This window comes from Tenebrio molitor, chromosome 6 (assembly GCF_963966145.1).
Source record: "Tenebrio molitor chromosome 6, icTenMoli1.1, whole genome shotgun sequence".
Lineage (NCBI taxonomy): Eukaryota > Metazoa > Arthropoda > Insecta > Coleoptera > Tenebrionidae > Tenebrio > Tenebrio molitor.
In genome coordinates this window covers 6,747,613-6,891,791 of record NC_091051.1, presented here as the reverse complement: position 1 = coordinate 6,891,791, position 144,179 = coordinate 6,747,613, and the positions used below count along the sequence as shown (strand labels likewise).

At 37.3% G+C, this 144,179-nt stretch overlaps 1 protein-coding gene and 3 long non-coding RNA genes across 5 annotated transcripts; 2 read left to right on the top strand and 2 right to left on the bottom strand.

Annotated features, from left to right (window-relative positions):
• Nucleotides 1-13,182: 13,182 nt before the first annotated feature.
• On the top strand, nt 13,183-14,306 carry LOC138133851 (uncharacterized). Its single transcript, XR_011160547.1, has 3 exons — nt 13,183-13,702; nt 13,768-14,095; nt 14,152-14,306. It is a non-coding gene; the product is annotated as an uncharacterized lncRNA (long non-coding RNA).
• A 39,776-nt stretch (nt 14,307-54,082) lies between these two features.
• Nucleotides 54,083-115,249, bottom strand: LOC138132766 (uncharacterized). Its single transcript, XM_069050393.1, has 5 exons — nt 114,830-115,249; nt 78,584-78,643; nt 62,076-62,150; nt 56,557-57,562; nt 54,083-55,087 (listed from the first exon to the last, which is right to left on the bottom strand). The coding sequence occupies exons 1-5, from the start codon at nt 114,959-114,961 to the stop codon at nt 54,942-54,944; spliced, it is 1,419 nt and encodes a 472-aa protein (XP_068906494.1). The 5' UTR covers nt 114,962-115,249; the 3' UTR covers nt 54,083-54,941.
• Nucleotides 115,250-117,044: 1,795 nt separating this feature from the next.
• On the bottom strand, nt 117,045-141,443 carry LOC138133568 (uncharacterized). Of its 2 annotated transcripts, XR_011160416.1 has the most exons (4): nt 141,313-141,443; nt 140,890-141,129; nt 120,489-120,683; nt 117,045-120,435 (listed from the first exon to the last, which is right to left on the bottom strand). It is a non-coding gene; the product is annotated as an uncharacterized lncRNA (long non-coding RNA). The 2 variants fall into 2 exon arrangements; XR_011160415.1 differs by lacking the exons at nt 117,045-120,435; nt 120,489-120,683 and having other exon boundaries at nt 140,401-141,129.
• Nucleotides 141,123-141,595, top strand: LOC138133566 (uncharacterized). Its single transcript, XR_011160414.1, has 2 exons — nt 141,123-141,298; nt 141,358-141,595. It is a non-coding gene; the product is annotated as an uncharacterized lncRNA (long non-coding RNA).
• The last annotated feature ends 2,584 nt before the right edge of the window (nt 141,596-144,179 follow it).

Genomic DNA, 144,179 nt, shown 5'->3' with positions numbered 1-144,179 from the left:
TCATAGCAGATGATTTCTATGCAAAGCAAAATTCATATCTCAGTCAAAAATTTTGTCCTTTTGATATTGTAAAGGTCTTGGATTTTCTCATGGGCTATGAGTCATATCTCCGCAAACGACGAAGATCGGTCTCAAGAAGACGCTACAAACCGACCGGAAAACATCGTCATTCGTTGCGTTAGTTTCGTCTCGTAGACATGACTAAAGCTCCGCCTTCGCGAAGATATTTCCGAGGTCACAGCCCATGAGAGAATCCAACACCTCTAACAAAAATAAAACAATTTTTTAGAAGTAAAAATTGTCTTGCCTTTACAACTGTTGTTGAGGCGTAAATGCAACTCATGACAATGAAAAATATTGCAGTCGAATAGAACAATTAGTGTTGACTGAAGAATCTAGAAAATTTTATTATTAATTACGATTAAACACATAGCAATAATGAAAAATGATGTGCGGGACTTAATTATAACTTCTGGGGATTGTATCTATTTGCAGTCTTTCAACAATACTCTTCAAAAAATAATAACTGTTATTAGGAGTAACAATAATGGCAAATAACTCGTGTGGCGATTTCGTTCTAGGATCAGACCTCAATATGAATGTGTAGTTTTTTAATCTGATGTCTGCCATCTGGGCAAGGATAATAATGTTTAGTCGAGAGAAGTCGACAGTCCGATAAACCCGTAATAAACATGCTACCTCGTCGGACATGTGATACGGCAGAGTCATCGCTATTCAGAAACACGAACATTTGATGTATTGTATCAATTAAAACGAAATTAGTTGTGTGGAGTATTAGCCACAATATGGGCAGCACTGGGCCATGTCTATCGGACTTCACCATCGTTCATTTATGTTTATTACAACACTTGGTGAATGCCGAACAATGCGATTGGAATCTTGACGGTTCCTCGCGTATGTCCGCCCCCTTCCATAGAGCATTACAGTTTCTGGGCAATTTTTTATTAATTCCCCGGGCAGAAACGGTGTCTTCTTTAATTTAATGCCGTGTCTACGTCAGAGGCGGCGACAATACAATACGATAAACGCCAAGAAATTGAGTTACAACAGTGTTAAACGGACACCTATGATTTAATAAAACTGGCTAACACGGGTCCGACTTGATCATTCAATCAAAGCGTTTTACAGTGTACCTGTTAAATAAATAAAGAGAGGAAAAATGTCCGTCCGGTCCCAATATCCAATCGCATTTCTGTCTCCTTCCATTAGATATTTTGTAAGTCGACTAATAAATGTCACGCCTATCTCCGATCTAAACAAGGGCTGTAAATTTTTATAGAGAAATAGGATACACGCTTGATGTATCGGCCAGGTCCCTTTTTTTTATCGAATAATGGCAATTCGATACATCAGGTCCATGTCGAATAAGACTCGGGTTTTTAATCGAAATTCACCCATCAAGAGCGAGCCACCATATGGCGAACAGGGTTAGCAGCAGCGCTACAATCAAAAGGACCGAACGGGTCGGGATCAGGTAATAAAAAGCTCAGTTTGTTTGCGCTTTCGCAATTAACATTTTAATTAGCTATGATTAATAGTACCCTACAAATTGGTGCCTTTCAATTTTCTTTCGAGAAATTTTCATTTTATGCTCACCTAATTGCCTCATGGCTCGACACTCATTAAACAGATACCCTTCACTAACTTCGTTAAATAAGTTTTAAAAGTTTTACCGACTGTTCCTTCTTTATTTAGCGACAATAGCGCAACCGTCACTTTTACAAAAACCATATTCGAACAAATGGGAAACAAACAATGGCTCAACGGTTCCCAAGATTATACATATTATGCAAAAACGTTTACATTCATGAACAGTTTGAGTTCTCCAAAACGTTCCTAAACACAATTCTTTATCATTACAATATTACATACACTTTAACAAAGCAAATTATCATTTAGACTGCGAAATATGTAGCTTCAGGTAGCAATTTCAACAATAAGTTTAATTTTAGAAACATTCTGACAAGCTTCAGTAGTTATTATAAGATTGAGACAATTCTATAATTTCTACAACGGCCGTGCCGCGAAAATTGAATTTCGCGGCCTGTTTTAGGTACGCGAAGTGCTAGTTTCGCGTACAGTTGCACAAAAACTTATTTCACTGTAATGTAATGTGATAAGTTAAAATACTTTTCTTGGGGTGTTTCTTTGTGTCAAACAAGAGAAAAACTCTTCCAAATTTAGAAAACGTTTCAGTGCTGCTTCCACTATTGTGTTTGGGGAAAGAAATGAGGACAAATCCTCCAAAAAATTTCTTCCGAAACCCAAAACAATATCATTTGAACTAAGACCAAAATGTAATTTGAAACAACTGAAACAACTTAAGCGTAAATAAGGTGAAGACGAACCTCTTTTGAAAGTATAAAAAGAACAACAATTGCTACAACCAAAAAATGCAATTGAATTTTTCTATTTTAGTCCATGAGGGACGATCCATATAACAACATTAAAATGTTAAGAACTGTAGCACAATCAAGGTTAGGTCAAGAACTGCGTGACCTTTCTATTTGTATTCCCCATAATAATTAGTTCCAAAATTGTCTAAAAACTTTGTAACAAGATCTCTCCGTTATGGACAAAAGTTTAACTTCGTCGAGTTATTCATTTGAAAAATTCCGAACTTTTTTATTATTAATAAATAATGAAAACGTCTCACGTATTCGATCAATAATTCGTACAGACATTCATTCACACACACACACTCACAAAACGAATTATTTACTTCCCTTCGGAAGACGTGTCCTATTGATCAGAGGCCAGGTCCGGCACAAAGGCCATTTTGACAGAAATTACGTGATTATAGCCCGTCGACAAGTCGCTTACTTCTGGCACACAACTTTAAAAAGAAATAAAAACCACTATACGTGGTCAAGAAACGGAAAAATCCCAAATTATGTGACAATTTCTCATTATTACAACTCGAATAAAGTAACAAGAGAATCCTGAAAAATGTGTCAAAATTACAAAGCCATTTTCGTGATCGCACCTAGTTATGTTAGTCAGTGGTGTTAATGGTCATCTATCACGCTCTAACGTATTTATTGTAGATATAAATTTCGTTTCGTAGAACTCTTATTAAATTTTTAGACAAATTACTTCATTAATAAATACAAACGAAATGTTAAATTTGCAATAACGACTGTATTATGAGATGTGGATAAATTTAGTACAATTAATTGATAAAGTTATCTCATTATTAATAATGATGAGTAATATAAGGACATGCAATAACACTGATTATTAATATGAGTGGTTTCGAGAGATTTTATTTATTGGCAGCTATAACAAAAATCAATAAAAAAATAAATTTCATGTTCTTTACTGGTGGTATGAATTTGATGAATACGAATGAAGATACATGATAAATGAAAATACATGTTTGGGTTTGGCCATAAATATAAATAATAAATTTGTATTCAGGATTTATTTGAAAATTTATTAATAAATCTGCAAAAATCAACATTCGTTACCACTCAAAATTAATTGGGGAATTGAATGTTTTCTTCATAAAAATGTATTTCGGAATGCGTTGGAAGTTGTTTTAGAGATTTGCATTATAAAATGCAATTTGTGTAAAGCTCTTCCAATTTAGCTTAATTTGAGTGTCGCAGCCAATCAGTAGGTACCTCGAGCGAAAATTATTTTCGCAGACGCGATATGTTTTAAATGGACCGGAAACACAATTTTAGTTAAAAACAACATTTGCGGTGCATTTAAAACTACCGACGAAGCAAATATTTTGCGGTCGTAAAACCGAAATTGAATTTCATTTTTCGATGTTTATTGGCGCTTTAATTTACGGCCCGGTTTAATTAATTAATTTATTAATTCCGCCGTGCGACAAAATTCTCCTTTCACGTGAAACTAGATTTTTAATTGAAAAGACAAGGTCGCTGCAAGAAATTGAGGAGGGGCGGGCTAATTAGTCGCGTAATCAAGAGGTGCAGCAGTGGCGGCGTGTTCAGAACTATCTGGGATCACCAGAACCTGCAATAAATCCGACCCACACTTATTGTTGTTGGAAGTTTTGACCTCGGTGGTCGGACAGGCATGTGCTATGACTTGTGTTCAGCGCTTGGCTTGATTGCGATTTATGCCTTTCCGTCTTGCGAACGGACTACTTTTCAACACAAAACGTGCTCTTTTTTCCCGCCTCCGACATTAAACATCAATTTGGTTCGAGCTTAGTTTAAATTATGCCGCGGCGGAGGGATGGGGACGGTGGCGTAACTAGGAGATTGACCGCCAGGGGCAAATTATACAGGACGCGCGATAATAATAATGCCCTACACATGACCACACAAATATTGATTTTACAAAGATATCTTTTAATTACTTCAAAAAATGTACAGAAAAGTCTTGATGTAATTCCATGAAATAGGTATAATATGGGCATGTCATTCTGTTAATATTTTTTAAACGAGACAATACTCACGTCCGCAATAAAGCATCATATTCTATTTAAGATTGTAAATGTGTTGATCGAAATTAATATTTATGGGTTTATGATGAGTTGATTAACTGCATAATAATTAAATAATAATTTTTCTTCATAAACGACAAGTGGAGATGAGGTTGGAACTGGATGAAGAGTGAACTATAAGAATCGTTGAAAAACTTACACTGACAAGATCAGAAATGTATTCTAACTGCGCCAGTAGCGACCCCATCAACTGACAGAAACAAACTTTCGACAAAAAAAAATCTGCAGTCATTGTTGAAACTAAAACTTTTTTCAAAGAAGTGTTAACAACATTCCTATAGCGGATTATAATTAGTTAGTTACAGTAAGAGTGAGGAAGGTAAAGCTTTCGTTCACGCGAATTGCGTACGGAGCTGAGTGAACGATACAATTCAAGTGAACGAAAGCGGCCGTACTTTTGAGTGCTGTATTTGGTTTTGTTCGATACGAAATTATTCATTTTGAGGTTCTAGATGCTCACTGTGCCATCAGCAAAGATGTGTATTGTAATCAGCTGGAGAGATTTAGCAAAAAGTGTTGAAAACATTATTCAGCCCCCATATTGTCCATACTTTCCCCATCAGATTGCCACTTTTTCTCTACAAAATTACTTAAAAAGAAAGTGAACAATAAATATGTAATTGAATAATTGAAATCACTGCGTCACTGCATGAATAGAAAAAAGTTAAGAATAAAAATAGGAAAGAAATTATTGCCATTACCTATGAAAATCTAATTAAAAAAAAATGTGAGTGAGTTATTGTTATTGTTAAAAAATCACAGGAGTTTAAAAGAATTTTTCTTTCCACTGGAGATAACATTTAAAACTTTACAGTAAATTTAACACGTAAGATAAAATATAAATACAACATAAACATATCACAACTAATCAACATTCAAATCTACTTCAGTGTAATTGGGAAAAATTTTACAACGGTGGTCCCATTAAAGAGTCGCGTGGGATGCTCTTCGTAATTTATAAAATTCGCAAAAATTTATCCAATTAAGTAAAATGTACCCAAAACATACCTAATATATTTTTTAAATATATGTAGAATACCCTAATCGATTTAAATGGCAAAATAAATAGCGATCCACTTTAGCAAAATGTTTAGTGAAACCAATTTAAATAATCTGTTTAGATAAGTAAAATTGTGTTATTTAATGTGATTTTGTACATTGTGTGTTGTTATGATTAGAAAGAAATATTAAAAATTGTTCAACAGTTTTGGCTTTCGATTTAGTTTTACTTTAAACCTAGTTTTCTCAACAGCCAATGCCATCTGTTTCTTTAAACAAACTCAAGCAAACAGAAAAATAATATAATAACATAATACATAAATGTATAAGGAAAATTCGTTGAAGTTGCGAAAGCTGCAATATTTTTATAGTTCCGTTTTATTATCGTATTTTAAATTCAACAGAACTAGGAGAATAAATAAGGCAGAACAACAATTCACCACATTTCATTACAGTGGGCTTCAGAAATAATGAGGTGAACTAAATGAGAGAAGAAATGGAGAACTGCACCAAGCACGGTGTTCATACAGAAAATTCTTATCTTGAAGGTAATGAAATTATTATATCTACTTAACAGTGAGCAAAACAGAGTTGTGCGGTTTAACTGATATAATTGGTTTCAATGGTTAATTAAGTCATGTTTAGCTTAAACCTGCCAAAGAACTAAACCGTACAAGAACGGAAAGAAATTATTTTGTCGGTTAAATTAACTGAATAAGAGACGACAGTTAAAGAATCGTAACAGACGAGGAATAAACGAGGCTAATCCGTACCTGTGTCGCGAACGGAGGTATCGCGATGGTCCTGGCTACTAAAAATCAAGATAACAAGAGATGGTCTAGAGTCAGTCAGTAGTGATTTTTCGGCAGTTTGAGACAGCGAATAAGATGTTGGTGCAATTTAAGATAATTGTTGTAGTGTCAAATTAGTGTAAAATTCTCCGTCAGCAATAAAATTAATTGTTATTGTTTCTATGAAGGTCTTTTCAGTCGAAAGAGTCCACACCCAGAAGACGTTATAATATTGGTTGTCAATAGATGAATTATGACAGGAGATAATCCTGGAAATATTAACTATGTATTACAATATACATTTCTATTAGTTTTTATTAATCTTAGCAAAACCTTGACTATTTTTTATCGATAATTATACTTCTAGACTTTTTTTTGATAAGTCGCCCTAGTTGCCCTCTAGTTGCTGCCTCACAAAACTGCTCGTTTTCCCGCCCAGACATTAAACATCAATTTAGTGGGTGTTCGGTTTAAATTATACACGTCTCCGGGATGTGGAGGTTCGATTTTATAAATACATGTCGCCCTATCGATTGTAGATTAATTTTAACAATGCATGAAGCCATTTTATTAATCACAAGTCAGTAAGTAAGGCAGTGGCGCGCCGAATGTGCCTCATGAATAAAAAAGTTCGTCAAGTCGGCTCCGAGATGAATAATTAATGGGGGGCACAGGTAATGACAGTTATTATCTATTGTTTAACAAATTGGAAAAGTTTGTTCAGTGGTTCTCGCAGATGAGGTACCGGTGCGCTGTCCATACATTTTTATTGATTACACACTTCAGCCGGCTTTGTTCCATTTCAATAACTGTATTATAAGAGGAATAACAATAAGCAATAAAAACAGTTGTGGCGAGATTTGCGTCATATTATTTCACCGGCTTCTGGTCACTGAATAACAAACAAACGTTCGTGATTTCCGTAGTGAACTGTTTTCTGATCCCGTTCCCGTTCTTCTGCGATCCGCATAAACGGAGTTATGGACAAACTTCCCACATTTCCTCCCGGACGAAGAAAATCACGACGCCATCCGCAACACCGCTCTAATTAATTCTCAAACTGACCCCAACCGCTCATTAGTTCACCACAATTACCTCCTGATTACCGACATTAAAAAATTACATACGATAATTGTTGCCATTGTTACATGACCACTAGACTTCTTCCAACTCTCATAAAGACTCGTGGAAAATCACCCCACCGGAAAAATAGTCGGCGTGGAATGCTTGTTATTTGCAACCCCCGACTTTGATATACCACTCACGTGTCCCACGTTATAACAGTTGCATTATGATGTCGGCTACGATATAATAACCGCCCAAATCTCATAAACAATCCCCGTAAATGTGTAGTGACTGGTGGTGTAGTGGCGAGAAAGTGTGGAGGGATAGTTTCATGATTTCACCCTAATGTTCGTGAGAGGATACCGAAACCAACGATTTACTAAAGTGATACATGACCTTTCCGCCACCCTTCAAATTTCACCACCACATCTAATAATATTAAGATACACAATTTTGGAGAGCTAGTTCAGATTCATTGCCCCAAGCCAGAATACACATACCCAAATTAAACTTCATGCTCCTGAACCAGACAAGCCAAAAAATCGAGAAAATGTACAACAAAAAATCAAGCTAATGAATTTAACCTGAACATAATTGTGGTAAATTACTTCGGGATTAAATTGCCTTTCGCTTTATAATTTCGGTTTTTTTGTCCCTTTTATGTTAATCCAGACAACATTTTTATTTATCTGATATTAGCATGAATGTAAGATAATACAAACGCCTCTCGACACCACTTATGACAACTTAACATCGCGTGATATTAATTTGGTGTCATTAAATGCACGCTACTGTACAAAAATATCCAGTGACTACTCATTGTGCATTTTCTGTACGAATGTAATTGGTGGACAACGTGTCAATACGCTGACAAGTGCATTTCCACAGACGTCATTTTAAATGTATGCAGACATACATAGTCTTAGTTTTGACCCAGACTAATGTTAATCTAATTTACTTTTAAGTAACGTAACTCCCAAGATGATAAAGTAACTTTCTCGAGCAATAACGGAATGACGTGGGATAATGTGCTGTGGAGTGTTTTCAACTTAGTTTCAGCATTACATGTTGTACATACATAAGTTTTGAAAGTTTGTAGCGTCTCTTATGTCATAATACGTACCTATGCGTTGTCACGGGAATCTTCTGATTGAAGTGGGATACATTTCTGTGTGTAAAACAAAGATATTGCTAAGTTGTCACCTCTAATTGTCAGAATCAGATTCATTTAAAGACTAATGGAGTAATGGAAGGTTTTTAACCATTATAGATAAAAGAAAATTGTAAACAATCTATATAATTAGAGCAAAAACTAATCATCGGTATCTGTCAAGGAAAAATGTTTTATTTTTGTATTTCCTCATCAGAGCGTTTGCTTTCATCCAATCAAAAATGTTTATCGCGTTAAAAACCTCCTACTACTCTGTCACCTGTCAAAAGTGATTAAAGTTTCATGCTACTCCTGTCAGATTCTCAAATTGTTTTTAATAAATGTGTTTTTAATAACTGTATTATAAATAAATAATTACCCAACGTTAAAGTTTGTATTCTGGAATTAATCTTGCCAAAAATAACACGACCTAATTTTTAATATCAAATTTCCCAATTTTTCACTCGTTGATATTTGGGCATTTTTATTCAAAGGTGAAGCCCTCGAGCTAAAGCTCTCGAGCCTAACCAAAATAAAAATGCCCAAATTCAACTCGTAAAATTACATTAACAGTAAAGACTATTTTCTAATTAGCTCATCAATGTAACGAGTAGTTTTAACAATACCTAGGCACCTAGGTCTAGCCAGGAACATTTATATCTATCGGGTTTTCATTTAAATTTCCCATCAACGTTGGGGTTGAAGTTGAAGAATCGATTGTGAACGCACCACGGATGACGGATCGGCTGTTTAAATCTAACCTCACTTTTTGCGTTGTTTGTGTTTTGACTCTACGGATTGACGAGTGGTGCGTTCATAATCGACTCTTCAACGGCCACTTTGACGGGAAATTTAAATGAACACCTCAAACTCATCATTTATATTTACATTATCGTGCATGATTCTATCCGGTTTAAGTCAGAAAACGGTATTGCCAACACATAAAATCGATTCTTTCTTCTTTGAACAAATTCTCGACGAGATTAAATGAATGCCTGGGGTGATTATCTGGATCAAACTGGTAACATAGAATTATTTCTTACCAAGTTAGAATATTGTCGAACATAAACTAGCACTAGTCCATTTTATCTTGGATATTCTATGTACAGAAACACAATAATTAATTCATCTTTATGTGTATCTGGGGATATACCTACATATATCTGCATGTTGACGCACAATAACAATTATAATAAAGGAACAATATACCATCCTTTCGAGAATAAAATAGGCTAAAATATTAAAATGTTGTTTTTCAGTGTTACAAATCGAGTGATCGGAAATTACTTCTAATTGGCATTATACATTTCTTATAACATTTGACATTATTATCATTAAGATTTTTCGATCAATTGTTACTTAACTGGCGCGATCCGACGAATGTGAAAGTCACCCGAAATTGAATTATTTCGCGGCTCACTTTTGAACCTGAACCATCATAGTTACGGCTCTGATTTTTTATAGGAATTTTTATGTTCCATCAAAAAGATTTTTTCTCTATCTGTCATAGTTTTCGATACGAAGGGGAATGGAGGTCTAAAAAAGTAATTTTCAAATGTATCTATCACATGAAAAATGCAAAATTTTAATTTGATTGGAGGAAGTACGAGTATAAAATATTTTATCAAAATAACATTTCCTCAATACATTTGTGATTTTAAAGAATAATAATGAAATCCACTGCTTGAAGCTTTTCTTAATCCGGAATTTCAGCTGCTTTGCAGATTACGTTTTTCATCCATCATACACTAAAGATTCTTGTCTAAAGGCCTAATATTTTGTCGTAAAATAATTATGTTTTTCTAATGTAAGCAATCTTGAATATTTCTGGCACAATGGAAATGACTACATCGAACTACAATACATAATTATTATCAGCTATAATATCACAAGTGCTACGATTATCATCAATGATATATTTATTTTGGTCATACATCACTTAAAAGTAGTAGTTGTCTTGCTTGTTATTAATTGGATAACTATTAGTGGACGGTAGTAATGTAAAAACATGCAGGAGAGAATATTTTCAAGCATAACATAACAGGTGGTATGATTATTACCAATAATACCTACGAGTGAAACCGAGCTGCATATGAAGATGCAGATGTGCTGCTCCGGTTTCACGAGTCACATCATCGATTCCATCACGAATCATCAAGAATGACAAGATTTAAATCTAGAAACAGACGCCACTGGATTTACTAGTTAAAATTTACTTGTTAAAAAAAGATTCATTTGCTTTATATTATCGCTGTGATATCTTCTTACTACCCTATTTCAGCCAATTAAAATAGTTAAAAATGGATCATGTGACACGTGATTATTATACTGTCAGAATAAAAATTACGTTATAACTCAAAGGACAACAATTGAACGGATTCTTTTTAATTATTGAATCAGATAGTCCAGTCATATTGTAATAAAAAAAGTGAAATATTTTTATTATCTACAACTTTCACTTAGGAATTTGTTTATTTTTTAGAATAATTTATTTATATTTAATATGTTGTCATCGTATAACATATACAGAGTGTATCTGAAATACGTGAGTACTCACCAATTTATTAAACTTTTCTCTATAATATTTTGCAAAAACGAATGGTTTTGTGTGATTAACTAATCTCTATTTTTGTGTAAGAATTTTAAATTTAATTATTTAACTTTTTCTACAACAATGTAACTTTTTTGATCAGGCTCCATTTCTATCACAACAGAAAATTTTCGCCATTACCCATAGGCGGGTGTACATTTTGATGGCTAATTTTAATTTTAAATCAATTTGTAACGGTTTTGCGTAAAAAATTCAAATAGAAAAAAGTTTCATTTAACAGGCTCTGTTACGTGTTAAATTTAAGACACGCATTTTAGATGCACCCTGTATACCTGCCTGTCTATTACTAATCCTAAAAATGTGTTATGTTGATTTATTAGTTTTTTATTTATCTGTCAGTGACAATATATGAAAAACTAGCGTCGCATACACATACACAGTTACCTGTGCTAGTTCTGTGTAGTGCGGGATTAATCGATGTCACTTCCGGGAGCGGAAACAAAGTATGGAAGATTTGTGTGGTGCAAAGTTTGAAAAATTGCACACAGAATTTAATCCGGTAAATTCGCAAAAATGTTCAGCGCCGTGCATTAGTTTTTGGAATGCGGCGCCTCAGCTTTTTTGTAAGTCTGTGATCGTGACCCGGAAGCCCGCATAGGAAATTATGATCATTTGTTAAAAGAGCTCAAGTTTTTCTTTCTGTTTAAATGAAAATTTATGTGTGCCCTAAAGGCGTTTTTCCGTGCTCTAACAACGTATTTAAGGGGCAAATTTCTCAATTTGTTAGGGAAAATTAAGCGAATTACATCGAAATTTTACACCGGCAATATAGGGTAAAAAAAGTCGTGTCGGAGAGTAATTGAGCGTATTGCATGACCACGCAGATTCTGTGGCGTGGCCGCAAAATGCGTTATTATAACGGACAGGTGCAGAAATTCGAACCGTTACAATTAATAATTATTATTAATATTCTGTGTGAGGCGGAAACTGCGCCTCAGCGGCGGCGATAAAGCCGTCCAAGTGCAGTTGGTGTGCTAAAAATTTGGTGGCAAATGAGGCGCCGTCCCGAGAAAGTGGGTTGGCAGTTAGTAAATAATGCAACCCCAATCAAGGCTGCTAATGAATACAATCCCGAGCCTGAGAGCAAACAAGCACCATCCCCTGAAGATGAACGAATTATAAAATAATGGCGCATGAATAATTAAAAACGTTTCGGAACGGGTCAAATGCTGGGCTCGTAAGCCAAAGTTTAAACATTCTTCGGTGAGATTTCGCCCTTGGTTGTGCGTGATTTAGCTTTGAAGCTGCGAATTTCATAAATTCCAAGGAGCTTATCAGAAACTTAGTAAAATTCTCATTGTCTGCCTCGCGGATATTCTTCCGGGTACGTACAAAGTACCGGAACTCACCGAAAACTTTGAATTTTGTTTATTCGCTCACAAAAGAATCTCATCTCGCTGAATCTTCGTTCCGGTTTAATTTATTAACCGACCCAAGCCCGAACTCCCGGACCAGGACACTCCAAAATTGTTTCAGCTTCGTAATGGAATTTTTTCGCTTCTCCTTAATTCGACAAACTTCAATTTCAACCCACACGAATTACAATATTTACTAACAAAGACCTAATCATTCACCACAACTTTCAAGAAAATGTTACAAACCAAAAAAAATTAATTTTGATTAAATCAAGTGTTGATTGGTGATGACACAAACATTTTTCAAGGGGTGTCCGTCCACCATATTCGCCGGATTTGGCACCTCCAAACCATCACCTGTCTAGCATATCATTCTGGCAACACTCAACTTTTTAGTCCTAGTAAAAATGATACAAATATTTTTCACACCTGAAATTACAACACTGCTGCGTTCGCGTGTGTAAACTTCGCACGTATAAAAATTTTACACCAAACATAATGAAAAAGGAGTTCGAAAAACACGTCCACATCACCCGCACTAACTCTAGGGGGATGATATCTTCACTTCTGTATAGTATAAGTATACAGGGTGTTAGTAAATGGTTGGGATTTAATTTCGGGGTAAATTCCTTATGAAAAATGTGGCTTAAAACCTAAATAAAGTTTTTCGTTAAAATGAGTAGTTTTCTCAAAAAAAGAAAAAATAAAAATAAATGTATTCTGGTATTTTTTTTGAAATACTGCGAAATAATGGTTTAAAGAAAAAATTTAAACGTGGAACGTTGAATTAAAAAAAAAACTCAAAACTAATGCGATTTTAGGCAGACAAATGAACTAATTAGAGAAATTCTCCAACAGTGGACTACATTTTTTTTTTTTTGAGAAAACTACTCATTTTAACGAAAAACTTTATTTAGGTTTTAAGCCACATTTTTCGTAAGGAATTCACCCTGAAATTTATTCCCAACCATTTACTAACACCCTGTATAATTATGTATAGTTGCCGTCAGAGATTTCAGAATTAGGTATGGTCGTTGGTTGTTGCTGTACGTCGCTGGAGTGGAAGCCGTCCCTGCGCGACTATACCGAATTCAGAGAATTGCAAGTTCGCGATTCCCACGTGTTTTCGAATTGAAGTGAACAATGAGCAGGACAACCGGTACGGAACACGTCTCAACATGTAACGTCGTCCAAGAGCGAGCCATGTATACACAGTCTTCGTGTAAGGTAATATTTTAATTCCGCCGTGAAAAATGGAACGGACACAAGCAGCGAGTTGCACACATTTACAGCTAGATGTCGTGGGGTACGTCGAGGAACAATGGCGCCTACGAAGAACTCGTGATAGAATTAGACGTTTTCATTTCAGAATAATGAGAAGCAATTTTCGTAGCCGTACGACAGAAGACATGTCCGCGGTCTCTCGTGTCGTGAGACGACAATGGTTGAAGAATAATCATAAAGTTAATTGTTTTATTGCACGGAAAAGCGTATGAAATGAACTTAAAAAGATCGAAATCTTCCAGCGAGTTACGCTTTAGCGCCCAGAGAAAATTCATTGTGACGCCTTCAAGACGCATGCAATCTGCTGCCATTACGGGTGACTTGGGATAATTACAGGTTCACACCCTGCAATTCTCGGACAGGAAAATAAAACTAAGAGAACACACTTTCAGGGAAGTTTTAAGAAAAGCAGGAAAGCACAACAGACAGGTGCAGATTTAGGATCTACCACAAGCTTTTTTAATGCCGAAGCAGTGTGAACATGTTTTGGAAGCAGAGTATCCAGTTTGTAAAAAATTGCGATCTTTTTCTTTGATGAGAAAAATTAAAAGAAGAAAAGAAATTATTTTCAATTTTTAAAATTTGTACAGTATTTATAAATGCTATATTTACCCTCCGGGCTTTCAGATTCCTCATTACAAACATAAAAATAACAGTTCCAAAATTTAACATTTTTTCCTATCCGCTCCTCGTTTCTTTTTCTATTCTTTCCCTTCTATGCCATATCTCTTTCAACCATTTTATCTCCCTTCCGTCTTCATTCAGTATTTCTCCCCTTCCTTTCTCTCCCTCTCTCATTCATTTCGCCACATCCATTCCACATGGGCTCAATTGTCTCTCTTTCCTCCTAGCACATTCTGCACCTTCTTTCCTCTCCTTCCATCTAATTGCTCTCCATATTCCCACATTTAAATCTCGCCATCATTTTTCTTTCTCTTACACTCTCTCTCGGGAATTTCCTCCGTCATACACCTCTCATACTTTCTGTTGTATCTGGTTTCTTTCATTCTTTTCCTTCTTTCTTGCTTGTCTGTGTCTTTGTCCCTTTCACTCAGCTCTACATTCATTCGTCTTCCTTTTGCTCTTAATCTTTCCACTTCTTCACTGACATACCCGTTTCTCTGATAGTATTCCTCGCTCTCCTTCTTCTCCGTGTTTTTTTTTTTCTTTTCGCTCCGGCATTCCGTTAGTTCCTTCCATCCATTTTGTCTTCAAACTTTGCCACTCTCTTCCGCGCTTTCACTCTCTGCCTATTCCTCTTACACTCTTCCCTCACTATGTAACCTGCCGTTTCTCTGTCCACTCCTAGCACCCCACTCAAATATTTTTCTTGCACTTTCTCTACCTCTTCTTGTTCCTTCCATCCCCAAATCTCTGCCCCGTACATCAATGTGCTCTTTATCATGGTCCCAAACATCATTATTCTTCCCCTGTGAATCACCTCCACATTTTCTCTCTCCTATTCCCCAAACACATCCCACTACCTTATTTACTTTCCTCACTATCTCTCTGATTTGTGCTTATTTGTACAATATTTGTGTTGGAACATTTTTCTTTGGTTTTGGAAATTCTTAAAGATCTACTCTTTTTTATATGAGCTTTATTTGCCCTACGGGCTTTCTGATTCCTGTTTACAATTTCATACAAACATAAAATATATCCATTCCAAAAAACAAGATTACTCTCGCCCACTCTTCCCGTTCTCTCTTCTTTCTCTCCTCTTCTATTTCTCTTTCATTCATCTCCCTGTAATCTTCGCTCCATATTTCTTCCCGTTCCCTTCTCTCCCTCTCTCTCATTTCGTCGCATGTGTTCGATCGTCTCACTGTCCTCACGTCACCTCCTCCACCTTCTCTCTTCTCCTACCGTCCCATTCCTGTTCTCTCTCTCCTCGTTCCCACCTCTGAATCTCGCCATCATTTTTCTCTCTCACACACACTCTCTCCCCTCCCTATTGTAATTCGATTCTCTTATTTTCTCTTACTTATCCGTGTCTTTGTCCCTCTACCTTTTTATTCTTCTTCTAGAATTTTTTTGTCAGTTTCTCCTCTCTCTCATCCCATCTAAATCACTCCCCGTTTAACTGTATTTTCCTGTATCCTCTCCTCTGGCCAACTTTCTTAACTTTATTTGTGTTTTCCTTTCTTCTTTTGTCAAATCGTCATCTATATACATCCTCTCATCTTTTTTTTCCTTCAACTTACTCTTATTTCATATAATGTTCTTCTTCTGCTCCCAGCTTTCTATTTTTGCCAGCATCATCTTATCTTTATTTATTTTAAATGCTTCCTTTACATTCATTTTCACCCCTTTCTCCCTTTCTAACCATGACTCCCCCCCCTCTCTATATTTCCACTTATTGCCCCTATTCCAGTTATTACAACAGTATTCTTCCTCCCCTTCTTTTCTCTTTATTCCATCTTTTCCTCTGTCATTTTCATCCTTTTCATCCAATCTGCCTTTTGCGCCTGCCCTTTTTCTTCTCTTCCACTCATCTCCTCTCTCACTGTCGCTAATTCTTTCCTTAGCTCCCCATTCTCCTCTCTCACTGCCGCTAATTCGTTTCTTAGTGCTTTGATCTCCTCTCTTATCTCTCTAATCATGGTTGTTTTCATTTCCTTATCCATTTCCTTGCTTTGATTTTCTTCTTCGCTTCTATTTGGTAATCTTCTCGTTCTGGAACTATTTCTGAGTGGGTTCTTGCCTTCTTCCGACATCCTACCCTCTTCTCTTTCTCGCTTGCTGCTTGCTTTCCTTGCTTTCGGCGATTTCGGCATGCCCTCTCTTTCTTGCCTGCTGCCTTCTGCTTATCACCTCTCACTCACTCGTTGTTGTTTATGTTTGTTATCGCTGAACTTTTTCCACATCTGCTCGCTATCACTGCCAAACCAGGATTCCCTTAAAGATATACTCTTGCATCTAGATTTACACTCCAGAATAAAGACAAGTGTTCATGTCAGTTCTCCTCCTCCATAGAATGCAAACGCAGTCCCTTCTGTTGGAAGTTTTCTGAGCTGCAAAGGGAGTAATTGTGAAAGTAACATCGATATGAAGTGTTACCTCATGCACTTTACTCCCCAGAGTTGGTCCCTTCAGTCTTTTTTCTACTTCGAAATTGAAAAATAATTTGCAGATGAGAAATCAATTGTGACATTATTTTTTGGTACTACTGGATTAAACTGTATATTTTTCAAACCTCGTATAATATTTTAAATTAACTTTCTTTCAAGTTATTATAAAACTTGTATTAGACTAAGAGAAAAGGGGCAAAGCAATCTCCTTTTTATGTCGAGACAAACTTATTACAGCAAAATAATATCTGTGTAATGCAGATATCTTTTGTTTCATCAGGTGAAGAGCAATCCTTATCGAGAAGTGTAGGAATGCTTGTGCGAGATGATCGACATAAATAAAAACTTCCTAATCACATTGTCTTCTCTTTCTATTTTCTAATGGTCGAATCACAACAAAGAATCAACGAAATTAACCTGTGGCAAGTCGGTGTGAAGCGCTTTTGTAAATTTAAATGTAGAAAAAGCATCGACAATGGAACGAGTTGATCTCAATTGACCTCACCTAGCCCGTCTGGTCTCGAACTTATAGCTTTGAGAGTTTTAGAATCTTGATTAGAGTGTTTTGAATAAAAGCGATTCGCGGTTTGATTGGAAAGCCACCTTGTTGGTGACGTCACGGCGTTAATTATGCCCACTAACTATGTAGTATATGAGTCTAGCTGCTGATGATAGATAAAATGTCGTGGGCGTCGGCGAACGGACCTAATCGGAGGATCTGGCAAATTGGCCATGTCGCAGTTTAAAAAATCGTTTTATTGGTGAGGAATTCGCTTAGACGGCATTTCGGGCTAATAAATGTGAGCCCAGTCATTCTTCGAGCCGGCGGGGCGCATAAGTCTTCGTTTATACACATTCGGTATCAAAATAAAAGCAACAAAACCGTTTAAGTGATATATAGAGCTTTAAGTAATTGAAATAAATTGTAACTTTTCGTCCATTTCCGGCAAAACTTTTTCTCCGCCATAGTGAAAGTTCATGTTTATTTATAAGAGTGGCGCGCTGAAAATGGATGCCGCCCCGCTTTGTTTCCGGCCGCTGCGGAATTAACGACGATCGAATCGAAAAAATCAATTAGACCAGCTATATATTAAAGGTTATTATGATTCCAGGATGAGGCTCGACCGGTCCGTGGGCAACACCATAAATAAGTTTTATTACGTTTAAATGACACTTGATACAAAATATTTCGGAGTTATATTTACATAATTAAAAAATTATTATTTATAAGGCTCGGTACCCCTAACACACGAACTACTTCCATCAGACAAATTAATTAGCCGGCTCTCTTTCCTCTAATGCCTTCCTCTAAATTTATGCAAATGTCGCACCGGTGGTCTCTCGATCACCATCCCCGGGTCGCAGGTGAATCCCCGGTGTAAACACGTGTACTTTTTTTTATTTTACGCCCACGCCGTGTCAAAACAGTCGAGGGGTGCGTCTTTTTTGTATGCAAATACGCCACGAGAACAAGACCGAATTAAGGGAGTTGCACGACGTCCGAGGACCTCCTCCACCACTCACTCCGCCGGTCCGAAATACGTGACTTAACGAAACACTCTCAATAAAAATATTACAATGCCCTACGCATGTAACGGCTGCACCTCCGGACCTGTATCGCTGTATACAGGTATTGTTTATTAATGTGTCATCATCCCAACATATGTATTCATGGTTATGATTATATCACGTCGGTTCTTCTTTTTGCTGCTATTGTTATTGTCTTCTCGTTGTTGGGGGGATAATTGTGGTGTTTTGCAATTCCTTAAGTGGGACTTGCGCACATAATGAATAATTAATGCCGGACTGATTGCAGACCTCGATGGACTGACGCAAATCCGACGTGAGACGCGTGACAACCCTGCCTCTTTGACACATTTTCGACTGGGACGTCCATCTTTTCGGGCAACATTTTCAGAGATAACGTGGGCAAAATAAAGATGTAAGTCGTTTAGCTTGCAAGATAACTGCTCTCTGTCTCGGTAATGTACAGGTGGAACGTTTGCCGCGAGTGTAACGATGTCGTGGGTCGACACAATGAATGCACGCAGACCACATCAACGATCAAAATTTTTCTCACCAGGGGCGACCATGGACACGTTCTTCACTCTTCAAGTGAAACTGCAAATGCCAAATGTCTCAAATTAAAAATTGCTAAAAGCAAATTAGTGCCAGTTTGTAATGTAAGAATTTTCAAAAGGTTGCAATGCTTTTGCATTCTTGAGTTCTTATAAAAGTGAAGAGAATAAATAGTATCCTGAAGAAACAGCAGTACTACATTCTGCAATTTTTATTTCTGCTTTTAGGTCTCACAAGAACTTCGAAGAACACAAATAAGTATCACAGAGAATTCCATGGCATTTTTTTTGAAGATATTCTTGATTAGAAAAGCTAAAGCATACGAAGATACTTTTTACTGTTATTTGACTCCTGAAATACTAATTTAAAAAGAATTTACATATTCTTGAACGAACAACTTCTACTGCGGCGTAACTACTTCTAAAACAAGGTGATAATAGTAGATTATATCATTAAGAGTAGAAGTGAGTGTTTTTGTGGTAAGCCTAGAATTTGAAGACCGAGACGAAGTCGAAGTCGCAACTGGGCGAAGCACAAAAAGACCTTCTGCTCTGAATGATATACAGTGTTTTTCTTTTGGTTTTTCTCCTTTGGCAATTATATTTCACTATTTCTCAAAATTATTTCCTGTCTCTATTAAATGTCAAAGTGACGTAAATATGAAATAGTTTTGAGAAATAGTGAAATACAATACAATTGACAAAAGAGGCAAACCAAAAGAAAACACTGTATATTATTTTATCTTTTAGCGGATCACAAAAAAAAAGATTGGACGTGAATTAATTTATTTTCTTTTGCTGGAGTTACAGTAAAGTGATAATTTTCAAATTTATAATTTTCAAATTTTAAGGCACTATCAATTCCTAGTTCTCTTGTTGCAATGTATTAGTACTTGAAGGTTCAATAATAATATTAATAAAATCTACTAAAGTCTAAAGTTTATTTTTTAACGTTGAACGGCCATCTTGCTATTTTTGATTTTAACATCTGTCATCCGTGCACAGTGGCACCGCTTAAATATTGGGTAATAATTTCGTAATTTCGCTTTTTTATGGCTTTTTTTTAATAAGGATAATGTAATTATTAAATATTTCCTAGGATTTGAAGTGTTTCAATTCCCGTTCCAAAAAAAAGCCACTTCAACCGTTTCTATAGAGATACACCAATGCGCGATTTTCGACCACTTGAAGATCATTTTCTCCACATAAAGTACAATTAAACTATGACATTTGCTTCTACAGTAACCTTTTTTTGTTTGTAAGTCTACTTAAAATTACATTTTCATTTGCACTAGCTAAGAAATTAGATTTTCGTGAGCTGCAAGATCAAAGCAGACATATTTGTGTAACGTGCTCGTCATTTTATTATTTTGTATGCATAACAAATTCTTGTCGCAAGATGCATTTCAATGAAATTTCTTACTACACAAGAGACCATAAGAGCGTATCGTACTAGAAGCTACAATAAAAACGTGTTGTTTTTGTTTTTCTCTATAGAATGAACATTGTTGCAGTTTTAGCTCCTCTAAAACCAAATTAAAAAAATGTATGCTTCTCTGTGAATATTATTACTATTTTTACTCGTCTGCGTTGGACATTGCACACTTACATTTGTGCATTATTTATACAGGGTGTTTGAAAATTGCTAGTACAAAAAAAAACTGTGGCATCTAGAAGCCCTAAGAAATCCACAAAACCAATTTTTAACTTTTTTAAACAAAAGGGATAAAGTAACCCTATCCCAGCATGTTTTACGCCTCAGGCGGGGCAGTATTTTTTAAACCTTGGTAACCAAGCGTGATAATGAAGGACTATACAACAATATGAAAAATAAATATTTTTTTGCAAGATTTTGGCAACTAACAATGATACTAACAATTTTAACCCAATTTTTAGTAATTTTTATCTCGAAAACTAGAGGACTTTTATTAAAAAAATTTTTTGCCGATGACTTTAAATCACCATCACCAATTACCAGTGTTTTTTTGTACTAGCAATTTTCAAACACCCTGTAGTTAGCAAATGTGTTACGCATATTCATCAGGCGGAGGAAATTCGGTTATCCACAAAGTCGAACATCCTGTGTAAGTGGCTAAGTAGACTTCCATCCTGTGAGCAACTCTCATCCGAGATCAAGTTTTGTTGTGGTTCACGTTATGCTCTTCCGTGGTTTTTGGAATTCGCGGACAAATCTAATTTCGCTCTTGGAAATGTTCCAAGATTATCAGGATTACCTCTGAATTATTGGCAAGCGTCATTTATACCCGCCCGATTATTTCCAGAATGTAATGTGAATTCGCAATAATCTATTTGCACGTACACATGTCCTGCGTGCTCATTAAAATGTATTTTAATTAATCGAACACAACATTCGTACAAACGAACGTGTTCCGATAATTAAAATCCGATGTTGCTTTCGGAAAAAATGTGTAGGTCCCGGGGCGTCGATTTTTGTTGAATTTCGGTGTTTATGATTTTTTTCCCTTTTGCTCTTGCAGGATGGCCTGTTTCGGCCGGGGTGAGAGGCCATTAGTCTATGTCAGAGACAATGTGGGGACACATGGCGACAACCATGTGCTACAAGTTCTGGTCCGTATGTTCGGCCACACCTCTTGCATTGTCCGACTCCGCACTGAAAATCACCTGAAAGATCACGCCGCTCGTGATATTGACACCTGTACGCCGCCACCGCAAATTTTTCCCGCTTTTTTGCCGCCGCTAATGACGAATCGAACCGTCAACGGATCGCAATTAATTTTTTCTCGTGTCTAATTGAAAAATTCTTCAGATTGCGCGACGTGATGATGTAATCAGGAGCGTCGATGAAAATTTAAATAATTAAAATCCTCGACTTTCTTAATTTGATAAAGGGGCGGTACGGAGTGACAGCGAAACAAACCGAAAACATTCATCACATGATTTATGCCCACCGAAGAACACATCTAACCTATAAATAGTTCAATAGGGTACATCTAGACGCTCCAAACATATTTTGATATGCATTCGAAATTAGCCATAAATCAACACTGGAGAAATAACATTTTGAAGGAGTTGTCATACCGAAACTCGCCCCGTGTTTTATTTTAACTTTCCCGGTAAATTACTCCCGGTACTGGGGTTGATTTATTCGAATGTTTGTCCCATTTTTGCTGTTATATGTTATTTCTTCGGACAGCGAATTTCCCAAGGTAATTTACATAAGTCGTTGCTAAATTTATTATGGAAACTCTAGAGAAAATCAAGATGCGATTTATTCGTGACACTTTCCGACTCGATTGTGCTGCACTGCACATCGTCCTGGATACATCCAACAATAAATAAACAAAAGAGAGGCCGACGCGTATCAAAAGATTAAATCTCTGGTAATACATCCACCATACGCCAGATGCCAATTCTGTATCTTTACCCACCAACAGATGGTCACATGATCCAGATCACTAATAGATCTTTGAAAGTTAGAACACAAATCTTGATTGAGCTGAACAGAGCAAAAAATTAAATTGCATAAGGAAAGATTAGACAAACTAGCGTGATTTTTATCCTAAAAGCTTAGATGATAAATTGACTAAATTGAGCAGAGCATGAAAAATATAAAGGCGAAAAAAATCTCATGTCTTTACTTAAAACAGAAATTAAAACTTCACTAAAACTTCCTCATCCTAATAACTATTACAGTAAGAGTGATGAAAGTAAAGCTTTCGTTCACGTGAATTGCGTGTTCGTGAACGAAAGCGGCCTTACGCTCGAGTGCTGTATTTGGTTGGTTTTGTTAGATACGTCCTTAGAAAGTGAGTCTGTAACTTTGTATTCAAAATTTTAATTAAAAATAAATCACATTTTTGGACGGATCTGTTACTATGGAAAAAATAAAATAAGTTCTGTAGAAGTTATATGTTCCTGATGGTGTCCTGGTGCCGCAAGGTTTCAAATGTTGCCTAAAATTGAAGAATTAGAAAAATTTGCGACTGAATGTAAACCAGTGAGTGAAAGACGATGAGCGAAACTGAAGTGAACGAAAGAGAAATCTTCACCCGCTGGTAATGGGTACAGACTCATTTTCTAGGGAGGTATGGAACAAATGATATTTAACCAACAATAGTTATTTATTTAACGAGTTCGTGTGTAATTTGGGCTTTTTTTGGCATGAGTGGGCCAATTTAAAACTCGAGTGAAACGAGAGTTTTAAAGGTCCACGAGTGCCAAAAAAGCGCAAATTACACAAGAACAAGTTGAATACAACGTTTTTTTGTTCGACGAGCCCCCCCAAAGGCTCCAAATGGCTGAAAATCTTTAAAATTAGCTTGACGTTTCGTTTTGACAAGTTGTAAAATTCATCAAAATCCGTTCACACAGGAGAAAATTCTCAAATTCTGACAGTGTCGAACAAAAAAATATTTTAATTTAACATTTTATCAACAACAAAGGTTTTTCCAAATATATTGGAAAATTTACTCAAGGGATCGCTGTGAGTATTTCGAAGGAATTATTATTATTGAGGGCTCAAGAACTTTAGATTAATAAATTAAAAATTAACAGTACGAACCTAATAAATTTTGGTCATTTGTTATTAACGTTTATATTTATTGTGTAATTTAGAGTCAAATTTGATAAAACTAGAGTTTTAGATTCATAAATAAAGTTTCCCCTTGTTCTTTGAAAAGAATACAAAGCTAACAATAGAACAATCAAATTTAAATCTTGTTTTCTCTTGAGTACAACTTGGGTGGGATAGACAACAGATGTGTGAACCGCACCAGATATAGTTTAATAAACAAATTACGACCAATCAAATGATTGTCAATTGCTGTAAGTGCACTTTTATGATCCAGAAATTAAATTTTTATGTTCAATCGGCGGGAGTGATTTTTATCGTGATATTTACTGTGAACGTCCTGATTTAAATCACGGAATGGATGCTAAATCATTTCTGTATATGGGACAAAGATCTGAGATTACCTCGTTGGTGGAAAGAATTCGCTGACGCAACGTCCGCCGTTGGAAGCACAGCGGTGGCAAAGAAAAAGCGGAAATATCTTATTTAACTTGATGCCTACAAAATAAAAACTAGTTAACGTGATGATCAAAAAGGATTAATCCAACAGGCAATTACGGAAAAATGAACGCTGTCACAACACAACGGGGTAGTCGACAGAGTGTTTTTTATCCAACCCTTCATCCACGAGGAAGAGTAGATCATTTGTAATTGTTCCCCTTGCGGTGCATTAATTTTGACAACGATAGTTAATTCAGGGCCGCAGACTTGAAAAGGACAGCGGGGGACCACACTGGTAAAAATTTGTCGGTAACGACCGTTTTTTCTCACCGACTATCCGAAACAAATTTAACATAATACGGGCCAACCTGACAATTTCGAATGGATGCGTCATTTCATTGTTTTTGTTTCTATATATGGTCGGCGGTTGATGAATGAATGCATAAGGGTCATTTGTATACTGTAGACACGGTACCTCCCAAAATGTGGGGTGTAATGTATTCCACTATAAAATTATAAATTATTTTAGCCGTGTGTGTGTAAAGAATAAAACTGATAATGATGCGGCACAATAGTTTACGAACGTCCCACACTCCTTATAAATTCATGGCGAACAAAAGAACGACTGTCACGTACAAAGGGCCATCGAATAATGAGACAGACGAATCGACGATTGACCCTCGATGAAAAAATAGCCCAGGGGACAGTTTGCTCGCGGTGTCATCGCGAATGGGACTGAATTCAAGTGGGGACATGATGATTCTAATTTCGCAAAATTGCAATATTCTCGCCCCGGTTCTTTGACATGTGCTGGACATGTGGCCGCCCACCACATCACTAAAAAAAAATTTGATTTGCTTTCACGTTATCCAATTAGCTTATTTGATGACTTACTTAATATGTACTAACATTAGAAAACTCAGCTGACCATGTAAAATGAATCTGGACTCGTAGATTGCTTCACACGACGACACATCTGTCAATAAAAATTATACTCGATCTTGTGTTATTAAATAAATTAATTTGTCCAAATGTGTTTGTCCTGTCTTCATAGTTTGAAGATAGAACAGTCCTGAAGTTTGCGTCTCAGGATTCCGACTATGCCAAATTTTTTCTTTGCCCACGTTTTGTTACAAGTTGCATCTTCAGGGGTGATCTCGTTCTGCTGCCGCTGGGAGTAGCGTATCTGCTGTCTAGTGTCTATAGTCTACGGTCTACAGTCTACGCTCTACAGTCTACAGTCTATGGTCTACTGCCTACAGTCGACTATCTACAAACTACAGTGTGATTGAAAAAGAATGAGGATAATTTGAATTTGGCGCCTAGTGAATAATTTGTCATGTTGGTGACAAGTATTGACAGCAAAAATAAAGCTTGACCATGGGCGTATCTACTGGGGAATTGCAAATTGGTGACAATTGACAAACGAAATCAAAACAATGGGTTTGACCCTGGTTTGACGGAAACCTAGGGATAAATCTTGACAGCGATGCTCTCCTGAAGCAAAACTGCCACACACAAAACATGAAACGCACTATAATTTATGGCGCCAAATTCAACTTGTCCTCATCCTTTTCCAATCACACTGTATTGTCTACTCTCTACAGATGTCTATTATCTACTGGCTACAGTCTAGTCCCATTAACAGCAGCATCAGCAATGAAACCAAACCTGAAGATGCCACTGAAACAGTGACCGAAACATTGACAAGAAAACACTTGTCGTTGTCCCGAAATCCAAATCCTACAATGGCTACGGACCTCAAAAGCTTCTTCAAACAACAGAGTTTTTATTTTATTATTGTTTTAATTTATATTAAATTTCTGGAATTAAGTGGAAGATGTTACAAAACATTATAGCAAGTCACTTCTTCGATGGTGTATACGTACAAAAGCTAAAGTTTTAATTTATGCATTTAATTTAATTTAATTAGTATTAAGAAAGGGCAAAATCCTGAATACTTGCTGAATACCTTTCTGAATACGAGTCAGTACCAAACTTTTACGTGAAATTATAGTCCTGAATAATTCGATTTTTTATCTTAACAAATAATTTAAATCTAAAACAAAAATTATTGACCCAACAAAGTTAAGCAATGAAGTTATAAATACTTACGCAGGCAAAGAATATAATGTAGGTAGGTATTTATTTTCCTTCTCAGATTCATTCCTTAAAAATTAAATCTATTGAAGGGAATTTACTGTTGAAGTAAAATTAACTGTAAATAAATTCAGTACGGTCCTGTAACAGGGATTTATTGGACATACGATTTTTATAAATATTTTATGGAACCTTTCATTGAAGCGTCACAGATTAAGTCACAATTACCTAAGATATAAATGTGTGTTACTAATTTTGACGGAATAAAGTTCTTGCAATTTCCGACGGCTTTATGATTGCATATTTGTATTACACTGGCAAGAAAATGATTTGTTGTAGATTGAAATTGCATTTGTCTTGTATTCTGTGGACAATCTGCGACACCCATCGCCACCTCTAATCCATTTTCTCGAGGTAGTTTCGACCCATTAAATTCAAGTCACACAATTCAATAGTTTATAAGCTGGTAAGTCCTTAAACGTCCTCGTAACAAACTCGCTTCCACGGCTGCACGACCTCAACTTCTTGGAAGCGACGAGTGCGGCGAAGCTACCTGATGCCGACCTTTATGACATATACAAATTTACAAATAACTTGACACCTCCGGATTGATATTAATCGTTTCGTTGCGGTCGGATATTTCTTGTGGAGTCTCATTTGAAATGTATTTGGTGGGACCGAGAGGTAAAAAGGGTTGACCTCAAATTGGCGGTCGCTGTGAAATATCATCTGGGATGGTGGGACTTCGTGGAATTTCATGATTTAAGCAATTTTGATTAATGACGGAGTCGCGCTCGATGGCTTTAACACCGTATTCGAGCAGTTAACCGGAAATTTTTCTAGATTGGCACTTCCCGGGACGGTTTTTCTAACTTTAACAACTCATCCGTGTTATGAATTGGGAAATGACGCGCACACTGTATTGTTTAAGTGTTAAACTTTATTCAGAAATTCACACTTTTAATCTGTAATGAAAACAAACAACAATTTTTTTTTTCATAGTTAATTACAGAAGTTTTTCAATTGTCGTTGCTAACTTGTAGCCACCGTTCAAGTGTTCACGTATAACGGGCGTTCAAAAATGTATTTTCTCTCATTTATAAACGCAGGTCAGTCTTTTTTCTTGATATAACAGAACTGCTTTTGCAAATCGTTGAAGAAATTACTATTCACATCTTTAGTCTGACAGCTGATAAAAATTACGCCGCACGTTAACGCAATCAAAAGCAAGCACCAAACTTCTTTTGATCAGTCGCTAGATGATCCACGCTTCATAATCATTTTGTTTGTTATAATGTTATAAAATTGTTATGTATTAGTTAATTTGACAAGCAATTTTTGTTATATTCAATCAATAATGGTAGCTAATGTCTATATAAATGTCTTTTGAGGACATATGTAATGTAGTGACTGTACAACTCAAATATTATATTAAATAAACAAACGAAAAGAACATATTATTACATAATTTTCTGTCATTTTATTTTGTCGAAATATCAGACCTAAAAATAAAATTGGAAATAATAAATATATTTTATTATTTTGTGTTATAGTGTGGTAACGAAATATGAAGTATTTTTTATGCATGCAGATTTACTGCAAATAGAATCATGCACGTAATTAGTTCAAATTATATGAAATAATTACTCGATATGGTATAATGAAACCACATTCATGTCATTCATTTGTGCAATTAAATCATTATTTAATTCTATACCATTTGTAACGAATTTTTATGGAATATTCCAAGCATAAAAAAATTGATAAAGGTAATAAATAAAAGAAGTTCAACATATTTAAATGAACTGTGAAAGTTAATTTTCTTATTTATTTATCTATTTTATCACTTTAAATTAACGGAGTAATCAAAATGCTTACAAATGAGTTATAACGAGATGAACACTCGCTCAATGGGAGTTCAGAATATTCTTTATTTGAAATAATTTTAGCTCTATTCTTTACTTTTATGAGATGTAAGATAAATTTAAACTTACTGGTTATTTTTCTGAGTTTTCCCATAAAAATTCTCTAACGAGAGGATTCCTCTAAAGATTTTTCTTTTTGTCTACTACTGTATTAACTTCTAGGAGAACTATGTAAATCCTTTTCCAATTATATGCTTAGTCATTTTTCCTGCGTGTGGGACAATAGAATAAACAGGATATTAGACAAGTAGTTTGCTTGGCGTGAATTAGAATCTTTCTTTATTATGACCAACCATATTAAAAATAAGAAATAAGGTGTGGTCATCAAATAGCGAAAACGAGTTTTTTTGTCCAAACGCGATCAAATTTTAAGAACCCTCAGTTATCAATAACTAAAACCTTTTGACTAATGAATCTAAAAGCAAACAATTTCTAAATTTTACAAAAAAAATCATATAAATGACCGTTGAGGGAGTCGTATGACGTCATAGTCAGTAAAGGTGATTTTTGCAAATCAAGCGAAGTGTCGCTTCTCGTTCTGTGACCCGAAAAAGAAATATTCACTTCAAAAAAACCTTTCCTATACACCGTATGTTTCAAAAAAATGATGATCAAAAGAGACTATCAAAAACAAAAGCACACATGATTACTCATAACCTCAGACTAAGAGTCACATGATCTAACTTGTGAATTACTCACTTGTTCAGATAGGAACTCAAACCAAAACCATTTTAAATCTTCGTTGATAACTGTCACTCATAACTGTTATTTTTTTTTAATATATGGTATTTCAATGGTTATTCAACAAGTGCTTTTCCTTCTTTATTTTTGGTCCTCTTTACAGTGAGAAACTGATTTTCTTACGTAATTTCAATCTGTAAATAATCTAAATCTATTATTCTTCAAGGACTTCTCATCAGAAATGTTATAGTTACTTATATTGATTTCATTGTTTCTCTACTGTTTGTCAACCTTTTGGTGTTTGTCTTTCTTTGTAGCCAAACGAAGAACAAAGAAGCAAATTATATTGGTAGCTCATTATCATGGCAGCAGTTGAACATACATACTAAAATATTCCATTATTTCGTGTTGCAACAGTTATTATTTCGTGTCCGCCCTTTACTCCGCATCTCATTTCAAAAATCATTTTCTTTTATTTGTTATATTTCATGTCGTCTGGAAATACAATTTACAACTTTCAATAACTTTCACGATATTTTATCTTATGCACAAGGCAAATTTTTCAACAGAGAGCAGCAGATGATTTTTATTTGTGCAGTGACAACTTGATACCAGTAAGTAGAAACGTGGACAACCTTTACAGTTACATTATTTTAATTTATAAAATATGGTTCAACAGTTAAGAATAGATACAATTGCGATATTCATTTTCTTGACAACTGGTTTGCCTCATTATAATGAAGCAAACATGCGTACTTTTATTATTCGTTCAAAGAGACAGATTTAGTTAGAAACAAGTAATTGGAGTAAAATGTTAAAGTTGGTGGGTACAAGCAATTATTACAACAGGTTTAATGCGGCTTGCGTAATAATTAAATAAGGAACAAATTGTAGCAACAGCTGTTATAATTTCGAGCATCTACTTTTAAATGAAACTTTGACGTGGTCGGCTAGTGCTTAATTCGATTACTCGCTTTGAAAACATTTTCAACACAAACAATGATTTCATTTATTTCCGCCTGAAAACGCTGAAATTACAATATCGGATTTAGTTTAGTGGAAAGTGAATTAGCGAGAAAAAAGCGCTCTTCTAAATTAATTTATGTACTTGTATAATCGCAGCCCTTTGATCCCTTGTTTAATTTGGTCGATTAATTTAGTGTAAAAGCGTTCCATAATACCCATCTTAAGGGCGAATTAATGCAGTATTTACCTTCGGTCGAACTGTAAACAAAGTCCGCCTCAAAGATCGCCGTACATTACACTTTCATAACCCTTAAACGGATTCACCTAAAAACCGTCTTCCTCCGTTCGGATTAACTAAGTGACCTAATGTCAACAGAAACCTTTAAAAACCTGAATTATTATTGGATTTACTAATGGCCGCGTTTGACAAGTCTTTGCTCACGTAAGCCGAAGTAATAAAAATTAAAATGAGACTCATCCCAGCATTGTTCTTTTATACCAAAGGTCGAAGAAATTGGCACGCGTGTTCCAGCCCCCGGATTAGAAACTGTCAGTCAGCACGAAGTAATAGCTTTCTATAAATCACGACGGCCGAAGAAAGTGTTTAAAACAAATTGTTTATTGTTTATTAAGTTGGTACCATGGGTGGTCGGAGAATCGTGTCAGCAAAGACAATTGGAGAACGCTTTGCATCTCGTGCGTGGGCCCCCATCTTAATTGTGATTTTTTCGTCGACTATTTGATGGAAATTATGAATTCGAAATGAAGTCTTTGGGTTCGACAAAAGTGGGATTGGGAAAAAATTAATTACATTCCGGATGGAACATGTCAGCCGTGCAGTGGAGTAATTACTCCAGAAGTGCACTAATTCAGGTTGCAAGCGTGCCTAGCAACAATTTTAGATGCGATTAAAACGGGAGTATCACATTTAATGTGAACATTCGCTGTGTAACTAATACATTTCTTACTATTAAGAAAATTAATCGTTTTCCGTATAGTCCGCTAGAACACACAACTTTTGCAAAAAAGAAGAGCTAACATTTACATATTTCAAACCCATTAACGCCCACCGTTCTTTAAATAGCACACTAGAAAAACACTAATACAAGTGAATTCCACAATTCTAGGTTCTTAGTGTTTGGATTATTTCAGATTGTTCCAGTACAATGAGACAAAAAGCGTTCAAAGAACTTTGTGGGCAAGTTTTTACTCTATGTTTGGAGTGAGGTTATGTATCTAAAATGTCAAAGCATTCAAACAAAAAGACGGTCGCCTTGTTGAAAGCGAGAAAAAACCGCGGGCTGCTTGAAGGCAAATTTTTTCGAACGCTTTTCTGTTTAACACAAAGAATATTTTCGTTATTTCGATTTTTTTTTCTATTTTGATCATTAGTGATAGTCTTTTTTAGATCAAATTTAAAAAAGACATTTTTCTATAAATATTTACATTGTACAAATAGAGAAAAATTCGTCTCTGTAGTCCGTTAATAAAAAATGTTTTTAATAGAAATATATGTGTGTGGGAATATACAGGGTGTTTCTGAAATACGTGTGTTAATTTTAACTGGTAATAGAACTCGTCAAAAGGAACAACTTTTCTATCTACCATTTTGCCGAAAAACGATGTTTAATTCCAAAAAAAAATTGGAGAGATTTTCCACTAAAATAGCCCTTCGCCACTAAATACTGCAGTGGCTAATTGAGATCAGCGCTAATATGAAAAAAACATCCACTTTCATCCAGAAAACGTGTTTTAAGGCCGAAATCGAAATTCAAATAAATCTACCCGTATAGCAAAAAATCCACTTCGTAAGAATCTGATTGTTTCACGTTTTTAGGTAGCTTAGTTTTGGAGATATGAACGGTTTTAGGAAAATCTTTCCTAGTTTTTTAAGCCATTACGCAACGGTTTTCGCCAAAATAGCAGAGAGAAAAGTTGTTCCTTTTGATGAGTTTTATTACCACTTAAAATTAACGCACTTATTTCAGAAACACCCTGTATTATACATAAAAAATTGAACCGTTCTTCAACCTCAGAAGGACTTCATTCGCTTTGTGACATTCCTAAATCTTTCTTACAATCCATTGAAGGTCTTATTGTGCTTCGCCCAGTTTGCGACCTCGACTTCGTCTCGGTCTTCAATTTCTGGGCTTAGCACAAAAATACTCACTTCTATTCTTAATGATATAATTTATTATTGTGAGGTAAATTCAATAACTCTTTTTTAATTTTATTTCTCATATCTTTTTTTCTTTCTTTCAGAAATATGTATTATTTTGCTTGTTAACCAGCACATTTGGAACACTATAACACATGGGAACTGAAGCTACTCTTCACTTTCTAAAACCCCTAATTGATAATAAAAAAATGATCAGAACATGATTATTATAAACTAATCTTCGCTATTTTCCACACATTTACTTCTGGTGAGGATGTTGGCGAAGGTTTCCTTGTCTAGCACTTTGCTTATCTGGTGCCACATACGCAGCTTCGAATTTACAACAGGCTGCCAGCACAAATTGTGAACCACAAAATGGAGTACCTAGTAATAAGGATTGTTTATCTGTCTGTCTGCGAAAATTAGCACAGCAAGTGGTAAAAAAGTGTACCCGCATATGTGTCCGGCTGCAATAAACGAGTACATGCATCGTCGGTGTCACCGGTGCCAACAGAAAAATAACAAAACGTCATTTGAAATTTAGCTGGGAAAATTTGCGTGAGTGACGAGGCCGGCTAATTGCAGTGCAAAAATAAAATAATTTTATTTTTCCGTCTTCCGAGAAGCGGTCAGGGGAGCAGCGTTATTAATATTCCTGAAGCTAGTTATGTAAAATATTAACTCTGGCTCCGGTATTCGCTCCGAAACAATATGTCCGAGTACGCCTCGTTTAAAATGCACGCTGTTGCATATCTCATTCGTCGCCTTTTATTTTCTTAGCATATCCCATATTTATTCAGCATTAACGCACTTAATACGCAGTGTGGGTTTGGGCTGTTAATTTGGGCCCCGATCCAATCATACCGGCCGTAATCCGGTCATCACCATCACATAAATAGTTAATTGCTGATTGGATTCCGGCATGAGTTACGATTGTCTTATGATTATTCATAACTGGCCCGCGTAGGCAGTCTGTATAAATAGTAAATAATAACGCGGCTTAAAGCTCATACGTGAGATCGTTAAGACCTTTTATTTACATGGGAGAAATATTAGCGTGAAGTGTGTTTTAATTGATGCGGACTGCCGTAAAATCGACTCCTTCCAACCAATTATCTCTTTCGAAAGTACCGCATTCCGCCCTTTAAATCACCCGATGACAAATTGGTACTAAGTGCCACAAACACTCATTACATACATTTAGCACGAGTTCTAATTGTTGTTGCCCGTTTTCACTGAGGGAACCGTAAAGAACTTACGGCTTTTCTAAACATAAACGTCATATTCAAATTGCAGTGAAATTTTGCTCTGTAAACCGCCATCTCGCTAATCATGTTGTTTTGCATGCAACATGCGGGCACTTTGGAATATACAAACATACAACATCTCGCTCTTTTCGCAGGAAGAGATCTCGTGTCGCTCTTCGGCACGCATACATTTCAAAACACCACAAAGAATAAAATAACAATAATTAAAACAATCTAGGGAATATTGTGTAACACTTGGCCTTCGAGAACGGTACCTACTCTTAAAGCTCGACTGGTACGACTTCGTCTGCACAAATCCCAAAGACATTTTTAGCGCCTTTAATGCAGTATTCGAACACCAAAATATCACAGCAAGGAAGTTGTTCTTTACTACAGACACCAGTCTGAGATCAGGAAGAGAGTTGCCCCAAAATATGGCTCTAGAAGGTAAGAACTAACTTTAAACGAAATTTTCTAAATTATTCTTTGCCACTTCTAAAATAAGTGCAATTGCCAAGATACATATACAGGGTGGACCCATTGTATAGCATATTTTCAATAAACCATATGTCGCTAGAGTTGTAAAAGCAGAAGACATTTTAGGAAAAATTTTACCAAAACTAGAGTAAGAAATTTCAAAAATGTGCGCAGTTTTATCTACAGAAATAACAATTCCAAAAAAATAACATTTTTCTTTCTATCCCCCACCCCTTTCTTTTTTCGTTCTGTCCCTCCTTTTCCATATCTCTTTCATCCATCGTATCTCTCTTCCGTCTTCATTCGGTATTTCTCCCAGTTCCTTTCTTCCATCCCTCTCTCTCATTTCGCTACACCCATTCCACATGTGCTCAACTGTCTCTCTCTCCTCATAACGCATTCTACACTTTATTTCTTTTCTTTCCGTCCAATACCTGTTTTCTCTCTTCCCGTTCCCACATCCAAATCGCGCCATTATTTTTCTCTCTGTTGCACTCCCTCTCCCCACGTACTCCGGAATTTCCTCGGTCATACAACTCTCATACTCCCTGTTGTATCTGGATTCTTTGCTTCTTTCCCTTCTTTCTTGCATGTCTGTGTCTTTGTCATTCATCCATCTTCCTTTTGCTCTCAATTTTTCAACTTCTTCACTGGCATACCCGTTCCTCTGGTAGTATTTCTTCCTCTCTTCCTTCTCCGTGTTCTTTTTCTTTTCTCTCCAGCATTCCGTTAGTATCCAGCACTCTTCCCTTCCATCCATTTTGTCCTCAAACTTTGCCGCTCTCATTCCCGCTTTCACTCTCAGCCGAAGAAATTACTTTAGAAAAAAGAAACTCGAAAATTTTCAAACTTCGGATTCTGGTTAATTTCTTCCATAGGGCACAAACTGCTTTTTAAAAGATATGATTACCTGGATACAAAAGCACGGCAAGTTTCTCTACAACGGTGAAAAATAATTTCCAGAAATCCAAAAAAAAAAAAAAATTGAAGAGAATTTGGGTTTATAATTCCACTGAAAAATCTCCGAAGTTCTGCTTTACTGCAGATGATGTAAAACAATACTTTTTATATTGGTCAAAGATGATTTTGACGATTAAGAAATATCAAAAAAAAAATTGCCAGTTGATTCCAATCAAAATAAAGACTTTTTGAATGCAAGTCATATATTTGACTACATAATAAAATGATTAAAAATAAAGAGTGCAAACCATGAAGATTATAGCTTAGGTAAAAGGTATCACCATTAATCTCATTTACAGGAAACAATCTTTCCTGTAGCAGTTCTAGGAGGCGCAAATTGTCAAAATTTCTTCAGACATGTTTTGCATGGATTACCAAAGATCTAAAATATCTCGATTGTTTAATCTTTACTTACAAGATTGTTGCAGCAATTCAAAAATAAATCAAAGACGCCATTTTATGGACAGTGACTGGTCCCATGATGGACAATACCTACTCCAATGACGCGAGTAGAAGAGAGTTTTAGTTACTCTGACACACCAATTAGTGTTGTGTCAATAACAATTGTTCAAATAGTAACCAATAGTTTGCGAAAAAAAAAAACAAAAGTGCAAAATTATCGTCGAAGATAAACACAGAGTCTTTGAAGATGAGGTAAGCAAAAGAAAACCTGCACCTGGCAAGACAAATATTTTATAAAATTCTTAGAAAATATGTACGTGAATTGGGTTAAAACAAGACTGGAAGTGTGTATTTAGAGACAGAAAATGGCAAGCAATTAGCGCCATTTGTAGGCAGCAGTGATGTCATGGGAACCACTCTTCCACGGACAGTAATGATTTCTTGTTTGTGCAAGATGATGCGAACTCTCATACTGCTGTAAGTGATGAACTGCAAGGGCAGAACTGAGTCCCACAGAATTTGTGTGGAGTAGTCTGAAGACGCAGTAAGATCGTTGAGTCTAAATATCAATTGGCATAGTATAATACATATTGAAAATACAATGTTTCTGTTTATTGAGAATTTGAAACTGTAATGCTTTGCGCACACAAAAAGAAATAAAATATGTACATGTTTTTTTGTAATTTGCCTCAACAGCAATTTATTTACGGCAGGTTTAAAAATATTTCAGATAAATACAAAACGAGAGAACGTTTTTTATGTGATTACATTATTTTGTATTTCGATTTTTGAATATAACATTTCAACGAGAGAGAGTAATATTTATTTAAATTACATTACCTCCAGTGCAGATTTAATGTAATTTATGAAAGCTCGAATTTAACGAGCGAGAGAATATTCATGCAAGTCGTGTAGTCTACGATTTCAATTTAAACACGTTACAAAAAATAACCGAAAATATATCCCTCGAATTTTAATACAAATTAAGTTAACAGGATTATGTTAAAAATAATTTATTACTCGAGATAACTTGCGGACATAAAAGCGAAAGTCCGAACGGCAATAAATCATAACTCTAGTCTATATTCTTCCTCTGGCTAGATCCTTGTCTCTTGCAATGCATCTTAATTTAGAAACACGTTGTCATTTTTCTTTTATAAATGAGAGAATTTGCCTATCAGATTGGCTCTGTCAGGACAAATCCATTTCGAATTTTGTAAATTGTGAGATGTGCGCGTCGTGAAAAAAATTCAAACAGACCATTATTCGTTATTCTATCGAGTCCAACCGTTCTCTAAATAATATTTATCATTGAAACTGGCCATTAGATCGAGCAATTCTCCACTCCATGTGGTTCGCTTCCTTGTCTGAGCAATAAACGCAGTTCCACTCTTTTACATGAACGACTCCCAACCAAAGAAAAAACTTTCAATTACCTCTGGTGGCAATCGAAGCCTTCTTTCCGAACGAGGAATTTTTGTGAACGGTTTAAAAAGTCGTCGGATATTAAAACCGAATTTTATCGATTCGGCCAATTTCGATACAACCTTTCAATAAAATGAAATTTTTTCCGGAGCGTAAAATGTTGCAGCGGGCCCATCTGTTCCACCAACCGTTTGATCGAGTTATGAGGTTGTTAATCACGACCGATCCTGCAGCCTCCGCCCATCACTCTCCGGGTCGGTATCATTTTTCCGGAGTGTCAGGACGATTCGATGTCATCGACAAAACAAATCAGTTTTGTCGCGTTAAGTGGCCACGTAATTTCGGAATTCTTTCAAGTAAATTAATGGTTAGTCACGTATGAGACGGCGATCGGCTCGATCCGTACCCGGCCTTGTTTATAATATTTTATAATATTCGGTGGGGCTTCATCTAAATGCATGAGGCGTAGGCCCCGCTCCGTCGCCCCTCTGCGAACGGTAGAGTCGGTCCGGGGCCCCGCTGCTTTGTAAATAATCATTTTCCACTCGCATTAATGTTTGTTTGACTAGCTGGAATCTTTGTAATTTCGAATCAAACCGTCTTGACTGTTATTAACAAGTAAGTTATTATAATGGGGGAGTCCGGGGCCGGACTTGATTAAAAAAATTGACTCCTCCGGCGTGATTTTTTTTGATGGAAAGTTTGTCGGTGCGGAAGACTTTCTTATTTCCCAAAGGGGCGTGTCCGTTCAATATTCAAATACGCGTTCGGTGTAAAGGAGATTCAAACTTCAAATGTTTAGCGTCGATATATCTGAATGGGGCTATTCTTATGCAAAGACAGGGACAAAATGGTCGCCATCGCCTTAAGAAGGTTGTTTGAATACAGCTCCTGTTTTCTTTGATTCCCAACGCGCGCACTCCTCCTATAAACTTTAATGCAATATTGGATTTCATAATGTTATTTGGCGGCGACATCGTACCATCCATCCAGGCGCATCGGAACATTTTTATTAGCCCAATAACGAGGATTTATCAAAACATTAACCGGCATCTCTGCTTCCATTCAATAACGCAAATATTCCGAATTTTCCCCAACAAGCTAATAAAAAGCTCCTCCACCGGCACAAAGGAAGCCTCCTCCCGTCTTTGCATGTGTACAAAAGAAACTCTTGTTTCATAAAATAATCTGCCGCGTTGTTATTCCGGGCACATCTTCAGTCAGATGCATCAACGGATAATCTAAAATAGAGGCGAGTTGCGCCACGTAAACTGTCCCTCTTCTTCTAACTGTTCGAAAAACAAAGACCACGGACAAAATCGACCGAAACTGGTAATGCTAATGGGACCCGAAACGTTAAAATTCATGCAGGTAGAAAGAGGTGTGCTCTACTAGTCGAAAAAACGACGAGAATTCAAAATGAATATTGTTCTCGTAACGATTAGGTTTGTTGTGTTTGCATACTAATTCGTGATGGTATCGTGGGGAAACGTGTCCAAGGAGTCCGTGCGCTGGATGGTGTCCCTTAATATGCGAGGGTATCAGAAAGCCTCTTTTATGGTCTATCAGTTACTGTCAGAAAGGCGTTCACGCTCCTGATTTGACAAATCTCGCGTCGGAAGAATAATCGGCGTGGTGACGTCGAATTATAGATTAAAGAAAAAAACATGGTAATGAGAAGGAGGAATTAATAAATTAGTGTGACATGTGACGGGATTAGAGCCGAGTCTGGAAAGACGGAGAGAAGGAAAGGTCAGAAGAGTTGAAAAACCGACGGATTTTACATGAATAGTGTATGGTTGGGACTTGCCGGTGTGGAATACTAATCGACGGTATCGGTGTTCTCGAGAATCGAAATTTCTTGGGAGAAGAGAAAATTATTCAATATGATTTAATCAAGGAAGAATGGAAACTTGAGCCGATAACAGTTTGTTAGCTCGTCATAATGACTAGTTTCGAGTATGGTATTATATACTTATTTTAACAAGAAATAATTACGGATTTGACGTAAAATAATTTACTTGCTTAAATTTCCTTCGGAATTGCAGTCTTTGTAAATTACGATCTAACAACGTACAATTTGAGCATGCATTATGAGCGTTTGCTTAACATCCGTGATATTAAACATCAAACGTAATTTCTAAAATCTAGCCTAAACGATTTTAAACTACGTCCATTAGCCGTAAGAAAGCTCAACAAAATTTAAATTACAATTTAATGTGTTTATAATAATAAAATCCTTGGAGTCACTAACAACGTGTTTGATAAAAGGTCCAATTAGATCCGGCAAAAAATCACCGGTTCCATTACCTGTACGGCACCCTCGCCATAACTATAACCCCAACTACTCAACAACTATTTAAACTTGGCTAATACTTTGAGAGGGTCGCTCGAGTTTCCTTCGTGCATGCGGAAGAAGAAGAAGATGCGAATGTTTTAGTCAGCACTTTCTAATTCAAAGCATCATCTTCACTTGATTATAATTTATGTGGAACGTCATTAAGCCGCCGCCTACCTGCCGCATCTCAAACTGAATACCTAAGAAGGGCTGCCACCCTTGAAATGTTAATTATGTTGTGTTCCGGCGACATGTTCCTCTACTGAAACTGAAAAATCACCATCTGCGACATTTCACTTTATAAATAGAATTCCGGTTGACCTTACCCTCCCATCCCTACAGTTTCCTGGATGACCTTTCTTGGCCCACGTCTCGAGATGCACTTACGGAACAACCACCAGAAATGCTGCCTCTGCAGCCACATTCCCTTCCTTTTAGTTAGGGGTGGAAATAACATAAATATCAATCAAAGGGTTTTTTGTCTGATGGAGAATTTATGGGGTCTGATGTAAAAATGACGCCCCTGAACGTATTTTCACATTAGGGACGTGGCGGATTATGTGATTTCCCGCGGCTTTCACCGGGGGTGGCATTATTTTGCATTTATTTATACTCCCCCAAACGAATATTTTATTTTGATTTGGAAATTTTCAAAGACAACTTGGTAATGGACGAGTAAGTGTTCTGCTTCACTCCGGGAATTCAATTCTGTAATTCTGATATTCTGGCAAGAAGTTTTCCCAACTTCAGGTCTTAGCTGGTGAAGGCGATTTTTGTCAATGTGATTATACATAATAGAATTATACAAATTCATTATTAATAAGCCGATTGTCTCTTACAATAGTTTATGGCTTGTCCGCAAATACTACCTGATTTCGGTCGCTTCGGCACGCTCCTAACGTTTGCAGCATCATGGTCCGTACTCGAAATTTTGTAATGTGTATCAGGAATTTTGACTGTTTCGATAACAAATGGATTATTGGATTTCCGGGCCCTTCTAGGTACTTACCTAGGACCACCAATTAAAAATGGCCCATAATATTTATGTCACCCGAATCTACTCTGAATAGCAAACAAACATTTTTTATGTGAATTTGGTCTTAAGACGAACGATTTTTAAATTATTATTATTATTATCAAAAATGACATTTATGACAATCCTGGTCGGTCTGACCTATTTTTTATTACATATTTTGCAAAAATTGCAAAGCCCAAATGCGTTAAAGACCTCCAGTAAGAATTGTTTAAATACGGCCCATTTCTGAACCTTGAGTAATTTATGACGACCGACAGCAATGAGCTGTCCCAACCGTTCCAACCCTCATAAAAGTATTAGTACGTTATAAAAACCTGCATAAGCCGTTCCAAATATCGTTTCCTACCACAATATTGTAGGAGTTGTAGCCAAAGGCTGCAGTGTCAACAAACAACAAAAGAGTAAACAACACCAGCAACCTCAACTATCAAAACCTTCCCAATCGACAGGAATCTGTAAATTTGAAAACAGAGTTGCCAACTTGAGCTTCAGGCGTAGATAAACACTTTCATAAGGAAACCTTTAGTGTTTCTGTATCTGTATTACTGTTGGTCGACGGAAGAAGTGAATCTTCGTTTTTTCAGCTGATGAAGATAATTTTTTGAGTAGATGAAAATCCATTTTTGTTTTACTGTTGGTGCTAGAAAACTGTGAAGAATGACGTGCACGCAGTGTTTAAATATGTGAGGCCTAAGTGTTTTGGTTCGGTGAGAGAATTGAATTTTGTAATTCTGATATTCCGGGAAGGAAGTTTTCCCAGCGGCAATGTCGCCTACTGAACTGGTGAGGGTTATTTTTGTCTATGTGATAAGTAATTGAATTTTTGTGTTTGTTACGCGCTCCTCTCCGCATATTTAGTGCGTTGAGGATTGGTCGGAGGCGAATAAAAAATTGTTGTCCCGGAGAGGTGCTTGTGAAATTGGAAATATTCCTGGTATAAAAGCCAATGAACCGGAGTATATAGTGGAAGCTTTCGCGGCAGCTTTTTTATATTGCTTATCATCAATTTGAGTTGCTTTTCTCATTTCATTTAATACAAAAGCCATAAATTCAGAAACAAAGATGGTATGCAATTTGTATGGTTTAGTTCCGTAGCTATATATCTTATTGTTAGCCATCCACCCCGAGGAAGAGCGAATGGCACATCCCTCGGTTTTTATGCGTTCGACGATACATGGAGACGGGGTGGAAGAGTTGAATTTGGAAAAAAAGTGTACAGGGATGCACTCGCGCGCCATTATGTAAAATCAACAAAACGTGCGAAAACATAACTGAACGACAGATGTTTGAGAAATAACATCCGCCGAGTTGTGCGCTGCTGGCTACTGGGGCATTTTCGAAATAAATTACAATTTCGGTATCCGCTTACATTACTACGCTTATATCCATTTCAATATTTGCGGAGGTTTTTATATGTAGTCTTTAACCACCCTTCCCGGCGAACTTTGTACACAACTGCATCCCGGAATAATGCATTTGAAAGATGAAATTTTTCGATTTTACGGTTTCGGTTCGTCGTCATGTATGAGGCGTATTTACGGCGACGCATAATAAAATTTTATGCAAATTGTAGTGAGCGATGTAGTGGAGCGGAGTAGCTCAGGAGGAAAAAAGTAATCTAAACAACTGGGAGGCGCAGCAACTTTCTAAATGAAATATGGCGCGGGCCGGGGGCGCGGAATAATGAGCTTCATGAGCGAAGGGTGCGAAATATACTAAGATACAAGTTAATTGAGAATCGTAAAGCTCCGAGCAACACAATTACGTTCTTTTGAGCCATTTCCAGAAAGTTACCCCTCCATGATGGATGTCCGTGCGCGAGCTTCTGTTCATTCTTCCGATAAATTTATGGCCGTTAGTGAGGAGGGCTGCATCTCCTAGTCCTAGGTGGAGTGTGTGCAGCCTGCGGCCAAGAAAGCAATTATAAAACGTGGATGGGACACGGCCTCGGCGCGTTTAAGCGAGTGTTCACTGCTCTGGATGAGCAAATACATCAGAAGGATCAAAAGATGTTCCGAGCACAAAGGGGTCCTTATTCAAACGCGAAACCCGATTTGGGTTATCTGCGCCAGCCATTCCTGCCTCCTTCCCCGATTTTGGACGCCGACGCTCGCGATACAACCCCAGCCCCGCCGACAACACCAACCGGGGGCGCCGCTCCAACTACCGATTTGTTCCTCATCAAAAAATCAACGCCGCTTAATTAATTAGCCGCGACGAATGCACAATTAATTAATCCGCAGACGGAATTTTGACGTTGTTGGGAGAGCTGATCGAATAGCGCACCGCTAATTCCCTTTTCAAAACATCCAATTTATTATTACTGAATTATGTTTAAATATTGAAAGACTCGAATGTAAATAATTTCTATTCAATTTGCTACCGGTATCATTTCCAATAATTAAACAGAACCCATTTCATCCATGAAAGTTTTATTTGATTCCTGGATATGCAGTGGACATGCTGAAACGTAATTTACAGCATTGTTTTTCGCATCATTTTAATATTGTAAAATAGTTATTTACATTATAGTACGGTAGGGGTATTTTATAGCGCGAAAACTAGGTTTCAGGCACGAGGCGAAGATGAGTGCCCAGTTAATTGGAGCTCTGTAAAATACCTACCGTACGAAATATTTGGATTACACTTTTCGGCTGACTAAGTCTTTTATTTTGCACTTTTGTAGATTTTTATGAAACAATAAATGTCATACTTTTTGACGTACAGAGCTGCCAATCCGGTAGATTGTATTTTCTCTATTATGATTATGATTATTTATTAGTCAATAAAATTAAGAAAAAAACATTTATCGGAAAAATAATACATGTAAATGTCTTTTTTTATACTAAATTAAAATAACGTATGAACACTTCAATTTTAAAGTAACTGTAAAAAGAGTAATTTAACCGTACGTGCTACCGCACTCCCCCAGAAATTTACAACATCCGTCGGTAAATCGCAGCTACCTTAACCTAAATTAACGTAGCTGCGATTTACTGTTTACAAATATGTCCTATTCAGAAATTTCGGTAAACTCTAAATAAATACAAAATAGGAAGGGACCTTTTATGAAATTAAATTTTGTACAAACATTTTAACAAAATTAGCACATGCAATTTAATAAATGCACATCTACAGAGCTACATCTTTTTAAATTTATTCATGAACTGGAATTAGTTTTGGTAAACTGTGACGTCCACTTGTGGGATTATTTCAAAGCAGGATCTAATTAGTAGTTTTTTAAAAGTAAACCTAACACAAGCAATTCACACTTTCTTAAAAGACAAATTAGATGTTTATATTACACACTTGTACGTCTCGAGATTTCCGGTTAAAATCTTTCACCACGTGAAAAAAAAGCTCGACTTAATAAAATTCATTTTTAATGTGACGTTTGAATAAACCACCTATTCACTAGCTTAATATGTTGTTCATCGTTCCTGCACCGCCGTAATATCCGTGACGTATATCTGTTTCTTGAGATACCCTCGTAAAAAGTCTAATTAAGTTTAATTAGGCCTCATCGAAGCAGTACAGTTGGATGGACTTTCTACAAGCGAGCAGGTGGTTCCAGCCACAAATTTCCTCGAATCCAATAATTCTCTCATTTCCTAGTCCCGTGATGGTAGTGTGTTTTGACAGACACGTCCTGGTAGGCAGTCATCGCGGTCAAATGTCCCTCAGCTGGTGACATATTTTACAATACCGTCGTCTCTCTTCATTAATGGACCTACACATGTGCGGCTTTCGCAATGTCCGTTGTAAATTCGGGATAACGGGGCGGAAATGAAGAGGCAGCCGGGGCGGACCGGGGCGGCTGCACTAATGACCAGGGGTGGCCCCGAACAACAACCAATTAGTATTTTTTGTCGTCGGGATATTTCGTCAAGCACGGAAGCCGGTCCTGATTGACCGCTCCGACTGTTTTTGTACCCAACTACTGTTTTAAAAACAAGTGCCATAAAACTCGTCGAGCGATATTTTCAGACATCCCAGTAAGCAATATGTCTTTCAGAATGCTTCAGACACGAATCGACAAAGTTATAAGAGTAAGTCTCCTAGGTGCACAAGTGGTAGTTGCCAATAAAGGGCGCAAGCACTCCCCTATTGGGCTACATTTCCAGTCGTATGTCTCGAATAAATGGGCGATATTTTTTGCAGACGGAGTAATTTGTTAGAACACGGAAACCCGTCCTGATTGAAGTCCTCAACCGCAATGGACAGTACATCCGATTCAACCAACTCGAAATTCATCCGGATTATTTGGATAGTGCTATAATTCAGCTCCTTTCGAATGGAAGTAATGGTCTACCCGGTCGCTTTTATTCCGGAAAAATCGCCGATTTTGACGATGCCGACTTACGTATAGGACTGACATTTCCGGTGTACAAACCGCGAGGATGTGACGTCACAGACGGGGGCCCCGACCCCTTATTAATTAGCGGTCATCGAGCCCCCGTAGACTCATTAGTGGACAGCGCTTGTACGATTATTTCACGGGTGGGTTCACCCTTGCACATGGAACAGATAGAAGGAATTAATAAATTCGCTGATTGTCTTGAAAAATTTAACGCGAAAGGAACGAACTTCAAATATTCCCCCAACAACTCGGCTCCGCGAACCTCTCCAGAGAAAACATTATCTTTCCCCGAAAGCGAGAATTTATCGCTTTTAAGTCGTTAAATGCGCATTTTCACCGAGTTGAGCCGAGGAGAAGGGTAAGTATGTTACAATTGATTTTCTTTGCGGAACTCGCATAATAGCGGACGAAACAAAGTATGGCATAACTCGGAGGAATATTCTGCTTCAGACAAACCAATACAGTTGGTGGAACACAACAAAAGCTTAATCATGTAACTGTAAGTCTGGTGTACATTCAATTATTTATAACTCCGAAACTTACTTTGTTTTCGTCAGATTATCTGAATTACCTAATGTGTGTTCCGAGCTCCGACCCAACTCTCAAAACACAAGATGAGTTTTATGAATGTGCTATTACACCCGAAACTTTCTTGGATTAAAATCATTCAACAAGTTTATAGGCACAGCAAGTGTAAAATTACATTAACCAGCTCACTTTGGCTTTAGCGCCCCGACGCTCTTCCTCCACCAAGCACCTTCCCATTTTCTCTTAATTAAAATGCTTTCTTATAAACAGAGATTTATTCTACGGCACTTCACCCAACAAACTGTTTCCGATAACTTTTAACCTGGTATCATTTAATTTTATTCCTGTGAAACTATAATAAAAATAGTATATTGTGTTATTAGGATCAAAAGTGGTACTTTTTTGAACAGCAATTTGAAAAAGTGCAAAATAATTGATTTGGTCAGCCGAAAAGTCTAAAAAACAACTACTTTGTGTAATTAGTCACATCATTGCTGAATAAGTTACGTTTGACATCTGATTTGAAGTTAAAAGAAACAAAAACAAGTACCAATTTATTTAGTCACCAATTTTGTTAAACGCTTTTTACAATGATAACGAAAGTTTTTTGGTTAATAGTTTTGTACAATGTTAAATATTTTGTTTGTATGTGTCGGAGGCGAGTGTGTTGGTGTGTCCGTCTCCGGGTTACGCCACTGGTGCTGGACGTAATTAAACGAGATTAAACGACTTCAGGACTGATAAACTGTAAAACAGGAAGCGTCCAGTAGTCGAGTTTCGCCATTAAGTCCACGAAAGATGACAAAGAATCGAATTAAAAAGTGATTAAGTTAGAATTTTAAGTGAATTCTAATGTAAAACATTTTTCCACGAGCAAAAACGAAAAAAAAAGCAGGACCCAAGAGAAATTCCATTTGTTGTTCTCCGAACGTTAATCCCGATTTAAATTTATAATGAACGAGATTATTTATTCAAGAAATTAATGAAATTTCTTATTGGCATCCTATTGATTTCGAAAATTCATAATTCAAATTATCGAACAGCGGCGTCTCTTTCAATCAATTACGAGATGTAAAAGTATTATTACACAATGTTTCAAACTTGTCATAGATTTAATTGGCCCGAGATTGACAATGTCGATAACCGAACCACTTCGTCATCGATCCTCGTTTTTGCCCACATGATCTTCCCCACAGATTAAGTATGAGACTTCTCAACTAATGTCTTTAATTAGCCAAATCAATTACGCGACGCCATATTGTGGCAATTACGCGAAAAAAAAAACAACGGAGGCTTATCGCCGATGACCATCGCAGTCCTAGCCACCGGACTAATTGCATCTAAACCAGGGACGGACTGGTATAATATAAACTGTCATTGAAGCTTAATTAGACGAAATGGGTGTCGCCGCACAATCTATTAAACCTCGTTGTCCGACATTAACGGCCCGTGATATTTCACTGTCAGGGAATATCAATTTTTTAAAGTGTGTAATAAATTATTCGGAAGGCCCCGTAAAAAATATGGAGCTGCCAAAGTAATAAATAAACAACGCAATTAAGAGAGCAAACAAGACCCCGAACATCCATACACCTGATCAGGTGATAACCCTCCTTTTGTTTTCCTAAATGAAAACGGCTTCTGCAGACCCAGTGAGAACAAACAATGAAACTCGCCGGTGACAAAATGACGAAAGACAAATATTTCGATTTAAATGCGTTTTTATGTCGGTGGTAATTTATTCCATCAATTAACTTTATAACGACAAAGTCAATTATGGAACCGTCATTAATCTCCACTTTATTCGAATTCCTTTGAACCAGCAAATTTTGGCAGATGGCACCTGGGTTCTAATTCTCATCGCTTCTTCAACACTCGTTCAATACGTCGAATCTCCTCCTTGACATTTTTATACAATTAAAATAATTAACTTTCACATTTTTACACCGACCGTTTCACATTTTCTTTAGCAACAGACCAAAAAAAGAATGCTCTCAGACATTTAATACTGATGAGCTCATGTAATGAACGTTCTAAATATAAATCACTCGTGCAAAAAATTGCTTTTTTTAAGCTTCTCACAATTAAATTTCCACGTTTGAACGCTCTACCCAAGAAAATGGAGTCAAATAACATTTCAAAAATAATCAACTCCATCATATTTTTCAGTTACTCTTGGTAGACAATCAGCTAGAAACAAATTAGAAACTAATTTTAAATTGATAAATTGTCATTGAGATTCATAAAAACATGATAAACCTTTTTTTATATTTAATTACTTTCTTTCTCCTTTTTCAAATTGTATTGTTATTATTATTATTACATATAAACGTACATATGGATATAAAATGAAATTCAAATACATACATACATATTTATATTCATTTTCTAAGTTTTTTTCCGCAGTTCACTTGGTTTTGATTGGAGATTGTTACAAATGTAAAATTTTTTGTTCAGATTGTTATAATTCAGTTGTTAGAGAGCGTTTTAAAAAGTTTTTCTCGAGTTTTAATAATTCAGAACATTAACAAGACATTTTCAATTTATAAAAGTATCAATAAAACATTTCAAGGCAAATGAAGTTCTCTTGAATTAAAAATAAATTTCTGCAGGTTTATTCTAATTTTCAAAATTTGGTCTGGAGAAGTATCGGGTGTTCATTTAAATTTATCCTCAAAGTTGGCGTTGAAAAGTCGATTGTGAACGCGTCAGACTGCAGACTAAAAACACTAAAATTGAGGTTAGATTTGAACAGCTGATCCGTGATCCGTAATCTGCAGTGCGTTCACAATCGACTCTTCAAAGCCAACTTTAGGATAAATCTAAATGAACGCCTGACATTACTCGTATGAAATGAACATAACTCATTTTAAGTAGTTACAAAAGTAGCAAAATAACAAATGCTTTTCTGTACAGTTTTGAAAATATTTATTTTACGAAGTCATAAAATAATGGTTGTTAGTGCTTTGTTGTAGCGTTAACCTTGAACACAAAGAAAAGTTTTATGTGAGTACCGTTCTGAATAAAAATATATAGTTGGAACAGACGTTGCAATGATATTGTTTGACGGTGAAAATGCTCCTTTCTGGAAAGGATTGTTAAAATTTTCGCTTGTTTCCTTGTAAATTAATAATGCCTGGATGTGCAAAGAGTAGACGAGACAGCAATATACTTTGGTAAAATCGGGTAACATTTCAGGGTAACTTTTGTCCCACATCCCACATCCTTTTAATATGAAACTGTCTTATGCCGAATACGGTTTACGAGCAATCTTCTTATATTACCGTTTCATTTAGACTTTACACCCTCGGAAAACTGCTACAAAGCTAATATTATGTTCTGTGTCAGAGAAACGCTCCTGCTGAACTTCAAACTAAATATTTTCCATTTGCCGAGGAAATTAAAGCGTAACTCTACGGGGTATTTGCAAAACAGACGAAACTACCTAGTGCGTCATTGACAGCTGCTCACCCTGTACACACCATGTGACATAAAGTTTTTACGAGTTTGACGTTTCGCCTTTTAGGAGCGGAAATAATTGTTAATAATCCAGCGGTTTCTCCGGGTGCATCATAAGTTAGCGTCCCCACGAGAGCCGTACAGGGCAAATGACGTCATGACCGGTCCTGGGATTGGGATTCATCTCTGGGGATTATCTCGCACCAGATGCGAGACACCCCCTCGTCAGTTCAGTCAGTAACTCGATATAACTCTATACGTGACGAAACTTGGAAGTTGGGGCCGGCGTGCAGTTTGCACTTCGGGAGATGGGCTGAGGGTTAAGGAAGTCGCGACGTTTGTCCGATGCACATTCGATCCGAGTCTGATAAGACAAAAAACTGAGGGTTTTTAATGTGATAACATAACTAAACCGCACAGTACTCACACAAATCATACTGTTCAAAGAAAAACAAAAATAGAAGTTTGCGTGTTTTGTTAACTAACTTTTACACAAACGGAATATGTTTCAAATCGGATTCAGTTTAAGCAAAACATAAAAAATAATCAAATTAACGTAAAGACACTGCTTTGCTGAAAAATAAAGATTAAAAATTCAAGAAGTTTTGAACAGCATCACGAAGGAATAAAAATGTTTAAAGATTGTGGGTTTTAATGAAAAGGATAACCAGTATAAAGGGAAAGTACCTACATAAATGATGTAACAGTTTTGATAGAACTAATCTCTGCCTAGAGCTTCAACATCACCCCAGAAGCTAGAAGAAAAAAGTATCTGCTTAAAATGAACCAACATAGTTCATCAATGTCCAGAGTGGATGTAGCGTTCACATCATTTGTGGAAATTCTGTGATGTGGATGAAGAAAGATTTGATGTTTGTTTGATTTTTTTTTTGCTTTAAAACTCAATCGAGATAGGTAGAAAATAAAAATGTTCCCTGACAAGTTGCCACCCATGGAATAATAATCTCCTCATGCTCGTAACATTTTGGCAGTCTTGACAAATATGATAAAATTGATAAGTGATGATCTTGATCCATTGGTTGCTAAGTAATGTATTGTAAAGCAGCTATGTATAAGATCACAATTCACGGTGTCTCAGAAAACCTTCTTAATGTTAGATCCACAATATGCTACTGAAGGATGGAAGATTGAAAAACTCATCTTAGAAACAGCAAAGAGAATCTGAAAGAGTGTCCGAAACTAACATGCGGGACAAGATCATTTTGGTTTCCAAATTGCAAAAGCACATGAAAACATTTGATGCTCCTCTTTCAAAGAAGGCAAAAGCAGTTCCATCTTAAAAAATAGGTAGGTACTGCAAAAAAGCATTCATAATTATTCTCCAAGGAGACACGTGGTGTCCAAAAATTCACAAAACTGATCTGACACGTCAGCAATGTCCATGGCAAGTTCGTCTAAAGTGTTATCACGTGCACCTTGCTTTCCAGACATGGCCCCTTCACTTTTCTTTATTACTAAATTGAACCATTTCGTGTTCGAAACAATGTAAAATTTTCATTGCCATGTCTTTTCCATAGCTCACAATTTTTGTAAAAATACATCGATAAAAAAATCGCCTTTTGCAAAATTTTGTCAGAGAAGGTCTACTCATTTTGGTGTCAACCTATCCAGCTGTGTTAGCAATTTATGTAATTTTGCAAATACGAGTACATATTGTACATCTACGAGAATGTCTTCGAACAATAAGTATCGTACAAGAGCTTTCTGGCAAATTTTACTGAAATTTTTCGACTGTAATTTCACAAGAGCTTTGTCTATCCGATAAGTTTTCGTCTTCCACGAAAATCTGGTGGCCTGTTGACAGTTTTTCGTGACAAATTTCTGCGAGGTAACAGTTCTCGAGTTGTTAATATTATTTGGAGAAAAAAGACTCAGCGAGGTAAATTTGTTTCTCAGGATTAAAACACAAAACATTACTTTTATTTTAGAATATTTATTCAATCACTCGATGAAACAAATGATATTGTCAGAGTTGACAAATGAATCTGGTGTTGAAAAGTCGATTGTGAACGGACCATTCGTCAGTCTGCATAGTAAAAGCACAAACAACGCAAAAAGTGAGGTTAGATTAAACAGCTGATCCGTGATCTGTATCCGTGGTGCGTTCACAATCGACTCTTCAACGGAAACATTTCTTGCTTACTTATTATACTGGAATAAAATGATCATGATCGTATAAAAATCTATTTTGAAAATGATTTTGGAAAGTAGATTAGCAGTCTGCATTTTACATCGTCCAAAGTCCATAGAACAATTAGTAATTAACATAAGGCATGTCCGTGCTAAATCAGTCCATCATAAATAATTCATGATGTCATAATAAAATAAAAATTGATTTACAAATAAATTAAGCTTAAAACGTCGTTGTTAAAGCGATGCAATCGGAGTTCTCGATCTAAATAGGGTGAAAAGAACAAACAAGTTTCAACGGTGGACGCTTAATTTGGCGCGAGTTTTTGATATTTTTACGAGTCGTCATATTACGGAATGTTTGCGGATCGAAAAAATGCGATCGAAATGACTGATACAAGCAAGTTAAAAGCCTGGTACTTTGTGAAATGAAGCCATCATTCCTTGTCACTTGTCAAAGGAGAGGATCTATCCGGGTTCCCAAATAAGCAATCGGCCGTTGTCTGTGCCACCTCCGAGTCATTTAGATGCAATCTCTTATTACGTGTATAAAATATCGTCCAGCAGTTCCGCGGAAATGACGACTGAGCACGGAAGAGCTTTCCACATAATGCACACACACACACAACTCAATCAGGCCACCGGCCGACAAACAGATATTATCTCCCTTGATATCATTATTTTCGTGTAATTTAAATCGTTGCGTAATGGGTGTGTATGGAAATAAGGCCATTAAAACATAGAAGTCTCCTTGATTTATTGCTGCCAGGTAATGGAGCTTCATTTACCTTGATTAAAACGCACTCCTCGAACCAGTCCCTCAATTGCATAACCGGCCGCAAAAGCACAACTCTTCTTCGTCTTCGCCTTCTTCTTCACAAACTTCCTTCTGTTTGCTTTCGGTCCCGAAACGGTGCCGGAGCACTCCGCGTTCCCGGATTATCGCCGCTTCAATCTGGAGGTGTCAGGTGGTCGACTCGCAGGCATTTGAATCGTTCATTATTTTACTAAGAGACAAAGCTGTACGCTATATTTGTGACTCACATGTTACGATTAAATCTCTAATCGAGATTTCATCTTCGGTTTGGAAGTTTCAGCTCTTAAACCAGTCCCGCTATCGGACCGGCCGAATGCGGCAATTAAAATTTCGCAATTAACACGTTTTAAGGCCTCTAAAAACGATATTTATTACAGCGAGATTACGCGATATTACTAATTATTTGCATAAATATTAGGTAATGAGTAGGCAACGGTTTTGTCAGAAATGACTTAATCGCAGGTGTCGGTCAAGATGCCAAACTGATTTTCATAAAGATTGTTTTAATTACGCATAAAATTGGAAATTAAAAAATTCACGCTCTAATCGACTCTGTTTTATTTTTTCTTTCCTGCGAAAACAATAGAAACTTGGAAAAGTTTATAAAACACGACGGTGAGAACAGTTGAATTCTAAAGAACAGTAATAACTCTACGGTAAACACATTATTCACAGCGCAAGGAGAGAAAATTACTTGCATCACTTAAGAATACATTATTCACATATTTTGCCATTTGGAATTTATAAATTAATGCCGACTATTCCTCGATATCTCTTTTCAATACTTCGCCGCAATCGATCTAAACACCTTGATCTAAATCTTTTATGTTTTGTTTTTACCAAATAAATCTTCCATGGACAAAGATGTTTCATTGGTTCAATTAAGAAACGCTAATGATGAATTTGCTTTCTTCACTCTTACGTCAACTGTTAGTTGCGTAAGGTGACATCAATCGATGTGCAATTTCTTCTTCAAGTGTGTCCTTGCGCGCTCTAAACATCTGGTCGATGAGTTCTTGCACAGCAGCATATCGAACATTTTTAATTCGTTCCAAACGTTCTTGTCAGAACAAGAAAATAAGCAGTCCAGGAGGGTGTGAACGTGTCAGTGCAATAAATAACTCCACAGCGTAAAATACGAATTCTCAAATTCAAACTTTTACAGTGCAGAACATTTTAATTTTCTGGCAATATTTGTGCTGGTCCTAAAAGCTCTTTCCTCTCATTTGAGACGCTTTAAAATGGATTTTATTCTAAGAGACAATGTCCTAGACTGGATGTCTCATGTTCTTCTAGTTTAACAATGAAGATTGGAAACTTTTGGAGTCAAAACAACTATTAAAAGGACAACGGGTTCATGAAAAGTCCTATCATTCATTTTTAAAACTATTAACAACAAAGATTCTGATATTTATTGCTGTATTTTTATAGTAGGTAGCAGTAGAAGTGACACTAATAAAATTGTTATGTATGGAACAGTGACTTTTCAAGGGTTTTACCTAGACACCTGCAGAGTGATTGGCAACTGTTATCTATCCGTGTTGTGCACTTTTCTACAAGAAATACTAAATGTGGACCGTCGATGTTTTTGATTATTTACAAAAGCCATCTGAGCTAAGTGCTTTAAAACAAATTAATATTCGTTCCTGTAGGTGTATTGATCGACCCATTTCGAGCAATATACGGTAGCAAAATAACATAATAAAAAACATTTTAATTGAATATTAAAAAAAAGCAATTTTCTCGCTAACAAAGCAATTTCATTTGTACACTTAAATATGAACGGTCGTTAGGAATAAAAGAATTCATTTCTAATCGTCTATGAGAAAAATTATATGTATTATTGTTTCGCCTACGCACAAGATAACAACAACAACGAAATATTTTTGATTAGTTCAAATCACACAATTTCATCTTGAAGAAAAAATTGAAAGGACCATTCGCTATTTTCGTTTGCTCCCAGAACAACCAGGCGATTTCAGCTTTATTTACACTCACATTATGAAAACAATTTTCAAGTGAGTAACAGGACCTCTGCAAGAGACGTAGGAGTCCTACGATTTGAATTATGAGATGAGATTTGATCGCACCTTGCAGCAGATTGAAACTCGGTTCCGCTACCAATATCCAATATTTTTCTTCAGTTTTCACACACGAAATACAATGAATAGAGAGAATTGCAACATTGTGATCCGAGCTTTCACTACGAATACGCTTGATAAATCCAATCTTTCCACATAAAGTAAGTCCGCGGTTGCTTTTCCTTCCTGTGTAGCATTCCGCCAGATTGTTTCGCACAATTAATGATTATTTTGCCAGTGGGAAGTTTAGGCACACGAGCGCAGCGATTTTTTCTAATTTTGATACAAAAAAAACACTATCGAATCACAAGATACGGCAAAATGGAGTGACTTTCAAAAATGTTCTAGTCAAGTGGCCTGGTGCTCGCTTTTGTTTCCGCTAACGTACGGCACCTGTCACACCATCGGTGTCAAACGTCATTATTATTTTTTTCGCAAAAGAACAGTTGTTTTTAACGCACCCAGCATGGAGAAATATTTTTAATTGTGTCGTGGATGGAAAGATGTAATAATAAAGCGAATGACAGATAAGACGTGCAGTTCCTGCCACCTTTCATCGATCAGTGGCGGCACGTACTTTAAATCAATCATCGGGAGGCTCATCGAAAACTAAAGTAAACAAACAATTAACGCTGGAAAGTTGCAATAAAACGTTGTTTATGTCGGAGTTTGATTTTACGACAGCTGTTTCCTCGTGTGGGGCTTTTTACCGAACGGTAGCACGTGTCTCTTTAAATTCGAGCTAATAATTCGATCTCGCCCCCGACTCAGCCGACTGTATATTTTCCTCGATTTCCTAGCTAAACCGTACAATTCCATTACGCTCAATACCATTTCCCCATTTCAATCGATTCCCTTTTCTCGAGGTGACGGTAATGATTGCAGATCTACACAATTTCAATTTCTTAACTGGGAAAGTTTTTTCTGTTTCAGGGACAAGATTTCCCGTGCGGATAACGTCACGTTTTTGGACGTTTTCGGTTCGAGCTTCCGTCTGACAGCTTATTAAGATTGATATTGTTTGGAGAAATTACGGAGAACGGGGGAATATGCCGAAATGAAACGCAACGTTCCACTGATAATAATTATAATAATTATATTTACATTTAGCCATGGAACTGACTAAGACCATGTTTAATAGAAAAATAACTTATATGATATATAATAGATAATTATAATACAATAAAGTATTTACAACGAAATTAATTTAATGATCGGTTAGATGCGGACGTCGATGGGCTCGAGCTTAAAATATTCATGAAATTATAATTTTATAGCTTTGGAATAGTAGGTCAATTAAGCGATGCAGGGCCGGGATTGATGGAAAATCTCGAGCACGACGAGGCCCGGTCGTAAAATACGAGACAAAGAGCACATCTGATGTATGAAGCTAACTAACCAACAATAACTACTCAGCTACTGTCCAAATATTGACAAATACATTATTGAGTTTCCAATAAGATTATCAGCAATTTACAGGTCTTAAGTTCTTCACGGTTTGGACGTCCTAAAACTGGGATAAATTTATGTACAAAAGTCTAGGCGTAAAAGTTTGGAAATAAATAAATAAAAAACAAACTGAAGAATCCTTAATAAAAAAATAACACAGTCAATGTTTTCTCGAATCTACATCAATAACTTAGAAAATTGCTTCGCTTTGTTTCCGTAATGATACAATAAAATTAAATTGGTTTCACAAGAAGAGTTCCAAGCAAACAAACTTGCACTTCGACATTATTGGCGTAATAAAATGTTCGATTTAGACTAGTTTTTATACACATATACACTTATGATCATTTTGTTTAAAAGTCCCGTTTCTTTCACTCGCGTTACACTAGTCAGAATTTCACTCTTTCACATAAAACTTAGGAACTTTTTTTAATCATCCTGTTTGGCGCGAGTCGTTTTAATTGCATCACAACTATGTCGTCACACTTGAACTTCGTGTCTCGCAGTCTTATCGGTTTCACTTAAAAAATTGCTATTGTGGGCACCCTGGAATGTGACTTCCGGCGTCTCACAGTTGCCGTATTTGGTCTCGTCCGCAGACATCACAGATATTATTGGTTGGAAGCCTGGAACAAACCTCACCGTCAGCAACAATTCAAATCCAAAGGAAACAACATTCACGACACCCAGACGGCTGTCGTAAATTTTTACCGAAAACTCTTACAATTTATAGCGATAATTATCGGACCCGCAAAAAACAAATAACCAATTATAATGATTGATTGCGATAAATTTGCATCGCCCTGAGCGCCGGATTTTTGCGTTAACGCTGAAATTCCATTATCGAAGTGTAAACAACACGATATAACAATCATGACGAAAGCTGAGGCGCTTGGGCTTTCATTTTACTTAACTTTTCCCCTTGCGAGAAAAATTTTTGCACCGATTCAAACAAACGCCCACATACTCGTTACCGACTTCTTTCTCCTCACTTGTTGCGCAACACTCCAAAGCACAACATATAATCGAAACGTGATGGAAAAAATTCCCTGGAATGAGGAATGTGGAAATCGTTATTATCCGTTCCATTTCGAGTTTAATATTTATAAAAAAATTCCCCGAAACATTAAATAACGATGAATCACGGCAATAAACGTCCATGGAAACCGAATTTTAAAATTTGATGATCCTCCAATACGGAAAATTATTAATATTCAAATTAGTCTGGAAGCTGCTTAATTTAAAAATCATTCGCCCGCTTGATATGAAAAATTTGTTTTTAAGAGCAGTTCAAAAACAGTCCGAAGATGTAAAATGTGTGTAGGAAGGATTGGGCTGTCGAGAAACTGGAATCTGAAACTGCAAAGTTGTATTCCAATTAGAGATACGACTATTTCCAAGTCAGTATCTAGTCTGGTCGTAGAAAATTACAACTGTGCTTAGCGCAAAAACTTTTTAATTGAAGCCTCTTAAATTCAGGAATTGTTGGAATTGTTATGGAAATGCATCACGTCCAAAATTAACTAAACTTTTCGATTATCTTCCACAAAGTTATACAAAATGAAACTTTCCTCTGTTGCAGCGTATCACTGCATGAGGGTTTTTTGCGCAGCGTACAAATTTCTGTTTTGTTGAACAATAAAGCTGAGTTGCATAATTTAGAATTTTTTTGCGAGTAGACAGGTGTTTTTGGAGCTTCACTTGTTATTGGCGTCGGTGTTATCGATCTATTACCCGACATGACAAGTAATTTAGGGCAATCGCCGACGGTCAACAAAGTGAAGTCAAACAGAACACGTGAGGGGTTGGTCGATGTTTACCCGTCCTTAAGAAATCAACTTAATAAGGCGATTAATTGGGGAGGGTTGTGCATTAGGTAAATAAAGTGTCCCGGAATCCCGTAGTCGCGTGATTCGAGAAGTTTTAGTACTTGTTGTAAAATGAAAAATACTGGAGGTGCATGTGGCAACGACGCATGAAAAAGGGCATCAATCTATCAAGTTGCGTGAAGAAAAAGTGATTGGGTTGGTTCCACGCATCCTCGCGTGTCCGCCGCCATTACGGAGACAAGAACTAATGTTAATTGGAAGTTTACCTGTGTATCCGGTGAAGTCCTCTATGAGCTTCTGGCTCCTGACGGACGAAGATCCGGTGATCATGTTGTCTATGGCGTTGCCGTACCTCCTCCGACACCTCCAGAAGGCCGCCGCGAGCACAACCGCGAAGAGCAAGACGGCGAACACGGCCCCCCACATCGCGTCCGAACTGTACCACTTGGGCTTGGCGGTCTCGCCCTGGAAGGCGCTGACGAGCACCGACAGCAGCGGCGATTTGAAGTCGATGTCTTCGGGGATCTCGCCCGACATCAAGTTGAGGTCCTCCTGGCTCTCGGTGGAAACTTTCTGGGCGCGTCCGGTGTCCAGGTCCATCATCTCCGACTTGAGGTTTTCAACTCCGGGGATGCGCGAGACAAGTTCAACTTGTATGTGATAGACCGTATCGGGCCAGAGGGACAAAGTGACACAAGTCGAGTCGGTGAACAAGTTTCCTTTAAGGCCGCCCCCGTCCACTTCCCAAGTCACCAAGTAAACACCGCGACTGGCTTTCGGCTCCCAGGCGATCTCCCCGATCACCAGAACTTTCTGATGGATCAGGGAGACCTCCCGCAGGACCCACGGCGCGTCCGCGTCGGTCGTCGTGCTCTTGCTGGTCGTCGCCTTGATCTCCGTGTTGATCGTCTTCTTCTTCTTCTTGCCTCCGTCGCGCAGGCTCGCCTCGTCGGGGCTGTAGATGGTGACCAGCCCCTGCGGGTCCACCACCAACACCCGCAGCATGGCGCCGCGCTTGTCGGTGTTGAGCGGCACCCGCGTCGTCAAGTCCAGAGTTTGGATGATCTGCCGCCAAACTCCGCCTTGGCTCTTGATCATCACGACGTACACCAGCGGGGTCTTCTGGTCGACGGAGGAGGGCCGCGGCCAGCGGGCCAGCGCCCCCGACACCTGGATCACGCCCTCGCCCTTGGTGTGGATCACCGGCTGGGTCTGCTGGGTTTGGGTGGAGGCTTCCGCGTGGAATCTGCACGCTTCTTGGCACCCGGGGAACTGCAACGAAATTCGACATCAGCTTCACGTCACAGATAACATCGATCGCCAATTATTGGACATCTAATTTACATTTGGACAGCCATCGAGGAGTAATCGCGCGATAATTCCAGAAACTTAAACCGGTATAATTACGAACGTACACCTGAACTCAATTAGATGCGCGCCGGACGAGTAAGCAAGTTGCCATAAAAGCACGCCGGGTTTACAGAACGTCGGGTTTAATAATATCCAGACTGCCGTGAGCTGTGGTTATTAAAAAGAAGACCAGACTAACGGCCACTTTTTATACGACACCAAGGGACAGACGCCCTAAAAATATTCAAATACAACAACGATCAGAACTGGCTGCTCTGGACTTTACACGCTGCAGGAATTTTGCCAAACAGCATTTCTTGGACGACATTTTTCGCGCAGACTCTTAACCAATTTTTTTATCTCGTGCACTCAGAAATACCTACAAGGGAGACTGGTGCCAATAGCTTGAAGTTTTTCATCAAGGTACTTATTTTATCTCGGAACAAAATGTCTCATTACACTGCACGCACATCTGTGGTGTGGAAAAACTGTTTTCTATATTTTTTTTCTTCTCATGTTAGTAAATAAACTCCGGTGAAATAAACAGGCTATTAACGGAGTTACAAAATCAGGATCGTGTTCAAGAACCTCCGTCATCGATTTACATACGAAGATGTAAGTTGTGGCGACAGCCGAAAAGAAACTATAAATAGTCTCACTGAAAGAATATTTACAAAACTAATTACAAAAAGTAGTAAAAAACGTCCAGATAATTAGTAGAATAGTAATTTATACAACGAGCGTATAAAATGGTACTTTACGTCACGAATGGCAATCGCATGAATGAAAAAAAGAAAAAGATGCATTGTTCCGTATATTTTTTAGGGCCTTCTGCAATTACAGCACAAACACAAATTGTTCCAAATCAACTGTAAAAGATTTTTATAATAAAATGATTGTAATTACATGTTTTAAAATAATATCCATTTTTTCTGGTAAAATAAGAAAACATTGTTGGCGCGCTCTTTGTGATTGATTACTTTGCTTATAGTAAACAATAGAAAATGTGTGAAGGCAAGAAGAACTACTTACTTTATAAAACAAAACATTTATTCTTTCTCTGTTGATTCAACTTACATTTCAAATTTAAGGAAATAAGTTTCAATTATTTGTACCCCCTTATTTGGTGGTTGGAACCCCTGATGCCCTAATTTGAGTCTTATGGTTGCAAACAATTCAGGAGGAAACCCACAAGCTGAGGGTCAAACTATAAAAGGGTTGTTCCACCGTCAATATTCACGTACTCGTAATAAAGAATAGTCTGTGAAATATGTTTTGAATTAAAAAAAAACAAAAAAGAACACATTTTTTTTTACCACCACTAAAAAGTATGGGTTTTTTAATCGGTATTAGGTAAAGTGCATCTTTTCATAGTAAATAGCGGCTGTTCATTTAAATTTATCCTCAAAGTAGACGTTGAAAGCCGATTGTGAACGCACCACAGATTACAGATCACAGATCAGCTGTTTAAACCTAACCTCACTTTTTTGCGTTGTTTGTGTTTTTACTCTGCGAACTGACGAGTGGTGCGTTCACAATCGACTCTTCAACGACAAACTTGAGGATAAATTTAAATGAACGCCCGATACTATACCTCGCTGCGCTCGTGCAATAATTACAAGAGGGATGAAAAAACACCAATAGAGAAATCTTTAGTCTTTTGGCATACTTCAAACGAAATTTTTATAGCGTTTTTATATTGAAATAAATTGTCACAGTTTGACTATTATCCAAATTTAAACGCCTAAAATTTAAAATATTAAATTATTAGTGCATAGATGTAAGTGAGCAATACATACAGGTGTCCCAGATTTGCGAAAAAGCCCCATAACTTGTTTGTTATTAAAGATATCAACTTTTTCTTTTTTCTAGATGATAGCTACGCTTCTACTGCATATTTGGAAAATATTGCGGTGTATATACAGGTGTCCCAATATTATAAAAACACTAAAGTTATGTTTTTTTAAATAGAACCTACCCAGTTTGATTTTATTTTTGGATTCTATGCTAAATTGTTTTTACTTATCTGCCATCGTTTTTGATCAGCGGCGCTTTTTTTTACTAGAATTCCGAATTACAGGCGTCCCTTCGAAAATTCGTACCTTCCAAATAGTTGGACATAAATTAAAATAATCGACGCTGTTTGATTCCTGAATGTTTGCCGCATCTGTTAAGTGTTTACTCAATAACGTGCTCAGTCGCATATGCCTACTGCGATTTTTTAAATATTAACAAACTAAAAATGTCAAAAACTAATTTTTTTCAAATGGCCCCCGCATTTATTATTATTGCACTGGTCGAAAGCTTTTTTAGTGGTTAAATTGTAACCCACGTTCAAAATTCTTAAACGTCGTAAATAATGTTGCGGTAAATAACGTCTTCTGAAAATACTCTCCTTCATTTCCTTTTAAAACAAAAAATGATTAAAATAAGTTGGTTTGTACATGGAAACTCGGTGAAATGTTCGTGTATTCTTCTAGCGATTTTTGTTCGGTCCCCCAAGCATTTCCGTATCGATCGCATCCCCTCAAATCCTACAATATAGATGAACCCTAGAAATGCTCCACTCCCGCGTCATACACATTACATGTAGATAAAGTGTGAACCGATTGTTCCACCTTCGGAACCGAACCAGCACATTTAGAAATTTTCAAGTGACAAAAACCGCACTGCCGCAAGTCAAGCATCGCTGCAAAAATTCCTTATTAAAGTCGAAAAAAGTCTTTGTCTTTTATTTGGTTTTGTGCAGCGTCTGTGTGAATCGTCGAAATAGCAAAGTTTTTCAGGCGTGTCCTGATCTCTGGTTTAATTGCGGTCGGATTTATCTGCGGGCTGCAGCCTCCTGTCGACTCGTCCTTCATATGCATGAGGGCGGCTTAATTCTTCGCGACAATAGAGGCGTCGATTCCGAAGTTCGCGAAAACTGGGAAACACACTTTATTTGATTAAATGCATGTCTGGGATAGAGAAACCGCATTAGTGCGGGAATGCAAAAGCCCATAAAGAGCCGGAGAAAAATAATCCACGGGTCGGAGGAACACAACAAACGTTTTAAATGTCGCATACTTGCTCGCACTTTTATGCCCTCTTAATTAAGTATACGTTTAATGAATATAAACCTGGAGTTTTCCAGCGGCTTTTTAACCCGTTATTATAACGCACTTGTACACATATTTTATCGCCTCATTTGCCCCACGATTAATTGCATAAAATGCCGGAATAATTATTACCGACGACCACTTTCACCCAACTCCGGACTTGATTTATTCTAGAACCCAGTTTACAAAACCATTGCCGTAATGACACGAGTCCGACGATAATGCACTTTACGATGTTGCATGCGGCGGCGCAATTTCACATCAACTAAGCCCCAACACTGTCATTTTCAATTAAAACAACTAGACACAGTCACAAGAAAATGCTTTCGGGAACCTCAATAAAAATCTAGCCGTCGACGCAATTTACGGTGTACACCTACCACCGGAGGAATTTACCCCATATTGTTTTACATCGCAGGGCTCAAGATTGTACATTTCTGTGTAAAAATTTCGTTTGATGGAATTTTGAAAAGACTTGAGCGTCTTCGGTGGAAATGAAGTGATCAAGACAGTCGCCTGGGGTGCAATCGGCAAGTAATTGACTTTTTAATTCTGTATGAAATTGAAGTGGTGTGCGACAGAGTGTTGGAGAAAAGCCATAACTCTTGTAAAATCCATTCTCATGCATAACGATCGCGATCCTCCACCATCAAGCTACTGTTTGAATGGGTAGGTGTCTGGCATGTTTTGCATATTCAATTGTCATTGTTTCGACGCGGCTCGAATGCAGATAATGGCTTTTGCATCTCAAAGAAAAGATTAATAGATTTAATTTAATATTGTCTAGTTGAAATGGAGGGTCTCGTGGCGGAGCACAAGCTCCGTGTTTATTAACTTTGCGAGGGAGTAGTATCGGAATTTTAAGGAGAGAGGGCGCGAGAGCTTTTCCGGAATGGGATTTAAATTCTACTCTTGCTCGACGAAATAGCTAGGGCATATCTCACCGGTACGGTCCTAATAAATAACTAATATTTATGTTCTGTGTAATTAAAGTTTCATTATATTCCGGCGTGTAGTTTTGTATCTCCCGGTGCAACTTATCTCCGGGGAAACCTCACGAACGCCGGATTTTAAACGGTGTAATCTGGACGGAATTAATCAATAATTCAAACACTCGCCTTGCATGACAATTCTTCATTATGGACCCGGTGAATGCTCCATTATGTGAAACGATACAATGCAACCCATTATATTCCGGTTATATTTGGGCAGTTACACCGTCGAGAAACTCCAACTTGTTACGTTCCGTTTTAATTTATTTTTACGCCTTCGAAACTCCACGTTCAATTCGTCGGATGATTAATGGCGCCTTTCCTAGACGTACACATAATACTCACACATATCTCCTTCTCTTCGCACATGGCACCCCACACTTGGAAGTTCGACTGCAGCAGCTCGCAGTTTTCCCAACACTGGAACAAGGAAAAAATTATTTACACTCGCTGTCAGGACGTGTTTCACTTTTTATCGGCGACAACTGCTCGCTTAATGACGAAAGTGGATATTAAACGACCAAATAAACACAAAACACATGACACGACCGTACCAACGTACACACATGTCCCGAAAAATTACGACCTCATCACCGCAACAGGCGCACCATCTCATCAACAATCATCACGGAACACCCAAATCGCGCCGGAGGAACCAACGACGGAGGAATGCACAAGACTCGCCGATGCAATTTTATCGATCGACAAAACAAATTGAAACGAAATTATTTCCTCCAAGTGTGTCATTATGATGTTGCGATGGAGGTTGCCGCTCGCATGCACGACTTTTAACAAAATTGAAAAAATCGTGACACACTTTCGACAGTTTCCGATAATTCCGATGATAAGATATGAAAAGTAGCACTTTTACGAGCTCTGTCCATTTCCTATTATGCCAACCCCCACAACATTATGTAAATTGATACACAAATATTTTTTTCGCATGGCATGATATCTCATTTGGTCACAACACACACATAAAAATCTCTCGTATGACGTATTTATTTCCATTCTACTGGTGAATGTGGGGAATAAAATCCATGAAACAATGATTTCGAAGGGGAACATCTTGGAACAACATGATGGGAAAATTCGAGATCCCGATGAAAAAGAATATAAAAATTTACAGATCAGCAAATGAAATCCTACCCGGAATCCAAACAGAACGCTTTATAAAAGCTTAAAGAAAACAGACTCAGTTTTACATTCGCGATAAGGGGATTTTCTTACAAAGAAGTACGCCAATATAAAACTTTATGCTTGTACGTCGCATCGAAAAATTCTTTTCATTCGATTTACCGAGCTGACCTAGCTAAATTATCTTGAGAAAAAATCCCATCAAACTCTTTTTTGTGCAACCGTACGCGAAACGAGCACTTCGCGTACCTAAAACAGGCCGCGAATTTATATGTATTTATTGACAGCGAAATCCTTGAGATTGTGCTACCTCGGCCGCTAAGCGGCCTCGGCGACAAATTTTCTCTCAGTACGTTAAAAATTATTTCGCGACCTTTATCTACAAATAACTATTACATCTGGTTTGTGCATTGGCTCACTTTGACGGCGCTCTTTCCGCACTCGTCTTCATTATGAAAATTACAACAATTGTTTTGAAAGTTCAAAGCGCTTCTTTTATCTTGTTTGCTTTTTCGCCCGTCCGACTGCGGTCTATAGTTTGCAGACAGCGCAACTATTCAGATCGTTCTGATAATTTCTCATAACAACCATTTTACAGATCCTGAGAATCTCCTTGTTTATTCCGCGACTCGACTCGAACAGTTCTTTGGAAGTTTCGCAACTCCCGAAGCTACCATCATTGTTTGGATTTTTCAGAAAACTTGAATGCATCCACACTATGCAAATCTGCTTTTTCTCGTTGGGGTGCAGTTGGGCTTGGTCTAGAAGTTTTTACGTCGGCGCAATCTCCACGGGTAATGGTTCAATTTTGAACACAATGTGTGTGATTGGATCGACGGTTTCCCGCAGCGAAATCCGTCCACGCTACCGTATTTAATACCAAGGTAAATCATATGGGTCTTGAAGCGACTGGGATATCACCGGAGCGATCTGGCTAGGCGACAATACAATATGTAATAATCGTAATCATATACATGGAATACATTATCTTGTGCTGTTCTCCGATTCAAATTATAGAGCTTGTGGTTGGTCTCTTAGATTGTCATTGGGTTATTACGATTACGATTTAGATCCGTGCTTCTGGAGATGCCGCCTTCCTCGTCTCGTTTTGTTTCCAGCGAAGAAGGGTCATTGCGTGTTGAGTTTTGGTCCGTCAGGGATTAATGTCCAACACATGAAGATGCTCGTTTAGATGCACAAAGTACATCAAACCAATCATTACTCCGCATTAAAGCCTGTATTTACCTAAACGTCTACATTGAAGGCTCGACAGAAATTTCTGAGCCCGTATACAATATAACGGACGCATTGTTATCCTCGATATTTGCATTTTTAAACGATCGCCTGTTTAGATAACTAGAAGGCAGAGAGACCATTTAACCAGAAAAATAAATAAATGAAATAACGTTCGTATGCGCCTGTGTGGTTTGATTCTTCAAGGATGAATCCATTGTTGCGGATGACACTTAGTAATTGAGTTTTACCTCCAAACAACTTTTTAACCTGCCGGTTTTCATCATCTCCGTCGGTCCCATCGAGCCACGGACTTACGTATAGAAAACGAATATCGGATCGGAAAGGCATTTATACTTTATCATCTTATTTAATAGTTAACCGTGAAAATCGTGACGTGGTGATTCTATTTCTCTCGGTAACAATGTGATCCGTTGCATCCAATGGACCAACATTCTTCGTCTCGTTACCCGAGACAACTGTGACAGAAAGAACAAAATATTATTGATACCGGCCGTGGAGTGACATTGACACAAAAGCTCGCCGCGGAACGGATTTAATTGACACGAGTACAAAAGCACGAGGACTAATTGGACGAAGCGGATTTGCAAATTACTCAAATCGTAACATTTATTTAGTACGACTTTTTACTATCTCCTCTTGCAACACTCGCAATAACTCAAGCTTTGCGCACACAGTTCCATCCAGACAGGCCTATCATTATCGCTTTTCAAAAAAGTCTAAACAGTACCTGTCTCACCACTCGCACTCATATCTTCGCATTTATTTAAATTACCAAGGTTTACGACGTTTTTCCACAACAAATGATTCACCTCACCTTTTACACATTTTCTCTCAACACAATTCTTCTAATTGAATCGTTAAGTTCAAGTCCAAAAGGAATTCTTAATTACCGCGTCAGTTTTTCGTGGATTTGATTTTCACGCTTTCGTCGGTCTTCCATCTCCCGTTTCATAACTCTCTTTTTATTAATTTCAAAACGCGAAATTATTATTTTTCGTTTAAAATCCATCTAGACTCGTTCTCGCTTCCACATGTCGACGCCTGGAAATATTGAGCGTGCGCTAGACAAACTGAGATAAATTGCGTATGTCGAGCATTACACCTACGCAGCTTTCAAATTAAAGATGTAAACATGAGTCTTAACTTAGTGGTTCCAGTCGAGATCAAGATCAACAACTACAATAGAATTGGATCGCCATAGAATTTTGTTCGTAGAAGGATTGAGGTTATGTAAGTGGACGGAAATCACTCAATGATGGTTTGTGGTTGAATTTTTTGAGTCAATTTGTCACTCGTAAAAGTACTATACATTTTTCTTCATTTTGAGTAATCTCGATTGAGGTTATGTAAGTAGACGGAAATCACTCAATGACGGTTTTTAGCACATTTTTTGAGTTAGTTTGTCACATTTTTCTTCATTTTGAGTAATGTCAATCTCATTTGAAAGTTGAAATACAATCAATGACACATCCTGATTGTTGCTGCAGTACCTTAACCTTTTGTTTTCTCTCTATAAATAAACAAGTGCTACGAGACACATGATTGCACTCAGAAATTCTAGAGAGAAATAAAGAAGAAAAAAAAAAAGAAACATTAACAAGACAGGATATTTCATTGTAAGTAGTACCAACAAGTTTGCTATTTGTGGTGTGCAAAAAATATGTCGAAATAAACATGCTACTTCGCATTGGAGATTTTTTTGTAGAGCTAGAGTGACGGCAAGACAACAAAAAAGCAACAGCTAAATCAAATATTTTTACACCGTCTGACATTTACCTGAACTTTTTCTTCGGATGGAGATAAAAAGTAGAGAATGTAACTTACTATTTCTCTGGTGAAACTTGTGTCATCTGGGAGCAATTTGTAAAATAATTTAGTGGTGCTGGAGAATAACGAACGGAGGAGCGTCGTTATCTGTATTGACCGTTGTGGGTTATTTGTTTATTGCAACAGGAGTCGTCGAGAATATGGAAAATATGTTACGCAAGAGCTCGTTGGGATCTTGAACGAGGACTGGTTTGGGCCAAGTGGCAAAACAGCCAAAGGACAAACGAAGAATAAAAAATGAAGCGGACGTATGATAGCCAATGATCGAGTTAAAAGTTGGGCTTTTACGGGTGGCGGCGGCGGCGGCGGGTCAGCGAATGTAGGAGATAAATATTTCCAATTCGAGCCCGGGCACTTAATTGAATTACGCTCATCTAATAATACCCACATTGTTTCAGAGATTTAACCCGTCTAAAAAGTGTAATTGAAATGAATTATGCCCACATGCGAGCAGTCCCCGCCCGCAGTGCTCCATCTTGGTTCGATGGGTTGTCTTCGGACGTGTAGAGAAGGAGCGATCGATTACGTGAGTTATTGTTTCTTTAATACCGATCCAACAATCAATCTTTCACACATGAAGAGGTCGTGAGTCCAACAGAGAAATTAATCATTCAACTTTAGTTTATATTCAGTATGTAAAAGCTACCTACTGATCGCTTGACGGCTTTACGTATGACCCGGGGGGTTCTCTCCATAATGACAGACCCATCTATGATGTAATTCGTTTTTTTACATCTACTGGAAATTTAATTAAATTCCAGACGCAATACGAATTTGTCACTGTAGTTGTGACGGTGCAGCTGTTCCAAAACGTAATCCTGTGGGCGGCCAAAAAAATATTTGGACGGCCGTGTAATCGCGTTCCTTGAGCGAGAGGCACAAAATCAGATTTAATTTGAAAAGTGCAATTACGGCCCCCCGAATTGACACGAGAGCGATGCCATTCGCAATCCACGTTCACTTCCATTCAAAACTTATAATCCGGTTCCGCAATTGCACTCTCGCGCGAAAAACTGCACAATTTCGAGCTGCTCTCCTAATTAAACCCGATCAAACTGGGTCGCGTCATTTTTTCAAACGCGGTTCGATCCTGCGACATCCGCCCCATTTCATCCTCTAATCTGACAAAGACCTAAACAAGATTCGATTTCGCACTCGAAAGATCGAGCCGATCTCTTCACCTCGGATTCTTGCAACTCTGACACCTTTCTATTGAGATTCTTTTTTCTTGGGGACTTTGAGAGCTATTGTGTCGGCGACACCTGGATTCCTATTCAAACTCTGTTTGGCACAAATAACTAAACAGAATCGTTTTTCGAAAACACGCCGTCGAGCAGAAAATTGCAACGGCCAGGTGTTCGTCTAATTGTGGGCATTTCTGGACAAATTGCACCGAAATGTGTGTCCCTTTGCTGTTGACGAATTGATCGGAAGACGAACACACGCAGACCACAATTTTCTCCACAAACACGCATATTGCAGGGGCGGGGTTTCATGCAAATTTTGCATCTCGAGTTGTCTGCGTTGTCGACACTTCGATCAAACTACCCAATCGATTATTAACACACAATGATTGTGTTTGTCCGATCCCTTGACCCTTTTCAGGTAGACTCATCAAAATCCGGGTAAACACTGGACCAAGTAAATTTCTCTTGTTTACGGATTTAGGAGCAGATCACACAAAACAGTTTACATGACAATATTCTTGAAATCTATTTTGGCACAGAGCAAGTCTGACAAGGAGTGTCACAAAACAATAACAACGGATTTAACTCCTTCCTGTTTATTTTTGAACAAATCAAAACACTGTGGGGCCATTACAAGACTGTCAGATTTAGTTCGAAGTGTGTAAATGTGAGAAGAAATACTTAACGGTTATCTTCATCGCGCAGAAATATTTTATGAATAAAAAACAGTTATGTGTAGAAAGCACTACTTGTTTTGGAAGTGAGAAGTTTAGATGCACGAAGACAGCCAATAATCCCACAGGTAATAAGCTAAGAAGTTTCATAGAAAATTGTTAATTTGTAACATCACTGTTTAAAATAAAATTACCAAAGAATTCTGTTATATTTCCATAAAAAGAGTAAATACAGTGGTTAAAGTGATAATGAAGCATTCCACGGGGAAGCAAAACTAAGCAAACAAAAGTGGAAATGTATCAAGGTGGAAAAAATAGAATTCTCCAAAGGGTAAAATGCAGTACATATTTTATTTTATCGTTTGAAAAAATGCCAGCGTAAGACGCACAACTTTGATTAAAAAACAATTACTATTTTCATAATTGTCAAAAATGATACTTTTACATCTTCCTCCTAATAACCTTCTGAATAACTTATAATAATCGAATACATACTTATGAATAGTAGAATATTATTATGAAAATGAGCGTTTTTTAATTGTCTTAACTTACAGGGTGAGATCATCGCAGCTTATATCCGGTGTTCATTTAAATTTATCCTCAAAGTTGGCGTTGAAAAGTCGATTGTGAACGCACCACTCGTCAGTCTGCCCAATAAAAACTCAAACAACGCAAAAAAATGAGTGCGTTCACAATCGACTTTTTAAGGCCTACTTTGAGAATAAATTTAAATGAACACCCGATATAACGGTCATTCAAAAAAAATGTAGTCAGGGAGTGTTCTGGTGCTTGCTTTTATTTCGCTTAACTTATGTATGACGTAGTTTCATTAACTGGCAAACGTCATTGTTAATCTTTTCTTTTGAGAAAAGCAGTTCCTTTCAGAAAGAACCGAGAATTTTTTTGATTTTTTACTGCGAGACCGTAGTTTTTTTTATTGAAGTGCAAAGCACACTAATTAAAAAGACAACTGGCCTATGCAAAAAATCATGGCCCACTCGTTTGAAATATTTCAGACACGGATTCCGAAGTAGCAATTGCTGAAATTTTTGTGAGCGTTTTCTTGGAGATTTGCAAATTAAAAAAAAAAAGATTTGTCGACTCTAAAGTATTGCTAATCTTCAACAGATGCGACTACCGCTCGCATATTACATTCCAACCATAGAAAAACAATAAGAGAACAAAAATATGCATGGTTATTTTTCATTATTGAAATATTTATTCAATTTTAAAACAATCTAGGAAAAAGATACAGAAAAACTAAGGTTTTTAGGTTATTTAAAACTTTGTTATAAATCGACTATTTTCTAAAGGGATTCTTTTGTAGCCTTTTTTTCCTCTGAACGTACAAAAAAACGTGATGCCTGATGATAATGTCCTGGTACGGTAAGTTGTATTGAAACTGTATCAAACTGTGGATTCGTTTGTTTGTATTGTAAGTCCAAGGAAGTTTAATATAGTTGGAAATAGAAATAGAAGAAAAAAAAAGCGAGAGAACAGTTTTATAGTCAAAGGATAAAAAAAATGTGGGTTATTAGTAGATCGTAGCGATTAGTTAGTAGTTTTACAGCATACAGTTGTAACTGTCTTATTTTTTCTCTTAGTGTGGGTGTTAATTTAAATATTCAATCTTAATTAAGACGACGTTATCGACAACTATTAATTTTTTAATTGAGACAACAAAATGGAGCGTATTAAAAATGTTGTTCGTATCTCTGGCTCAAGTGTGGTGTGTACGAAGGCTGATAATTGTCCAGAATCTCGAGTTCTCAAGACTTTAGAAGTGAAATTGTACAGACGCCGACAAAAACGAAGTCATTTGATGTTTCCGGTGATGTTGCAATGTTGAGAGTTGACGTTTGCAAGATTTTTTCCAAGATGTGGTGCAGAACTGCAAGTTTAAGACCCAAATAATGAAGGTGCGTCGTAAAGCATCAATAGGGTAATATTCAGGTCGTAAAAGTTTGTTGAAAATGGCCGATCCCGTCGTAAACGATTGTTCGGTGTATCAGTCCTACCAGAGTTATAAACTTATAAATCATGAAATTAGCGAAAATGGCCCCGGAGTGATTTACTATAATACGACCCGGCCGGTACACCCTTTATACCGTGTTCGAGCATATCGCAAACGTGCATCTAAAATTGCCGGGGCTGCATACACATAAAAAGAGTATTAATCGTGACGAATTAGTTTTTAAATTTTCGAAAGTTATGCAGTCGGAGGCGGCCTCGGGAGCCTGTTGCGGGGGCGGCGTCGACGGCGGTCGCCTCATAAAGCCGGAACGTAAGACGCCGTAAAACTCAGTGGCGTAATTTGGTTAAAATTGCGGCTTTTAGAGTAACAACACGGCATAAACGACGCGATCCAATCCCTCAAGCATGTATTCGACATAATCGACGTCGGAGGCGGCAAAAATGCCTCTCGACCGCCGCGACGCCGGCAATTCGTCTTTGACTCTCGAAGTATTTTGGAAAAGGGCCGATAGCGCCATTGTCGGAATGAAACAGGCCAGAAAATGCGTTAAGCGACGACCAACTACTCCCCAGCTAAAAGGTACAAAACCGAATTACGCCGAGGCGAATAATGGAATTCGGCCTGTAAAATTTAATTGTCAAAGTTCCACATGCGACGATGATGAATGCGCTTTTGTTGAAAAAGTGTCTGGAAGTGGCGAACTTTGCAACTTCTAATGGATTCCGAAGGCGCGCTTTAATCAAACTAGCCTAGACGAATTTTTCAACATGGCGCACGCCGCAGACGACGGATTAAATTAAAAAGAGGACGAGTGCGCGTTTAAATTAAAAACGCATCCAATTATTGCTCGAAATGAAACCGTGAAACGAAAATAATGGCGTTTTGCCCCCGGTTTTCATCGGATGCACGACAGATTTATGGGAGCCGCAATGCATCCAGTCGAAATTTCAACACCAGCGCGAATTAATTTAATTGCTTTCGCATCATTTTATTCTTTGACGACGGTCTGTTTACGGCGATAAGCGCGAATTTACCGAGCAATTAAAAAGAAATCGATGGCGCACCCTCGCTGGCCTCCCCTCGATGTGTACAGAAGAAGATAAAAAGCGTTCAAAGAAAATTACAATTTCTACTCTCAAGAACTACTACCACCGCCTGAAAAGAAAAAAATTAAACTAGAACTGTGTTTTGAACATAATGTTCCAGTTAGGTATGTTTTATTAGCAAGGACAGATTATATTTACAGGGTGTGTCTGAAGTGTGAGTGTTAATTTTAACCAATTTATGAAACACAACAGAAAATTACCGCTCTTACCCATTGGCGGGTATACATTTTAATGATTAATTTATTCCAAATTTTAAATCAATTTGTAACGCTTTTTCGTAAAAACTTCAAATAGAAAAAACGTTTCATTTAACAAGCTCTACTTCCTGTTAAAATTAATCCACGCATTTTAGATACACCCTGTATATATTTTTTAATCTCGTCGTATTTATTTGTTTGCGTCCTCAATTGATGGTAATTTTATCCCGCCTTATAAAACAAAAAAAAAACTGTGTAGTTTCCCCTCGACTGGTCCCTTTTCCTCAATATTCCGAAATCGAAAACCCATTTCACATCTTCACATGGTCTGATTTAGACGTCAGCTGCAGTGTAGCAGCGCCAGCGCCTCCGCTCCCCGGGCCTCCTCCAGCAAACCATTTTTTAATTATCTTCCGCGGCACATCATTTAAAACACCTTGACGACCCCATGGCGCGGGGGGTTGATTAAGTCGCCGAAAATCCCGGTAATAAGCGGCGATAAATACACTTGTCGAGTCGGGGGTTGTTTGCGCGCGCCCCGCTGGGAATTGAATATTTCGGGGGCGACTTACCGCAGCGAACCTGAGAATTTGACAAAAACTATTTGTCTTGATGTCAGATTTGTCGTTGAGAAAAACGACTCGGTTGTGTTTTTATCGCCTCCGTTCTCTGGAGAAATTGCAAATTTGTTTTTTTTATGTAACAATGCGATGCGTGCCGTCCCGTCGATTTATTTATTTTTTCTCGCGTTCGTTTAATATTTGGAAAGGGCGCGGAGGCGATCCATTTTTCAATTTAACTTTACGACGCTTCGTATCCTGTTTGCGACCGCGAACTGCAGCTTACCCGCCTAGATAAGTCACTCGCACCGGGGGTTAATAAAAAATACAAAAAGAGTAACACCAGATTGCCCCCGATGCAAGTACTTTCTGATATTAGATATTAGCTGGCACTCGACGGGGGGAGTCGAGTGGAGTTGCCCACTGCGACAGTGGAGGGAGTTGGGGTTGGACTAGGTGCAGTAATGCAGTGTCCTGGTGTACTTAGCATGTGACTAAACCTCCGTATCGCCGAGGCGTTATCACGCGAGGATATGGGATATCCTGGCAATAAATTATCCTGAATGCTGCATGCGGGGGACTCGACCCATTCTAGACTTCATTATACCATTGACACATGCGTTTGTCATGCTTAGACGAGACTGCACGCAATAAAAGATGCACACGAGGATTAAATCCCTGTCCCCGAAAACAACACAGGGACTTTGAGGGATCAACAGGAAATGCATTTATTTAATTATACAGATGGGTGGGTCGCCACCCCCGGGTGATTCACTTCTGCAACCCGAAATCGCCAAATCGTCCAACTCTAATAACTGTAGATGTATTAAGAGATCTCGTTATCGGTAACAATGCGGCCATTGTCTCTCCTCGGATTGAACCTTAAGGTCAGGAGTGGCCTGCGCCTGGTTAGTAGATACACAGCGAGAGACAATCAGTACGGTTCCCACAAAGGACGGCTCTGGAAAATATGGATTTATTGCACATATCTACGGTGGGTGGCACACCTCATGCCCCTTGGACGGATCGCGACTGCTCACGACCGTACGCCAACCAACTCGTGAGATATCGGCATTAAGTAATGACCACAACACGATCACGGTCACTGTAATTTGTTGAACCCGATACCTTGACTCGATTTAACCAGGTAGTAATGAAAAAATAATTTAGTTCAGGTACCGACGTACCACGTCACTTCGGACTCCCAGCTCTTCCAGCGGTCTTACGGTAAGCTGACCCAGCACACCCCACACGATCATGTAGGTACGACGAAAGGCTCCCAGCCAAAGGCAAAGGTTGCACAATTTTAATAGCAATAATAATAATAATCACGCCTAAAGAAAACACAACAAACTAGACGACGTCTAGCATGAGCTACTTCAACTCCAAAGAAGATAATAATCAAATATATTTGGCGAAGTTGCAAGAAATCCCAAGGATTTTTTGATGCGGTTCGAATTGAGTAAATTGGAGGAGATGGGATCGAGTTGATGAGCATAATGCACCAAGTCGTGGTCGTACCTCCCAACCTATCGCGATCTAGCCTAGACACGATGCGAGGAGCATCCACAATGCCACTTCTGTAATTACAGAAACTTCCACTAAACTCCAGATAAAATATTGAAGATACCGTAACAACAATCTCTAATCGCTTGCAACATCAGCTGATAGGTGGATGAGCAGAACCGGCTCTCCTCAACCGGAAAACTCGCCACCATTAGTAATTATCGTCGGTTTCAGAGCAAAAAGCGAGGTCAGTGATGTCGAAAGGCACAAAAAGTAAAAAAAAAAATTGAATATAGGATGATTCGAAAAATGTGACTCGCCAATTAGTTTGGTAATTAGCACGGTCGGTAAAAGTTAAATTTATCGCGAAGATAAGTCATAACTGTTTCTTGCAAAATAAACGTTGATGTGCTTTTGTCGTAAATCAAACAAGGAATTAATTCTCCATTGAATTTTAAAAGATTATAGGTCACCGAGCTTGAAACAATACAAGAACGTAGGAGGTGATGAAAATTGAATGTTAAGTCTTTCGACTCACCTTCGAGGTATACGATCTAATTACATTTTTCATTTGTGTAATATGTTAAAAGCACAACAAAGCAATTTGAGCACGACTCGTTGCGTTTTGCACATTTTAAAGAAAATATGTTCTAGAGAAACGTTTCGCTAATTATGCATCGTCCTTCAGCGCTCATTAGCTCAGGTATTAATTTTTAAACAACGATATATCATATTTCAAGTTGTCATCATTACATACCGATTTCTTTGGGAAATTTATTTGAACATTTAAAGATTTCTCGTAGAGTGACAAATTACACATCGAAAATAGCATTAGGGTTCTGTTCTATTGGGGCCATCAATAGCGCAACAGTTGGAATTAATAATATTCACGTAAGAAAATTTATATTGGCAACATAAATGTCCAATGGATATTTTTCAACCGAAATTAAATTTGTTGGGGTAGATGTTACACCTACAATACGCGACTGTTCGAAAGGGCAATCAATAACCGCCGTCGTAATGAATAAATTTACGGTTTTTTTCTCTCTTAAAACTTAAATTACTTTTACATTTTCCAAAGCGATTAATTAAAGTTCGCAGCAGTGGCAAATTCCAACCGTTAACAACAGGAATTCCAAATCAGTTTTTTATTTTATGGGACGGGATTTATAGCAGATGTCGGCGAAAATATTGGTTGCACATGTTTTAAAATTCATATTCATAAATATTTGTGTTTTGGTTGGTGGTAGATTCGCTATCCATCACCGAACTGACAAAAACTCGGTATAAATTTGTCGTCTCCCTCGGGATAAAGATCACTGGCGTGCGTCGGGCGTCCCATTGTCGGACTGCTCGAAAACGGGACAAGGCTTTTGCAACGGGGACCCCTCCAGTTCATTTGGAATAATATTTCCGCTGCGTGTGGGACCGGCGGAGTCAATTTACAAAGTAACAAAATGGGCAGCAGTTAAAGTCGCCATAAAAATCACACAGAATAAACAATAAATTGTAGAAAAGTACATTTTCTAATATTTATGGAGACCAGATTTATTTTATTGCCTCGGTTTATGGCATCAAAAATCCTGACGTTTTTAAAATTATTATTTACAATCTCCGAAATTCATAAAATCAATCCGTAACTGTATAAAGCAATAAAATTGGTGCACTTAATTTATGAAAGTGTCAGAAATGTACGTTACCGGAGGAGGAGGACCAAGACGCAATAAAAAACACCCCCTGCAGCACAGTGGTGTCACTTTTATTAGTGGGACAGTTCCGTATTTAGTAAAGCGTCGCGACAGGAGGGCGCTGTGGGCCTCATCCCCCGTAAATACGTCGATTTATTAGGGTCTCTCACTAAAAATTTGTCATGTTTACGAGCGGGTCGAAAGTTCACAGGAAATATTCCAAAATTACCAGTTGAATGACCATTGTTTCGACTATCACCGACGACAAATAACATAAAATTCGTTATGGGGTGATTTACGTTTGGATGTTCCGTATTTCGGAGGCGGATCGCGCTGTAACGGTCCCCTCAATGATATTTTTCTCAATTTTGCTGGAGTTAGGAAGCGCGAGTTATTTTCTTGGCTCGTAAAAAATAAATTTTGCAGTCGGGATGGAACACATGCTCGGTGCGAGCTTGCAGATGGCTGACAAAATTATTATTTCACGCTACGGCCGACCCTGCGGTTCTCGACGCTTTTCCATTTTACGCCGTCAATAGGGTGGTGAAGAAATTTTTCAAATAGTGATCCGAATCGACGCTTCAATCTGAGAGAAATTCCGCTGTTCTACTTGACCTACGACATGCGAAATAAACCAGAGACTTTTGTTAAATCCGTTCGTTGTCCTTTTGCCACCAGCGCGAACTATGACCCTAATGAGCATTGTGTTGACAGACTCGCGGCTTCATTGTGAGATAATCTTCGCCAACTCTATTATAATGCTATAAATCTAATATTGCATCCCGGGATGTTTAAATATTGTTTGGTCATCCTCTTGCGCTTTGCATTGCCGCTTTAAAAAAATCTTACAACATTATTAATCTCTAAGTACTCTTAAGCAAAAGCAAAAACACATAAAATTTCATTGCGTCTTAAAATATGACACAAGTGTAAGCAAAAACGTTTTTCTTCATTTTCTACGGCATCTGTTACATTCTGTGAAAATATGAATTTATGAACGGTGTATAAATCGTAAATAAGAGCATAAAGAGAACAAAACACTTCCCTCTTAGAATTCTCATTCGAGAGCAGGATTTCTCACCAACTACACTAAGAACTAATCTATAGTTAGCGCGGCGAACCACTGGACTAATCACGGGATGTTCACGTGATAGTAGCGACGTCATGAAAAGGCCTGATTTACACGGCCTCGCCAAATTTTAGTTTTGTGCGAAGGGGAGGCACACACCGAGACAGCAAAGCGCTTTGCGGAAGCTTGAAAATATCGACTGCGTGCATTGAGCTGCCCAGTAGGAAACCATCCCCCGGAAATCACGTGAAGATGGCACCGACTATAGAAATATAATTTATTGTTTTTTGTCCATAAAATTTTAAGATGAATTTTTAACGCAACGTAGGAGTGACAGCAAATCAAGTGTTTTTGTTTTTATAGAAGATGTAGTAAATTAGAACCTACAGATATAAGATTGTTGGCAAAGATTTTTTATTATCTCTTGTATTACCAGTGCTTTAGTATTTCTCGCAATTTCTTTCTTTTGTCGTGTACATTTGTTAAAAATAAGTGTTTGAGACATTTGTCATTTGAGGCATTTGTCTCAAATTTAAACAAAAACAAGAAAAGATAAACACTTGACGTGGTGTTGTGTGTTTTGAAAATAGCAAGAGTAGGTACTTGTGTAAATAGCGTCGTGGAGTCAAAACATGTCAATAATGATAAATAGCCTCGTTGCCAAACACTTGCCGCACATGTGACAATTTTAGAAGTGAACATATGTGAACCACGTAGTACAATGGTAAAATTAACTGAAGTCTCTTTGGACGCTGAACGTGCGATTTTATTTATCATCTGTTGTGGATTTTACGCACAGTACTTAATGAATATCACCTTTGGATTTTATTGGGGTGATAGTGTGACGGTAACAAAAGGAAAAACTGGTGCGTCGTGTGAGGTTGCGTTATTTGTCGTCGAGACCACCGGAATAGTCGACAAGAAAGTCGCAGAAAGTAATAAGAGCTGTTGGAAATTTCACCGACGACGGACATTAGAGGGGTTGCAGTTTTGTTATTAAAGCTATAAATTGCAGCGTACCTGCAGTCCACCGCCTAGGGCACCGTACGTGACCTAAAAATGCCATTAAAGTGCGCCGGTGAAATCATGAACACGAATTCGATCCGCGGTTTCAGGAGCGTACAATACAGAAAAGAAGACTCCATCCAATTCCGCGGCCTCTCTCCATGATAACAGAGCCGTAATAGTCTCGTGACTGTACCTGACTCGGGTCGCTGATATAAAAACGTCCTAATAAATCGTAGTCCCGGCTTTAAATACGGGCCCCGATGAAAAATGAGATCAAATACAATCAATTCGCGGTTTTCTATATCGGATTCGGTTCGAGGACCGCACATTTATCAGCCCAACCGGGCGCCCTAAGTGCCCACACTGAAACAAATTTCCGCCATTCCGACTGCACTGCATGTGACACTAATAGTCTGTGCACCGGAAATACACCTTTTTATATTAAACCATATTTCATTGGGTGCTTGATACACGGACAAAGCACGAGCTACCCGAAGGAAAACAGCATTTGCATGTTTTCGACCGTTCTTGCGACCCCAACAGCTCATTAAAAATGAACATCTCGAAAAGTCGGACGGGACGACGAAAAACACTCCGGGTTGATCGCTCCGGGTGGAGTAAAGGCGAGGACTATGCTTGATCTCTTCAATTTTTGACAAGCATTATTCGCACTCGAGTTTATCAACACACCAAGTCGTAGAAGGAATTTTCTCTCACATAACTGAAATTTGCTATATGTTGTTTAGAGAAAAATGCGGCGGCCGAGCCGGGGTTCGAACCCGAGTCTTCCACTCTCCGGTCAGATACTCTTACCACTAAGCTACCCAACCGCACGGTGCACTGCTATCCAAAACTAACACACCAGTGTCAAAGTAATTTTGATTGGTATGTATGAATTTTAGAAGTGGTCATTTTTGGGGGGAAGGAAGAAAAAATTCCTATGGTATTAAGTATAATTAGTGGGGTAATAAATAGGTCTTCAGAAAGAGAGGGGAGTTTAATGGTTGTTTTGGTATTCGCGAGTAAATGAAATATCCGGCAAAGAGCCGATAGCGCTTTATCGAAAACAGATGGTGTTAAATGAACTTATCCTGGAGCAAATGAAATTATAAGGTGCAGGCACAATTACAGTGTTACTTAAGCGGTTCCGTCGCTACTGCAAAAAGATCGAATCGATAGTGGCGACGATTGTTTCCCAAAGTATAGTCTTGTGAGACGGTCTAAATAGAGCCCAACTAATCTGGCCATTTATCTAATTGAGGAAGCCACGAGCTAGCATCGACCGATCCGTTATGTGTGACGATCGAACCGTTTCTTGTGCGAATCGCAAGAAATTAATGAATATTGAGCCGGAGCGAGTGGAAAAAGTTAATAGACAAACAGGTGTAAAATACGTGGAGCGTGAAAATCGAACATTTCGGCGGATTTAAATTCCTCGGACCTGGGGAGGAAGAAATATAACAAAAACAAAACCGGCAAGAGTCTCGTATAAAACATCACGTTCCGAGACGGGAAAAATCATTACTGGACCCAACAGAGGTGAAAATTACGTTCTTCGTGAACGCTGCCAAATGCCCGGAGCATGCTTTACAACCCGAAATTTTCGGTGTTCACTCGTGGTAGAAGCCGGAGTTTTTACGGCGCAACGAAAGACGTACTCACCATAAAACAATCGGGACCTTGTAAACACATCGACTCTCCGTTGGGGCCGTCGTTCGAAAACTGAAAAAAATCCAGAAATTAATATTAATGTTTGGATTTCGACGTGCAGATTAAAAACTTCATTAAAATTTGCATTTCAATAACATGGAGTTTGCAAATCCGCTGCCACTAACACAATGGACGCCTCCGGCTCTCGGTACGCCGGATTTCAAAGAACACCACACATGCACGAAAACCGAAATTGAATCCTTCCTTCTATATCAGTCGGCGCAGAAAAAACCTTGTCTCATAAATATTTTATTGCGAGTTAAGTATGTAATTAGCGTCTCATAGCGCGCTCTCCTGATCGGATAAGAGCTAGAGCGCGGATTATCCAGATACCGATCTAAATGGTTTGAGATGCGTTGGGAGAAATCGTGATTACACCCAGAATTTGGAATCCCTGTTCTCTAAGCCAGCTTATACGAGCTTAGAACGAACTAGAGGGATTGTTTTGCTTGCCTAACACGGAACGTAATACCGAACAAACAACGAGTTTCACGTATTCTTCCACGAAGGTATTTTAAAAATTTCTCCCGTTCCAATAAAAAACAAAACGGATGAAGGAATTTGACTAGGAAAAATTCTCCTCGTTCGATTTCAGAGACCAACCAACCAACCGGTGCTGCTGCTCCCGCTGCACGTCCGTTCCAACTCTGTACGACGCGCTTTTCTGCTCTTCCGACCGTTCCATAAATATTCAAACGCCATAATAATGCCTTAAATATTCATTAGTTATTATAAACATGTCACATAAATAATTAACCGTTTATTGAAAACCCCGTGCGGCCGCTGTAATTAAGTGCGAGCGGGGGACGACTCAATAGATAATAAAAACGAACGCTGCAATCATCACACCCAAAACCACCAACGCGACCCAGGCCCACAAAATTCAATACGGCCCGACGACACCACCGGAATAATATTTACTTTAATCCGGACTCGAATATTTCTTATTCAAAGGATCGCAGCCAAAATTACAGAGGCGAGTGGGCGAAAGTACCACCTCATCGGGGAAAAAATTATTTGGACGAATGGGACAGATTTTTTTTAAACAATACAACCAGTAAATTAACTGGAAAATATGTTTTCCTCCTAATCAACAAGATTTTTTTAAATATAGTGCGAGGAAATTCACCAACAGAAAAAATATCTAATTCTCCTTTAACTTTTTACACAACCACCGAAGAAGCAGAAGTAATGTCTTTGGGAGCAATGTAGAGGTGTTGGATTCTCTCATGGGCTGTGACCTTGGAAATATCTGCGCGAAAGCGGAGCGATAAATCAGTGACATATCTGTAAATGAAAACTGAAAATGTCGACCACTTTCAAATTCAAATAGACAAGAGAGAGAGAGAGAGAGAGAGAGAGAGAAAGAGAGAGAGAGAGAGAAAGATGAAATTAATTGACGATGTTTTCCGGTCGATTTGCAGCGCCTACTTGAGACCGATATTCATCCTTTGCTCATATATGACTCATCGCCCATGAGAAAAACCAAGACCTCTACGAGTACATACATTGTTTTGTTTGTTAGTGTACCTCTGTAGCCTTAAATACTGAATCGATTTCGATAGGACTTTCACTCACGAATAACTCATTTATCCAGGAGTGACATACGATAAAGAATATCATGCTGTCTTTTCAGTAGTATAAAAAAACCTAAGAAGTGCATTTGTTACTTTGTACCCAAAACTAATCCAGAAAATCTTTTATACATTTCATTATTCAAAAATAAATTGAAATAAGTAATTTTAGATGTTTGATACTAATTTATACACCAGGTATTTTGACTGACTACAGAACGAGGGGAGATAATGTATTTACGTGTGAAGTATTTGCTTTTGTTTGTTAGTGTCCTTTTGTAGCCTTAACGATTGAATCAATTTCAACGAGATTTTCTCTGCTGGATAGCTAATTTAATCAAGAACGACATAGTATATACAACATTACGCTATCTTCTCAGCAGTACATAAAAAAACCAAGTAGAGTTGCAAGTGTATTTTCTCACATTCAAGTGAGAATATCTTGAAAATTACAAATAAAACAATTTATAAACAAAATTAACTTGTTACTTAAAAACATTGAATAAATATATTCTTGCCCTTAATTTCCTTTTCAACCGACCGAAAAAAATTGTACAATATGACGATACATAATGGATTATTTATTTTGAGAAAAAGAGAAAATAGTTATTTTTCTAATTTTGACATATAAAGTGACACTTTTCAAAATTAATTGACGTTTGGAAACGTCACACTTTTTGTAACTGGTTACGAAAAGTAAAATCTTTCCTAACTGGTTAGGAAAAATTTATTGTATCATCAATTTGATACTGTCATATTTTTTGTTTTTAAGCAAAATAACCGTGCCTACTTACCTACTTGATATTTTAACAGAATAATAATTTATTATTAATGAAATTCATTACTTCGTTTAACGTTTGATGAAACTTTTTTTTTGTCAAAATTAGAAAAAATCTTGTATGTAACACGTTAGGAAATGCAATTTTGTGTAACTCGTGTGATTTTGCGAGATCTCGCTGCGCTTGTCCCGCAAATATTCCACTCGTTACACAAAATAACGCATTTCCTAACTGGTTACAGAAATAGCAATTGTACAACTTGTTATGAAAGTCATACTTTTTTTCACGAATTTGCAGATTGATTAACGAGGGTGTAGCCCGAGTTAATTAAGCTAATAAGTGAAAATAAGAGACTTTCATAACGTGTTGTACACACTATTTTTTGCATATCGATGTAAGTTGAGAAATTTGGTATAAAAGAATTTATGAAAAATTACAAAAAAAAAATAGGTATATTTTGACAATAATCTCCAAGGAGATGGAATAAAATGATGCAAAAAAGTACTACTTTCACTAGGATTTTTCGTGTAAAAAAGTGCTACTTTCGTTAGGGTATGCAAAAAAAATCAAAATTTGTTGAAATATTTCTTCATTTCTCTAAATAGAAAATAACAATACACTTAATAGTTCTCCTTGCACTCTCTACTAGATTTTAGCATCGCAGCTGTGCGCATTTTAACAGACTAAATAAAATGGAATCTTTTTACTTCCTGCAGCTTTCCATGAATATTCAAAGGCTTACTTACTAATGCCCTTTTCTTTAAACTTGCCTATCCCTTCTCCCTTTTAAAACGTAACTTTGGTCCCTAAATTCGCCAAGCAGAATAAAACGATGGCTTTTATCTCTTCTACTTCAACATAAAGTGGCTTTTACATGTTTCCACAATACTGGTGTCTCCTCCAATCATTACAACCGTTCTTAGTCAATTATTCAACTGTCTAAACACATAAAATATTCACGACTTCCATTATTCTCAACTTGGTGCAAAAAATCTCTCCAGTATCTAATGTCAATAATCTACAAAAAGATGCTTGCAGTAAAACATATTCGCCCGTTACAATCTGTACATTATGCAGCAAGTTGAAAACAAACTACTACAGCAACCTGGTGTCTGGTTGGTGCGTTTGGACTCAAGTGCCCAATAAAACGAAATAGATTTTTGATTTATGCTTCAGTAAAACGAGAGACTAATTACCGTTGCTTGGGAGTTGACTATGCCATAAGACAAACGTAAATAGTAATCTGACGATAAAATTCTGTTGGAAACACTGATCCGTATTGGGGCATAAAACCAATACCATCTGATTGGCACCGTTCCATCGACAGTTCCTCACAATGATAACCTCCGCTGTGCCATCAGTATGGATTTGGTCCGGGTCGGGTCCTCCACCTCCCGCGCGCGAAGACAATTCGGCGTCGTAAACGCACCCTCTCCGTTGACAATTCTTAGGTTTTTCCTCCCGACAGTGAGGCGTGAGGCAATCGAATTCGAGTCGGAAAGTCACGATTCGTAGTGGCTCTCCCCCATTATAATTAAACATGTCTGTGAGTTTAATCAGTGCGAGTGCGGAGAACGCTGTCGCTGTCGTCGTCATCCTTTTCGTCGTGGTCTGTACGACGAAGCTTCTCTAGGTGTTTGTTAGCTGAACCATTAAGGCGATCGTTGCATGCCCACCATGCCCATCTACGATCATACGCGCCGTGTCATTGTCGTGAGAAGAGGTTTTAATTGTTTTTAGTGGCTGGGTCGGCGCATAATTACACAACACAACACCGACTGGGATTTTTTAAAAATCTGGATCACGTTCCGGGATTGTCGCATACACATGGAAGTTATGCGGGACGCTATTTATTCACTACGATTATCTGGTATTGTACTGTAAGAATGCGCAGATGCATCGAACGGCAACGTAATTGAATTATTTATTTGTCCATTTAAATTACCTCTATATGTGCAGGAACGGTGCCCTCGCAGGAATGCTAAGCATATTTGACCGCTGAAACTTGGCTTTTTAACGAGAAATGCCGCACAATCAAATTACACCACTCGCAATAACCGATTGTTAGCGTCCAACAGACTACTTCCTCCATCCCTCCTTCAGAAAATTGCAGAAACATCGACGATCCGAACAACATATTTCACGAGTTCCACAATAAATCGAGATTAACGAAAAACATTCAAATAAAATCACAACCGAACAAAATTTGTGGTGCTTTTAATTGTTACACATTGTAGTTTAATTCAAATAATTTTATTGACCAATTTCTATATTTCCACACAAAATCATTGTCCACATTTAAATAATAAATTAGCCGTTAATGGGCCATAACACTTCTGCGTTTAAATTTGATGATGACTTCACAAAATTACTTCTGTCAGGAGTTATTAAATAATTTTATGATGAAGATTTTGATGGAATTAAAAATTTAATACAGCTTTAGAATGGCAAATCATATAGCAAATAATTCGTCATAATATAATCGTAAACAGCTCCACTGCTGAGTGCATTTTATACGTTACACACTAATAATTTCGAAATGATGCAATAAATTATTAACTGTTTTGTTAATAATCAATTAAATCCGTTAAAAGTAAAGCCGAATGTATTGTATTTAATGCAACTTTTATTGAGTGTCAGACGTTTCGCACTCTTTAAAATAAACCATCAAAGGAATAAACCGCTTTAACAAGGTTTTGAGAAATTCTCAAGAACTATTTTTTTTTTTTTAATTATTCAATGCGCTCTGTGTGGACTAATTCTGATTTCTTTTTCAGCAAACACTTTAGAAAAATTTAAATAAAATCGATTTGTTTAGTTAAATGAATTTAATCGCCTAGTAGGTGATAGTAACGACCGTTCAAAAAGTCTGTGCTCAAGTTTTACAAAAGTAAGACGTCTTTGTAGTTTTGATGTTTCCTTCAGATAACCTAACCTCACATTCTTTAGATTTTCAGTACTTCAGCAAATATAAATGTCCTTGGGGTCTTTATAACTCACAATGTATGTAACGAGTATTTTAAAAAATTGTGGTCAAGTGGTCCCTCTTTTACAAACGTAGACGCTCCTTTTAATTGGTGTGCTTTGACATTTTTTTTAGATACATAACCTCGTTTTGATCATCACTTTAATGTAAATTAAACCATTTATTTAAAGCAAAAACATAGCACTGAGAAAATTAGAAAACCCTCGTTAGTCAGTTCAAAAAATAATTGTATTTTGCAAAAAAAAATTAATCGCAGTACTGGTTGTTCACTGAATAAAAAATGATGCTTGACAGTTGATGGAACTACGTTAACAAAAAAAGAAGCTTTTACCGGGTCGCTTGGCATACATTTTTTGAACGCTCTTCATACACAGAACAATATTATTTTTTTCAGTACTAAAATCGAGGAAAAACTGATTTTCGTGGTACCATTCTTAACCAAAACTTTCCGACTTTAACATATTACGTCAAAGGACCAAATCCTGCTAAGACTCACCATATCACAATGTAAAATACCTTTACTTGTGGAAACATTTAAATGAGTCCTATTAATGATTTTTTTCAATTCATTGTGGTACATATTCTTGTCTGTTAGTCGTTGGTCGCCTATTCCGAAGTACAGTCTTTAATAAATGTCTTCTCTTGGGCATTCTGACATTCCAATAACTCACCAACAAAACGTGTTTAGAATACAACGAAAAAACTTCTTTTGGCCAAAATTCCTTGACCTTCTAACACTGCAAGAACTCGTCGAGTAGACGACTACAGTCTAGAACAGTGCTTCTCAACAGGTGTGCCGCGGCTTGATCTACGCTACAAGATTTTTGTCTCGATGTGTTGAAACTTCGTACTACGGTTATGACTTGATTGTCGTACACGTCATACATAATAAAATTGAAAAGATCTGTTACGTCACTGCATTAAAAATGAATTCAGAACAGTTGAGAACCACTGGTCTGGAAAAATATGCTGTGGTACTAGTGCCATGAAATTTTTCATCTTCAGGTAAAAGATAAAATCTGCGCATCATACACCATCAGCCACCTTCATCAAAATATCTTATGCAACAGCAAAAAAAAAATTGTGAAGACCAGTTTGAATTTATTGGTGGGGGATCCCTTGAAAAGAAAAAAATTCTGGTAGCTATAAATTGTTGGTGGTACTGTTTTACGGCTTGTTTTGGTTGTAGATCAAGTGGGAGGGATTTTTTCGTGGATAATGAAGGGAAATTTTCGACTGATTTAAAGTAAGGTTGGATGTTGTCGAGACCCTCTTTGATGGGCGAAGGCGATAAAGAAGCGACAAGAGAAACGGCTCTGTTGATTGGGAAACGATGAGGCCCGAGTGGTGATTTTTGGGGGAGCGACAGGACCCCGCGTGCGATTTTTGCGTTCCTGCCAAAATATCGTCATCAATCAGTCTGGATATCGGCGTATAGTGCGTTAGCCAGTCTGGGGTGGTTCCACCAAGGGATGCAGATCTCCCTCGTCGTCCTTTGTAAGAGGGTAACTGACCGTGATTCTTAATTCGGTTTAGCGTCATGACTCACCTATGGACGCATCGACGACAAAAGGACTGTTGGCCTGGTGCCAGTTTAATATCCCCGACGAAAACGTGCGCCATGTGCATGCACCGAGGGTAAACAATCTCCGCAACGCAAACGATCGGTGAGCGCGAACTTACATCAATATCGGCGCGTCACAAGTGTTTATACTGCAGGGAACGAATTTGGCCGCCGTCGCCGAAGAGTACGGGGATCCCCTAACCGAATTACGGCGGGCGTCGCCATGACGACGAAGCTATTCCGTCACAGTCCCCAAAAATGGCCGGCCGGGCGCGTACCTGAAGAATGGAGTACGCCGCCGAACAGGCGAACATGTGTTCTTTTGTGTGTCTTGAGATATGGCTCGCGCGTCGGTATAATTCCCATTAAATGTTAATGGTACAACGGAATGTCACACAATTTAATGTAAACATGCGGTACCATTTCAGCGCGCTACCAAACTTTGTGTAAATTCGACAGCAAAGTACCGCGCGATGGCTTTATGTGCCACCGAACGTCCTTTAATCTAAATTCCTTTGGACTCCCGCCGACGGAATTGTCGCAACCCTCGCAAAAAGAGGATCGATTGATGAGAGGCGATCGCTCTTGTTAGAGGTAATGTTTTGGAAGCGTCGCCCCGATCAGACGAATCGTAAACGTTTACACTAACAAATCTCGCTTACCATTCCATAGTTTAATGTGCTCGCTTAACGCCGCAGTGTTGCTATTCAACACGAAATGGCCGTCTTTATCTGGCTATTGCAACTGGCTATTGTTGCGAAATGTCGCCGGTCCACTGTTCAAACGACTCTTCCAGACCTGAATGGCCCGCCACTATTTTACCTTTATGTTCCGTATTTACAACAACGTGGCACGCAACTCTGCATATGACAAATTCAAACATAAACTTTTACGACCGTTACCAGACATTTCCAAAACAGGGTCGCCCCAACAATGATTTAGTGCTATCGAGTGAGAACAAATTTTTCACGCTTCTTATTACACATTTCCTTACTGCAACCAAAATAAAACAATCTCCGATCTTTCGCGAGGAAACCACAATGCCACAACAATATTCTTGGTGGAGTGACGAAATGCTCTTGCCAGGATGCGTTTCCGGCCTCGACCAACTTGGCTGAAATTGGTTCACTTTACGAAAAAGAATACAGAGAAGATCTCAAACACCAGTTTTAGACTCATTTGGATTTTTTTCACTTCTACTGACACTTCTCGAAACACCAACAAACAATTCAATGCCTCACAACATCATAATGTCGAGAGAAGTTGCCACATCATCACTCAACAAGTTGGAATACACAATAAGAAGATTAATTAAAGATTTCGCTAATTACATCCTACTCGAGAACACAATTATCGAATCTACTGCATACCATTAAGATTCAGTACTCTTACTTTTCATAATATAAATGCATAACCTTGCAAATCATCAATCGGTTTTTTTTCTCTTTACCTATAAGATATTACTATTTAGGATGCTTTGTAAGCATGCAGAGTGCTAAGCAACAACCCCGAATGCTTGCTGCAGAAATTCTCAGATTTGCTTCACATTTTCATTACTACTCAGCCCACTGACAAGATGGTGCGATGGCTATTTACTAAAAATGAAGTTAAATCAACACTTTAGCCACTAGTGAAAACCCCATCAAAATATGCTCAGTAGTTTTTTAGAAATAAGTGGACAAGTGATGCATACATAAAGATAAATTTTGCCATTTACTTATATCGCGCGTTCAAATGAAATCCTGGGCTGGGAAGGCGTTGGAAACCGTCGATTGTTGTGCTTTTTTAAAGCGTAGATTAATTGGAGCATGTTGACAGCTAACCTAAAATTTAGAGTAAAAAAAATCTTTCTTTTTTCTTTCTTTGCATGTTTTACATTAAAAATGGAATAGCTTAACAATTCCTATTCTCAAAACAAATATCTAAGGTTTGCTGAAAACAAACATGTTCTATGTCCCGATTAAACATAAAGAAATGTCATTCGGGTCAAACGGCGGGAAATTCAAACTTTACACTGTTCTAAACGGCTTAATTTTTCCAACGCCTACTCAGCCCAGTATTTCATTTGAACGCTCGATATAATATATGTATTTAAAAAATATGCGTTTCTTTTTATTTAATTTTTTTAATTTTTAAATTCTGTTCTATGATTCATTTTGTTAGTAATAAAGTGGTGAGTAAAATGACAGGATTTGTGCTTTAGCATGAAGCGAAATGCCAAATTAAATTTTGGCTGTTGTGGAAAATGTGCAGTTTTCGCGGCGCCACTGTTGAAAAAAATCGCAGAAAATATATTTACCAGATCCTGAATAAATAAGAAGTATCACATTTTGCGAGTCTGGATGTGAGTTTTTTGCTTCTATTGGTAGTGGTTGTGCAAAAATCTAAATATTATTTGTATCTGAATCGTGAGGAGGATTTATGGTGGCAAGTCAGCATTTTGCCGGGTAATAAATATGGCATCCCTTGTAGAGTCCCGGTTGTGAAGGCAATCTAAATATTAAAGTCCCGGCGCTGCCCGACTTGACCTCAGGAGTGAATATCAAATGTAAGTTGACCTCCGACATCCCCGAGATATGAGACCTAGGCTAGATACGAGTCATTACCAATTCAAATATGTTGGCTGGTTGTTTAATGTAGCGCACAGTGGACTTGCGGAGAGGATCATTCTGAAGAGGACCAGATGCCTCTCTACAAAATAAATATGCTTTGATCTAATTAGACTGCCGGCTGAAAAACCCGACCATTTCGTCGAATTAAAAACTGCCGCAATTTCCACACGGACTCGTATCGATACAAAAGCTTTTATAACATCAAAGCTCGGTGGAAATTATTTAACGAATTTAGCGCGGATATATGTATGCATTAGCACGTTATGTATGTCCGCATCAAATGCGGGTTAACTATAGGAAATCATCAAAGGGCCAGCGCGACAGATGCGAATTATCCTTTGTGTCCCACACACACGACCAGATTTCACCCCGGGCCAACAGCCCTCGCTCTGTTTACATATTATTGAGAAGTTCTGTATCAATTTGGATACATTACCAGCTTTTCCCAAATATACATCGCTTTGTCGCATCACACAGACCTATATGCTGCTTTTGTGACGGCCGAAGGGCTCACCACTCGTGTGCAGATCGGTTATGGAATTAATTTTACATCTTTTACAATTAACATCCGGTCAGATGTACCCAACACTCATCCAAATCTGCTCCATTCAAATTTCACAACATAATAAGCACACAAAAAAAAAACACTTAGAAGGTTAGGTACTTTTTCCCATCCAACTGAAACTTATCATATATTTAGATTTCGTAGCTATAAACAAAATATCAAAAGGATCTATCAATCTATCGCACGGAAAAAAATAATAACCGAGGATATGACTCGTGAAACTGTAGCAGCACAATCAACCCGTCGAACCTGCAGCTCGGTTTCACTAGATAGCATCGACCATAATCATACCACTTGTTACGTTATAGCCGACAAAATTGTTTCATTTACAGGAGCAATAGAAAAGGAGATATTTATTTAAAAAAAAATTGAGAAATGTTTTTGGTACGACAGAAGGGTGGCCACTTTTGATTTATTGGTTATGACTACTAAACGAAACTCATCTAGCTGGGAAAAAAATCCCGGAGAATTATTGCTATAAAGTACACACTATTAAAAACGCATTTGATCGTCCTGGTAAACATTTATAGTGTTGAAACATAACTCATAACAGGTCTTTTTTTTCCAAAAAAAAGACGAGCTTTTATTCAACCGGAGTCGCATTAGTATTCATATTTCTCAATACATAATGGCCGGAATAGTTTGGGCGTGTAAAATGTCACCCTAATGAATTCCGCGACCAGCTGTGAAGCATTTTTATACATGACGCGTTTCGCTGCATAAATTTCGCGAGCACACTCGGTGCAATATGTAGCATGCCCACACGTCTCTTCGTCCTCATTATAAATAGTTTAGACGAGTGCCCCGGTCTGACCCGCCCTTAAGACGCGTTCCTGCGGAGGAAAATCCGTTGCGAAACAATCCGCCACTTTCCAACCCTTCTGCCATTAAAATTATTGGCGGGGTTTAGAGTGGCGCCTGGCCTCTATCTGTTCCATAAATCCTTTGATCCTAACTGTATAAACAAACGTTGCCGGCAATAAAGATTTTATGAATTTGTTTTATATCACGCATCGTTTTCGTGCGGAAAGTGGCGTGAATTGAGCTTTCAAACGGAACCGGTGGTGGAAATCAATTTGGAATTCTTGAAAACGTCGGCCGTTCTTTACGCGGACGTCCGATTTATGGCAGCACGGACAAACAAGAACAGATAGCAGGAATTATTGCAGGATTCTGTTACCGGAATCATAAGCGCGCACTTTCATAAATTCGCCGCGGTAGGAGACAATGCACGAAGTTGGGCAATATGTGAACACCACAGCTTCAGTAATGAGAATAAGCTAATTTTAAGATGCAAATAATCTGCTGTGTGCTAGTTAAACATGTGTTAAATAAAGTATTGCAGGAGTTGCGGGAAAATTACACAGGAAAGCGAAGCAGTAATAGAATTGCACTCACATGCAGGAAACCTTAGCAAAGCTTTCGGCGCGGTGGAAACGGCATAAATATCCTAAGGAAATAACCCGCATGAAATTAACATCACGAAAATAAAACGAACTGTTTCGATCAGACTTGCACAGATTGTGGACACAGAGGTGAAGTTCTTGATCTTGAACTACTGGTCACGTGAAAATAAGCTGTCAATCAATAGAAGTAAGTCCACTGAAACCCTACGGAACTATTGAAAACAGTGAGAATTCGAAGAGTCAAGTGTCATAAAAGTATATATCGGGTGTTCATTTAAATTTCCCGTTAAATTTGGCGTTGAAGAGTCGATTGTGAACGCACCACGGATCAGCTGTTTAAATCTAACCTCACTTTGTGCCTGGTTTGTGTTTTTATTCTACAGATTGACGAGTGGTGCGTTCACAATCGGCTCTTCAACGCCCACTTTGACGGAAAATTTAAATGAACACCCGATAACCTTGTAAAATTTCATGTTTTTATTTTGTGCTCATAAATTAATAATTTTTATAATAATGTACCAAAGGCACTTCCAACTCTCTCCTTAGTTTTTTAGGTACCACCGATAAGACAAGTGCAATGTTAGACATTCTATGTCACTCCTGGATCTATAGTCTATTTTTTAATCAAAGAACCACGACCTGTTGATTTAGGTTTGTAAAATATAAAATTTTACTAAATTTGGGGAATTTAATGATATCTATTGGCTATACCAGCCAACGTCTGTCATTTTTAATGTCCTTGAAAGTACGCAAACTCGCAGCCAAAATTTGAACGTGTTATTAAAAATACCTCCCAAAGTAAGACATTTATTAAACTCTTAAATTAGTTGTTGTTAGTTGTTATTAACTTTCTTAACATGCTGAGCTACTAATATCTCTAATAACCTCAATTTTTATGAGATTTTTCACCCTATGTCAAAAGTGTACAATGTTATGAGCTCTATTTTGGGTGTAGGTAAATTGCGGTGTTGTGGTTCTTTGATTAAAAAATAAACTATATCAATGAGTCCTGCCGAAAATATTGTTTATTTAGTATTTTAGGCTACAGAGGGACACTATTGCATACTCTTTGACGATTGCAGCATGTTAGAAAAAAAGTATAAATCCTAGCTCCACTAGAACCAATTTAAATAATTCAGCAATGCCGTTACATGTTTTGTGGGACAGTTTAATTGCAACACTGCGAAACCTTTCCTTGCGCCAAAACTGAGCAAACAACATGCAGTTCCTTCCTTTTTGTTTGCGGATTACTGTACTACCTGTGCACAAGACAGCACCAATGCATAGCAAATGATGCATGCAAAACAAATGAAACTATAAAAGTGCGAGGTAGCATTTCAATGCAAATTTATTCAAAAATACTGTTTTCTATATCGAATTGGCACTACCTTCGACCGCGTCGTAAAGGTGGTGCAGTTGGTTTTTTATCATTCGGTAATAACAAGTGTGCGGCGTCAAACGGAATGCAGTCAATAACACAGCAAGTCTTGTGCCGGCTATCGGCATTACATAGATTAGTTCCTCCTAGGTTGAAAAATTCAACTTTCCACAAACACTCGTGAAGGATCTCGAGTCTACTTTAGTAATTAATCTAGAAAATGAAACGAACAGAACCGCGGTAATCTCATCTAGACTAGTTGATAATTTGGTCTTAATCTCCCCTCGCAAAGAATACCGTGTGTTCCACAGACATGCCACCGCCTTCTGCTTGCGCACATTAATCTCGACATTAATATATCCTTAACCAAGTTGGAAGCAGCCGGAGCGGCTACATTTAGATTCACTTTTAGACGGGGATTAAGAGGGATACGAAGTCGCTGGTTCGTGACGGTGGTTGTACCGTCGAATTTAAATGCATTCACTTTGGGTATTTTATCCGGAGGAGCAATTACGTATGAGGCATGCAGAAACGTATCACGGTTAGACCCAGGTAATTACGCGCGATTGTGCAGCGACATTCTTACGTGTAAATTAAGCAAGAGCAGCAAGAGTGACGTATTAAATCGGATGGAGCAATATAAATCCAATCAACGGGTGTATAATGTACCTGCGACGTCACAATTGTTTAACTTAAGACGAGTAACGAGAATTCGAGCCGGCTTTGTTCGACGCCGATGGATTCATTTGTTTATGTGTTCAGCGACTTGAGCTGCTTTGCGCGACTCACTCCTCTACAAATTAACCCATCCATCTGAAGATGGCTTCACTTGAAACGTAATAATGCAACTGCTAAAAACTCATGTTTCGTTGACCACACTCTGACATTTCAATATCTCGTTCCACGTAGTGCAACTTTTTAACTGATACCTACAGAAGACTTGCAGCGAGATGTAGCAAAACGCGTTACTTACTTTGATATCTTAGGCGATCACTTTTCGTGTAAGCAATCAAGTGAGTCGGATCTTCACAAAAGGGTGTAAACCTGAAGCTATGAAAGGGAGAAAATCTGCAGGAATTCGGATATCAGAAAATTGCTTGCACTGTTCTCTATTCAGATTCTAAAGTTGGAGGCTATATTGTCAAGAGGATCAACCTGTTTAGTTAAAGTATGCAGAAAATGTCTTTTGCTTAATTATCTCTTTCAACAGATACCTTAAGGAAAAATCTTGGCTGTGCTGCAGTAACAATTTAGGAATAGCTGGCAATTTAATAAGAAGTTTTCTTTGCAACAAGAGTGAAACTATTTCTTTCTCTGAATGAATGTTTTAACTAAAAAAAAAACACTACATAAGTTTTTAGAACAACTTTCGTCATCCTATTAGCGTCCATCAAGTAACAAACTATGGCAAGATGGAAATTTGGGAATTTTAGGAATGTCTGTTACTGAAACTGCGATTTATGAAATAAATTTTATTTTCAGAACACATAATTTTTACATGAATCTCTTCTACGCAGAATTAGACAGTTCTGTGATCGTTAAACTGAAATTAACTTAGTTAACTAGATTTGCTACATCTTTACATATAACAAAAAGCAGACTTTGTATGTCTGTATGTATCACTTATCCGTTTGTAACTAAAGAATTACTGAACAAATTTTTATGAGATTTTCACTAATAGTTAGAGTATTACTTTAACTTGAGTTTTAACACACAAACCATTCACCACTTCAGAAAGGGGCTGAGTAATAATGGAAAAACATGCAATGCCGTGTCTACAAAACATCCTAAAGTACAGCAGTTCATTCATCTAAATTTGTGACATTCACAATCAAACAACGCTTGTATGTTTGAGAGTTTCTGCGACTACATTTAATTAGGTATAACTGTGTTTTAAATAAATATTCTTCTGATTATGATTTTCAGTTTTAGAGGTTTGACACACTCTGGAGTTGTAATTTCGGTTGAATTTGCTAACCAAAAAAGAAAAATTAGTTTAAGATTTCAAGTAATCTTTTAGAATTAATGACAAAACAGTGTTTCAAATAAAAATTTGTTCTCCGTGGTTGTAAAAGTGTCCGTTCAAATGGTTTTAAAATATGCGAATGACAGAAAGGATAAATTTCAGGCTATCTATGGATTCGCTTTTTTGCAAATAAGCCTCTCAAATATCCGTTAAACTACACAAACATTATATTTGAAAACAGAATCGAACATATTATTTATTGATCAATCTGAGATAAATTTAAAAAAATTACGAATTTCTTTCAAAGTAATTGTTTTCGAATTTGGATCATCTCGTACCAGACGTCCAGATTAATTTTCCAAGAAAACAGTTAATCCAAGCTTTGATTTCGTTTACACAAGAGATTTAAAATGGTTTGGTTATAAAAATAGTCACATAATCTCCAGATCTTACACTTATTGAAACATGATGGGATGACCTGGATGGGATAAAAAGGACGCGAGCGAGTTGTGGCAAAAGCTCCAGCAAGAATGAAACAACAAAGGAGAAAACATTTTGGGACAGAAAGATGATTTGAAGTTTTTATTTCTCAAAGGGTGTTGGGATTATTATAAAACTGTCCCACCATATTGACCTTCGCTGGTGATTGAATCAAGAGAGGAAGTGCTTCACACTAACTTATCACTTATTCATCAATCCCACACAAACTAGAATAAACATTTTGTAGTGCAGTCCGAAGAGCTGTTCCAAAGAAAAAAAAATCCAATTAGAAATTGAACATTTCTACTGTTTGTGTGGTGGTTATAATAAAACAAAGTAGATATTCCTAGCCGGTGCGAAAATTAATTCAATGCTGTTGTTGCTGCATAAGAAAACGATTAGTATTTAGTCTTCTTCATTAGTAACGGTATGAAGAGCAGAAAGGCTTCAGATTAATGTACTATTTGTTCATTAATCAAACACAAACTAGAACGGAACACTTTTATTATATTTGTAACTTAAAGTCACGACTGAGTAAGTAGCAAAGCAAGAGCAATTTATTCTCAAAGTAGCCAATTGTGCGTTTTTAACTTTTACATCTATTCTGCAATTGAGTCAATTAATGCGGCTAGCTGCTGGTGAGGTACTGACAATTACCTTTCCTGTTACAAATCAACCTTCTTTAAATACAGAAATTGGATAAGAACAGAGCTGTCAACGCTTTGAAACTAGACAACACTTTTACTTGGCCGCTTTGATTCGAGATTGTATGACTTAAGAACCTTTCTAATGCTACGTCTACAAATTCAGATAATTTCCGCAAATCTTTTAGTGCAGTGAAATACATTTTACACTCCTTTAGACGACACTCACTTTAGTTGAAAATATTTTTCGGTCGTCTCGTGCTGCAATCTTTGAAAATGGAAAGTGATGGTCAGCAGCTGCATTGTGAAAAAGAAAAATTAAGACAAACATGAAAAATGAACAAATTTAACAATCTTTAAAGCAATTCAACTGAATCAAGCCACTCATAAAATTAATTCCATTAACTCAAGTATCGACAATAAACAATAAACATGTTTACTGGATCGGTAATCCCATGTGTAAAAAAATTGTTTATAAGTGTTGCGTTGTTGCGCTTAATGGATTTACACCAAACAGGCAAAAACCGTGTAAATACTCATGGGTTTCATGTGTACACGGCACAGGATTATTATAAATGATTGTCCCAACACAGTTGCCGTTGGTGACGTAATTGAATGTGCCGCAAACCTCATAACATGAGTGAGACTAGTATCGCCGATAAGTGGCCGATACTGGCGGTGGTGGAAATCTGTCTACTAGTTTGTCTAACGTTGCGAGGTTGCGGCACATCCAAAATTTGTGTGGATTTTCAACGCCAACTGCGATGGGACAATCATTTATAATAACCCTGTATAAATATACATATACTCATGGGTCTAATGTGTGCAGCGTTTACACACTCAGTTATCTGCACCGACCCCACAACAGTAGGTACAGTTTATATTCGACGATGATCTGGACAAATTGTATAACGTGGTGAAAAATAGAAAATAATGAAATGTTTTTGAGATTTGGACGAAAGAGGTCGAAGAGAGGGAACGTTTGATGGCGGCTTCCACCAATTAAAGTGGAAACTCGGGAGCGCAAAAATTTCCATCAAACCGGGTGAATTCGTTATTAGTTTTGGGGTCGGTGCGGCAAAGCGTAACGACGCGAAGAACGATGCAATTATGTGTGTGTACGTGGAGGAATAGAATTGCGGAACGGTACCACGACTCCGTGTGTTCTGATTGAAGTACATATTTAACGCGGACTAACCGCAACGATTTACGTCCGACTCTTTGAATAAACACAAGCATTGTCGAATCGCGAACAGACGAGCAAAAAGCCAAGCCGTAACGGTCCGGCCCCGAGTTCAACTCGATGCAGATTCACTAGGAAAAAACCGAACACGGTCGGATCCGCAATGGCACGATGTCGTTTCCATAAAAATTCATGACGCGGTAAAAGATCCCATACAATCATCCTGCTCTTGCCCCAATTACAGAGGAAACAATCATGACCCCTTTTGCACATTTAGAACCTCTACATCTGTTTCTGAGGGCGAACCGTTATCATCTATTCCGGGTCCGGAGCCCGGACTTGCTCCAACTACGACGGACTAGCGAATGACGTTATTCCTTCGTCTTCACCGATGCTATTAATCAACGCGGATGCAGCAGAGAAAGGGAACTGTACACCACGATTTCAAAATGTTTTCATTCTTCTCGGGTAGAAAGTGAAGGGGAATGAAACGCTAAAAGTGCTACAAGTTCAAAGTCAAAGCATGACGGACAAAAACCTTCCGTAGTACTCCTACACGACACAGTAAAACAATTTTAAACGCAGAAGAAACACAAATACAACAGGTCCGTTGAACTTTCAATATTTAGAAGGAGATGAATTTCAAGTGACAATTATTTTATGGGGAACAGTAGCGAACCGCAGACAAAACTCGCTGATATTCTGCCGGACATGACGAACAAGCACGAACGAGCATAAGCGATCACGAAAGAGCAGGGCCGACGTAAAAATACGTCCAGATACCACAAACAAACGCAAAGGAGTACAAGCAAGTATGAAGAAACACGCAGGAACATGACAGGAATCTTCTAGACACCACGCTCTTGTTCGTGCTTTTTGGCAGTTTTTAGACACAAACAGGCCAACAAAAAATAATTGTGTCACACTAGAATGTTGACTACACTGGTAACTAAAGAAATATTCTGATGAAGTTAGTATATTTAATTACATATTAGTCAAACAAGCAAATAATGTATTTCTTAATAGATGATTCGTGATTTTAATTAACACCGATAAAACAGGAATTAGACTCGATCTGCCAAAAGACAAGGCTTGTGGAGGTTCTTCACCCACATTTCACCAGTTTAGAACTTTAAAAGTTATATCTAAAACGTACTTTTGCGGTGTACATTGTATAACTGTTCTAACCGCAAAAGCGTTTTCAAATCATATAGTGCAGTAGCGTATATGAAGATGTGGATAGTAAAATCTCAAATGTATTTAAGAAATTGTCTATTGTGCAGTAAGTTTAGCTCGAAAGTTCTTTTAGAATTCATCATAGACGTAGCATTTTGTTAAGATTATGATAGTTATGTGAGGAATGCCGTCCCTCATTGTAGTTGCTATCGTGTGTGCAAACAAATGTTGTGCAAAGAGGCGTAACAGTGGCGGTGCGGGTGGGATGAAAGGAGAATTGCGAAGATAGCGGTGTCGGTTTCGGTTTCAGCAGCGAAAAAAATTTGACAAGGAATAATTCAGACATCGAAAGGGTGACGTTCTAATTTGCCAAATCGAAATTGTTCGAAACATGATCCTTCGTCATGAGAAAAAGTGACAAAGTGCCGACCCCAATTTGTAGTCTGATTGTAGAGAGAGTGTAGAGCTCATAAAGTTCTATTAACAATGGGAAGGCATCAGGTGGGCTCGCGCGAAGTCGTTTGATTCGTCTTGCCAATTAAGATACACCCAAGACGAGGCGGTGACGATCTTGGTTTATGGCCACCGTATGGCAACGGTCTGCGTGCTAGTTCTCAACCGGTGCTCGATCCGGCCCACTCTTTTATGGCCCCATAAACTAGTGCAAGTTCGCGCACGGTTTCTTCAAAGTATCCAGAAACTGTTAAACGCAACAATCAAAAGTGCCACCGACTTCTAATGACGCTTTTACTGTTATGGCGCTCTTAAAAGCGCGATAAGCGCCTTATCTCCGGATTGTTGAGTCGTCGAGATAAAAAAAATCGGTAGGACGAAAGCCGAGCCGCGACGACAGCTCCTTCATTAGCCGAAAACTGATAATACTCGGATCTGAAAAGATGGTGCCTCCGGTCGTAAATTCGGCCCGGAGCCGGAATGTCAATTCTGTGTGCGTGGAAGGAGGCGAGGGGCAAGATTATTTAGCACAATGTGGCCGTCCGATTCGAGATATGGCCGCGTGGACAACTGAATGGTGGTAGAGCACCCGCCGGTGATGGACGATAGGCGGAGGTAATGACAGATCCGGACTCGATAGTCGTAAATTACGGTCCGCGAGCGACAGGTAGCGTTTGTTAGCGCGGTCCGCCGGCCCCAGGGGTAAATATGTATAAGCGTGTATGTACGCCGCCGACGGTACCGACACGACACACAAAACGCATTAGGAAAGCACCTACCGGCGCGCTCTCGACGCACGCACTTCCACCAAGAATGGCTCCGCGCAAATGACTCGGAAAAAGAGATCGTTAGAGTTAACGATACGATAAGACTGCCGAGAATGCCGTGAAATATCGCACGGTCGCGACAACCTGGGACGCCTTTCAAATGATAAACAATGAACACTACACGCCACTGGGTTACGCGTATATCCCAGTGGCGCTGCGACACACACTCGCAAGGCGGAGGATGATCTTGACGCGGACGATCGAATGGCAGAATCTAAAACCAAATTGTCCTGTCGAATCGCACGTTTTAACTTTTGCACGGGTTACGAAAGTGGAATCGGGCACGGTTTTGAGGGATAACAAAGCGACAATGGACGATGCCCGCCACTGACTTGGACGTTAATACCAGTGGCGACACAAATTGTTGGATATGTCAAATTTTGCATAATTTTTGTCTGTTTAGTAAATTTAGTTAGCTATACGATAGAGATATTATTTAGGTAGATGGATGGCCCTTACTGAAAAAATACTACTACATACTTCCAAGATGCGATGTATTCAGTTTCTCCAAGTCCAACCAGAATCATGAGAACTAATTAAAAAGTCAACATTAAACGTGAAACAATTACTATACTTTTTGTCCCTCCTTCCATAATGACAGACAAACTTGCTGAGCTTTTTTACATCAGGTCTGAAATTCCTTATTCAGAGATGAGAATGCAAAGAAAGAGTATTTTCAAATCTTTACTTATATGTACGAATTTCTGACGCAGTTAGCTTTATTTATTTCTAATTTCATTCCTCAGTGGTGTAATTCATTTCCAGCCATCTTTTCATTTCTATCCCCCATCACTACTGACATTTTTTCCACAAATAATGTTTTCTTCTTTATTTTAGGTACATGTTCCGTAAGGAGATGGAAGCGTGATGATATGGTTGAAAAAATCGTGTTCGAGATTAAATTGTGATTGTACTGTCTATGTATACAGTGTGTACAAAGCTGTGCGTGTCTGTCTACCCGTGAAATTTTCTTGTGATCACGATATTTTTTGTAAAGATCGACTAATTTGAATTTTTCTTTTTGGAAAAAGTTTCGACGGGATCAGTAGTTTTGGAAATACATATACCTACACAATTTTGTGCACTTTTTCGTTCACGATAACTTCTGCAAAAATGGATCGATTTGAATTTTTCTTAACGCAAAACATTTGTCTTAGTAGAGACTTCAAGTTTATTGATTTTCGTGCTAATCGATCAGTGGTTTTAGAAATTTACGCTATTTGTTCTTGATAACTTCTACAAAGTGTCTATAAAAGAACGTAGGTATATATCAAGAGTCCTGTGGAATTTGAATTTATTGGATTTTTGCCGTTCTGTAGCACATTGTGGTACCAAATAGAAAACAAAGGTTTAAGAGGTTTATTAATGACAGGCTTTTAATAAAGACTGTTGTAAGGTAAACTGAAGAAAATCAGAAGCAAAACAACTAAGACGTCGAACACACAACTGACGCTAAGATTTAATAATTTTACATTTGACAGATGTCATCTGATTTGACAGCTTTAACGGCGCGACACAAAATTAAAGAGCCGCACAATCCCACAGGATTCTTGATATACGTTCTTTTAAAGACACCTTTGTAGTTCTTTCACGGGAGCTTTTGCAAAAATGCCCCGATTAGAATTTTCCTTTGCGGTGCGGACATAAGATACATAGATTGATTTTGATGTCAATAATCGGTTCAACTGTTTTGAAAATATGCATAATTTTGCACTTATTTTGTACGAGTGACTATTGATACTTTTGTTACTTTTAGAAGTAGGTATACATTTAAAGTTTTGTACAATCATAGAACTTCATGAGGTGCACCTTTTTAGGTACTGATCTCAACTGTAATTTGTTAACACAGCCGCCAAGAAGTTATTAAAAAAAGTTCTTCGGAATCCAATCTTGATCTCACGTACCGAGTTTCAACACAAAATCCCATTTTTATTTTTGAGAGAAAAGTCTTCAAGTCCACTCGCAGTGTAAGTTTTAATTTTCAGATGTGAATAACCAAACCAAATAACACAACAACCAAAAATAAAAGAAAGAGTAAAACACAAATGATATTGAAACAATGAACTAAAAAAACAAAATGCGAATTTGGCGTTGAAACTCAGTAAAAGGGGTTAAAGTTGGATATTCTGAACAACGTGTTACGCCTTCTGGGGATATCTTCAAGGAAAAGTAAAGTATCGAAAATTGGTCCTGTTCGCGAGGTCACAGTGGGCTGGGTTTACATCTTAAATTGAATTGAGTACTTCAAAAGATGCAACTCATGAAGTTCTACGAATTAATGACATTTGAAACTGCACTATGAAAGTATAAATGCATAGTACCGGGTGTCCCATCACTTGTGTCCCGTAGGAAAATGACTTTAAAACTAAATTATATTTATATGAAGGTATTATGGATGCATAAATACTGTTCACCGCCACAAAAATTGGGTATTACTTTTTTGTTAAAATTAATTACCTAGGTACAGCAGGCAAAAAACTATCACTTTAAAAATTAAATTTTGTTCAATGCAGTTCAAATTTAGTATACGTTTTGAAAAAATGGTAGAGCAATAAAATCCGTGATTAGAATTTAATTAAAATGTTTTGATGTAAAGATATCTGGTTAAATTAATTTGGGCCGTTCTACTTTATGAAAATTTATTGCAGACGAAGATTTATGAGGGGTGCAGTGTGTTTAACGCCGTAACACAGGCAGGTACCGCTGGAACCCTCTTGAATGGTCTTCGTACCATAAATTGCGGACAAGAAAAATACCCACAAACTTAACTTTGTCTTCCATAAATTTTTATAAAGTAGAAGGACCCAAATTAAATTAACCAAATATCTTTACATCAAAACATTTTAATTAAATTCTAATTACGGATTTTATTTCTCTATAACTATTTCATAACGTATACTAAATTTGAACTGCATCGAACAAAATTTAATTTTTAAAGTGATAGTTTTTTGCTTGCTGTACCTAGGTAATTAATTTTAACAAAAAAGTAATACCCAATTTTTGTGGCGGTGAACAGTATTTATGCATCTATAATACCTTCATATAAATATAATTTAGTTTTAAAGTCATTTTCCTACGGGACACAAGTGATGGGACACCCGGTACAAGTGACATTGTGAATTATGAAGGTAAAGCCTTGATTGATAAATATTATATTGTTTTTATTTGGAGTTTCTTTTCACTCGGTCGGAAACCCTAAAGAAGTAAGTTCCAGTTGGAGCTTTTGTACATTAACTTTCAAATTTTTTCATCAATCAACCGTCTCTTAGTTCGTATTCTTCCGGGAATTAGCGGCTGTTATTTTTTCGGCATCGTTTGGACCCCGAAACTTGCGGTCGTCGTCAAAACAAACAATTTCCGATGATCTATTTGGGAGTATCGTCCGTGGCCCGAACATAATGACAAAAACGGCGCCAGATTCGTCGGCACCTTCCATTGTACCTAGGTTGGGCGGCGATTTCGTCGGGATTGTTCTGTTAATTCGTTTTAAGCTCGTGTGTACGCGTCCGCCATTCGGCCATTGTTTTTGGGACAAAGGCACTTGGCCCTGTTATTTAGCAAATAAAATTTCAATCGCCTGTTAGAGTCGGATTCATATTCATGAAGGCCCCAATAAAATACAGTTTATTTAGCATCGCGGCCGAGATTTATGTGTTGCGAATTTTCGCTGTTGCGTTCGTGTTCCGAGAAGATGTATAGCATTCAATGTAAATGGGGAGAAGAATAATACTGATTGCATGTGAGCGTGTGTGATGGCATTGTTTCGTCAGGACTCGCTTCTTGGCTCCGAGGGCCGGGGATGGCCGCCAACAAGACCAAAAGCTCGGACCCGCCAACGTATTAATGGCTCGATTGGTTTGATTGATTCCTGCGAAGCTTCGTTATTCGTTCCCGTCTGTGTGCGCCGCTTTGTGCACTAGTTTGTTTTAGACCAGGTGTTTTGGCGGTGATGAGTATTATTTATTACCGAGATCTGACAGGTTATTTTGTTCGCGGGGTTAATTAGATTTATGATGTATTCGGTTCTGTTGGTTTAAATGATTCGGCCTGGGTGTGGTAATGCCGGCCGCTGACGGTCGAACCTTTCAGGAAGGACGTGCTCTCGCTCTTATCTTACGGCACCATCTACTCGACCTGAAGCACCATTACTGCGTCCTAAATATGATGAATAACGTCCTCTTTACGTGGATACGTTACGTCGCGGAATGACAACCGACAGGCGCCGCACCGGAAAAAAATCAAATCGCCAAACCCACGACTTTTTTCTTCCACCATGACGAAGCCCGTTTGCCGGTGCAGTATCGAGAGTTGAAGGCCGAGGAGGAACAACGAATCGTCTCTTGCGATTGATGGGAGTTCCTGCGGACGGTGCGAAGGACAAGAGGAGGTTAATGAGGCTGGTGCGTGCGACGGACCACACATGGGTCGGGAATTCGTCGGCACCGAGACACGGACACGGCGCAGGCGATGTTGCCGAACCGACAACTTCTCGCTGCATAAACCCACTCTCACCAACTCTCCTTTCAACACAAAATCTCTGTACAAACACACATGCACTAGACAATGTGCACAAAAAAATCTACAAAAGCCTGTTCACGATTAAGACAAAGTTAATCCAAGTTGAACTGAACAACTAGCAACGTTGTTGTTCACGATGAACCCACATCTTAGGTTTGTGCATCTCGTACGTCAAAATTACGGTCGAACCTAAGCAGTCCGTCGAGTTGAAATGGATTCAACTTATCTAGTAATTTTCTACTCAGTGGGTTTTTATTCAGTCGGTTGGTGTTGTTTGAATCTACGTTGGCAACACCGGTGACAGACCTGTTTTGCTGTACGCGATTGTTATAATTAGTATTTACAAATTGAGTGAACCGTGAGTAACAACAAATAACACCAACAACAATTAAAATAGTAGGATTACGATTACATGTTGCGCATTTGACACTATCAACAATATTCAGCTCTTGCACGGTTTACAATATTGTTTACGTCCATTGTAAACACTCTTTTTATGTATCCTTACGTTTACAAATAGCTTTATGAATGCCTTATGTCTTGCGTTCGTTTTGAACAAAACTGCACGAGCAAAAAACATAGTAATGACGAAAGAGAAACTGATGCAATAATTTTTATCACTAATTTAAAAAAAAAACCTTGTTTTAAAACGAATGACCCTTATCAAATAAAACTGAAAATGTTACTGTATGGTCATTTCAGATTTGTGCAAAGTTTAAAGGAGAAAATTCGAGAATGTTTGGTACAGTGTTTCCAACCGTACAAGTCAAAAAATGTCATTTATTCAGCGAACAAATCATTATTGAATCATTTCTTTTGCAAAAAAACTGTTATTTGAGATCCAAACAATGAGAGTTTTCTTGGTTTTCTTGGGCTATATGATACTTTAAATTGATAGCTAAATTTGCAATAAAATTATCATCATCAAAGCACACTACTTGACGAAACTACGGACTGCTTGACAACAAAAAATTTTGAACGCTCGTTACATACATATTCACTTATTAAAAACCCAAGAACGCTAATTAAGATTGCAAATTCGTTGAAGAACTGAAAATTGGAAATTTCTAGAGATTCAAAGAGTAAGATATAAAAATGTAACTTGAGTATTTAATGTGATTTGTCAAAAAGAAAAGAATTTTGGGACAAGTTATTGCATTGTAGGTACATTATAATAAATGTGCAATAAGCAATAACATACTTTTGCTTTTTTATTATCTACATTAGGAACTGTGCCTTATTATTCTTGATGGAGATTAGGAGAGTGAACGTTTATGGTAAACCAGAGTTCATCCAATTTTTTTAAAACAACCGACTCCACCATTAAATTCGCAACTCGCACGCATCTTTGCGTGTTAATTCAAAAAATAAAGTAAGTTGCATGACAACATTTTTTTTAATCAAGTCTAAAGTGTTTACCGTTACTTCGTAAAATATTGCCAATAACTGAATAATTTATCTTTCATTTTATGTGTTTACTGTAAAATGGCAAAAATTAAAAAATCAGTTGTGTCGTACTAAGAAAATAAATTGAGCCTCATAGTTTCACGCTAGACGTTATTTGGCCCAAAATAAAATTAATATCGGCTGACAAGTGTCATTTTAGCGAAAATAATCTTATTTTTACTTTGTATTATTCCAAAAGAAGCTTATTTTGGACGGATTTTATCCAACCACCAAAAATGGAAAAGTGTAGGTTTTATGCGACAATTTTACAATAAAATGCATTCGAGTCTGGCTCAAGCCGGTGGTAAGCGGCTTGTTTTGTCGATCTACACAAAATCAATTCTTTACCTATATTTAGAATTGTGCCATCCACCTGTATGAAACCGTTTAGATCGATTTATGATGAAAAGCTGCAGACACTAAAAATGTAAAGAAAACTATTATTTCACCAGACATCCGGTGTCGACAGAAAAAAATTACTTCTCGAATTCTTACAATTATCCTCACGACAAAACTAACGCTTCATTGTATTTAAAACACATTAGAGTCAATTTAGATTAAATTGGCAGTGCACATTTTTGTGTGACAGTTAATTAATGGCACTGTACTAATTAAATTACTTTTACAATTATAATTTGTAGCTAATTTTTTTACAACGAATTCCTTTTTAAAATCCCATTAAAACAGCAACATTTTTGCAAAACTGTTTCTTTTTATCTAATTATACATTTATACGGTCTTCTCAATAACAGGATTATTGTTCTAAAACGTCTAAATATTTATTTTGGAACTTTTAGTTTTCGTGTTATGTAACCAAACCACTTTTCTTCAGTTCAGTTATCGGCTAAGTTTTTTCCACCAACTTCGATAAAGAAGCCATCTGTCTCAACGACTACAGCGTTCTCGTATACTTTATAAACAGGAATTAATAGAACAGATTATTACGAGCTAAAGGAAAACATTTTCATACATGTGAGTCGTTCTCAGTCGCTATCATACCAACTTAACAAAAATAATCACTAAACCCTGTAGTGCTCAACAGGCTGGGCGAGTTTCCAGGCGTTGTGGATATTAAGGGTTGCACTGACAATCACCCAGCTTTGCAATTTATGCATCCCCGTACGCCACCCTTCATGTAACGCAGATTTATATTATGCATTTAACGCCAACGGCCACACCACTTCCAGCAATTTGCATTTCTGAGTCTGCAGCACCGATTCCGTGTACCTAATGTGGATTTGAGCGTTGTACGTGCCTCCAAAAACCGAATCCTGGTTCGGAAGCAAGTTCTTTGTGTTTCGTTGTGTATCTCCGTAGTGGAATTTCGTTTTCTTATTTATTGGGGTTGGCAACGCTGTCTGTGCGCAATTCGGAGGCCAGGCGGGTGGTCGGTGGGTTTTATCTGTGCGCTCATCGCATAGCGATCCGTCGCTCCCGAAATTAATAAAATTCCAGAAATGTGACTGCGGTACGTCCCAATCCTTATAATGAAGAGTACTTGCGCCGATCCCGTTTCAATTATAAAATAATTAGAGTGAGGTAATCAAATTAGCCGATGGGCTCCGAGAAAATATTGCTTAGTAATTTAGCAATTTAGTTTTTGTGTGACGACCGCAGCCGATACGATTACACGGCCGTAATGGGAAAAATCAGCCCGACGAGTACTACCTGATCTAGGCCAGACAACAAAAAGTATCCCAAATAAAAGCGCGCCTCACCAGCTCCATGGACACCGCGCGATGACGCTGTCCTGGTGGCGGGGCTTCAAAATTCGACTTTGGTCTATGCAAATTTGCTGCAGGGACGGTTTTATGCAGTCCGACATAATGCAGTTGTGAAATAGCAACTTTCAATGGCATTGAACCGCTCCGGGTCATTATTATCATGAAATCTGAATTTTAGATTTGTACCTGTTGGGGCTTTATCGTCTAAACCTGGTACACCGCTTGCGCTAATAAAATTATAATCAAAACAATTCATCATTATCTAACGGTTTCTGTACTATTTTGCTTTGTTGGTATTTTTCTTGACATTAAGTATCTTATGCAATTTCAACGCAGTACTTGTCGCGTTTAGAAAAAAATTACAATCTTTGTCGAGTGGCTTTAAATCATGGTGAATTTGTGGCCTACATTATTCCTAGGTAGCGCCATCTGTTGGTACTGATGCGTACGATGAAGAGGACTACCTCCAAGGTATCACTCAACAGTGTACTCTTGTCATAATTCTTGAAAAAAGATAAATAAATCCAAAAATATTATAGTGTTCCCACTTTTCTCCAACTATTTCTGACTTGGGTAACATTTTTTTAGCACAACAACTCAACACAAATAGGAACAGAAAATTTGGTTTTATTATATTTTTCGAGACAATATAAAAAAGAATCTTTAAGAGGAATGAAGAGAATGTAACAATCATAATATGCTACAAAGAAAAATCAACAACTTATACAAAAAAAAAATGCAGAAACAAATGGAATTAGAGAGTTAATGACTTAATAATTAAATGATTAGGTAATTTTGCTGCATGGGAATGTGAAAGATGAAAAAAAATGAAACTGTGAAACAATGCAAGAAAGGATATGACATGAAGGTCATCAACACCAAATTCGATAAAAAAAACAATAAATCAATGCATGAAAGGAAAATGGTAAGCTATGTATAGATAGGTAGAAAACAGAACAGCAGGAAGAACAAAAATATTTTCAAGGCAACAAAAAATAGAGAACAAAAGGAAATGCAGCTACAAAGATAGAGAAGAGATTTAAAAGACAACAGAAAAATTGTGGTAGAGGTGTTGGATTCTCTCATGGGCTGTGACCTTGGAAATATCTGCGCGAAGGCGAAGAGAGAGACGAGAGAGAGACGACACTAACAAATGACGATGTTTTCCGGTCGGTTTGTAGCGCCTATTTGCGTCATTTGCGCAGAGATTACTCACAGCCCATGAGAAAATCCAACATCTATAATAGAAACACCTTACTACTTCTACTTAAAAGTACAAAGTAAACTGTGTGTGTGGTGTACGTAGTTGACACCTACTACGAAACGAACAATAATTGAGAATGTTAAAATAACGAGCGTTCAAAAATTTAGAGTTAAGCAGCCCGTAGTTTTTCTTTTTTTTACACAGGCTTTTTAATTGGTACTTTGACATTTCCTTCAGAAGCATAATTTCACTTTGATCGTATTTCATTCTACTTGAATCATATACCTATAGTGAAAACAAACGCAAGCACAACACCACTTTTTATTTGTTCAACGCTCTTTACCTAACAAAAAATTCTATTGTCAGTAGTTGTCTACTATATTTAGCTAGTCTATAAATAACTTTCTTGTGCTATTTAATTATATACATGCTTTATTAATAGATCCGCTGTTTAAGCTTTTTCGCAAAATAAATGACGTTTGACATCTGTTGAATTCTTTTGAACGCTCTTTACTACTATCTAATACAAATATGTAGAAAAAATATGAAAAATCAAAGAAACAAGTGCAAAAATAGATCAAGGTTTTGCTAAATAGATGTTGACGCACAGACCTAACCTTTTCTTCGTTTGTTTTATGCGCCTCTCGGTACAATTTTAATTGGCATATTTTGACGGGAAGCTCTTGTAAGTGGTCGACGAAACCCGAGAGCGGAAATGAACACGCTCTTATTATATGACATGTAAAAATGTAATTGCAGTCTTGGTGCACGTAGCTAATAAAGCCGTTTTAGTCGAGAAATCTCGCAGGCAACAAACGCAAAACAGCATTTTGCGCGAGTTCCAACTCTTGCAGAGTGGAAGAGCGTGCAAAGTCGAATATTCTTCAGACTGTAAACATGTATGCGAAATTGCACACAGCCAGCGATTTAATTACAATTATGAAGTTTGTTTGAAAACGTGTAAATCTGTTTGAGAAATTGAAATTTTCTGGCGCGTTAGTCATATGGTCTTGCTGTCGCGCCCGTTGTTTCTTTATTGTTCTGTTTAAATTGCAAATCTAGTTTACTTCATAAGATTATTTTCGGTATAGACGACGTCGCAGCACTTAAACGTTCACTCTTCTACTAAATTAATTTCGGATTCATTGTAAATTCCCCTCGTAACTGAAGTCCTTGGAGGGTAGGCTCCCGCGCCCCCCTCCTTTTATTAAAAACGGGGACGACAGTCACGCAATAAACATCATTCTGGAGGAATGACAAAGTTTATAAATAATAAAAGTTGCGGCCGTTTTACTCCAATAAGTCGCCGGATTAGCATAGGAATTGAGCGTTTCGCCGACTGGAAAAAAATTTCTCGGTGGCGGCGCAGTTAATAAATACAGAAAGCGAGACGGTTTTCGCCTTAAATACGGACATGTTAACGCATAACTAGTTTGTCAGATTTTTACAGTCTGTCCGGGGGCTCTGAAAAACAAGCACACACGCTGGTCTATCATTTTAATTTATAATTCTAGAGACAAATGTTTAATTAATGAAGACTTTTCCTTTTTGTACGCAACAAGCCAGCTCGCCACGTCCCTCCATATCAAATTTTAATGAGCCCGTCCCTTATATACGACCGCATTCGTAATAATAATTTAATACTCTTCAATACATTTTCATAAAACGGCCGTATCTCATACGGCGTTTTTGCTGTAATTCTGGTTTACAGCTGTATTAAATCAGTATTTTCAAACGCGTTCCGTTCCTCCTATCAACTAATATACAATTCTGCAAGTAGCCCCATAAAAAATTCAAAATCGCCGTACCAGTATTTAAATTTCAAAAGTCAATAAATTCGAACGGATTACCGGTCGGCTTTGGATACAATCGCGGATTAAGTTATAACTTGATGATTGAATTCCCTATTTATTGCCGGATTTCGCCCGTTTCAAATCATTACAGGAGGCGCACCAAAAGACGAAAATTTATTGTTGGCCCACCTCGTCAACCGTCACACCACTCTTCTTCTCGGAGTTTCGACGACTCCGCAATCGCACTTCTATCGTTCGGTTACACTCTAACGACTTCATTTACATACCGAAATTAACTGTCAATCATTAGAACCAACAAAAGAAAACGATAATTGTGATTTTATTAACGCCACTTATCGTACCGTGCGTTAAACACAACGCGTTCGGAAATAACGGCGTAATTAAACATTTTACATAATCAACACCAACTTGTACTAATTAAATGTTTAGGCTTTTCATTGCTAACAACGCGACCGAATGTCTACAGACCAGAATACCAAATTGGCCAATTAGCTCCCTAGTAACAATATGGCCGCACTTATCCGAATCGTTGCTCATTTGGTAATTTTTAATCAGCCGACTCCATGGGACCCAAATTATTCTTTCACTTAACAGCTAACAACAACAACAATTATTTACTGTTTATCGCTATGTGCCACACCGGGCACCACTCTCCAGGACCATCACCAAACAAGTCTTCTCACACCTTTCGATTATTACCCAGGAGAACTCTTCCAATAAATTTTGAAACGTTGAATTTAGACAAAACATGAAGATACATATCTAAAGAAGATCTAGAAGATCACATCTTACAAACCTCCTCAAACGCTCCAATCATTCTTGTGATGAACTTTTCTAAACAATTGTTGAAAATGTAATTTAAGCAGAAAAGGAAAGGCAACAACTTTTTCCGTTTTCCACTCGAAACGTTTAATGCGATCTAAATTGAATTTGTTTACAGTTTACGTAAACGTCAACACGAATGACAATTTGTGCGACGTCTGGAACAATAATTTTTGTTAGGTTGGCAGTGGTGCAATTTTGACGTTGCTGTCATTCAAAGATGCGTTCCAGGCCCGTTCAAATTCGGGAAATTCGTAACGAATTCTTTTTTCTGTGTCGATTCCGTCGAATTTTGCATGATTTGGCTACGAAATGATCTGTAAATCGTCCAAATTACGTCATCGTCTCTGGCTGAGTCCGCATCAGCGAATTGAATTGAAAGGAGATCTAGAAGATCACATCTAGCAAGTTTCCTCACACGTTTCAATCATTCTTTTGATGAATTCTTCTAAACAACTTATGAAAATTTTAATTTAAGCAGAAAGCAGAAGCGTCTAAAGAAGATCTAGAAGATCACATCTTACTCATAGATCATTTGCACCATTCTGGTAGAACTATCTCATGATCATTTTTTCAGATGTAGGAATGCTGTTCAGATCAAAATTTCTCTTCTGTTTATAGAAAGAAAAATTTTGAATGCAAAGAAACTTGTAACAGATGGATCTGGACAGTACCTGATTGGGTGTATCGCTACTTCTGAGGTAGGTAAAACCAATTACAAATGACAACCAGCGGTTGTTTCACAGTACCAATCTTGCAAAAAAACTTCCAGAACCATTCTGCTACTAGGAGAAGGTTGGTTGGTTTAGAGAGTCTATGAAATCTGATCAAATCAGAAAGCTTTTAGACAGCACCAAGTAGAGAATGTACCGATAAAAATAGATATTGAAAATATTATGAGAAAATATGACGTTGCTTCATGAGGACCTGAGGACAATGTGAGTTGCTTAATATAATTTTATACTGGCTACGGCTATAAAGTTTTTGAATGAGTTTGCTCTAAGAAAGTTCGGGGCACTCATCTTGTGTTTTGCAAATGAAATAACCAGATCTGTTGCTGAGACAAAAACAGGATCGCTTTGCACCACTGACTGTGGTGCAACTTTGCTGTCCAAAAAGTTGTGCCAACTTCCTTGTATGGTGATCGATTCTGATCGTAATGAATCGCAAGAGAGACTTTGGAGGTGGGACGGGTTCATGGTCCCCAAATGTCCGTTTCGTTGTATCGCAGCTCCACGAACTCCGAAACGCAATCATCCAAATTCAGAATGAATCCGAAAAACCTCAGATTTAAACGTTTCATACAGACTGTTCCGCTCATTAGACCGAATTGGAGCGAAGTAGTTACGGCAATCGCCCTCACAATTGGAAGTTTGTTCGCTTTTTTCCATTAGGTATCCTCCTCCCAAATACATCTTGAATGTGATTATTACGGGAGATGGAATGCCATTTACGTGTCATCACAACATAAAAAAACAAAATTGAAACGAGACTCTAATACGAAAACAATTTTCATTTTTTCGATGTAATTTTCGTTTCCCTCAATTTACGTTCCATCTGCAGGGTTAATTCCCTCTGTTGGCGCGTTATCCTCCTGAAGATTTTTACGTGGGGCTTTCCGAAGATGGGGATTATCGATACCGGGGACGTCTCAATATACCTGAATTTTTCGTATCAGCCCGGCCCATTTTTCAATCACGAGCGAGATAAAATCTGGGGCCGTTGCGCATCACTCTTTATTTTCTAATCCGGTGACCTGAGCTTTACCCGAGCCGAGCTTGGGTCTTACCTGGCTCGAAAAATAATGACCCCGCTCGATTTTAATTTGTGTCATATTTAAGTGCAATTATTGTGAATGAGGGGTCGGCAATAATGAATTATTAACTAAATTGGCCCTCATTGCCGGCGCAATTTTAATGGCCGGTTTCTGGCCCCGGACTTTATGAGTGCAATGGGACTGCACGAATTTCCAACCGCGCACACAAGAAACAAAGTATAATTATAGTTTCAACAAAATCCATAACCATCGATATCGTGTTGCAAAAAATATGGTAATTTAATTACGGTGCAGGCAGAAATTGGTGGTTCTCGACGGTTTGATTATCTCAAATTTTCGATAATCAATTTTCACAATTTTGACACGTCTGTTAATATCATAGATTCGTCTTAATTAGGAGCGATTGATTTGCAAATGGGACGATCTCTGCGTTGTGTTATAAATCAATTTGGTGGTAATTTGACAGGGGAATCGGCTGAATCGCGTGTTTTCTCAAAATCGAAATGGAAATGAGTGGAGCGAAGAAGATTTGGGGGCAAACAATTATGGAAAATTGTTAAAAGCAAGTCATAGGGCAGAGGCGTGCCGAAATATTTTCGAATTTATTCCGACAGTCCGGCATTCACAGGCTAATGGGAAACCGACGAGTCATCGTCAATATATATTCAAATTTAAATCCCCTCGACCGAGGGGGCAACCCCCAGTGCATTTCTGTGCACGGAATACAAAGATCAATCAAAAGCACTTTGCTCGCACGCACTGCTAATGAGAAAAACGCTTGTGTATTATGTGTAGTCGAAGAAATTTCTCGACGAGACAAAGTGGTTTGTTCTCTAATGAAGGTTGTGTAGCTTACTGGAAACTTTTACCTGAACTGTCTGTCTAAATTGCTGTCGGCTCAATTTGCTCGAGGCAAACCGATTAGGAACCCACCGATTAAGTCAATTTCGACGGAACTACACAACAAAAACTGTATCCAATTTTATATTACCCGCGAGAAAAACTCACATACAAAATACGCATCAGGATTCCTAGATTGCCTACAAAAAAATTAATAACTTTCTACACAGACGACGCATTCCGATAGCATCTCACGGACGTTTACTACAAATAGGCAATTTATCATTTTAATTGGCGGCGAGCGCATCGGCCACGCACCACCCTCAAAAAGCTCGCGCCACCCCGATTGCAACCGAAGCTGTAACACTCATATTTTCATTCGGTGGCTGTAAACATCAAAAGTACCCAGCAATACGCCGTGCGGAAAACAGCGAACACGTGTCCAAAGTGGTTTTTCAATAATCTAGGCCCTAATAAAGAAAAACGATTGACAAAGCAAGAAAACAGTACCGAAGATCATTTCTTGCAAATTTTCTAATGCGGATATTTGACAAAAACTGCTGAATTGAGTCGTAGGACCAAAAACATATTTTGAGAGTTGACAGAACGATGGATTCATGAATACTTTATAAACACCGCTCACGTTGTTTTGGCATAATGGAAGGCCATGGTTTATTTTTTTAACGTTGGACACACTGTTTGATTTCCGTCACTAAAGTGCCTGACATGCGGACCTATCAAAATGAATATAACATGTTGCTGAATTTCCCGCGATCTCCGAGTATTCTGCTATTGCAAACTAGTAAAACTGGCAACAATGCACTAGATATTGGCGATATTTATAACCTCAAACTGAGAAAAACATAACCTAGTTCAACAGACAGCTTTACTACCAAATTAAATAGGTACAAAATTTCCACGGCCTCTTAATAATATGCCTAAACAACGTGAATGCATTTTATACACAAAGTTTTAGCTAGTTGACAGAAAATTCCTAACTTCAGTGGTTTTTTGAATAGGTTCAAACAAATAAGCAGTAATGTTGCTTGTACGAAAAAAAGTACAGGATCTTTTATGTAACAATTTTGCTAATCTATATAGCTATTTGATAATACATAACCTAAAATCGAGGGTTAAGAGATATTTGTCAAAAACTTTTTTTAACAGTTCTTGTGCGGTGTAATTTTTTTCCGAGACGAGGGATTGACAATTACTTTTGACATATTATTTATAACTACTAAATGAACGTACATACAAAATTTCTACTAGCTTGGAGAAAATTCTTTTCTTCAGTGCGTTTTTGAACATAATCACTGGACTATATCCAAGGTGAAATGTACTAAGTTGCAATGCGTGAAAATGCTCGCTTGTACAAAAACAGCATAGGAACTTTTATGTAGCAATTTTCCTAATCTATGTTTTTGATACTAAGCGTTTCAGTCCTAAGACCAATGGATACGGAGATATTTACTGAAAACCTTGTTTTGACAGCTCTCATGCGGTATAATTTCTTTGCCGAACGAGGGCTTGACGGGTACTTTTTATAAATAATTGACAGGTACAAAACGAAAGTACTGATCGAATTTGTGTTGGTCTGTCGAAAATTCCAAACTCCGGTGAGTTCTTGACATTGCCCGGAGTCGAACGTATCCTATGACACAACATGATTTTTATAGGGCACAATCCGGGCCTGGTTCGTGCCGAAGTTAGCGTTATCGCGATCTGGGATCGCATCTACCGATTGATTTTACCCAGATTTGTGTCTGCGGATTGATCCAACCCGACCAAGAGGCAACTTTCGATCAGATTCTCGTCGGTGGATGGCGAGGATCACACATAAAATGTAAAGTTGGGTCAGTGGTTTTTGTGAGGTTCGCTTTTTCAATTCGGAGAGGGTCGTTTGCATGTTGGCAGATATTCGAATAATTCGGGGACGAATCGTCGATCAAATCGTGTGACGTCCGTTGGACGTAATCTGTGTAATTTATGCGATTGTTGCATGACACGCGTTGCAATGCAAATAGTGCAAAAATTGCCGCGTATTGCAGCATTTTAAATTGCATCGTTTTGCGGCGAAATGATTAACGACTCCCGAAAATTGCCTTATTAATATTGATGGTGCGAGTTTTCGGATCGGGATTAGAACCGGAGTCGTGTCGTAACCCCTTGACACGAGAGCTCGCGGTGCTCCGGGACGCGGCGGTCTCGCTATCACCGGAGTTTTTGTCGAGCTTTACTATCTGTCTTTTGATCGCGACCGCCGAGATCTTGTGCACTTCGTGACTGTTGGCATCGATGTTGCTGAATCATATCGGGAGAGCAGGTGCACTTTATTACGAAAAAATCGCTTTCTTTGTCTCACCACCACTTGCGGAAAACATTTTCCACGCGTGTGGGACTCGCTTGTGGTCTTGCAGGGGCGAGACAATAAAAGTCTGGAATACAAATATGGCAGCTTACCCTTTCAAGACAAGTAGCTCTGCATTGTGCGACCCTTAGGGGACTTCCTACATCCTGCTCTCCGCCAATAAAAATCGCCATGCACGACGTGATCGTGGCCAGGGTTGTGACCGATCGCCAGAACAGCGCCATTTCTCGATGTCGCAATCAAAAAATCAACACAAATTCAGAAATCAAACGAAATCCGTCGCACTCAATACAAACACATTCACAAAAAAATCAAACACTGCGGAAATCATACAGAATCGAAATTAAACGAGCACTTAAACTGGACGCGGCTCGCGTTTCGGCTGGTTACCGAGTATCTTCAGCACTTCGTGTTTAGGTTGTTCGCGCGGTTACAGAAAGAGTGGAACGCGACTCTCATGCGACCATCTCCACCACCCAAACTGAACTGAACTGAATGTAAATCGGAACTACACTAGCGCTCTATCCAACTCCGGTTGAGTGGGAAGTCGGCTTGCGTTCGGGCAAGAACGGTCCTTGCTCTTCTCTCAGGGGTTGTTGCAAAGGGGTTGATTTCGCCCGGCTCACAATACCCCACCCTCTACTCGACAGTATTTGCAGATCAGCGTGGGCTCCAAGAAAATGAAAGACGACGTTCTTCACGGATTAATTGGTCGAAACGTCGCCAGATTCTACAAACGGCCTTACAAAATTCAAGGACCTCGATTTGTGGCTCGTTCTAACGCAAAAAATTACTACAAAAAAGATCACAAGATCTGGAGATAAACGACAAGTTTTTCGGAAATAACGTTGGAAATGTTGGTAATAAGATAACAGGTGGCGAATAAAAATTCGAATAGATTGGCAGGAGTTTAATTTGTATTTCTTTTGGTCATGGAACACTGGACCACGAAGAATGTTCGTTTATTTCGTCAGCAATAATTTTATCGAAGTTAAATGCTTTCCTTGAAAGAAGCACAATCTTCCCTAATGCAGAGCGTTCCGTGATGTGGAAAGACCTCAAATACAAGATATTAAAGAATTAAATGGTAGAATAGAGAGCTGTTAAAGAAAATAAACCCGCCCACTGTCTAAACAACTTGAGAACATATTAAAAATAAGTTAATTAAGTGACAGATAATGGGCGACACATTTGCAGCCATTAACGGAAAAGTATTCTCGTTACCGTCTAGATCTAGAACAATGTATTGATGATTGACGATTTTAAAAATAAAACTGTCTCATGTTTTTCCACTGTAAAAATATTCCGGATTTTTAGTTGTTATTCTTTTGGTGAATATTAAATTTTGTTTACACTTGTTTAACACCATTGACAGATTTTAGAAACTAAATTACGCAAGGCAAGAGGGTTCAAAAGTGGGATAAATTATATCAAATTCTTTTTTATTCGTATCGGATTAATTTTATAATAACTAGAGACTAAGAGAAATAAACCTCAGACAATTTTTATCAAGTATGTACACCTATTAGATAACAAAAATAAATGTTTACTGCCAAATTTAATCAGGCAAATAGATTATTTTATTTATACTTGCTCAACTTTTGATTATTAGAGGTGTTGAATTGAGAAAGCAAAGTCGTGACAATTGCTACAAACTAAGAAGATTTTTACGACGCGACGTCTTGGGAATGAAATGTCTAAATTAAGCTTCAACATGTCTCAAAAGTACGAAAGATCGTAATTATCCGGTGTCGCAATAAACCAAAATCCACTGTACTTTTGAACCTAACAAGTAATATGTAATATAAATACCTATAAATAATATTGCGCGTTCAAATGAAATCCTGGGCTGAGTAGCGATGGAAAAATTAAACCGTTTAGAACAGTGTAAAGTTTGAATTTCCCGCCGTTAGACACGAATGACATGTGTTTATGTTTAATGGGGACATAATTGAACATGTTTGTTTTCAGCAAAGGGTGTCTTTAGATATTTGCTTCGAGAATAGAAATCGTTAAGTTATTCTATTTTTAACGTAAAACATTGCAAAGAAAGAAAAAAAAGAAAGATTTTTGGCTCTAAATTTTAGGTTACCTGTCAAAATGCTCCAATTAATATACGCTTTAAAAAAGCACAACAATTGGCGGTTTCCAACGCCTTCTCAACCCAGGATTTCATCCTTTAAAATGGATACATAATAAAATAAAATTAATATGATTTAAATTTTAGTAAATAAATATACAGTGTGTCGCACTTGTAGAAATTAAAATTTTTGCAGTCACAAAACTTTATCTGTTGCATCATCATTTCAGCTGGAAGTTGTAAACCCAGCTAACTGCGACCTCATGAATACCGTCAATTTTCAACATTTTGCTTCGCTGGAGGTTATTATAAAAATTATTCAGAATCAAATTTTAGCCCTTTGTACCGAGTTTCAACGCAAATTTGGCTTTTTAATTTCTAGTTATTTTCAATAGTCAATATTTCTTTATTAGAGGTGTTGGATTCTCTCATGGGCTGTGACCTTGGAAATATATGCGCGAAGGCGGAGCGATAAACCGGGCGAATAATCTTTAAATGAAAACTGAAAACGTCGTTTGGGGCAGATATGACTCATAGCCCCTGAGAAAATCCAAGACCTCTACTTTATTCAAAACCGAAAAGTAAAACTTTTTCTAATAATTTCTTAAAAATAAGAATCAAATTTAACGAATATACCGCTGCACAGTATGTATTTAATAAAATAATGTAGATCTCAATATTCTGCATATATGAAAAAGCAAAAAAATATTTTCTCTTCTACAGTTTAGACCACGACAGATAATTTGCTGTTTATGGAACAATAATTAAAATCAAGTGGTCGACACTATCTAATTTGGACATCTCGCACAGACCTTCTAGAGGCGTAAACCAGATACTTGAGGCCTGGAGTTACACAAGATATCAAATTAATTCATTTAAAATTCACAAAAAATGTGCAAGTTAGACAGTGAGAACTCCAAATGTGACTAACCAACGCAAGAAATAAAATAAAAATATAAATACTAAGAGATTACATTTATTAAAATTTTTCCTTTTATAGTACATTTGGCACTTTTTCCACCAAGTACAGTCGCGTTACATATTCAGCGTGTTGAAGTGTCCTTTCAGCAACTTGCTGGAGACCAATGGCTTCTCTAATTTTCTTCCGCCAGATGATGAATTGGATGGACGTCTCACATGTACATGTATTTCTTCTCGCTCCTTCACTACTTACCTTCTTAACTCATCTCTTATAATTGTATCCTAATTTTCCAAATTGTTCACGAAAAGCAATCTGTTCGTTATAGCAACAATCTTCCTTTAGAGCTTTAATTTTACCTGTTTCTATTTTATTAAATCTTTCATCACTTCTTTCCTTGTTTTATATTCTAAGCTTAAGAGATTGGCGGTTGTGAATTTTAGCAGTGTATTACACATAATGTAGAATCAATCTCTATTTAGGTACTGGATATCTTCCTACTACTTCCTTGGAAGTCCCTTTCAATTCTTTAATTTCTTTCCCTCGCGGTACCTAACAACAACTCTTTCTGTATCGTCCAGCTCCCAACTGGTTCGCAAAGCTTCAAACATGGTTCTCAGCGTGAGTGGAAGCGTCAAATTCGCCTCTTTGGCCCACCCGAAATTAGCATATTCCCAAAAATCCAGTTGGCACATTTGTAGGAAGGTGTTCCCATATTAGACCACACCCGCGATCCCAAACGCGGACGACTTGATTTTAATAAATCGCTCCTCGTCCTCATGAATACTTATTAAGGAACTATGAAATCATCACATGCTGTAGTCAAGCCTCACAAAAAATTGTACAACAGTCAACGATAACAAAGACAATCGACATTTAAATTTTATCTGATTTTTAGTGTGCATTTTTTTACGTCTCATTTTCGAACGTGTCCCCGTTCACTGGAGTTATTTATTAAAACGCCAGAATTGTCGGCGTACATTCGGTCACTGTATGTAAATTTTTGAAAAAAGATGGGACCCACCGACGGCCACATAAACAACACACTTGACCAAACAAGAACACACGGCTCTAGCGTCGCACTTAATTGGTCGGAAAATGTTGTGAAACTTTAAAATATTCATCAATAGTTTAATTGTTGGCAGTGTCTGGTGATAAATAAAGCTGTCGGAATTTTTTGCGGTCCAAATTGATTTATGTTACCGTTTAGAAAAAAATTTGTTAGAACTAGTTTGCGTTTACAGACTTTATAAAATATAGACAGTCGCTTGTTTATGAAGTCTTTCGGAAAAATATTTTCACGTAAAAAATTCGAATTTATAGATCCTGGCTTGACGTTAAACGAATCAACTCTGAAAAATTATCTGGAAACTAAAAACTAAACGTTCAGACTTTCCCCACTGATTCATCTCTCGATGCCATGAGATTGACAATCGCTCTTTTCAAACTCATTCCAAAGACTGATTAATTGATTTGTGCCGCTGATTAGACAATACAGACAGAGTAATGCTCCCAATCTGTGACACAGTAAACCCATATGGTAAATACCTGCATACATAGATATCTACCAACATCATTAGTCACGGCTAAGTACGCATAAAGATGCTACGACATCCAACTGCAGCAAATTTTTTATTGTTTCACTTAAGACGATGGTCCAAATACTTGTTTGCTACACCCATAAGTAACCATTTCACAACACCATAGATGTAGATGGTAAATAAAATAAAATCTGTTTGTTACTACTTTCATTAATTAATTTACAGCGTTGAAAAAATAAAGCTCGAGGCTGTTTCATGATGCAACGGTCGTATTTTAATGTGTTGATCGATTATTCAAAATACACTCATCAGGGATGAAAGTAAATAAAAAGGGTTTCTGCACGACATAATGGCTGAATTATAATGTTGTATAAACATGGCAAAAAAATACGTGGGTTTGGACAGAAGTATCTGATGAGAGAAATACGGAATATTCGTGTATGTAGGTGGTTAGAGCTAGAATAAATAGAATATGAAGAGTTTTGATTAAAATGCGGTTTTTGTATGAAGGAAACTCTGCAGTAATTGAAATAAGCAAAATGCAGACGAAATTCGCATCAGCAAATTGAATTATGGAAGGGTGCAAAAATGACGGAGGTCTTAATATGGGAGTAGATTTATAATTGATTGACGAAACTCAATTCGGTGGTCAAACTGTTTCTAATATTTTCCAGATTGAATCAGCGAAGTATTTAAAAATTAATTACGTCAATGTACATAATTTGAAAGGTATAAAATTGTGCAAGGTAATACCGCTTTAATTAATTAAATACGTTCTCTTATTAATGCATTATATTTTTTCATTTGCCTCGTCCGCTTTTCTATTAAGCCTTGCTCATTACTGGAATAATTAATTGTCCTGCGAGTGACCGCACGGTTCCTCGAAACCGTCGATAACACAATAATTCAGTTTTTTCTGTTGGTTCCTTGTAATAAGTCAGATTGAAACGGCGACAGCGACATCTGTATCAAGGACCGACACGGTATTCGCATTATTATCAAAAATAAAAACGTCCGTTCTTTATTACATCGAATTCATCACCCACTTCTCTGGCTGGTAGCAGACTCTGGTAGCTTAACTCCGTGTCCACTTTGCATTTTGATAAGATAGCGAGGCCATAAAAATGGTGCCCATTTCAGAGTCCAGACAGGACACGACTATATCACACAGACGAAATTAGTTTATTTGTTTAAGCGCTGTTTGCACTCACCTGCGACTTCGGTGAAATTAACTTTGCCAAGAGAAAAAAAGTCGAGTTATCGACGCAGTGACGCTGCAAAGGCTGCATATGCGCCAGATATTCACTTTAATCTTTGGTATGATGTGCAGCGACTTTGTTACAACAGATGATATAAAGTTGAAAAATTGGCTGGCGACTGAAAAATCTCGGTCTCGCAGGTGCGTCCTGAAAAACAAACATTTTACGGGGATCTTTGTAAAACGGGTTAATGGATTTATTGTAGTTTTTGGTTTTTCTGTTTTTGTTTGAGTTTACGACAGATAAGTTTTCTAAACGTCAAAATATTGTAGATGTAAACTAGAAACATCGCGCAACTTTGGGGAACAAAATTTTGGCAAGGATCCCTGGCTTTGATCATATTTTTATTTGATTAATAAATTTTAATAGTGTTTTGTACGAAATTTTAAAAATAGCGAAGAATCTGTTGGCATTTTTCTGATTTTATAAATGACATTCTTTTAACCTAGTAACGTGTGTTCAAAAACGTGTGGTCACGTGGGCTGGTGCTTGCTTTTGTTTCCATCAACGTACAGTCCTTGTATCTTCGTAAGAAATTCTGACTTAAGCCCTAAATAAACCGAACAAAGACCCTGCTTGAAAGAAATTTATTGTCTTATTGTCATATTGTGCCTGTCAATCACTAGACGGTCTCCGACAAATATTTTGGGTACTACCCCAGGTAATTTTTTTCTCTGAGACCGCCTAGTGATTGACAGGTACAATATCACAATAAATGTCTTTAAGTAGGGTATTTGTTCGGTTTATTTATGACTTAAATACTTACGAAGATACAAGCACTATACGGTGTGTAGCTTCCTTGGCTGTCAAAAGAAAGAGTGAATTTCAGAAATCGTTTGAAGAGTTAGCGAAATAATTTATAAAATGGACTGGAAACTTCAATTTGTCATTTACCGCAACAAATGAAAGTGCCATCAAACTGTGGTTATGTACGTGAAAATTTGTCAACTACAAAGCCGACCTACGTTTAAAAAAGAGAGGGAAACCACGCTCCGCTAGATCACAAATTTGTTTGTTTGAACAGTCGTTATAAACTACAACGGAAGACTGATAATTTGCATCATGATTACTTAATAAATATTTAAATAAATATATGACGTAATACCAATTAACATTCCTACTGTAATATTGATCGTAACGATAGTAATAATGATGATGACAATATTCTTGAAAAAGTAAAACATAATGAATATGTTATAAAGTAATGAAATAATAAATGTATCAACCAGTATTACCAACACAGTAATAAATAATTCTACTTTTTTAAATAATTAAATAGAGCTATTTGGAACACACCATTCGACTCTTGTTTTCCGGTGTCACAAGAAACAACTTTCATATAGATTCTGTGTTAGTCTTTTTTTCGTACTGTCAAATAAAAAAATATGAATATACAAAATGAAAGGAAGGATAAATTGTAATCCTAAAATATCTTATTGCAATTTAGAAGAGTGTAGCGTTTACTGATACACATTCTAATCGAGGTTCTTGCTTTTAATGTTTTTATTTTATATGTCACAAAAAAGGCAGAAAGTTATACAGCCTGTCACAGAACTGCTTCCCCATAGAAAACAGGCATGTGCCAACAGCAAAAGAGACTCCAAAATGACTAAAATAAATTTTCCTGTAGCTCACATAACCGGGTTATAAAGTTTTCAATTTCACCAATCCCAGAAACTCGTTCTCAGGTATTACAAAAAAATCGGACAGGTTGTCAAAATAATTAGTGATATCGCAACAATCAGCGAAAAGTTTACTTGGAATTTTAATAATAGAGAACTTCGAAATCCCCGCAACGCAAAATTGTCCTGGCAAAATTAGGGTCATTCTATCTTGATGGTGCTCAACTGTGATTGGTCAAGTTTAGGATGTCTTTTCTCGATTATCGCTTGAGATAGGACTTTTTTTCTATGAAATTCAGATATTCACATTTAGCCTTATACAGTATACTCCCTTTTTCCTCGGAGGAGGCAGTTCTGAGACACTCTGTATATTTCGTTAAATATTCTGACGATGACGAGGTAACTTAAATTGTTCCAAAAAGTGTTTTTAATCAATTTTGCACAACTTTACCAAATATTGTTTAACAAAATTAACGTTTACAGTATAATTTTTATTTTGTGTCAAGTTTGAGCACAAGAAGAAAATTATCTTAAGACAGCCTCACTGAGATTTCTACAAAACATTTTTACGTGGTAATTTCTTTCGTCATTTTCCTCCTATGTAATATGAAAGATATCCCTTGTTATTAAAATTAATCAATTTGATTTTAATTTTTTTTTTTTGAGAATTTCTGTAGGATTTTGGAATTTATTCGATTCCTGTGACGACAAACTTCTGTAGCTTCTTATCCATACTGTTAAATGAACAGATTCTACGTTTCCAGCCCAGAATTATTTCCGAAAATGTTTGGAGCTGCCTTTGTTGTTGTAGAACAACATGAGTGAAAAGCGAACAAAAATTTACAGAAAATAATTCATATGCATGTGGGAGATTTGACAAGAAAATCGCACGCCCACACCAAGTAATTGCTGGAGGAAATGTATTTATTTTAAATGTCAAATCTACAAATGTTCGAGTTTTCGTAGTAAAGTATTTTAGCCAATAAGATATTGAAAAAAAAATCAGTTACATACTTATTTTTTTAAATTGTTAAAATAGTATGTTATGTTATGAGGAACAAAAATGAAGTTTTATGTGGTGCGGCTGGTAGATTGGCTGCCGAATGCAGTGAGGCAGACAAACCAGCCAAAGCACATAAAACCATTTTTGCTCCAAATAACATATACTATTTTTTCTTCAAACCTTCATAACAAATTATTTAAGACATGTTAAGAAACCAGGTAGGAATTTCAAATTATTTAGCTAGTTTACTTTACGGACGCCCTCAGCGAAGATAATAACTTTATCTGCCGCTCGTCAGCTCGTTAGATGCCATGACAATGAAGTGACACTTTAGCATTATCAATGCAGCAGGATAATGTCATAATTTACGGACGTTTGAAGAAAAAAAATGTTATAACTGCTACGACAATCATATCAAATGCAAGCTTCCCGTTGGATATTTAATGAAAAATTGTTAAAAACAAAGATATAAAATGTGCAGTAATTTACGAATGTAATCGTAAAAGCAAAGTGGAGAAACAATGACAATTTTCGTATACAGGGTGTTTGGCAAAACATCTGCCAAAATGTAAACAGTTCATTATTAGGCAAGATTGGGTAGATTTTTCCTCTACCAATTTTTATTTGGATGCTAATTTCGTTCAAAATAGGGTGCGGAAAAAATATACCCCATCGTTTCAGATTCACAATTAAGAAAAAGTTTCGGTAATTGTTCACTTTAACTACTTCTGGAATTTTCGCGTTTTTTCTGGCTAGACAGCCTCAGGGCGTCCTCCTAGATCGTGTCCCACCATTCAAACCTTGTGCAAATGCCTTTTTTTCTCTCTTGTTGTGTTTCAAGGTCGCGTCAAGGTCGCGCCAAGTCTTAGTATAACTAAAGGGTAAGGAAAATTTTCATTTGCACAAGGTTTGACTGTTGGGAAACGATGTAGGAGGACGTCCTGAGGCTGTCTAGCCAGAAAAAACGCGAAAATTCCTGAAGTAGTTAAAGTGAACAATTACCAAAGTTTTTGTTCCAAGGATATTATTTAATTTTTTTACGGTAGTAGTGACTGCTGTAATACAATTTTCAGTGGTTCTCAACGAGTTGGTGTACTTTTTTTGTCAACAGATTTAAAATGAACTGTGCAGCTGAGCCAAAAACGACTGAGAACTTTTTGTATCTGATCTTTAAAGTTTGGCAGGACACTTAACTAACACCTTGTAGACATTTTTTCTTTCTGATTATTATTAATTATTATTTTTATTACAAAATAATAATAAAATAACAGATACCTTTGGTGTGATTCGAAACACGAAAAACATTCGAGTAACAGTCACCTATTTCTTTACATTATTTACCTATTTTTAGCAACAATGTATTTACACGAAAAAATGTTTTAATTGTCATACGATCCACACTTTGATCTGCGCATCTACAGCTGTTCCAAATAAAACACTTCGTGGAAACAAATATTTCGGTTATCGATCACGAATGGAGCATTAAATTTTCGTTCCGTTGCGTTATAACGAGATAAAAATTGCTTGGCACGGCATCAATTAAAAAACAAAACTATTTTATAATCCTTACAACCCGAATAATTATTGTGTTGTTGGATTCCTTTGAAATTCGAACCGACGGCATAAATTTTGTGCCAAACCTTCTTGCCTGAATTATAGTTATTATAAATTGGAGCATCAACAGCCGCATTTAACTTAATTAATATTAGTAGTAGTGTTAGTAGTGCTTATATACATGCAAGTGCTTATCTTATGTGTTATAAACAAATATTAGGTTACACATTTAGCGATGGGATCTGTTTTGCCATCATGAAACGCTTTTGCGGCGTTTCGGATCCTGTAGCATCATCGATTTTACACAAAATACAACGCGCTACTGCTTGCACCGGAAAATTAGGACACAGGACCAATAATGCATAATTTAGCAAAACGTTGCGTCGACTTCGTGCTAAAAAAGAATTTTATCACTCGGTCCGAATCAATACAAACCGACGTGAATTACACCGAATAATGTATCATAACTATGCAAACACTTTTTACGGTGTTGATAAAGAAAGATGCTGCGAATTTTTCAAGAAAAGAACATTTATTTCTAAAACCTGTCTCGGAGAATAGATCGTTGTGCAGGAGAGGAGATGTATCAAAACATAATGCTGATGAATTGATGATGCTGAAAGTTCCTTGAAAAGTGTTATAATTCTAAATTCTTGCAACGATTGTTGCGAGATGTGTTTCCAGCATTAATTTAGCTTGATAGGAGAAGAAGAAATATGATCTAATCAAAAAGTGCAACTAATAGTGGGTGCAGGAAGATAGATAACATTGTTTGCGGAAAATTACGCTTGATTATATAGCAATTCCCAAAAGCCTTATTAGAAGAATTATAAATAGCAGCTTTTGCCAAGGTTTCAGGTTTAATCATGAATTATACAGTGTGAAACGTAATTAAACATGTTTTGTGCAATTCACTTCATTCTTAAAACTACACGAAATCAATAAATTCAATTTAGTTGACCATTTCTGTTAAAAAATTTAATCCAATCAGATTGCTGCCAAATTTCAATTGCAGCCAATGACAAGCAAATGACAGCAGTAATTAATGCACTAGTGCAATTAGCGAATATTGCACAAGTGCATGAATGTGCGCTCTCGAGTGCTTGTCATTGGCTGAAATTCGTATCTAATTACACTTAATTTTAAAGAAATCGTTCAAGCATATCGTCGGCTTTCTTTAGAAACCGCGTATGTCTAATTAGCAAAATTTTTCTGGAAAACTGTTTCAAATTCTTATTTTTTATGTTAGCTTTTTGGAGTAAGGTGCAAAAAATGTGTATTAAAGTTTTGTATAGCATTTTATCAAAACAGTCTGCTCATTGTATTATGAAAACTATTTAAATAATTAATAATTATTTAAATAAATTAATAATAAAAATGGGACTTACACGGTTTCTAAAGAAAGCCGACGATATTAAGATTTATTAAATCACACATTTTCGTATTCATAAATTTGTCTTTGGCAGTTTTTGTCTTGCAAAATGTTCATAATTTATGTTACTATTGACAATAAATTATTATCACTAATGACAAAGAAATAAACTAAACTAGGTACATTTCCTTTAATACGGTCGTTTATCTAATAGCGGTCTAAATCAGTTTGTTATAATTTTTTGATTATCTAGTTAATGAGGCAACTAGAGTACAATTTGTAGTCATCATTTTAACGGTAGTTCTTTGCAACGTATCAGTAAGAGATATAGTTCTTTAGATTCATGCTCCATCATCCATTACGATGCGGTTTTTGATTACTTTTTGTAATTTATGGCGTCGATTCCTTCATCCTGAAGAGAAATTGCAAACCCTTCAGTTTCATTTTAAACAAAGATTTTTTTCAACCATGTTAATAAACAGCTGAATCCTACCACCTAAAGGCTTTTTACTTTTTTGTTCACTATATTAGATTTTTCCTAAATGAATTATTTATAATGTTGAATTCTAGTTTAATTTTTCAGCTAAAATATAAACAATTGTATTCAAATTAAAATACATTTACACATCAAATATACAGTCCTCTTAAGTGTAAAATAACTTCGTTATTTTCTACTGCATTTGATTGTGATTAATGAGTGCCATGTGTTAACGAATGTCAACAGGAAAATGTTTTATGAGAGCAGGATTTAGCTTTTGTCTAAATACATTTTAATTGTTTTGATTTGTTCATAGTGTTCTTTTTAACAAAAGTAAGCACGAAGATTTCTTCGTGGATTAAACCCACTTTTTTAATTATCTTTTTTGCAAATTAAAAAAATATATATGAGAATGAAAAAATGTATTTTACTTAATAAGCAGCAGAAAAAGGTAACTCATCTTTTCACAAGCAGATGGATAAAACTGCCGCTGCTAATGGAATGGACAAATAATTTTAGTCTTAAGTAAAGAAAATTCTCTGAAGATAAATAAATTGCTCGTGGGTTCCAATAGTGGCACAACTTAGAAAAGGCTGTTTTGGAGTTAGCACAAGCACAAGGCCCAACATGCCAGACTAGTTTTCTTTCCAGTAGTAATAGTCTCCGTTAGTAGAGGTCTTGGATTCTCTCATGGCCTGTGACCTTGGAAATATCTGTGCAAAAGCGGACCGAGAAACAAGTGAAAAATCTGTAAATGAAAACTGAAAACATCGACTACTTTACATGTAGCGCCTACTTGAGACCGATTTTCGTCGTTTGCGTAGATATGAGTCATAGCCCATAAGAAAATCCAGCAGCTATAGTAGTACTCAAAACAACGCGTTTTTCTCAAAAAATGACTTCTAAAACACTCTGTTTCAAAATCACTGTGTATGAAGTTGACAGTTGACTGCGATTTTCAGTAGACAACTGTGAATTCAAACTTTCTTAGCACTACCACGACTTTGAATTAATTCGTTTATTTTTAGTAGACAGATAAATTAAACAAATCATCTCATTCCCAATGAAATTAATTAAGTCGCCCAAAAATACAGTTACCAGTTGATGATTCTCGAAACGTCGCCTATTAAGTCTTCTGATTGCCTCACAGCAGCAATCGTGCCATAATTATGACCGTTTTACAGCTCCGAGCCAGATTTATCGGAGCAGTTCGATTTCTAGAAACGCAACCGATAACAGTATGTATCATAATTGGCAGTAATCGGTCGTTTCGATTTTTCCAAATCGGTCATTTGTGCAGGTGCGTATGGGTGCATGAGCGTCATAAAACCGTCGAAGCCCCTCGAGAATTATACGCGTCGATAAGAGTCGGTGACAAATTATTTGTGGAATTGTGACCAGTTGAACGTGTTATCGGCTAAGATCGCGTATTGACGGCTTGCATAATTATGTACATTTAATTTGCATATCTCGGCTATTAGTCGGGTGTACAGTTATGTCGGAGGCGCTCCGGCGATATCGTACCTACCGCAAATAAATAAATTTCGACCGGATTCGAAATCGCACCACACGCCACTGCTGGGCTCCCGACAAAGCCCATTCCTGCACAAAATGCATCCCACAGCAGCAGGACAAGTAAGCCCAAGACTCAAGCGCGTCGATGTCTAAGATACGTCACAGCTCCTAAGCCTGACGCTATTGGACAACAAAAATTAGACAGTGTGGTTGTTGTCGTTGATAATTAAGAAAAAAGATGAATGTCTCTAATTACAACTTACAACTATGGGAGGTCATTAAGGGGACCAAAACTTGTGTTATGAACGAGGTGATCCACAACACCCACCCCACCCACCATCCTTCTTTAGCTGTCACACGCACGTTGACGACGTACTTCTGACATAATCCCACACTCGCTTCCAACAGCCATAACGTCACGTAGTGGGACATGTTTTAAGTGAGGTGCAAAACCGTCTCCAACCTGAGATGATTCTTTAAATGAAGGATCACTTTCTGGGGTGGTTCTGCGTAATTAAGAGTGCGTTTTCGCGATGGTAGATTTGATCGGTGGCACGTGAATGTGACCGTTTCGGGTTGGGTGTCACGAACTGGGCCTATATTAAAATACGACAATTAAAACGTCAAAACCGCTAATTTGTGGGTAAAGTAGCGCGGAAATTTACATAATTCGCAACACCAATAGTTATAATAGCGGGAGCCCACGCTCTGTAAACGTAACGCAACGTGAGGCGCGGTAATTATTTTTTGGCAGATGACCGGGGAAGGAAGCATCAAAAGCTCGCTGGCTCCGTCCACCTACAACGCCATTGAAAAATTTCGTCTAACTGTAGTTCTATTGGTTTTTTTGGGCGACGTGGGCCGCCTAATGCATACTAAAGTAATAAATTTCACGAAACTAATGAACTAGAAACGTAATCAATTAACTAAACCAACGAAAATGATCGATACCCCAATATATTTTCCGTGAGATTTTAAGGAGCAATAGAATTGCTAATTAGCATCGTCGTCTATTTCCCACCGTCCCCGTCCTCGTAATATTTTTCGGTACAATTACCGTCGCGATTTTAATTGGACCGATTTATATTATATCGGCTATTAATTAATTTCGGTGCGTTCGCCGTATTTCGCTTGGTTCCTACGAAAATTAAAAGTCTAATTAAGGACTTTTGGCCTATAGGTGTTGCCCGCTGAATCAAATACCAATTAAATCAACTTTCGAACCAATTAATCCGATACGTGTGTATCTTGACAGTTTAATTGCTTTTTTGAGTGGGAAAAACGGAAGCGAGTCCCATCAACCTTTTTTCCGGAGCCGATAGAAATTTAGGACGTGAAAAAACGCGGCAAGATCAACCCGAATTTACCCCGGACTCGAATCAAATTCAATTCGCACAGATATTTTCCGGATTAGCTCTTATCAGTTAAAGCGAAATTATTATTGCATCGGCGGTTAAATAAATCATTGCGAGTTTTTATGCTACATTTTCATTCACTTCTCGTAAAACAATTCAATTACATAACGATCATCTCCGAAAAAGCACCCTTAGCAGCCATTAAGGATCTAGATCCTTTTGATAATTTCGAATAATGAAATACTTTATGCAATATTTAGAAAAACTGGCGAAAACAGAACCACGACATTCGCCAGATCTAATGCGTATGGCGGTAGTGCTCATTTCCAGATGGCGTCAAAGCACTTCAGTAGATATTTTGTGTATTTTATTTATAAACAGTTGCTAAGAGAACAGAAGTCAAGATCTAGATCTTAAGTGGTCCAAAGAGCAACATCAGTTCGGCACACTTCCTTTTGCTAATTAATTTATAAAAACGTGTGAAAATATCAATTTAACCAATGGATTTTTTCCAATTAAAGTTTAATTTCCTGCAAACATTTTAATTTTACGATGAGAACATTTTCTAGTGATAGTTTATTATCACAATAGCCACAAAGAACCTCTTTCCATAGTTATTAAGGAATGTTGCTTTCGGTACAAAATTATTTGTGTTGACACAATTTTAAGTAAAATCAATAAATTATTATTACATATAAATAAATACATAATTAATTAATGTTATGTTATGTCTTTATTAACGTTAAATGATTTTATCTACTTTGAGTTACAAATAGGCTCATTATTATACCGAAAACAGTTTAATAATGAAGCATATTATTGAACTGTTTTGGTAACTTTTAGCTTTTGTTATATTGGTAACATCAGCCGTTTGACGTCAGGCGTCAAGGTAACGAATGAAGCTACGAGGTAAATTTAGTAAATATAACCTTACATTTTTGTGAAAAATGTCTATTACCAACCCACACGAAAGTCCCTAGTCTAATATGAAAGCTTGAGCCGCCGAAATTTCAGGGATTAGTAAAGCAAAGTAGATAAAATAGTATATTATACTCGTTTAACAAGACGTATTATCACATTCGTTCCGTTAAAGCACTTCTCGTTACGCTCGTCGTGCTTTAAACACACTCATGTGATAATACAACGTCTTGTTAAACTCGTATAATAATATACTATTAAAAAGTGTATTTGTTTTTTTTTAATGCTTCACTATCCCAAAGATACAAAAATATTTTTATGTAAATGAAAGAAAAAGAAGTAAAAATTTAGTCATAAATGTCCTAATATTTTTTTCAATTAATTTTAAAAAATTCTTAGAATGAATCAAAACACAACTTATTTTCATCATTTATTTCTTCAATTTTGGAATCCAGAGAGATTGGTTTATTCCTAAATAAACAAATAAACCAGTGTTAATAAACTTAGGTACCTAACTGCTACTACTAAATTAAAACCTAGCAAAAATATTGAAACCTTAAATTTCAGAAAACATTATTTTACAACATGCAGAAGGAAAATAATAATGAGTAAAAGTGAGAAAGAAAAAATATACAGCGTGTCGCACTTAAAATGAAGAGTTAACATTTTCATTATCTACATGACTTCATACAGATAACTAAAATATCAGTCTTTATTTTAAGTGGGACACTCTGTAAAAGAAACAAGACATTTTACATTATTTTAGTTCAACAAACAATTGGAAAATATAACATCAGAGAAAGATAGATAAGATTATTTCGCTTGGGAAGTCAGGTTTGAGGACCAAATGTGGAAACTATGATTGACAATCAGCGAAACTTGTGAAAGACATCCCATAAAACCAAACGTTTAGTTTTGTTTTTAATTATTATTGACATATTTGCAAGAAAACATTCCTTTGGTGAGTATTTGCAAAAATGTTAAAACGCAGAATTTTCTGTACAAGTTTCTAGAGTTAAAACTGAAATGAGATTGCAGAACTTGAGAACTTTGCCAAAACGGTCTCGGTGGAGTTTCTGGGCAGAGTTTACTCCGCGGGCAAGATGTTTCTACTCGAATTAGAATATCTTGTCCGAGTAGTTAACGATTCCTCAAGACTTCACGAATTCAGTAGCAATATGTCTGGAACGATACCGCTAGCTTCACTGTTGATTAATTTAACAACAATAAACTACATCCTTAAGTGCTCTAAACATTTCTCCTGCAAGCATCGCAGCCATACGAGAGAAATAACTTAGATGCGGTTTACAAAGGATAAGTTGTTCGAGTGGGTAATTCCTTGCGATTGTGCAAAATTTACGACATCTTCATTTTTCTTCCATTCGTCAGGCGAATTAATTCGCTCGGATTTCTTAATTTCTCTGCGGTCAAAATTATGGGAGCCGGCATGGCAACGCCTCAATCAGTGCCCGTCAAAAATTCAATTATTTCGGATTTGTTCACGGATTACGTTTCATGAGAGAAAAAATAGTCAATAAACATAAATCAAAATCTCGACTTTCATAATCGGTGGCCGCTATAAATTTTCTGCCGCCATTCATTTTAATAAAAACAGAAAACAGGCGACGGAATAAAATTTGTCGATTTATTGTTTAAGCGAGCGTAAACTTGATCCGGTGCTTTGATCCGCTTTTAATTGAAAAAAAACTTATTTTCGGTGACACGTTAACAAGGCCCTCCTGACAGATACGTCGTGGGACAAGTTAAAGCTGAAGAATGTTACAAATCTAAGACCAGCACCAGTCGGAAAAGGACACCTCCGCCTCTTAAATCTCCTTAAGCCCACTATAAACTTGGAAAATCCGACTAAGTATGACTGCACGCATCGGTTCTTCGCCGCCCAACGGAACTAGTTTTTCAGCCAGAGACCGCCATCTATGACGGGTTCAACGGACTAGCGCTTCCCCGGACGATTGTCCTTTTTGTGGATTTTTTACGGTGGAGTGCATGCGGGGTTCACTTGTTAAATATAGGCTTAGTCGAAAAGATTTAACGATAGTGTCACCTAACAGAGCACATAAAGCTGTTATGTGACCACATTTAACGGCTCCACTCTAATAACTCTTCCACACCTTCCAACTATTTATTGTAACAATATTTTAGACGGACTGGCAGCGGGAAGGTGTACTAAATAATTACTACAACATCGCTAAATGCGGCTGGGCCCGTTATGGGACCCTTGCAACACCCATTCCCTGACATTTTCTAAACAAACAAAGTCACTCACCTCTTCCATCACGAAGTCCATTCAAACAACCGCTAAAAAAATTTTGCTTTATTAGCATAATAATCGTTAATTGCATATCTCCTCCTTGGCTGTAATCGCCGCTGGATGAATGCCATACAACCCAACCGTTTGTTTCTACATCGCAAATCTTCGCAAATTATCCTTTCTAACTCGTTAATTGGGCTTTTCGGAAAGTGATCAAGCAATCAGTTGGTGACATCAATATTGCTAAATCAATTCTAATTCCACATAAAAAAAACTGGCTGTAGTACGTGGGAAGCCATGGAGAGTCAAGTGGTGAAGAAGACATAAATTACTGATGTCATAAAACTGTGGTACCATCGAGACTGTCAACAGAATTATTATCAAAAATTAAATACATTTTCTCAGTTATCTGTTGGAAAAAGGACACATTTATAATAACTTTACCGCATCTGTTTGTTTTTAAAAGATAGTTGTGATGAGTTTTGTATTAATATGGAGATATAGTGTGCGGGTGTCAGAAACTGTCTAATGAGTTTAATATACAGTGTGTTGCATTTAATAATTTCCAATTGTTCAATTTGGGTTTCAATAACTGTTGCAATTTTTCTTGAATAAAGAATTATTTATTTATTGTATTTATGTCATTTGTTTTTAACAAGTTCTTTTGTTTCAGTAGTACTGAAAATCAAAACCAGAACTGTGTGTAACATTACTAAAAAATGAAAATGCGAGTTTTCGGTTGAAACTTGGGATGTGGAGCCTGAATTCGATTTTGAACAACTTTTTCTAATAACTTTTTTTGATATCTCCAACACGAAGTAAAATATTAAAAGTTGGTCGCATCGCGAGATTTACAACTTCTGAGTTGAACAGCTCAAAAGATGCACTGTGCAAAACTTCAAATCGTAAAAGTAACAAAAACATCACGCTGTATTCACTTTTAATGTGACATACTGTAGATGCTAATTCTGCTAAGTAGGATTTACAAAAAAGAATTAACTGAGTTAAACAATTTAGAATAGATCTTGTAAAATTACTAAAATCGTTTAAATAGTTATTCACATTACGGTACGGTAGGGGTACTTTATAGCGTGAAAACTAGGTTTCAGACATGAGGTGAGGCCGAGTGCATCATTAGTTGAAGCGCTGTATTCGACTTTTCGGCTGACAATTTGGGTAACAAAAATCAAGAAAGATCCAAGGAATCGATATGTCTTTAGACAAAATCTAGGCACAGTGGAGACTAATCAAAGCCAACACAAAAATGTTTTCCAAAGTAACATTTCTTTTATTTGTTCCAGTACTTCAAAATCTTTTATTTTCGTACCCACTTCTTACTTTCTTAATTCCAATCTAAAATCATTCTTTTCTTTCTTGTCTTAATTCTACGACTTTCTTGTGTTTGTTTTGTAATATCTACCATATTTATCTTTCATGCCAGTTTCTTCACATCTGCTGCTGTTATATCCCTTTCGCTAAACAGATATTCCAGCCACTTACACCTTTTAACCTGTTCTACTATCCTTCCCCTGTCATTACGTTGTTTTTTCCACCCTTACCCTTTGACTCCTATATACGAGTACACCCCAAAAGGTATGGGGTTGATCATTCTTGTGTACTTCCTTTTCTACCCTCACTCCCTTTTGTCTTGTCCTGATAAAGACACTCCATTTTTCGTTCCCACAACTTCTCTCTCTTTTTTTTTCAGTAACGAAGACACTTCAAGCAAAACTGGAGATAAGAGAACTGTTACAGTTTCTGAAAATTTTACTCCATCACTTAATCGAAGAAATAATGAAACAATCAATAGTGAATACATCATTCATCATTTTGGAGGACTAAGTAACAATCAGAAACTATTAATTGTTAGCAAAGAATGAATGTAAAAATCCTACTTGTAATAAAAACAAAAAGAAATTTGTTATCCGTGTTTAGCAACACAAATTGCTTGTCTGAAATCTTAGTTATTACGGTTTCAAAAATTGTCTGTTATTTGTGGTGATCAATTTGTTCCCAAGACTCCATAAATTTTTTGATTGAAGACTTCTGCGATTTACCGTAGAAAATTAGTACTACCGTGCGTGATTTTTTCGCCACATCTCTCAATAAATACATTTTACCATCACGCTTTCTCAATTACCATATCGCAATATCGACAATTAGCCTACTGCTGAACACTCGGCTACCACAAGAACATGTTTCTCTTTACGGAAAATTAAACGTTTTATACGCACCGGGCGCGATATTTTGCCTTATTAAGCACGATTCCCGTCCTTAACAGCTCTATTATTATCTTTTTTGTTCTACCACGTAACTATTGTGCGCGCATTTTTATTGCACGTACCTATTCCATCGAGACACAATAATACAAGCCGCTGTTTAAATATACCGAGTCAACTTAAGCCATAACTTTCAAGTTATCACGCCCATAAAACTCCACCGGAAAATTACTCGCACTCCGACTCGTTTCCAATTCCAATAAAACAATACTCGCCAAGACGACAAATCGACAAACGTTCGACTGGAAACACCACCGACAACTTTCACAAAGTCACGGTCTACCAAAGAACTGCGACTCGCCGCCGAGTACTAATTGAGGTAGGTATACGTACCTCAAGGGCCTGCTTTCGGTTCGTTATTATGTTCTTTTGATAGATATTATCGCTAAGTCTTCGCATGATAGATAATTCGCATGTCGCGCAGACTTGCCACTACACCAGTACTCTCATAACAATCATAAACTCCAAAAGAAAAATTCTTCTAGGGGCGAAGAAAATATTGTTATTATTTTATTACGCAAGTACTAGTTTATTCCTGCTGGTGCACGATCCGTTTTTACCTTCGACCACTCTATGCAAATAAATATATCATTATTATACTCATGATAGATATCCACAAGCTCCTAGACTCGAACGTACTTCATACTAGTCAAGGAAGTACCGAGTGTGATTTCTTTTTTAATAAATTTTTAGTAAATCAGATCCCTACTGTGAGTAATGCTAAAAGGATAAAGATTTCGATCTTGCATAAAAACATACCACTTTAACACATCAGTTATAAAAATTAAAATAAATTACATTTTATTAAGAATGTGTGTTACAAGTTTTTTAATTGTTTACTTAATATTTTGCTTTTGTTGTGCAGCATAAATCAAAATTATGAAACGTGTTTTCATTATAATTGCATATTTTTGCATAAATAAACAGCTCCTTTAGGAATTATTTTATTCGTGCTATACAAAGTGTGCAAAAAGTTGGAAACAATTAAAACAAAATGATTTAAGTTAAGAATTTTTGGATAATTTAAACTGAAATTATGAAACAAGGAAAAACAATTTGCAATCAAATAAACCGCAGACCGGTTTTGCCCTCTTTATCTTCGCCAGTCGATTCGCTCTGATGACCAACTCAGTCTTCGTCAAAACGTTACAGCACCCAAGGCATTAAGAAGACAGAAGATTTAAGAATATATTTTTATATTTGATGTTCCACTGTGTCAGGAGAATAAAAAATCAATAGCAAAAATAGTACCAAGGTGGAGAAGTTCATGATTATAGCCAGAGCGCCAAGATTACAGCCCGAGGCGTGCCGAGGGTTGTAAGGCGCGAAGGCTATAAGGGACTTCTCCACCGTGGTTTATATACTATTTTTTTCACTACTAGATACGTTAAAACCCTTTCTGATAATAATTATTAATCAAATTATTTTGTCGGATGCGACGGGTCCGAGTTGTCATTTCTTGACAGTTGGTATGAAAATCGTCTACGTTAACCAATGAAATAGACGACAATCTTTCGTTGCTAAGTGACGGCTGTTCCATTATCACAGATCACTCACTAGTGAGTGATCTGTGTCCATTATTCACCCCTGGTTAATAATGAAAAATTATTTACCTGTCACTGGGCCAACGTAGAAAAACGAAACTTCTCAGTGTTCTATGACAACCGATAACGCTAGACTTTATTACTAGTAGTGAAAAAAACACATTTTATAATGATAAAGCAGCGTCAGGAAAAAGTTTTGTTCTGGATTGTTGTGGTTAGGTGCGACACTCTACTGCTAGGAATACGTAGGCATTTTGGCGCGTATTTTAAATGTGACAGCAAAGTGCAACAGCGACATCCAAAATAAATAGAAACGAAGAATAACAACAAGTGACAAAGGATTGTATATACTAGTGGTGCTCAAGAATTTTTCTGCTTGCGCAAATTTTGAACCGAGAAAAATTCCACCGTGCTGCGTGACGTATCCAATGTGGCGACAAATTGAAATTATTTTCTTGTAGAAAAAGTACTTCAGTTCAGTTATAACAATAAAAGTTTAAAGGAAATTAAAAAAAATTATATGGCAAGATCTTTGAAGGCGTCAAGAAGTGGCAACGTTGTACTACATTTCTAAGTTGACATCGCCGATGTTTACATCCGAATCGTTGTTTAAGGACGCCAGCGTGGGAGGATAAGTTGATAAAAATGTGAAAAAAATACATATTTGGAATTGAAAACAAACAGAAAAAGTTTATTATCAAAAAGAACGAAATGTTGACAATGAGATAAGCGAACATTCTAACCTTCAATTACACTGTTGTCACAATAATGCAACGTTGCCAGTATGTCACGCCAAGCGTTATAGCATCGGGAGTTCATTTTTAAATGTATCCTCAAAGTTGGCGTTGAAGAGTCGATTGTGAACGCACCACTTGTCAGTCTGCAGAGTAAAAACATAAACAACGCAAAAAGTGAGGTTAGATTTTAACAGCTTCTCCGTGATCTGTATTCCGTGGTGCGTTCACAATCGATTGTTCAATGCCTACTTTAACGATAATTTAAATGAACACCCGATACGAGATTTTTTTAGGTGTCCATTGAAGTTGAAAATTTACATACAAAAATCTTGTTACATCTCTATGCAAAATATTTTAATGCCATGTCAGGAATTTTTTATTAAGCTCTCATAATAAATCGGTGACTGAGTGAAGATTTTTGCAAAAACAGACTTCCTAAACCCACAAACATTTGAGAAAACATATTTTAATATTAAAATCTACGAAATTCAATAGTTTGCATAACACCTTAATTCCCTTCACGTTTCAATCACGTTCAAACATTTATTTTTAATTTAAACTCGTTCCATATCTACTGATCATAACTGGGCTATATTCTGGAATATCCGGCACTCGGAGCATGTTTGCAAGATTCTCTGCAAGTTTAAAATCTCCAGACTGGTTCTTAACCACTTCACATGAAGGTGCAGATTATCCTAATACTTCCTTCATGCCTTTATGAATTTCTTGCGGCTTTAAAGAGGTGTATTATTTCTCCGAAGGCAAAAGGAAGAAACATTAACCAAATTTCCTGTTCTTGTCAGTGGACCGTCGTGTAAAACATTGATGACTTGTCCAAAAGAAAAATATTTTCTTCTAGTTATTAATGTCGGTGGAATCACAACGAAATTTGTGGGTTTAAGCAGTAAAAATGGTATTTTGCGTCTCGGTTAAATTAAACGTTTTACGGTTAAAGAAATAGAATAACCGGGATTGTGTATGTAGATTCCGAAAAGAGCTGTTCGTGCAGTTTATTTCCTGGGACGAAAGAAAAGACTAAAATAATAGCACGCTACGTTGGATAGATAATTCATGACTCGCATTTACATCCGAAATTAGAAAAGAACGGAATTATGAGCAGCATATTAAATTGAAAGATATTAATTTCCTAACAATATAACTAAACGTTTCTGTTTGTACCGTGCATACAGCGAGGCAATTCTCGAGTGGAGAACGTGCAGGGGCACTCGAAAAATGTCATTTTTTCCTTAAATTAACTTTAGTACAAAACGTCCCTCCCGTCTGAATAATTGAAGAAAAATTCCACCGCTCCGTCGTAATTTCCTCTGGAATCCTAAAAATCATGATTCACTTCCTCATCATCAAATAAATAAATAATTCGATCCTGGTCTCCCTATCGGGTTCGTTGTTTACCTGATGGATAAAGCAAGCAGGAGTGGGGACATGAGCACTTCGCAGCACGACCCGCCGGAAGCGAGCTCCATGTTCCGGTGAGAGTGGTTGGTAATGCCCATAATTACCCTTTAATATGGAAGGATCACGTTGTTAGACGCGGAAGTCGCTTACAGAAGGGGTTTAAATAATCTATTAACGAACGCGATTTTTTAATATTTCATTCGTCGGCCCTAACTACCACTCCGTCTTCAATTCATCATCAATAACTGAGGTAATAATTCCGACTAATGAATAATAATTGCAGCACACAATTTGTGTTTATGTTTATGTTCTAGAGGAAAGGGGGTGTAGCCTATCGGAAATAAACTTGGTTTATGTTTTCCGTTTCGTGCCATTAATTGCTCCACTCGTTTAATTAACTGCTATCTAATATACAGGGCGATTATTTATTTTATGTGGGCCGAGTGCGAGGAAAAAATAAATTACAACTTGGTTCGTGGTGGGTAATTTTAATTTCGTACAGTAATTTTTACCAAAGAAATAGAGGAGGATGTCGTAAATTTCTCTTAAATTAAGCCGTTACCATTACAAGGCTCACTCCGTGGAAAACGCTTGTTTAAAACTGTAATTAATATTAAGTAATAACGAAGCAGTTCGTAATTTTTATTTTTTTATTGAAGCTCACATAGTTAAAACGTTATTACCGTTTTCCCCATATAATTTCACTTGTTCCGGTCACATGCCTGAGAAATCGCCTTGGTAGTACCGCATCAAACCCATTACACTTTATTTATAACTATTTTATTTATTGGACAGTAAATAATAAGAAGTCTCCACGGACAAGCTACCATGAGATCATTACTGCTGACTTATCTATCGACTCTCATGTTGTAAATAATAACTGTATAATGCTGAGTGATAAACGCCATTTTTAACAATAGAATTTTAACGGAACTCTCGTAATTGTTATAACTGTAACAGAACAACAAAGTAGCAAAGGGAAACAACTACATCTTTTTTAATTATTTGCTTCGTGATAATTGTCTCGGTGAGAATACACAGGAAAAGAGACGAAATAGGACTATTCTGAAACTGAAATAGTTATTTGTGTATCAAGGCCAAAAAGTGCATCTTTTTCGTCCGAGCCGAACTTTCTGGCAGAGGCGCAGCCGAGGTTTGAAAACAGGCGAGGACAAAGGCACTTTTTGGTAAATTTTTTAGGCAACCGCACGAACTACAAAGCAAAAGATATCATTGGAAAAATTACAAATTTATTTTGTATCTACATTTTTCAATAGATATCACTGATATCGGCTTGCCAACAAAACTAGAAATTTATTGTTTGCAATATAACTTATTTACATAATTTATGGTGACAGGATAATTATCGATTTTGTCGGTTTCGTATGCTAAACTACTAAACAGACCAAGAGATGGCGCCACGGTCAGGGTCCGAAAAAGAGTTACTTTTCGTCTGCTTGTCAGTACGTAAAGTTACCGTTTTCATTAAGGGTGACAACTATTATCAGCTGATAAAGTAGAAAATGTTGATCAATTAAGGCCGTCTCGGTACTACAAGCAAAATAACTTGACCTTGTATGCTTATTATGTTTATATAGGATACGTATGTTATTATGTTGTTTTTTTTTTGTTTAATTATTTCTTTCCTAGAAGTCAAGATTTTATACTCTATGATTTTCTGGAAAAACAAATTTAAAAAAATACGTTGTCACAATACAATTTTACAATTTCCGCGAATAGTCGTTAGAAAGCTCAGTCATGTCTGAGCTTAATTCGGCGTTACAAGAATATAACCACAGTAATGAGAAACGTCAGAAGTGACATTTATTAAAGGATAAGACCGGATATTCAGCACACTTTGATCACAAATTATCTAGAGCACACAGTTTTTTTTTTTGTTTTTCCGTTACGGCCACCACTTCAGCAAGATAAATTGCGCAACATTTATTGATCTTGCAATCTTTAATAATGAGGTAATTGGTTCTTCGATAAATTTAAACTCGTATACATAAATTTCTTAATGATGGCTCATAAATCAAGACATTTCCACATTACATCGTACGCGAGAGGCGAAGAACTCCGAAAAGCTCGGCACGTCAGCCGCCACCGTAAATCCCGATTTTATCTGTCAAATAGCTTTTGACACATTTGACAGCGATTGTTTTGGTGTTTGCGTCGCTGACTTCTGTTGACACAAATCGTTCACGCACAAATGCAAAAGATACAGTGGGCGAGGAAAAGTAGTGGCAAAGTAAACCGAGTCCCCACGAAATTAATGAATTTCTCACTCGACAATACATCACTCCGGGAGTGTTTCTTATGGCAACAGTTCGATTGTGAGGCAGTCAGAAGTCATTCTTTCCCTCGTGGTGGGTGGTGTACGGAATGTTTTTTCTCTCTTGTACGGGATGCCCGACAAAAAACTTTCGTTCCGGAATAAAGAATAGTCCCCGGCATAAAGAGGTAATTAGCAGTCTCGGTTCCTGTCAAGTAGCTTTACTCTTTCACCAGAACAAGGCGTGTGTTTTCTGAAAGAAACAAAAGATAAAGATCACCTCAAAAAAACTTCGTCTCTTTCACATGGACATTTTTAAGGAGTGAAACTCAAGATACTGCCGGACAGGTACGAGCGAAAAAATACACTACACGGCAACGCTGATTAGTTTCTTGCATGTTGCCGGAGATAATGCTTTGTGTGTAAGAAAACTTACTTTGCTCTCGAGCGTACATTTTAATTCACTTATGTACCTTTCCAGACAATGGGAGCGGAAAACGGTTATGATGTGCACACATCAACAGAAGTAACGAGTGCAGTTACGGATACGGCACACCGACGGTGATGACAACCGCAATCAGCAGTCTGATTGGCCTCTATCATCACATGACGCCCAGACACACCCACGATAGGTTCGACGCGCCGACGTATCTCCTTTCATTAACGATGACCATACGTGTACCATTATTAATTTGATAAATAGACGGTTCTTTGTTTAATTTTCAGTTATTCCAAGCACTTACACGTGTCGGTGCATTTATTGAGTGCACCGAGATTGATGTGATAATAAAAATAATGAATACTTATGGATCTGTTCCGCCTGTTTAGTAAACAACAATATAAATCAAAAAGCTCACAACAGACCGACTAGAATGCTTCATTCTGGATTCTGTGTGGGAAATAATGTGCACACCAATTTTTACCGCTATGGAAATTAGAAACCAAATATAAAACAGACCGAACTACGCATAAAATAAAAAACTCCGAGAAAGCACGAAATAATCGTCGAGATATGCAGAGCCTTTGATATCTGATGTTTTATGGATAAAATCCTGTTAGAAATCTTTGATATATCGCTCCATTAAAACCGCACCTAACCTAGCTCAAGAAATAAGTCTAATTTAAATTGCATTTCAAATTACAAACTACATTTCAACCATCCACATTTCACGACATCTGTTTTCGTTTGTGTTACCTGCGTCAACGTAAAGGTCACTTGTCTAATCATAAATTATCTCCAATCAGAGTTTATCATGTTATTACAGGAAATTATATGTCTTCTCTCGGCATCACAACTTTTTATTTACAACTAATCCACTATAAATATTATTATTATTATAATTCAAAGTTTAGATAAAATGTATTTTTTTATGCTCGATTTAGCTGGAACTACTTTGTTACAACATTATCTGAAGAAGCAGTTGTGCAGTGCTCATCACAACTTTGTCATTATGTTGCTGTCGCTGCCACAGGTTTAGCCTTCAAAGACTTTGATGTATGAGTGTGGTATACTTCAGAAAACAAAGAACAATATCTCCAATTTGGCTAAAAAAATTATAGAACAACCGAAATATGTATAAGTAAATGTCAAATTTTAACTCAAACTTGTTTCACTCGCTGCTATAAAGAGGCCAATTTACGCACGGACTCGTTAAGACATTTTTCGCGCATGAGCGTATTATTTGAGGCACGAGCGACGAGGGAGCGAGTGCTTCATTTGCGCGAATGTGCCGAATACGTCTTCTCACATCGAAGTTTGTACAATATTTTATGAAACGAACATTACGTCTGATTTGTCGTATACCGTTTGTGAATAAGTGTCAGTCGAATTAATAGCGATTTATTTTTACTCTTTCGAAATTTTCATCATTCAAATTGGAGAAATAGTGTTTTGTAAACCAGAGTTTATTATTATCAAGTCAAATTATTTTCAGAATGCTCAAAAAGGCGCGTTCGCGCACTAGTGCTTCAAAATCACCCAAAAAGCATTCGCACTAGTGCACTAACATCGATTTCGCGCTCTAGTGCTTCAAAATGGCCTGCGACCGCATAGTAGTGCGCGAAAACGATATTGGCGCTCTACTATGCGGTTGGTAAATGCCATTTTTAAGATATGTAGTGAGTTCAAAATATATTATAATATGTACTTCATATATTAGTTTAGACATTTTCATTCACTCAAATACGTCAGGTATCTTGATGAAGATTTATAATAATGCTTTAGTAACAAAAGTTGAAACAATTAATTTTTTTATGTCATTTAACAGAAAGCTCCAGTTTACTGAAATGAAATCGTTCAGCAAAAATATAGAACAAAATATTCAGGATTTCAAGGGAAAATTAGTTGTTGAAGAATTTAAAGCAAAAGTATATTGAAAACTATAAACTAAAATAAGTATTCATCTTTTTTGTTACAAATATTTTTAGATTGTTTTTTTCAAGCAAATGAAAGTTGAGCAATAGTTTAGCGAACTATTAACACAAATTAATTTTCGTTGTCTATTGACAATTTTCTGCAATAACAAGAAGAAATAAATCGATTACTGTTAAACACATTTCTTTAATAAAAATGTTCACGAAATCATTTTCAAATTTATTTATGAGCTCCATTCATAATAAGCTGAGATCCTGTTTCCGTATTCATGCTTTGATTCCAATTTAAATGGATTTTCCAAATTCTTCTCTAAAAATAGAACAAACATTTCGACGGTGGTCGTTTCTGATGTGGTTTTACACACCAGAGAAGAATCCTTTTACATTTCGACTTTATTTGATTAAAACGGAGATTATCTATATGCTACTTTTAACTAGTCCTCAACCATGAAGCAAATACCATTTCAGTTCATCACATGTTAATAATCGATCGATACCGACATCCATATTCATACACTTTTAGTTGTCACAAGTTCCCGACTTTTCTTTGACTTCCACAACTTCCACAACTTCTTCCTCACTTTGGCAACTTTGATATGGCGGTTTTTAAATTTCAAATAGTGTTGTTGGGCGTGTTTTTATTTTCTTGTTTGTATTTAACCGTACAACTCTTCAAAACTCAGCTCGGACCAAGAATAACAATTTAAAACTTGATCTCCTGATGGCCAATAAAACCAGCCGAAACTTCGTTCCCCTCAATGTTAATTCGCAAAATTAATTTAACTTTTTTGAAACAGCAAGAGGGAGATTTTACAAACTCGGGTTGTCGAAGTGATGCCAGATCAATCGCAAGCGAATTTTTTTATTGCTGCGAAAATATTGCCATGGAAGATGATGGATTCGAACTGGAATATATGGGAACGTCTCTTA

What these genes read in the sequence shown, in the direction of transcription:
- LOC138132766 (XM_069050393.1), bottom strand. Translation starts at nt 114,961, where the DNA reads ATGGCGCTGTTCTGGCGATCGGTCACAACCCTGGCCACGATCACGTCG. An exon ending in GAGCTACTTGTCTTGAAAGG is followed by an intron (nt 78,644 to 114,829) that starts GTAAGCTGCCAT and finishes GATTTTTTTCAG; the next exon opens with TTTTCGAACGACGGCCCCAA. An exon ending in AAGGTCCCGATTGTTTTATG is followed by an intron (nt 62,151 to 78,583) that starts GTGAGTACGTCT and finishes TCCTTGTTCCAG; the next exon opens with TGTTGGGAAAACTGCGAGCT.